The sequence below is a fragment of the Hoplias malabaricus genome, chromosome 1 (assembly GCF_029633855.1).
Source record: "Hoplias malabaricus isolate fHopMal1 chromosome 1, fHopMal1.hap1, whole genome shotgun sequence".
Lineage (NCBI taxonomy): Eukaryota > Metazoa > Chordata > Actinopteri > Characiformes > Erythrinidae > Hoplias > Hoplias malabaricus.
The window spans coordinates 72,992,123-73,113,609 of record NC_089800.1 but is presented as its reverse complement, the minus strand read 5'-3'; the positions used below and the strand labels follow the sequence as shown (position 1 = coordinate 73,113,609).

At 37.8% G+C, this 121,487-nt stretch overlaps 8 protein-coding genes and 1 long non-coding RNA gene across 14 annotated transcripts in view; 4 read left to right on the top strand and 5 right to left on the bottom strand.

Annotated features, from left to right (window-relative positions):
• Window positions 1-665: 665 nt before the first annotated feature.
• On the bottom strand, window positions 666-13,345 carry mis18bp1 (MIS18 binding protein 1). Its single transcript, XM_066673228.1, has 18 exons — window positions 13,186-13,345; window positions 9,686-10,295; window positions 9,159-9,272; window positions 8,452-8,568; window positions 8,047-8,354; window positions 7,509-7,585; window positions 7,191-7,312; window positions 7,012-7,102; window positions 6,842-6,921; window positions 6,467-6,630; window positions 6,266-6,335; window positions 5,174-6,173; window positions 3,985-4,148; window positions 3,751-3,890; window positions 2,042-2,184; window positions 1,663-1,741; window positions 1,507-1,555; window positions 666-1,370 (listed from the first exon to the last, which is right to left on the bottom strand). The coding sequence occupies exons 2-18, from the start codon at window positions 10,239-10,241 to the stop codon at window positions 1,267-1,269; spliced, it is 3,378 nt and encodes a 1,125-aa protein (XP_066529325.1). The 5' UTR covers window positions 10,242-10,295; window positions 13,186-13,345; the 3' UTR covers window positions 666-1,266.
• A 1,226-nt stretch (window positions 13,346-14,571) lies between these two features.
• Window positions 14,572-21,375, top strand: im:7136021 (uncharacterized). Of its 2 annotated transcripts, none has more exons than XM_066673187.1 (4): window positions 14,572-15,580; window positions 19,079-19,285; window positions 20,302-20,537; window positions 20,625-21,375. In XM_066673187.1, exons 1-4 carry the CDS (start codon window positions 14,920-14,922, stop codon window positions 20,673-20,675), a joined length of 1,155 nt encoding a protein of 384 aa, XP_066529284.1. In that variant the 5' UTR covers window positions 14,572-14,919; the 3' UTR covers window positions 20,676-21,375. The 2 variants fall into 2 exon arrangements, with proteins under 2 accessions (XP_066529284.1, XP_066529274.1); XM_066673177.1 differs by having other exon boundaries at window positions 14,573-15,580; window positions 20,302-20,518; window positions 20,625-21,371.
• A 93-nt stretch (window positions 21,376-21,468) lies between these two features.
• si:ch211-132f19.7 (adenylate cyclase type 8) lies at window positions 21,469-40,653 on the bottom strand. Its single transcript, XM_066673130.1, has 18 exons — window positions 39,756-40,653; window positions 38,418-38,567; window positions 37,566-37,696; window positions 37,334-37,445; window positions 36,391-36,518; window positions 36,070-36,228; window positions 34,304-34,535; window positions 33,265-33,453; window positions 31,633-31,733; window positions 31,020-31,221; window positions 29,008-29,106; window positions 27,297-27,466; window positions 26,936-27,017; window positions 25,600-25,758; window positions 24,296-24,442; window positions 24,121-24,213; window positions 23,888-24,002; window positions 21,469-22,638 (listed from the first exon to the last, which is right to left on the bottom strand). The coding sequence occupies exons 1-18, from the start codon at window positions 40,644-40,646 to the stop codon at window positions 22,235-22,237; spliced, it is 3,564 nt and encodes a 1,187-aa protein (XP_066529227.1). The 5' UTR covers window positions 40,647-40,653; the 3' UTR covers window positions 21,469-22,234.
• On the top strand, window positions 37,317-37,981 carry LOC136697879 (uncharacterized). The gene is made up of 3 exons (XR_010802754.1): window positions 37,317-37,373; window positions 37,593-37,671; window positions 37,932-37,981. It is a non-coding gene; the product is annotated as an uncharacterized lncRNA (long non-coding RNA).
• efr3ba (EFR3 homolog Ba (S. cerevisiae)) lies at window positions 38,466-91,494 on the top strand. Of its 4 annotated transcripts, none has more exons than XM_066673156.1 (22): window positions 38,466-38,507; window positions 66,054-66,130; window positions 66,497-66,624; window positions 70,047-70,197; window positions 72,292-72,413; window positions 75,648-75,797; window positions 77,457-77,582; window positions 78,014-78,092; window positions 78,548-78,683; window positions 79,936-80,097; window positions 80,247-80,358; window positions 80,945-80,996; window positions 81,107-81,279; window positions 81,684-81,921; window positions 82,602-82,730; window positions 83,354-83,421; window positions 84,355-84,482; window positions 84,987-85,078; window positions 85,967-86,015; window positions 86,132-86,238; window positions 86,380-86,429; window positions 88,796-91,494. In XM_066673156.1, the coding sequence occupies exons 3-22, from the start codon at window positions 66,518-66,520 to the stop codon at window positions 88,893-88,895; spliced, it is 2,331 nt and encodes a 776-aa protein (XP_066529253.1). In that variant the 5' UTR covers window positions 38,466-38,507; window positions 66,054-66,130; window positions 66,497-66,517; the 3' UTR covers window positions 88,896-91,494. The 4 variants fall into 4 exon arrangements, with proteins under 4 accessions (XP_066529253.1, XP_066529263.1, XP_066529245.1 ...); XM_066673166.1 differs by lacking the exon at window positions 38,466-38,507 and adding an exon at window positions 52,996-53,073; XM_066673148.1 differs by lacking the exon at window positions 38,466-38,507 and adding an exon at window positions 56,160-56,394 and having other exon boundaries at window positions 86,135-86,238.
• On the bottom strand, window positions 46,317-52,527 carry dnajc27 (DnaJ (Hsp40) homolog, subfamily C, member 27). The gene is made up of 7 exons (XM_066686289.1): window positions 51,914-52,527; window positions 51,581-51,663; window positions 51,110-51,179; window positions 50,582-50,746; window positions 49,405-49,527; window positions 47,983-48,143; window positions 46,317-47,179 (listed from the first exon to the last, which is right to left on the bottom strand). Exons 1-7 carry the CDS (start codon window positions 51,998-52,000, stop codon window positions 47,047-47,049), a joined length of 822 nt encoding a protein of 273 aa, XP_066542386.1. The 5' UTR covers window positions 52,001-52,527; the 3' UTR covers window positions 46,317-47,046.
• A 261-nt stretch (window positions 91,495-91,755) lies between the features above and the next one.
• pomca (proopiomelanocortin a) lies at window positions 91,756-94,423 on the bottom strand. Of its 2 annotated transcripts, none has more exons than XM_066683158.1 (3): window positions 94,338-94,423; window positions 93,724-93,871; window positions 91,756-92,526 (listed from the first exon to the last, which is right to left on the bottom strand). In XM_066683158.1, the coding sequence occupies exons 2-3, from the start codon at window positions 93,859-93,861 to the stop codon at window positions 91,999-92,001; spliced, it is 666 nt and encodes a 221-aa protein (XP_066539255.1). In that variant the 5' UTR covers window positions 93,862-93,871; window positions 94,338-94,423; the 3' UTR covers window positions 91,756-91,998. The 2 variants fall into 2 exon arrangements, with proteins under 2 accessions (XP_066539255.1, XP_066539265.1); XM_066683168.1 differs by having other exon boundaries at window positions 93,724-93,890; window positions 94,338-94,412.
• Window positions 94,424-98,403: 3,980 nt separating this feature from the next.
• On the top strand, window positions 98,404-111,358 carry LOC136690561 (angiopoietin-related protein 7). The gene is made up of 6 exons (XM_066662582.1): window positions 98,404-98,811; window positions 100,749-100,983; window positions 101,450-101,587; window positions 109,178-109,394; window positions 109,864-110,059; window positions 111,212-111,358. Exons 1-6 carry the CDS (start codon window positions 98,404-98,406, stop codon window positions 111,356-111,358), a joined length of 1,341 nt encoding a protein of 446 aa, XP_066518679.1.
• Window positions 111,359-113,591: 2,233 nt separating this feature from the next.
• snx9a (sorting nexin 9a) overlaps window positions 113,592-121,487 on the bottom strand; it is a 26,075-nt gene continuing 18,179 nt past the window's right edge. Inside the window, exons 12-18 of the mRNA XM_066673116.1 lie at window positions 121,412-121,487; window positions 119,666-119,743; window positions 119,055-119,131; window positions 118,763-118,852; window positions 117,253-117,367; window positions 115,964-116,055; window positions 113,592-114,454 (exon numbers count right to left, since the gene is read on the bottom strand). The exon at window positions 121,412-121,487 is cut by the window's right edge and continues 28 nt beyond it. Of these exons, the coding sequence (XP_066529213.1) occupies window positions 114,407-114,454; window positions 115,964-116,055; window positions 117,253-117,367; window positions 118,763-118,852; window positions 119,055-119,131; window positions 119,666-119,743; window positions 121,412-121,487 (576 nt within the window). The 3' untranslated portion in view covers window positions 113,592-114,406. The remainder of the gene's footprint in view (window positions 114,455-115,963; window positions 116,056-117,252; window positions 117,368-118,762; window positions 118,853-119,054; window positions 119,132-119,665; window positions 119,744-121,411) is intronic.

Sequence of the window (121,487 nt, the reverse complement as noted above, 5' to 3'; positions counted from 1 at the left end):
TATTAATTATTTGGACAAGAGGGTTCACCTAGAATGTTATCAGCAATGGGTGTAAAGGCCATCATCCCTTATGAATTGTGTCATGTGACAATGCAATTACCACAGCATGGGTAACTAGCATACATGAGAAGTTTCCAATGATGGGGAGAGACACATTGGGGTTTTTAGAGACGTGCTAAAACAGGGGTGTCCAAACTTTTTTCAAAAGGTGGCTGAACTGAATCATATCCAAATTCTTAAGGGCCAGTCCCACTTTCCAAATATATTATTCATAAATGTATTGAAAATATGAAAAACACAAATTTACAAAACAGTTTATATTCATGACTTCTGAATTTCATTTTAGAACTGCTGCAAGATATCAAGTGTAAAATCTAACATTTTACTGCAGACATTCTGCTACCTCTCTCTCACGGTCAAAGATTTTTTTGCTCCAGTCATCACCAAATGCCCTTCTGTGAATTACTTTGCTGGCCAAGAAAAATTAATGGCGTTTAGCTTTGTTCATTAACACAGTTGTGCAATGTCTTATATATTAGCGCACTGCTGCCACCGTCAGGTTTCTTTTGATAAAGAAAACGTAAAGAGCAAAAAAAAAAAAAAACATGAAACAAGACCATGAATAATGATTTATTTTTATTGGCATCATTCACAACAATGACGCATATAACACTTTTTTTGTTATTTTAATATGTATTCTAGATGCAAAATGTAAAAGTTAGAAAAAACCAATCACTATAAAAACTAAAACTGATTTTAAAAAATGTGTACAAAATGAACCAATATATACAACTTTGTTACATCCAAAATGGTTTTATATTAAACAGTTTCAGCATCATACTTTGGGAGAGCTGTGGCTTTAAGGTTAGAGGAACAAGCTTGAGACCACAGGGTCATGGGTTCAACTCCCAGGACAGAGGAAGAGGAGAAAGAAGAAGAAGAAGAAGAAAAAAAAAAAAAAATCATCCACAAGTGCCCTTGAGCAAGGCAACTAAATCAGCTCCCCAGGTGTTATGCCTGGCAACGTGCTGCTCCTGGTGTGCGTGCTCACTGCTCTTGGTGTGTGGCTAATAAAAATTGCTCAATACTCTGTGCAATACTATTGTATGGTAACTGCCTTGGATGGGTAAAATGCATTCAATTTTTGAAAGGTGATTCATAAGTTCTGCAAAAACTTGTTTTAATAACCTTTTTTAAGAACTGATAAAATGGTGGAAAACCAGCATCTGTTTCATTGTAAAGAATCATATTTATGGAATTATATACTCAGTACTCCTCCATGAAATAATCATCCTCCTCCTCATCCTCACTAATCGATGGAGCATTTTTGTCAGACAGCATGTTCCACACAAAAAAGTTCTCATCTTCAGCTGTAGACACAGAGATAACACAGGCAAAACCTGAAGTTAGGAGCTAACCCTCAGGTAACAATGATAATGACATTTGGCACAGAATGTCATACCAACAACAATGTTGGATAATTTCATATTATAAGAGTGCACATACCAACACATCTCTTCTTGGTTTTTCTCCCTGATGAAACAGGAGTGTCCTCCTTAAAACACAATTAAAAACAGTGACTAGTAGTCTACATAGTATGTGTTAATCAGAGGACATCTTAAAACCTGGCCAATAACAATTTGATCATAAAATCAAACATACCTGTGGGCTTGCCTTTTTGCCGTGTTTGCCTTGTTTTTTCACCTTTTGTAGTTGGTATATATACTTATCATTGTCATTCCTTAAAGAAAACAATTGTCCTTTTACACTTATGAATGTCAAATACAAAACCTTCATACTAGATTAAAAAAAAATATGCTATTTACATATTTAAGAACCATTACAAATGTGGTAATAATTTTATATGCACATGCATAAATTTACAATCAGGGCTTTGTCTCCATTAAGTGAAATACCCAATCATCCATTTGTTAGATTTTGTGAAGCTTAACATATATCTTGATTCTTTGTGCTTGAATTACAGCAAATATCACAAATGTATGAATATTAAGGTTTTTGGTGGTGAAGCAGAAGAGCCTACCTATTGACAGACCCCAGCATCCCTGGAGTAATATGGAGACACTGAGGTGTTTTCACTGTTGCATAGATTTTCGAGCTGGGGGTCTGTGGATTCTGTAGCTGGCTGAAGTTTGCGTCTTCTCCATTTGTAGACCATACAGGTAACTGCATGAAAACAAACCTTTTTAAGTTTCATAGCTTTAAAAGTTTTACACACACACACAAATTCATGTTTCCCTATAAATACAGCAATGGTTAAGAGCCTGGATTTCAGAACCCATTAGTGACAACATCAAAGAATCACTAGGTGGTATTTTACCTTAAACTCACATAAAAGACCAGGGTGAAACGGGGATAAGAAGCTATACATGGAAACAGGTGGCCGACAGGCTGTAATTTTATAGACTACAAAGAGCTCCTGTAGAGTCAGTGGAGATGATAAAATGGACAGTGAAGTTCAGGTACAAGGCAGGCTTTTCTAATCCACTGATATCTGTGTATATGGTGATTAGATATTGCAAACATGGTGACATGATTTTTACACACATTTCCGATATACATTTACAGCATTTATCACTGACTGGCGTTCACTGCAGGACATTGCAATCAGTTCAGTGTTTCCTCTGTTTTTTATTCTCCCCAGCAACTGCATCAGGCTCACAATTTTCTCATTTCTTGGCGTTTCGTCTCAAATTTAAAGGTGTACTGGCATGGAATCATGTGTTTACTCCAAATCAAGTATGAAATTAAGTAAGAAATATATAAATAAGTGACAAATTTTAGTTAAAATACAAAAAAGAACCAGGGTCGTAGCTTCAGGAGGGCCAACATTGGAAACAATTATTCCAGACCCCTAAGGCTTGCATTTTTTTTTTAATATTATTCAAGGAAAAAAAATTGTGCCCAGCCACTTTTGCCCAAGACCAGCCAAAGGTCAATTTCTGGCTATTCCACTGATGAGAACTTCACACTTCCACCACCTCTGGAGATAGAAATGTTGATTTATTTATAAAATGTATAGTTTTTCAGGAGGATATCTGAAAGACTTGGCAACTACAGAGGTTGGATAATGAAACTGAAACACCTGGTTTTAGACCACAATAATTTATTAGCATGGTGTAGGGCCTCCTTTTGCGGCCAATACAGCATCAATTTGTCTTGGGAATGACATATACAAGTCCTGCACAGTGGTCAGAGGGATTTTAAGCCATTCTTCTTGCAGGATAGTGGCCAGGTCACTACGTGATGCTGGTGGAGGAAAACGTTTCCTGACTCGCTCCTCCAAAACACCCCAAAGTGGCTCAATAATATTTAGATCTGGTGACTGTGCAGGCCATGGGAGATGTTCAACTTCACTTTCATGTTCATCAAACCAATCTTTCACCAGTCTTGCTGTGTGTATTGGTGCATTGTCATCCTGATACATGGCACCGCCTTCAGGACACAATGTTTGAACCATTGGATGCACATGGTCTTACTGGTGCAATGTGCAATTACTGAAGATTGGCCGCCAGGCTGCTCCAATTTAGCCATGAAACCTCCCACACTAAAATGACAAGTGTTTCAGTTTCATTGTCCAACCCCTGTATATGTTGTGAAGTTAGTAGATAGACCTCTTTTGTGGTTGTTCTTGGCAGATGCTCTGTTGCTTTTCAATCAAAATTAATATATTACGATTAAATGCTGCCCATATTGTCTAGCTGTACTACACAGAGCTGATTGTGTATTCACCTTGATTTGTTTGCTGTGCATTGGTGAGCCTGTGAAAACATCATCATGATCATCTTTGGTCATGTGATCCAGAAATTCCCATATCTGTTTCTTCCTCTTAAGGGTTCCAACCTTGGCAGTGATTTGAGCCGCATTCTTTCCTGTAAACAAAGTTAAATGTGTATTTAAAAAGCATATGAAATATATTATCCAGGTTAAAAAGTAAAAAGTACTTGTATGTTGTATTTAATTTACCTGTTTCGAGTGATTTAGGAGCCTTTTGTTTTCCTCTTACTCTTCCTCGAGTTTGGTGTTGTGCAGTATACTGTTCCTGACACTCTTCAGCTGAGCGGGTGCCAACTACTAAGGCAACATTCACCCAGTATCCACTCTTGTGCTTTGGTAAGCAATTTACAGCCCTGGACAGAAAGATAAACATACTCAATTTTGCTCAACACATCAGCTTAAGTGTGTTACCTGTGTATGCATGTACACCGATCAATCATAACATTATGACCAACTCCACTGTCCACAGGAGCACTTTGTAGTTCTACAATTGAAGACTGGAGTCCATATGTTGCTCTGTACACATTGTTTGCTCCTTTTCACCCTGTTCTTCAGAAACCCCACAGAGCAGGCATGATGTGGGTGGTAAATCATTCTCAGCGCTGCAGTGACACTGATGTGGTGGTGGTGGTGTGTTTAGTGCGTGTTGTGCTGTAAGAGTGGATCAGAAAAAGCAGTGCTGCTGGAGTTTTTAAACACCTCAGTGCCAAAACATCCTGTGGGCATCCTCCTGAGTTCACTGATGAAAAACTAGATGACAAACAGTGCACCAAGAAATCAGCTACTGTCTCTGACTTTATATCTACAACATGGACAAATAAGGTAGGAGTGTCCCAACAGTGGACAGTGAGTGGTCAAGGTGCTTAAAAACTCTAGCAGCACTGCTGTGTCTGATTCATTTGTACCAGCACAACAGACATCATGGCCACATCAGTGTCACTGCAGGGCTGAGAATGAGCCGCCAGCAAATTATACCTGCTATGGGGTGGTCCTGATCACTGAAGAATAGGGTAAAAGTGTACGTATACATAACATATACAGGGTAACAAATGGACTATAGTCTATAATTACACAACTACAACATGCTCCTATAAATAGAACAGTAACATGTATAGAAACATGGAGGTGGTCATAATATTACGGTTGATCTGTGTATGTGTCTGTCAAAGGCATGGTTTAAGTCCCATAGACCAGCATTTTAAATGTTTTATGTATAGAACATGAAAATTGGGCTAACAAGAACTGGCTTTGTGTAACATGCATGAATACAAAGTATGTTTTAAGCATCAAGCACACCTTCGCATAAAATTTAAATTTAGCCCTACACAAAAGAATAAAGTGATCCATTACTGTAAATACATATAATTGAAAGGCTTACTCATTAAGTTTCTGAAGTTCTTTAGCTGTCCATTTTCCATCTGATATCTCCTGCTCTTTCTCACTGTGTTGTCTAGTTTGCACCTTGTTTTTGTGGCTTGTTTTGCCCCTCACTGCTTTCTGTTCCTTAACAGTATCACCTGGCATAATAGACTGGGTATCATGCACTTTTTCTGACTGATTAGAATTGTTGTCTGGAGAGGACAGTCCATTTGTTGGACTTGTAGATGCTCCTGAAACCGTTCTTTGTTTTAGCTTTGTTTTCACAGAAGGAGTCTTCTTTCTGACTTGTCTTCCTACTTCTGAAGGGGCACCATCACCTGCATCCAAAATATAATTCTCACACTTCTTTGAAACTCTGCTTTTTCTCTGTGGATCAGTTTCTGAATTTTTCATTTTTTCTTCTTCCATATACAAGTCCTCTTCTGACATAGTTTCAGGTAGAACCGTTTGGCCTGATTTGGAGCCTTTTGGTCTGCATGCTTTTGGAGGTGCGGGAGGGGTGAATACATCATTAAGATATGTACTGTTCTGAACTCTGGAACGTGTGCGAGGATAATTGGTGTCATCGGAATTAGAGAATGAATCTGAGAGCAGCTCAATCCTAGTTAATCCGTTTAGACGCTTCCTGATAAGATTGCTTTTCTCTCTGTTCTCAGAGCCTTGAAGTGGAAAAGCATCAACTTCAGATGATGATGAAGTTAGACCCTTCTCAAGACCTGGTGGGTTCACCTCAGCACTTTCACTCTCTGACCCAGCAGAGTTTCTCCCTTTTAAATATGACCTTCCTCTCCTCAAACATATCCTCTCTGACTGTGCCTCCTGAGGAAGGGGTTGCTTTACTGCATGATCAGAATCAGAACAGGGGGCAGTGTCCTCTGATTTTTCCTGTGAACCTTTCTTCAAGGCTTTGGTTCTGTGATGCACTTTTTGAGATTTAATATGCTGTTTGACACGTCTCTGTGGCACACACATTCCTTCTTCATTGATATTTTGAGTTTCTGTAACAATTCATTTTAAAACAAGTTAACTTCTCTTAATACCAAAATTAAAAAAAAAATTACAATATGGCATTTCATGGTGTTGAGCTTACCTTCACCTTGAGGTCTGGAAACATCTGTTTGGTCATTTGATTTTTTTTGTGACTTTGCAGTTACCACTGGCTGAAATCAGAATTTGTCAAATCACATGACAAATAGCTTAATTTTTAAATAACCACATAATTCCTCAAAAGAAGCGTTATCAATCATTCATAAATAAATACACAATTTTCAGACTGACAATTAATTACTACCGTGAATAAACTGGAGGTTGATGCATAATCCTCATGGATTGTAACATTCATTTCAGAGTCTAGAATGACCCTCCCTCCTCTCCAGTATTCCAGAGGAGGCTTGATAAGACGGCCACTGCGGGAAACCGTTGCACTTGGAGTCCGATCGGCACTAGTAACTGACACTGCATCAAAGAGATAATTTTAGCTTAAATTACTGAAAGAATATTTTCTGTAAATTTACATTTATATATATATATATATATATATATATATATATATATATATATATATATATATATATAAAATATAAGAGGGGTGGGGACACACACACACACGATCAGACAATTCACTCCAAAGAGTGCAAAAAAGTATTCTTGCAGTTAGAGTACTCACAGGTTACAGAGTCCTTAGGCTTAAGACATTTTGAAATTTGTTTTCTTGAGGAACTGTTCCTCCCACGACTTTTTTTGGACCTGAAATTAATGATAAATGTTTTAATCGTAAAGAAATCATACCACAAACAATTAAAAGGTTAGAGAACATGGAACATAGAAGCAACATACTGTCCCTGCTCAGCCATAAATTTTTTCAAGCATTCCTTCCAATTTTCTGGAAACCCAAATTGAAACATCTTTAAAAACCACAGGGGAAATGCTGTAAAATAAAATAAGGTTAGATTAATAAAGCACTGAGTAATTTAAAACAATCAGTCTATGAACTTATATGAAACAACTGTGCTTACGTGAATTGCGGCTTTTCGACATCTTCCCAATTAGAACATAGGTATTCCCTGATGCGGTCTTAACTACATTATCTGAGACTCGCTCAGTGATGCAGCTGCTGTGCCACGTTACCTTGTTGTCTCTGTGTAGAAAACATGGAAACAATGTTTAACGAACATACAGCCAGCCACCACAGATTAATCTCAATAAACCAGAAGGGCTCTCTTTTTTAAATTATGATGAAATGACAATATATTTTGAGAATTTAAATGCAAAGATATATATATATATATATATTATATTATTATTATACTATTATATATATTATACACACTTACACACGAATGCCATCAACAACAAGGTTTTTGTTTTGGTGCAACTTCAACACCCATTCTCTTAAGTGAACCCCTTTTACCTTTATAAAAACCAACAAACAATAAACAGAAACATTAGAAGACATAATATTAGCAATTAATATAATAGTTCAGTATGAACAGGGAATAGAACTCATATGGATGATACATTTAGACATAACAAAATATACATATATTTTATACATTTACATATAAGACATATATCCCCTTTCCACAAGTCATTACAGTTCTATGGGGTTTAAATTAAATTGTTGTGACATGTTTTGGTCAAAATTCTATTTAAAAAAATAAATAAAATAAAAATATCAACAAATTCAAGCCCTGTTTAGGATGGAAATTTTCAGTGCCTTTATTCCTTTAAAATTTGCATCTGTTCACCTCCAACTAGAGTTGTCTAGGAATGTGGCACAAGCAGCAGGAATGCCCCTGCATTTTTTTCACCATATTTAATCGGTACATCAATTTCTTGTCGGTTTATGTGCTCAAAGTATGCTTGACTTACTGAACGTGTCCTTGCATGCATAGCTCCATCCGTTTTTTCAGTTTCACTCTTTGGCTTTGACAGTACGTTTTTAAATGCAGCATTCTTTCGAGGTATTGAGACACGAGGAGAAAGTTGCAGAAGAGAATCATTCATTACGTTAGGAAGGGCCTGAGAGGGTAGCCCACCATGGCTATAAGCCATATCCTCGGTTTGGTTGCTGACGGCCTTGCCCAAGCTCTCCGTGTACGCTGTACCACATTCATCTTCCACAGTTCCATCTTTTGAATCTTCCTTTATACTTGCATCAGCAAAGACACCTCGACATCCTACAGTTCAATATAATTAAGAGTCATAACTGTGGCTGTGTTGGGAACATAGTTTTCATTTTGTATTACAGAAATTGTTATGAAGTAGAAAAATTACCTTTATTTCTAACGAATTGTGAACTCCTGACCCAATCCATCACTTGTGTCTGCTTGGAGCTTCCCAAACGAACACCTGACTTCTCAATAGGAGTGTGCTCAAGCAAAACATAAGGCTCTGGGTAATGGGGAAAAAAAACTATATAAACACAATGTGCAAATGCTGGCTTAATCTACACAGCATTTAGTGCTCTGACATGACAACAGACATGAAAGCACACCTCCAACTCAGCTGGCAGCATGTGGGTATAATAAAGGTGTTCCCCACATCCTGCAAAGTCCATTTTGAACATGGAAAGACTGTTTCACACATTGCATTACGGACACATCAAACACCAGTTATCTTCTGATAGGATAGACATAGTGTGATGGTCAGATTCATTTGCAGCTCAGAAATCATTCTGGCTACATAAAAAGGCTCAAAGCTTACAGAACAATTACACAGTTTGTTGACTGAAAACTTCTAGATCAACTGCCCAAGTTATACAGTGTAGACCATGGTTCCTAAACCTCACCTATTTTTTTTTTTTTTTTAGGTCAGACACTTGATTAGATATGTGCAGAGCACAAAACCTAGGCCATACCATATCTGTATAGAATATCATTTAAGACTGAAACCAAATATACCTTACTGCACAAACAATGCTCTTACCCACAGACTTAATTCTAACGGTTCATTTTAGAGTATTAATATCATCATATACATACCGTTTTTAAAATCCCCAATATTCCTGGTGTGATTTACCAACAGCTTCTTTTGCTGTGCTTTCACTTGCATGAATGATTCCTCCATGGGCCATCTCTCTAACAGAACAACTGGCTCTTAATAAACAAAATAACAATAAATAAATAAATAAATCAAAAGACAAATATATTACAATGTATCTACTGTAAAATAAGGATAAAAAAACATCTTGAAAGGCTTTTCTTTTGAAAGATAAGAGAAAGGGCAGCCAATATAACACATTGTTGGCACTGCAATAAATAAGGTTACATTATGTTTTTCTTAAAATTGTCTTAGTATTTGATAATTAATTTTTACAATACTGAAGGTTTATGTTTCATTACAATGAGAGCAAATTAGTCCTTTTTAAACAGGTTACACTCAGGGCCACGTGACATTAACACCCCAAACTTAATAAACTATAGCAATTGAGGTAGGAAAAACCTATTTCAAAAAACATTGTATATTTTTTACTTTGAGTAAGAAAAACTGAGAGAAATATGCAACCAACCATGTAACAAATCAGCATCAGTTTTGTTGCTTTGGTCACTATCCACATCTGTAGTTGTTTCTGCAGTTGGTGGAGGGTGTTGTGCCATCTTCTGGGATTTAGGAGGAGAAACAGTGAGCACATATGTTTCTTGACTTTCTTCTATAGCATCTTCTGTCTGTGCCAAGTGTAGCAATGTGTTTTTATCCATCTGTGCATTTTGTGCCTCCCCCCTCTCCTCAAGGTTCTGGTGCTGAACCTTTGCTTTTAGCCTAGCAAACACCTTAGCTGGTGTGTCAGTGAGCTGCTTTGATGGAGAAGCAAATAATGCTGGTAGCTGTGGAGATAGGTGCTCAACTGACGTGGTGTTAATGCTGCTAAGCTCACAAGGAATTTGTGCCCCCGACTCCATGGCATGCTGCACTGTCGAGTTCAACACTAGGGTGGTCCGGGAACCAGTTCTTCTGTCCATTGGGACATCATTTTTCAATGGAGTGGCCACAAAACGATCATGACATGTTCTTGCAGACTGTCGGCCAAGAGTGCCACGATAAACTTTAGCTGGTAAATGATACATCTGCGTTGATGGTAGACAGGCATTCAGTTATTCAGTTCATCTGGAATGTTCTGGCTGAATGTTAGAAATGAAAAGACAGAAAAAAATTAATTAATCTTTTTTATATTCATATCCAAACTTTGATTCTGGTTCTTGCTTTGTAAATGGACTGCCCAATCCCGTTCCTAGACATCTACTGCCCAGTCCTGTTCCTGGAGAAACTCTGCAGGGCAGTAGATATCTCCAACTCTGATGAAACGCACCTGGCCGAGATAATGCAGGTCTTACGGGGGAATTTTAATATTAAAGTGTGGTGTGTCTGAAATCTCCAGGGTGGTAGATCTCAAGGACCTAGAATGAGCAGCCCTGTTGTAAACAGTAGTGGTGTAACAGATAACAAAACTCAGTTTGGATCAGATCATAGGTTTTGAATGGATCATGTTTTGCATCACCACAATAGAATAAAGGAGACTGTCATTTTAGGTTTCAGCTTGAAAGTACCGCAGCGGTCAACATGGGTATAACCTCTTGCTAAGAACTGGGGGAACCGCACTCACTGTCACTCAAATCACACATACATATGCATGCAATGTGTAATCCCAATTAGCCTATAGCATAAACCAACCTCCCCAGTCCATGATGAATGCCATAGTATTTCGTGTAATTTCTTCATTTGTATTAATTAATTTTATTTATACATAACCTGTGGGTGAGGCAGCAGTTAAACAGAACTATTGTGCCTTTTTTATTATTATTTTGTTTGTGAGCTCCCTCACTTCACACAGATAGAACACTCTCTCCACATACATGCCACACTCTAGATACACCAGAGTGATGTTGCTGCAGCTGTGCACGTTGCGCTCTGGCTCTTATGGCACAATATTTATAAACCATGATGCTTTTTTCCCAGATGTTGCGTTCACTTGACACACAGTTGCTCAGACTATTGTTCTTTTCACTACAGCTCTGCATGGAGATTTAGGGAATTATTACTGTAAAAAGTAACAGTTACGGTTCATGTGCATCCTAAACTGTGGAGGGAGATCACTCCCCATCTTTGCTGCAGTGATACATACTGGGGAATTTCCAGGTTTATATAATACAAAAACATCCTACCCTTCATCTTGGAAATGGAATTCAAGTTTTAAAGTGGTTTTAAATAAATAATTTTAAAGTATTTTTAAGGAGTTACTGGCTGGTGACGTAATATCTGAAACAGATGCTTCTTGTGCTTTTAATGCTTTCTTGTGAAGGGTAATTTTGTTGTTTTTCATGGGTGGAGATATACAGAAACATATTGCTGCCATGCATGATAAAAAAAATAATTCCTCAGTATGTCGTTATGAGGACTTGTGTCGTATTTATGAGAGAGTATTAGTTATCAGTGTGTGAAAGAAGTGCTTAGGCAACTTTACAGGAAAATAAGATCATAAAAAGTTAACATGGATGTTGAAGTAGATACAACTTGACCAATGGAGTGCCACAGTTATTACCACTGGTCACTGCTGAGCGACCCAGTGAAACCACGGTTCAGTGGCTTTTGTCGGAACAATATAGATATTACTGACAGAACGGAGACTGATCTCTCATAATAATGCAATACCTTCTCATAATTACAAAAGGATTTTTTGTAATTTCTTTATGACATCTCACAAAAAAACAAGATGCTTGTCTCTTTTTAACGACATAACTTGCAAAAATGAGATACTCTCATAATAACGAGATACTAATCTCATAATTACAGCATATGATCTTGTAACAACGTCATACTGAGGATTTGAGGGGTGTGGTGCTGCTTTACAGAATATTACATTACACCCTAGCATTTTTTTAAAAGGTTATTTGGCTGGAATATCTTGAGTCAATTTTCAGAGGACTTCAATTTTAGCTAAGGACTTCATACAAATCATTTACCGATATGTAATGTCTCACATGTAGACGTACATAAACACACAAACATATTTTTCGCTAAAATAGGTTAACAAAACATGGCCGTGTAACGTGAGACGTGGTTGTAACTAATGTTTAGACTATTGACTCTGTAACAATGATGGCTAAAATTAGATTTTTTTTGCAGTTTACTACCAATTATATTATTAAAAGTACAAACCCGTTTTATTTCTTAAATGGTTAATATATTGTTATTTGAAGGTTGTTTCAGTTTGTTTCTAACTAAGCCTACATATTGTTCTTTCTTTCTTTCTTTATATTAGCGCGAGTTTAAAACGCTTAATGTCCCTGCGGAGGCTGACACACAGATAGAAACCTAACCAACCTTCACAGGAATTATGTAAAATATCTATGGCTCCTAAGTTATAAACAGGACAATTGTGTGAAATGCAGGGCTCTGGAGTTCGATCCAGTGCAAATAATTATTCCATGTTGGTGTCTTGTGTTTAAATGACAGCTATGAGCTTCTAGTGCTCAGCCGAAAAGATGATGCTCACCGTTTACTTCAACACTTCACATGTACACAGTGTGATCAACACTGAACTGATATCTTTTGTCTTTACGGACTAATTAAGGTCATTTTACTCCATGTGCAGTGACTGCAGTCATTAGTACCACAGCTCGCACATTATAAGAGTTTTGGCAAAAGGCAGCTGGCTTCTACGGAGCCCCCAGAGAATCAATTCCTTATTCGTGCGCACGAATAACTACTTCGTTCACGCGAATTAGCTAAATCGTGCGCACGAATAACTAAATCGTTCACTCGTATTAGCTAAATTGTGTGCACGAATAACCAAATCGTTCACTCGAATTAGCTAAATCGTTCACTCGAATTATTTATTTTTTTACACGTGTACCGCACGTTTTAACACTATACATAACGTTAAATTACGCCTTAAATACACTCAGTCGTTAACATTAGAGTAATGCACCGGGCATCAGTAAGTTATAAGAACTTTAATCGATAGAGTATCGGCCGTTAGCACCCAAGCAAACGTCAATCCGTTAAACTTACCCATGACTAATGTGCGCTTCCTACAAACGAACACATCCAACCAGCAAAATATTAACACGATAACGCAAAATAAACGACTAAGAAGCATTAATTATACTTTGAACTAAAACAGAAACACGAACGTCTCCCAGGCAAAGCGGCGGCTCCGAGTTCGCGTCTAACCTCTTAGAAGGAACTTTTTGAATTCACAAACCCCGGCTCAATGTCGTCATCTCCCGCCAGAGAGAGAGGGCGGTACCACGAGTCAGTTTTAAGTAACCGAGTGATTCCAGATGATTCAGTGAATTGAATGTTTATTTCAACCGACTCAATTGAGGTTCTTAGTACATGTCCCGCAACTTTAAAACGAATTTTCATTTTAAAATCTAGAATTATGACTTTTCGGAAAAATGAGGTAAAACTGTTACCTCATAAAGAAAATCTATGCAAGAGCATTATTCTATATAGTTTTTGTTACTACTACGGCGCAACATGTTGTGTCACGGTTATACAGCTCAAGCCCTGAGGCTTGCCATGGGTCGCTGTTTGTGAGGAATTTGATATGTTCTCCCTGTGTCTATGTGGGTTTCGTTAGAAACTCTAATTTCATCCAACAGTTCAAAAGGGGTGTGTCCTAGCCATGCATCCAATGATCTGGACCACCTGCATTTCACATTCTGACCCAATGATCTAGGCACAATTCACATTTTTACATAGAAAATATTTAAAAGTTAAGCATACCGACAAGCAATTTGATTCACTGAATTTGATGCACAATGTCTGAAAATGTTACCACTGCATATCATGTCGAAAAATGAATAGTATTTTCTCAATGGTCAGTTGTGTGATAACAGAGCTTTTTGAACAAGTCCCTTGATTTTGATCCAGTTCACAAACAATCTGCAGAGTCTGTAGATAAATAATAATCAAAAAAGGTCAACATTTGAACACGCTGTTGCCGCAATATATCATTGAATCGAAATGGACAGAGCTTTATACATTATGTCTGCCTTAACTCAAACAAATAAAGACCAAACGTGAAGGACGTATGTAAGGCCTTACTGTAAAGAAACAAATCCATTATGACCAAAATTCACTAACAGGGGGCGCTGTAATAGGACAATGACTTCAAGCATGAGTTTTTTGTAAGTTATAGTGCCATCTAGAAATCTTGAAGAAGGTCAGTATACAGAAATAAAGATGTGCCAAGTGATAATTTATGAATTTATGATAAAGGAAAAAATATATATATATTCCACATTATGTGATGGATAAGCATACATTGATTAAACATAATTATTGGTGTTTTCAAATTTATTAAAATTATATTGGATGGAAGGACGTTACAAAACTTTTATTTTGACAGCTAGTACCAGAGTGTGGTTCTGCAATTTGATTGGCTTCTCAGCGGAGCGTAACTCTGCAGTTGAAGTCTTTTGGGTTTCCCCATTCAAAACAACGGGATTACTGGGTTCAGTTTATGTGTAATGACAATGGCTGTAACCCATGAGTACTTACCATAAATATTTTTTTTTCTGGCGTCATTGTCCGTGTACAAGTGAATCGGTTGGAGGAAAGTTTTTCTCTTTCTTAAAGAACCTGTTTAAAAAATCGTAGTTTATGAGTCGCTCATGGTACACGTGCTATTTGAGTCACAGACGTTAGAGCCAAATTGGAGGTGTTAAACAATTCTATGAAGGGAATTTATCGAATACAGTTTTAATCTCAGTGTCTGTAGGATGTAGTGTGAAGGCGATGTCTGCTGTTGAACTGTTACCCGAGGAAGTGTGGCTGCTCGTGTTTGAGTACCTCCCGACACCGGATAAATTCAGTGTTCGCTCAAGCTGCAAACTTTTTAGAAGACTGATAGACCGCCCTACATTTTGGAGAAACACCACCGTGTACTTGGATAAAATAACCTCGTATAAACCTCATTTCTGGAAAACTCTGAGGCAAAGGAAGACTAGCTCTGTCGTGGCGTTGAAGGCAAGTGGCGTGAGGGAGTGGACTGAGATTTCGAGCCGTTTACCCTGGCTCTGCTCACTCTCTCTTCACCTCTGTTCAGACCCCAAAGGTCTGGAGACACTCGGTCTCCTTAAAAACCTGAAGAGGCTTGACATTCTCCAGTGTCGGTGCCCAAACCTCGCTTCACTTACTTCACTTGTCCAGTTGACTCGTATCAGTTTGTGTGAGATCGTTCGCGCTCCCAGAACGGACGTTTACAATGCGGTCTCCCAGCTCACAAACCTCACGTCAATTTATTACCACGAGAACAAAAATCCTATTCCCAGAACAGCTTTCCACAATATCCTCCGGTGCCTGCCAAACTTAAAAAGGCTTTCCTTAAAAATGGGAGCAAACCAAAGTCCTTTGCCCAGTGATTACTTCTGTCCAAACGATACAAATCAGATGTCTGGTAAGAACACTTCTTTAAAGTTTTCATTCAGCACTGATTAAGTCCATTGTTTACTCCTTTTAAATGATAACATTCTGACCTGACATTTACTCTGCTCTGAAGTGTCACAAAGAATGCACATGTATTTGGCTTCAGAGAGTTTTTTTTTTTACTTTATTGCCATTTACACACACAGAATCAATTAACAGTACATACATAAAAACATATCCTATGCCAATCCATTAGAGCTTCACATAAGGCCCACCACACTCTCTTCCTACTTACAGCCAAAGGCAAAAAAATTCTGTTGTTTGAATCCTACACCTCATCACTAAGGTTGCTGTGGCCGTTTATGATCCAATCAGAAGCCAGCTACATCTAGCAACATTTAATATTATCCTACACCTACCACTAGGGTAGCTGTGGCCATTTACGATCTGACAAGCAACCAGCTATCCTTAACAACTAAGGTTACTCACTGAGCCCAGCCCATGAGTACTCAAACCACCCACTGCATCACTACACCACTTCACAGGGTTCATTAGTTAGGCACCTCCCCTCATCTGTGTTTCGATGAATTAAGCCCACGACACCTCCAGAAGGCTCAACAGTGAAGTCTGATGTCCCAGACTCACCCCACTCCAAGCCAGTTTTACAGTGCTAACTTACCCTGTACCATCAACAACTGTAAATCCACACTGGCCTCCCTGATGACCAAGGCTGTACTGAGCCCCACTGGCACCGTTAATGCATGCTCAGTGTGACCAGTTCCATTTGAACTATACTTATATAAACATATATTAAAAAATAAATAAATTCTTAGTTGTAACTGGGTAGTCATATGTTCCATCATGTAAACATAGTTTTGTAACCACTGAACAATGTTAGGGGGATCGGCCTTCGTCCAATTAATAGCAATTATTTTTCTTGCAACTATCAGCAAATAATGCTGCATATAACACCGATCAGTGGTAAGCATATGATCAGCTAGCACTTCTAGCAATAACAACATGGGGTCCATGGTAGTGTGAATTTCCAGAATTTTCTCCAACTGACTTTTAACATTTTCCCAGAAGGTCTGTTTTTTTCAGACAGTCCCAAAAGATATGAGTGTGGTCACCAACCATACCACATTTTTTCCAACATTTTTTTTGTAGAATTGATTTTAAAAGCATATGCAACCAATGCTAAAATATCTCATTTTAACCTTCCAGTCAATCTCTTTTCATAACTGGCTCCCAACACTCCTAAGAGACATGGAACATATATTTTCCCAGACTTCGTCATCCACTGGTGTATTTAGTTCCTGCTCTCATTGTCCTTTGATATGCAAAGTGTTGTCTTGGGTGTCAATCAGTAATTTTTTATCTATATGGGATATTTACTTTTTTTTAGTGACATTGGGTGTTCAGACAGATGTACGAATAGCGTTTCTATACTAGTTGTTCTCTTTTAAAAATGTTTCAGTGTGTTTTCTTTGTAGCATTTTGTCTAATTTGTAGATATCTAAATAGGTCACTTGAGGAAAGTGCAAACTTATCCTGGTGCTGTGAAAAAGATTCAAATACATTCCTATCAAAAATTGTTTGACTGTAATTTGATACATACAGAAAACGACTGAGCGCACCAGAGTCAGTAGCAAGTAGGATATCATTTAAAACCCACAGAAGGGCTGTCTCAGTACTGTGCTTTGTGCAGATGCCAGACTGAAAAGGCTCAAAAAGGTTATTGTCCATCAGGAATGACTGTAACTGGATGGCCACCACCCTATGAGCTGGGTTCAAATGAAAAGCATGCTCAGGTGAGGAAGAAGACGAGAGAAGCTGATGATAGATTTAATGATCTTGTCATTAAGAAAATCTATGAAGAACTTTGCATTGCTCAGTTTTTCTTGATTGTTTGAAAGAATAGCAATATTACCCCTCCCAGAGAATAAATGGGGAGACAGTCTCATTGTCATTAAATGCAAAGTACCCTGTTAAGGCTTTACTATTTTCTTGTTGGATTGCCTCAACATTTAATAACGACACGTTAAGTACATGTGGTCCAATCTTTATGTTTAAGGTGATTGGAGCATGGTCTGATATGGTGATCGTTTCAATATTACACTCACTAGTTCTATGTCTGATCCAGATATTAAAAAAAAGGGTGTAGTGACACCAGATATCCACCAAGCCCAGTTCCTTCATCATTGTTAAAAGAGTTGTAGATTTTTTTAGATAAAGGTCCTACATCTACTGGAATTTGTTGTTGTTTTTATTTCCCAGCACTTTTGTGAATCATATGAAAAACTCTGATCCCAAAACTTTTTATAGAAAAATTGTCGAGGGGGTAGGATTTCATGACTAGTTGAAATTCAAGTATGACTATAGTCTGACCAGTGTAACAGCATTAATTCTGTTAACAAAAATTCAGACAAATATTTGTTGATGACCTGTTTTTCACAACAAATAAAAATAATTATTTGAAGACGAGGACTATGAAGAAATAGTGTGATTTTCATCATCGAATAGAAACAAAATGATAATGTGTAAGACTAATAAATTTTTTCTGATTTGAAAACTGAAAATCATAAGGCAATAGAAACAGGAAAAGGCTCTGTCTCTTTGCTGTTGACACAGTGACCTCACTAAAAGAAATTATTCTTTGACATTTGACTCCTGTTCACTGTTAATGTTTACTTTGACTTCAATAGACTGCGATATGTCCTTTTGGCCATGTTTAAACTTATTTCAGAGTGTGCTTCAGAATCATCTAAGCAGCTCTGAACAGAGGAAAAGGAGGGAATAGAAATCCCATGCACCAGGACATGAGTAAATGTGCTACAGGAAGTGTATGTTTCACCGCTGGCTTCTTACATTTTTTTTAAACGTGAGACACCTTATGGAAATAGCTTGTACTTCACTCCCACATTCAATCATTCAAGTTAAACAACATGTCTAACTCCCATCACTGACACTGCAGTCTCACTTATTAAGGTGTTTTGTTTTTTATTTGTTGGGTTTCCAACCCTTGATTTTCTTCTTTATCTTCATAGAAGAGAGTGAAGCCTAGTGTATACTTCATCCAAAATGTATGTGGCCATCTTGGCAATAATTCTTATCTTTGCTGAAATGTTATTGGCTAGAGTTCTCTAAAATTTGAGGGAAGTTCAAAAGTTGAAATTGATGACAGCTTTCTTAGAGTAGCCTGCCAAATGATGAGATCAGGCACATGCATGGATTTTGTCTTTGGTTGCACATCCTAACCTGTGTTCTGTCCTCTGTCTGCACGCACACCTGGTACAGGAACAAATACGCACATAAGAAAATAAACACGTGTTAGGTGTAAAGGTAATTAAAGTGCTGTGTATTTGAGGGAGCAACACAGTAATACAAAGAAATGAACTAAATGTAATCTGCTGTAATTGTTAATGAGTGTGATGACATGAGGATACACGAAGAAAGAAGGTGATTTGCACAGCTCCAGTGATGTATGTGATAAAATATAAACATGATGACTGATTCCCTCTGCCCACAGGCGAGCCAAAATATGGAACTCTAGGCCTGACCAGTTTGGAGCTGCTGAACTACATGGATCCCATGGTTTCTCCAACAGCATTGCAGAGCATTCCTTCTCTCAAAAGTCTGACAGTGCAGTATAGATGTTGGGTTGCAGTTTCAAGCCTTTGTCCCCTCAAATCATGGCTCTCAACATTGCCATCCCTTGCAGAGCTCAGCATTTCTTGTGAGTATGCATAATGAATTCATGAGTATGTATGCTGTCCTTAAATTGTGGAAAATAGTGTGTTTATTCAGTAAAACAAGGATGGAAAAAATCACTGATCTTTCTGGACTGATGCACAGATCTGTGATCAACCCAAAAAATAAAAAATAACAGCATGCGAATAAACAACAGTTAAACAGTGCTTAACATTACCGCTGCTGCTGCTGTTCACAGCCCACTTTTCCAGTTAGTGCTGGGGTTTTGTGATATCACTGGCAAAGGTAGCAGCTCCAGGGTTTGAGGTGTGTTTTCCCAGTGTCTGCATGGGTTTCATCTGGGTGCTCCAGTTTAGGGGTGGGTGATATAATATTGTTCACAATAATACCGGTTTGGTTTTTAATTCAATAAGACATTTGCCATATCGCGATATTATGACATAAGCATGAGCTTCTGACTCAGGCGCGTGAACATGACTTCAGCTCAAGCTACAGCTGGTCCAAAAACACATGGCGGGGGTATGTGTGCATGTTGCCCTGTGATGGACTAGCACCCCCTACACATCTTTGACATATCTTTTGAAAAATAGACCCCAAGATACAGTATGGAAGAAAAATGCCAGTGAAAATGACTAAGACATATCTCCCATTTTGTCCTATTTTAGATATAAGCTCAAAACTAATAGAGTTAGTCTGTTGTTAGTGCAACTATATTTCACAAAATAGCGCTTTTCCACCAGTGAGAAACTGTTCGGCACGTTTCCAATGACATAAACTGGTTCGCAAACTAGAAAATTTAGTTTCCTGCTGGAACCAAAGAAGAGTAGGTTCTTCAGTGCGAATCGTGACTTAGTCAGTGGGCGTGTCGAGGTTCAGTAACTCAGGAAAGAGCTCTTTCACACTTAAACACATTATGGTGCGCTTGTGTATTTTTTCATTGTTTATTTTTTCTTAACAACCTCTTCCAAGCTGCATATCCTTTCAATCATATATTGTTTTTTGCATTTGTTTTACGTGAATGAGCTTGTTTGTGTTTTCCAGACGGATATGAGCTTGGTGCTTATGCTAAATCTGTACCTGGGACAGTGCAGAATCTACAGCTCAAAGCAGTGGTGGGAGAGCTGGAGGATGTAAGAGAGATAGCTCTCAAAGTTCCTGATCTCTTGTGCCTTCACTTGGACTTGTATTGCCGTAATACACACAGCTATGTTGCAGAGCTTCCTCAGCTTTTCCCCAAGCTGCAAAGCCTGAAAATAAGGTCAGACTTTCATCTACAGGTGAAGCTAATAGTATTCAATATTATATAATAGAATTATGTTGTGGAATTTCTAAATCATTTTATGTTTAATCTTTTGTTCCTATAGACACAACAACATTACAGAGAGAGAGTTTTTACAGCTTGCACAGATTCCTAATCTCAAGCGTTTGGAAGTTTTGGATAATAATGTTGCTCTTGAGGATCTGATTCACAAACTGCAGGTCCAGACCAACTATAGAATCCATGTGACTCATTCATTGGACACAAAGGATCGAAACGCCTGCCTTTGTTCTCATAACTAACACTGTGATTGTAGATCTTCACTAGGTGCCACTACACTCATGAAACTATAAGTGGTTGGCAGCATTCATGTTAATCTTTACATATTTCTTCGTTGTGTGTTGATAATGTTTTCTCAGTTTTAAAAGAAAACAACTGCTGCTATGATTGAACTGGATGTGAACTTTATTGAAAGAAATAAAAATATTTATTAATCCACTAAGCTGCTGTATCTCAACTGCATGCAATATATGTATGTGTGTATAATATATATTTCCTCCTTACAATGAGATAAGTTAATAATAGTTTTGAACCCGTCTAGAATTAGTTTACCATTTTCCTTGCCCTGTAGCACCAGTCTTAAAAGTATTATATTATTTATTTTAAGAAAAACAGCTATAGGAAAAATGTGAATCCTAAAATTTTATCTGGAAAAACAGACGTTACATTCTCTGTGCCAAAAATGATAGGGACTAGGAAGCATTCAGACTTGTCAGTGAAAGAAGAAAAAGCTAACATTTGTTGTTAACCATGGTTTATTTGTGTTTGTGAGAAGGTACCAAGGCGTGTATTGGGATTAAGGAGTGATATGCTGCCATCATAGCATTGGTCAGGAAAATATTTTCTTTGTATTTAAATAAAGGTGTAAGAGTAATAACAAAAATTAGATGTTTTATTGCTTGTTACAAAAAGTCTGGATTTTTATGGAAAACATTTATTTATTTTAATGCAGATGTGGAAATACATGCCACGAGTTATCTTCTGCCAACACTGGAATGTAAAACATATTTTATACATCAATATTTAAAATGACACATTGTATATGCTTGTTTTATTTCAGATAATGGTACAAAACTATGGCACAAAAAGGAGCTGCTGACACTGTTTAGGCAGAAAATCCACAAATATAACTAAAAATGCAGAGAGTTTTTGATCTAATATTTGCACCTTGCATACCTTCTGCAGATGGACCACAACAAATAGCATTGATTTGTATTCAGACTATTCTTGCTCTGGAAGACTTTCCAAAAAAATTTCCAAAAATTACCGGACACTGTGACAGTCAGATGTGCAGAGTATTACAGTCCTGTTACTATGATATACAACCATGCTGTCTCTCACTTTTTGAAGTACTCAAACCCCCTTTTGCAATATAAATATGGTTTTAAATTTTAATATATATAAACACTTTAAATATTCGTCTCACACAAATTCCCTGGCATTCAAAGAAAAAATTAAGTGAAACTGCATCTGTCAGAATAAATAAAACTGACAATTTTGCAAGAAAAGCTATTGAAACCTGCAATGTGTATATATATATAGTATATATTTCAAAGGGCCTGGCAATGTCACATTGCAGTGGGCCACGACTCTGCTGGGGCTGTGCTAGTGGACAAATCTGCAACCTTTAGTGAAAACAAATTTTTCCATGCGACTTCATGTCACCTCCATCAGATGAAAGCCTCCATTAGCTTCACGCAATGTCTCCCTCTTGTGTGCCTGCACCAAGCCAAAGACCACTGCAGACAAAGCATTCCTTCCCTGAGAGAACCTGGTTTTGCTTCTCTCAGCATGACTAGCCCTCTGTTCTCTGCTGTTTACAAAATATGTGCGGATTTCTCCTTGCCTCTCGCTGACCCCTTTGACATATATGTCACCCCGCAGCTCCAGAACAAAGCCGCGGTCAGCCAGGATGTGGCTGGTGCTCTCTGGGACTTGAATGCGCCCACTGACCCCTGTGCTGTCCATGCGACTGGCCAAATTGACAGTCATTCCCCAGATATCATACTGGGGCTTGGTGGCACCAATGACTCCGGCCACTACTGGACCATGGGCAATACCTGCAGGAAGATGTTGAGGTTCATGGGAAAAACATTTTCTTAAAGTAACTGTTATGTGGCAAAAAGTTTATTATAAAGAATAGTTTAGTCCAGATGATGACACCTCTTTCTGATGGTCCCTTTAAAGTCATCTACAAATACTCAAATCATTAATAAATGTTCTACAACCAGTTTTAAAGTTTAAAAAAATTAGGCTTAGGTTTAGATTTTATATTTAAGTGTTAGAGGGAATATTCCGGCATTTGAATGTCTTCTATATTTAAATTACTGAGCAAATGTCTGAAAACACCCATTTGTATATTTAACTTTCAGTCAAAATAGCTTAAGTATGTGTAAGTTTCCCAGATTTTATTTCTTGAAAAATTGTAGTAAATTACCTTTTTAAATTTAAATTAATAAAAAGATGGTCTCTGATTTTCACAAACTGGGTACTTTGTGGTACACTACAAACACGTTAAAAGTTTTGTTGTTGTTTTTTTTGTAATGTATAATTCTGCTCTTTTGTCATTTTATGGCAAATGTTGTATAGTATTAAAAATTAAAAATGATAATTGTCATTCTATTAAAAAGAGAGAAAAAGAAACTAGAAGAAATAAGTATTAACCTTAGTTCACAATAGTTAACCTTGAAATCATCATCTTTGAATTGTCTAAACCAAACCTCACATGTCCTTCAGGAACAGAACACACTGATGTACATACTTTTGTAGCACTTGTCCTTAATGTAAATCATCACAAATGCAGTGAGATATAAACTCTTCTTCAGTTTTGTTGCCAAATTAATTTTTAGGGTTTAGGCTATTTGTTAATGACAATCTCATTTGATCAACTGTAGGAAGTGTTACATCTTAGAGGAACAGTAAGGACAACTAACAAACAATTTTATTTTCATAAACTATTTCATGAATATTCTTTTCATTTTTTGGATTTCTGAAAGTGACTGGAGTATTTTGGACTCCTTAAGTAAAGTAGTTCTGAAGGTAACGAAGGAATGGTTAATGAAATGTTAGTGATAGCTACATTATGAGAATTCACAGCTTCACAGCATATTAGGTTGACTTCTTAACTGTCACGTCCAATTTCTTTAAAGTCAAACTGATAGCTCCTTTAAAGCCTATTAGAATGTTGTGCACTTGTTTGAACTTGGATAGCTGAGTGTATTTGTAGCGACTAGGGTAAGAAACTAATTTAAATCTTGCACTCTAACTACCAGTCTGCTGTTGCTATATCTCCGCTCTCAGCATTCTTACCAGTTCGTAACCTGAAGTTGTTGTAGGTACGTTTGTTTATTTCTTTAAGAGTTTCTTGCATTGCCAATGCAAAAAGCACTAACTCGCGGAGATGAGCCCACTCATCTTCACGCTCCTGAAAAACACACACACATCACATTATAATGACCTTTATTGAGTATATATAAAATGAAAATGGAACTGAACACAGATTTCATACCATTAGATACTTTACTTTTTTCTGAGCTGCTTACCTGTTTAACAGGAGAAAGGCCAGAAGCAGCCATGTAACAACTGCCAACCGTTTTGATTTTCTCAATATCCTGGAAGTATGGCTCACCTAACAGCTATGACACAAAAAACCAAGATACTTTTCTATAATGCTCATTTAGTCTGCAAACAGAAGCACAAATGTTCAAATTAGCTCACCTCATCAAAGCCTGCGATGATCTCATTTAGCAAGCGCAGACACTCCACATCTTGATTTATCATCTCCTTCTGCTCATAGTAGGATGTGAACCCTGGGATGGATGCAAACATCACCCCTACACTCTCATAGGACTGAGAATATAGATTCTAGCAAAAGCAACAATAAAATGAGAGTCACATGAACATTGAGTAATATATATTATAGGCCAAGCTCATAATATGCAGAGCAGAAAACACCTTACCAATGTATGCATTTACTAAAAGTATCAATGTATTTTAGTGAGCATTGTCTTGACTTGTCTTCCTAAGCATCTGTTACATAGAACAACAAAAATAGGTTTCCCATGTATCTAAACCCCTGAAATGGATTAAGCGGAAAATATGATGATGATGATGTGTCTGATGATGCTATACTTTTGAATTGTACTATCATTCATTCATATATCTGCAATCTTTTTTTAGGGTCTTGGAGGGTCAGAAGCCTATGCAAAATCATTGAGTGCAAGGCAGAACACACACAGGAATAGACGTCAGCAGCAGGTAGTGTTGCAGTCACACAGGTCCAGGGACCTGGATGTTGTGGGTTCTAGTCCCACTCCGGGTGACTGTCTATGAGGAGTTTGGTGTGTTCTCCCCGTTTCCTCCCATGGTCCAAAAACACACGTTGGTAGGTGGATTGGTGAATCAAAAATGTCCATAGGTGTGAGTGAATGTGTGTGGCTCTGTGAAGGACTGGTGTCCCCTCCAGGGTGAGTTCCTGCCTTGCACCCAGTGATTCCGGGTAGGCTCCGGACCCACCCTGACCCTGAATTGGAAAAGCAGTTACAGATAATGAATGAATGAATGAATGAATGTATGGATGAGGCAAAAGTTGAACTTTTTGGAAAATACGTTCTTGCTTATCTGGTGTAAACATAACATAGAAGTGCACGAAATTACTTTATTTACTACGTAAAACATCCTTGGGTTTGTGAAAGGCGCTATATATTGTGATAAATTAGCAGGACCTTAAACTGCAGCCAATGCTTAAAATCCCCCAGTGGGGCTGAATTAAAGCAATTCTACAAAGAGTGGGCCAAAATTTCTTTTAAGGGCCAGTGAGAGGCATTCATTTTCCCGACTGGGGAATACAATGCAAAACATTTTTCAAACCCTAATATTTGTTTTCGTCATGTTCTATATGTCTTATATTATCATATGATCTACTGGTTTCTACATCCAAAATTTACACCGGCAAACCGCTAAGGCATAAAATGTGTTTTGCACTGTAAATGTTTCCATCTATCTAAGGGATGTGTAGGTACCTCATCATTCTTATCTCTCTCAAGAAAGTGTTTGGCAACATGAGCAGGGAGGATGTTGTAAAGCAGGCATTCATTATGTTCTCTCAGCTCCTTCATGTCCTCCACTTCCTGTCTAGCCTGAAGCCGCCACAGGAAATCCAGTCGGGCTGTTGTCTCTAACTGAGAACAAAACACTGAATTAGAATCAAAAGCTACATAATGCAGAAAATCAGGCATTCAATATATGTGCCCTCCATTTTAACCAAGTGTATCCTTAAATTGCAGGATACATAATATTGTTTGTCTATATTCTTGTAAATATAGAATTATACTATAAAGTTATGATGTACAGTTGTCTATACCATTCTCTAAGGCCCCATCCACATGGATCTGGATATTTGTAAAAATGAAGATTTCCCTCCCTCCGTTTCCTAAAATATCCAAGTTTAAATGAATATGAAAACGGTTGCTTCATTAAACCAGTCCATTAGGGGGCCATCAAAACACAATGAGGTATGAAACACAGAAATTTAATCTTAAATCACTCCACACACCTTATGTAGTGCACTACACTTCTTCATTTGGCTGTTCCCGTCAGGGGTCGCTACAGCCGATCAATTGCCCCGCATTATCGATCTGGCACAGTTTTACTCCAGATGCCCTTCCTGATACAACCCACCGGGCTTTGGGACTGATGTAGTGCACTACACTTATCATGACATTTAGTTGTTGTGAAACACTGAAGCTAGATCTTCATAATGTATTATACTTCTAATACAACATCATATATATTTCTTCATATGTGGGTATCTGAAATCTAGAGCTCTCTGAATGTATATATTTTAGATTTAAGACTGATGTAATTCATAATATGGGGAACGAGCAGCTATTTGAATTTCAGCCAGAGACAGGCACGCTGTGTGCGGAAGATTTTCCAAAAAAAGATATGTTTACACGGTACACACAAGACCACTGACAATGGTGAATGGAGGACTATTTTAAAAACCCGTCTCCAGTGACCTAAAACAGCATATTTGTGTGGATGGGAGGCCAAAATGTTAACGAAATCATTTGTTTTTTTAAAAAATATCCTTACTCATGTTGACTGTGTCTGAGTTTGTTAAGAGCGGTACTAATTGAGTAAGAGGCAGGTAAATAGTGAAGAATTCTAGTCAAAGCCGTTCTCATAAGTATTAAGCTGAGAATCTCTGGCACATGCAGAAGGCTCCACAGGAGATGTTTTTTGTTATACATTATGTAAAGCATATATTTGAAATATAATGCAGACTCTATGATTGTCTGTTTCAGTTATTCCTATGATACAATTTTAAATATAAAACAAAAATAATAAGACTACCTGTCTGCTGTTGTAGAGAACAACAACAACAAACATGGCCATCAACAGCACAGAGATGCCTTTTCTTCTTAGGTACTGAGACCTGGGCGACATAATAAATCAGCAGTTATTAAAAAATAAGAACATTATTGTCACAAATTCTGTTTACAAATTGGTCACCTGAAATATATCTGAAATGAAATCCTGTAGAATAACTTCGGAATAAAAATATCTACCCCTTTGTTTTAGTACAAATCATCAGTTACATGATGTCATGGAGTTATTAACAATTTCAGATTGACCCCTTTCCTCCCCAAACAAAACGTTTGATAACTTGGGGAGAGAATAGTTCATTATTTTAAATGCAATGCAGAAGATTTACCTTTGAATTTGGCCATTTTGGTGATCGCGAATAAATAGCACATGGGCCACTTCAATGAGGTATGTGTAAATGGCAATGACCAACATTAGCACTCCAAGCTTTAAAAGGCAACTCAGTCTCAGGAAGACAGCACATGTCACCATAGCCAACACTCCACTAAGAATAAAAAACTAAAAAAAAAAAAAAAAAAAAAACGTGTTACAGTTAGAATATATTACTTTGTGCATTGCTAATTTAATCTGTTTAAACTTTAATTAAAACCAACCCTAAATCAAAAAATGCTGGAATGCATGTTTATTTTCTGAGGCCCTGGATATTAGATAGAGGGGGGTTTGCTCACCAATGATTGTGCCCTGCCTTCCTGGCGCATTGATTTGGGAAGCAGTACTTGGAGCCAAGCTTTTTGTGGCATGGACTAAGATGGGGCTGTGGAACGGGCCCTGAGTACCTGTTGCCACTCTCAATAAGAAACACCTGGCAAAGACTCGCTGATAGGTATAAAGGGGCTGAGAGTGTTCAGGAGAAACAACAGTGTAGACCTGTGATAGCAGTTGGCTGTCTGATGGACTTTGGTTTATATGCTGAAAAGCCTACAGCTTGGTTTTGTTTTGTCACAAAGAGTTTTGTTACAAAGCATGTCTACTTGTGAACTGGCTCCAGTCACCACTGACAACCTTCCTGTGATGGCAAATGGCTTGCCAAAAAATGAAATCAAAATGCAAAAAGCGAAAACAGTCATAAGTATGTTACCGTTGACATGTATCATATTAAACTATTTTCTGTTTACCTCATTCATTAACTGTATTTTATAAAATAACATATTTCATATTTAAATATAACTGAAATATATTAAGGGACCGGAGGCACTCAGTGATGTAGTGTTTCAGTTGTAATGCTGTTTCATTCTTCCTGTAAACATGTCTTAATTTGTGCTCATTGTTGCATTTTGAGTTGCAAAGAGCAACACTATCTCCACTAGGGACTACAGGCAGGCATATCTAGCACTCATACACACTTCTTCCACTGCTTTGTAATGCATGCAGGACCCTAACTGCCCTGAATGACAGAAATTATTCATTCATTCATTCTCTATAACCACTTATTCAATTCAGGGTCGCGGTGGGTCCAGAGACTACCTGGAATCATTGGGCGCAAGGCAGGAATACACCCTGGAGGGGGCGACAGTCCTTCACAGGGCAACACAGACACATAGATACACATTCACTCACACCTACGGACACTTTTGAGTCGCCAATCCACCTACCAATGTGTGTTTTTTTGGACTGTGGGAGGAAACCGGAGCACCCGGAGGAAACCCACGCGGACACGGGGAGAACACACCAACTCCTCACAGACAGTCACCTGGAGCGGGAATCGAACCCACAACCTCCAGGTCCCTGGAGCTGTGTGACTGTGACACTACCTGCTGTGCCACCGTGCCGCCCTGACAGAAATTAATATATATATGAATTTACAAATTGTGTAAATTTGTAAAGCTTGTGTTCATACAGTCTGCGACTCTGAAATGAAACACAAGTACATATAGAACTCACTGCTTTCTTTTTTTATTGCATTCCAATATACCCTTTCACCCTTTTCTGATTTGGGGTTTTAACATTTCTGCTATACTGAAAACTATTAATGTTTTTGTTTTGTGTTCTAAACCACTTAATTAAAGTGCATTTAATAGAAGGACAGTGTGGAAGTGAACCTCAGGATGAGTGCAGATGTTTACTGGCCACACGGCTCCTTGCTGTTCTGCAATCTTTTTGTTCTCTGCAGCCTCTGCTTCCACTGGACTGCACCACAACTGTCCAGAAAAACAAACAAGAGCATTAAAAAAACATGTAATTAACAACATTTAGTGTAACCTAATTGTTTAATGGTCCTCATATATATATATATATATATATATATATATATATATATATTTTTTACACAATTTAAAGTTTAAAAAAAACACGTATATGTAGCATATTTTTAATTCGTTAATTTGATCTGTTTTAGGAACTTTTACCTAATTATTGTGTTGCTGTGAGCTAATGCTCGCACGCTGTGTAGGGCCCAATAACGAAGGCCCCCTCGTCTCCCTGTCGGTCGTGTCAAATTAGGGAGAGTAGTATCATCAGAAGATGAAGCGAAACTATATTTCGTGATATGAAGAAGAAAAAAAAAAACCCTCCACGGGACTGAGCTGCGGGAACAGCAGTGAGGTAAACCTGTGACTCTTCTTCTCGAGGTTGGATTGTGAATAAACGAACATAGCCACATTTTGAAGCTGAAAAGTGAATATATACTAATGATTTTAAACGATCTGCTACTCGTTTAAATTTCCCCAAACACACCAGTACACTCTAAAATTTCCTTACTATTCCATTCCACATTAAAAAGTACGTAGATAATTCCACCTTAAATGCTGCCGCGACATTCACACAATCACACACACGTATTTAATTTTTTTTTCCAGATTTTAATTTAGAGATGCACATATTTAAAGTGCATAGACGTAAACAGCAAACAAGCAAATAAACAGAACAGAAAAGAAAATTTGCCTAAATAGGCCTGTTAGAGGAACCAAGCTATATCAAAGGACCTGGCCAATTAACCAGCATGTCTTGCCTCTACCAACTGCAAAGGGGGAGGGGGGAAACATCACAAATACTATACAAATAACCTTAAAGATTACAAACCCAAATAGTAAAAATACTAACCCATAGTATAAACACTAAGCCTTCACAAATGATTTACTTAGCAAACACATGGCAAAAACACTTAAGACAACACTATAATACCCCCCTACCCCCGCTCCAGGAATGGTATGTCCCACTCCAAAGGCGGGAATCTCCCCTATAACTTTGTACTTCAGTATAGTGATGGGAATTTCGGCTCTTTTTGGGGAGCCGGCTCTTTTGGCTCGGCTCTTCATACAGAGCCAGCTCTTTCGGCTCCTAAATGGCTCTTTGTTTTACCACTTAATTCCACTGGTACAGAACAATATTACCTACATTTTACATGACTATATGGACAAAATATTGTTAGTGTTGTTAGCATAGTGTTGCAATGGCCAATTGTTTTATGGCTGTCTTGTAATAACTCACTGATTGCACTCACACATTCAATTGTATAAATAACTGGATTTTTATTTAAACACCTTAATAAAAAAATCACTTGTAAACTCTGAAATATAGCCAATGGAACCCACAAGGTAGGTATTACAAAATAGCTTATTAAATTAAATAATCATCCATTTCTGGGTAATAAAATAAACAAATAAAAAGTGCAAAACAGCAGCAATCAACGGTAGTGATTAAAACAACCACAACTGTCAACAAACATTTAACTGATTTAACATTTTCTTCAACTATTTTTTGGAAGGCAGATTGGCATTCAGGAAAACCAAGTGTCTCAGATTGGAGGGTTGGAGCTTGCTTGTAGTTCTCTGATTGGTTGAATGACAAGCCTTAGAAAAAAATGTCTCGGTCTTAGACGGGAACCGGCTCTCATCGTTCACTTACAAGAGCCGGCTCTTTGAACCGGTTCGTTCGCGACCGACACATCACTACTTCAGTAACCCACTTTCCTCATATAGATCCTATCGGAAAAGTGTGCTTTTGCTTTTCCAAGTGTGCTAACATACATTTTGCAGCTCTCACTTAATTAAGACTCATATCATATAAGTTTCTTTACATAATTGTGGCTCTATTACAAACATGATGTACTCACTATGTCTGATGTGGCAACCCCAAAGTTCATGCCAATTGCAGAGAGTGTAAGCAGATTGCGGATACTTTTGGTCTCATGGATCCAGCAGCACAGGTGCTGAAGACAAGCTGGTGATCTCTTAAATTCCTCAGCCAAAGTGACCAGCAGCATAAGTGAGTAGGCCACAAGGAAGACTAAGAACTGGATCACCATAGGACGGATGCTGGCAAACCCAAAAACACATGAGAAAAGTCACACACAATCTAGAATTTTGCATTATTATATATCTACCATTCTGGAGAATCTTTGTCCCACAAGTTTTGACAGATTTATATGAGCAGCAAAGCTGAACAGGAAGGAACAACTAAAATCCACAGTAACAGGAAATATTAATTAAAAAATTATTAATCAAAATTTTTAATATATATATGAAGTGCATGTAACATGAAGAAGAAAACTGCTTGGTTGTTCAGAGAGTTATTCTCTGACATATCCTGTGTCAGTTAAATGGTTGTTACATAGCATAAAATATCTGCTAAAATACAGTATTAAGATGCCACATGTATCTTGCATATGCCCTGAACTTTCTATGGAGCATGAATATAAAATACCTTACAAATGAATATTTGCTTACTGTGGGGCTGGGATGAGACACTGGGCAGTCATGTTAAGGAGGAGCAAGAAGAATGAGCAAACCAAATTGGATTTGAACATCTCATCTCTCATTTGGGAAAACTAAAAGAGAATATCCCACACTGTTTTACAAATTCAGTTTGAACATATATATAAACAGTATAAAAAACACAGCTAATGCTATATACCATTTTAGCCTGATTTTTACATGTACAAATACATATACAACATTCTGTCAATATACAACTATTCAGTATTTCCTATATTTCCACTTATACACCTATCAATAACTTGGGTCAGTTTAATGATATTATATATATATTTTTTTTATTATTTACAAGGGTTACAATTCTTGGAAATGTATAATTTTTTTCTAATGATTCTTTATTCTGGAATTAAAGTTGTTCCTGAAGTTAGATTTCTCCACCATGATCTTAGAAAGTGTTTTACAGCGTTTGTGTTGTTTTATGTTTGTACTAAGGAATGGCAGATCTGTAATAGACATTTCACCATGATATAATTGTTCTACATTATGTTGATTTGCACAGTAATTGGAAAAGGGTTAAAAATCTTTGTTAAAAAGATTGTAGAAGTTATTGTTACGACCCTTGTATGTTTTGCCCTGGTTTGTTTGTTTGTTTGTTTTCTTTCTCATTTGTCATCTTCCCTGAGTCTGGTGTATTCTGATTGGCTGCAGTAGGTGGCGCTCCAACTATGAGGGGATGGCAGAAGGAGGGGGAATATTGCGTTTTTTGCCATTAGTTTTCCCACGGACCAGACCTGACCAACCCATCTCTGTAGAGTCCCTGTGTGTTAGCTCTAAGGCGTGTATATGTCCCTTAGAAAACTGTTAGAGGATGATTTTTTATACCATTTCTCCTGTTTTTGGATTAGGGAGACCGTCTAGTAATTTTGTTTTTGAAATAGGTAAGTTAGTCGATTTTGTTTTTTTAACTTAGCTGTTTTTGAACTTTGTTTTGACATTACTACTGCTTCTACACAACTGAATCGCTGATGCAAATTGTCATCAGAAAAGCAGTGCCATTCAACATGGTGATTTTAAAAGGGTAAAAGAACATTTTTCCTTGTAAATTGAATCATGTTGTCTTGGTCTGGTGGTTGGCCCTTTTTTTCATTCATTTATTCACTGTCTATAATCCTTATCAATTTCAGGGTCGCGGTGAGTCCAGAGTCTACTGGCTCACTGGAATCACTGGTGCAAGGGAGGAACACACCCTGGAGGGGGCACCAGTCCTTCACAGGGCAATACACACTCACACATTCACTCACACACACACTCACACCTAGGGACACTTTTTTTTTTTAGTCGACAATCGACCAACCAATGTGTGTTTTTGGACTGTGGGAGGAAACCGGCACACTCGGAGGACACGCACATAGACACAGGGAGAACCCACCAAACTCCTCACAGACAGTCACCCAGTCACCTGGAGCGGGATTTGAACCCACAATCTCCAGGTCCCTGGAGTTGTGTGACTGTGACTGTATAAGATGTGATTTGGAATCTATTGTTTTGTAGCAAATGTTTGATAAGATATAAAATCAGATATAAAATTCCCTGGACAGAGAAGAACATAATGAAGCAGGAGATACAGGCCCCTAATGTCCATACCTTTCCCTCCATGTTTCTGTCTTTAAAGACCAATGTGAGGGAAGTGATGTGTTCATTCTGCATGTGTTCGCTGCTTCGGAACTCGATGGCCTGCTTGATCCTCTTGTTGATTTCTTGGGTACCGGAGAACTGAGCGCCGACGGTATTGGGCAGTTGCACCAGGGAGCCATTGGTGAAAGTGGCCAAAATCTGAAGCATGAAGGACATGAAGCTACAGAAGCAACTTTCATATTAACTATGTCTTAATTAAGTCTTATAAGCATATTAATTAATAATTAACTCAATAAAATCAGCAGTAAATTTGGAGTCACATGTAATGGTCGTGTATAACTTCTGACAGAACAGTATCATATATAGAACTTGTTACAGTAGATTTTACAGTGGATCAATAGACCATGAGAATTACAAAAATCATCTGCTGAAAAGTTCCCATTTCGGACACAAGGTTTTGTTGCAACAGTGAAAGTATACTACTAGAGCATTTTGTATACTGTCAATATAATGATGCACTTTCTTGTTGGGTGCAGTTGTGTAGTTACTGAGCAAATGCATACATTTATTTAGAATATAATTCAGATTCTGTTCATCTAATCTATTAATCTGGCCACTTGGTAGGCCACCACAATGATGGGAGGACAAGATACAGAAACAATCAAAGAAGGAATGGACAAAATTGCTGTCACATGAGATGCCAGGACGGCACCTGATAGCTTGGTAAGTCAACAATTAAATTCAGTTTTTAAGGTGTGTAGTGTATTCCTATTCATAATTTTCACTGTTCTTTGTGACATATTGATGAAATACTCATCCTTTATTCTCTTGATATAAATGCAACAATATTACAGGCAAAGAGTAGGCTAAAAGACATAGTAATATAGAAATAGCTGTATGGCATTTGCAATAAAAAATGTACCTGAATGGAAGCAGATGTGTTAAAGCCATTTTCTGTGATCTTTCTAGACGTGTCACTGTTAAAAATAACTTAATTCATATGGTACCAGATCTAATTAATTAAATCAATGGGTAAATGCAAACTTACACAGTCCATGCCAATGATTTTATCGAAGGGCAGTTCAGCACTCCAGGATGTCTCCTCTAGGCTGGGCCTCCGGGGTTTAGGGGGCTCCATGTCTTTCTCTGGCATGTGGCAGATGAGAAATGTGTCAATCTTGTGCTTGCGCAGGAACTCATTGCGCTCATGTCCACGGCCATCCTCCGTCTCATATACACCTTCTAAACAGTCCAAGGTGGCTCGGGAAATGTGAATTCGCCTGTGGAAACATATTTTTAACTTTCAAGAACTTACTTGATGTGAATTGAACAGTTCTGAACTTGTTTCGAGTTTGTATAAGCTTTATGCTCAGCGATCACAAGGCTACTACTGTTTACCCCTGATAGACCTTTTGTCAAAACTAAACCTGAATGCTTGTTGTATTAAAACTCTGTAAATTATTTTTGATTGGCAGCAGATTCAATCTTACCCTTCCAGACATCAAGTGGAAAAAGAAATTGGAGGTGCATACTATTAAGAATCAGCGTGTTGTACCAGCTTTGACCACAAGGAAATATTCATTCATTCATTCATTCATTCATTATCTGTAAGCGCTTATCCAGTTCAGGGTCATGATGGGTCCAGAGCCTACCTGGAATCATTGGGTGCAAGGCGGGAATACACTCTGGAGGGGGCGCCAGTCCTCAAAAAACATCAATTAAAAATTCTATATCAGCCTACATACAAGGCATGATATGCACCCCTCCAGAACTCAAAAACCTGGAGAGAATATCATTGTCTAAATCATATGACCTAAACAGTCATATATTCTCTATAATCCATGAATACAAACTGAATTAGTGCCATCTTTCTGGGTTTCCTCTGGGTTTCCTCTGGGTGCTCCGGTTTCCTCCCACAGTCCAAAAACACACGTTAGTAGGTGGATTGGTGACTCAAAAGTGTTCGTAGGTGTGAGTGTGTGTGTGTGTCTGTATTGCCCTGTGAAGGACTGGCGCCCCCTCCAGGGTGTAATCCTGCCTTGCGCCCAATGATTCCAGGTAGGCTCTGGACCCACCGCGACCCTGAACTGGATAAGCGATACAGATGATGAATGAATGAATGAATATTATGTGACATATAATTGTAATTCAAATTCAAACAGTCTCCGTCTCTTTTGTTGTTTTATGGTAACTGATGTGTAGTATTAAAAATGACAAGTATTCAACAAAATATAACTTAAGAATTAAGTAGTTTTAAAATGCCAGATGAGAAGAGTTTATTTATCATGACATTTTTTATAAATTACTAAGGAAAAAGTGCTGCAGAGGCATGTACACTGATTTTTTTCTGTTCTTGGGGATAATATTGTATCCAAAAGTACATTGGATAATTTTTGGTTTAGATGATTTAAAGATGGTGATTTTGCTATTATGTTAGCGTCTGTTGTTTGTTACTGTATTTCGTATCCTTCCCAATTTTAGTCATGGCCTCTTCTACTTGTAGCTAAATCTCCTCATATGATGCTACCAGGCTGGGAGTGTGAAGCTATTGCATGTTTTATCGAAGACGCGCATCTTTTGGAGTTGCTACTAATCATTAGACAGCACAACACTCTTGGAGGAGAACACTAATGAGCAGTTCTCTTAGGTCAGCAAATTGTCACACATAACCAATAGGTCATTACCATGCTTTGTAATCAGCAGTGAGTGCAGACCATCCTACCCAACCAGACACATCTGTGCCAAAGCTCTGAGATATTGAAAATGTTTGAAAATAACTTTGAAGGACTCATTAACATAAAAAGGTTTACTCACCCAGGGATTCCTCCAGCCTCCAACATGTTGGCAACATCAACATCCCATGACCACACATCGAACTGCCACTTCTGCAAACCTAAAACACCACAAAGCACGGAGCCAGAGTGGATTCCAATGCGCATGTCCACATCTCGATTCAGCTCATCACGAACACATCTGAGACATACAAGGAGATAGTTTAAAGTTGAAAATGAATTCTTACAGACGTGCACTATTGTTTGACTGGTTTTGCATGACTACATGATGGTGCTGTATTTTTTGTAAAACTATACTAAAAATATGTCTCCATCAAATATTTACAAGCTCACACATGCATACCGTATAGTGTTGATCATACCCAGACCCATCTCCACACAGCAGCGAGCATGGGCTCTCTGGGGCTCTGGTACACCAGAAACACAGTAATAACAGTCCCCCAATATTTTTATCCTCATGCAGTGGTGTTCCTAAAATTTCAATACAGATATATTTCAGTATATATTCCACACAGTGTGAAAATAAAGCTAAAAATCAATGTCTTATTACAGTAAAAGAAAAAGCTATCTTTGCTAAGATGCTCATCTTTACAGATTAAGTTTTTGTAAAGCAAGGTTAGCCTTCACAGGTAAAGCATCATACACTGGGGAATATTTGACAACTAATCGAATGTCACCAATATTTTTAGTGTGTCAAACGGTGCCACTCGAAGCGTACTAAAAAGAGCTGTATTTGATTTGAGACCAGTGGTTTTCAAAGCAAGACGAACACTCTCCTCTATAGGTCTCCAGAGACCAGTTTAGGCCAATTGTGTCCAGGCCCAACACTGCCACTATTAAAATTCAAATAATCAAGACATTATCGGCCAGTCCAGTGCTGCTGTATAGGATTGCAGCTACAGGATTCCAATTCTTCTGTCTGCTAACTTTGGTCTACTTCACTGATGCTGAATTTCTACTCTGTTGAATTTCAAGTCCTATCCATATTAAGTAATGTAATGTGCTGCATTTTTTGAAGGTGGCACAGTAGGTTTGAGAAAGAAGTGCCACCTCTCCTCCACCACCCCCAACCAAAAAAAAAAAGATCCTCCTCTCCTATTCACAAGCTGATTCATTGGATTAATATTGTGGTGTTATGTCAAAGCCACTTTGTTTCCCCTTTACAGAGCCAGGTCTGTGTACAAACACTGGACGTTTTTCCAGCAACCAGACTCGAGTGACATATCTGACACTAATATCTGAATAATACCCTATTTTTTCTGTAGGTCACCTGTGTCTTCACTTACCTCTGCAAGGCGGTCAAAGCGACCAAACAGCTCATTCAGTGTACGTACAAGCTCCTGAGCAGACATGGTCATAGACAGTGTGGTAAAGCCTTTTATATCAGCAAAAAGGATACTAAAAGAGGAGAGAAATAAATGAATTATTAAGTCATGTTTCATACATGTTGTAGCCTGAAACCTGACAGCACTGGAACATGGAAAGTTTAAAAGAACCAAACAGCTGTGATGTGTGTACCTGACATTTTTGTATTGGTGTATGTAGATTTTGTGGAATTGTTGAGGCAGTATGTCATCGTCCATGGTACTCATGTCTGCCATCATCTCCAAGGTTATAAAACGAGGTAAAATAGACATCACCAAGCGCTCCTATTCATAAAAATAGAAAGAATATCAGTGCTAACTTTTTCCATATATCTATTAAATTTAATCAATTAAGAACCAAAATAAGTTATTTAGTATGGTGTAATATGAAATGTCTATTCTAGGGAAAATCACTTACTATACTCAAAGTTTTAAGTAGAATCATGAACACTAAATAATATTTGTATGTTTCAAGGATCATTTGCATTCATTCATTCATTGTCTGTAACTGCTTATCCAGTTCAGGGTCATGGTGGGTGCTGAGCCTACACGGAATCACTGGGCACAGGCAGGAACACACACTGGAGGGGGTGCCAGTCCTTCACAGGGCAACACACACACATTCACTCACACCTACGGACACGTTTAAGTCGCCAATCTATAGGTAGGTGACCAACATGTTTTTGCAGCGTGGGAGGAAACCCACGCAGACACGGGGAGACTGTGTCCTCCTGGTTTTTGTTACAATGTTACACTTATAATAGCAGAAGGATTTTTCTGGTGCTATATAAAAAATTGACATTGAACCATGTACAGTAGATTTTCCATCAATCTGAAGAACCCTTATTAATGCAAAAAATCCTGCAAACATGCTAATGATTAGCTGGTTATATGGCGCAACTGTCATTGAAAGACACTATTTAAAGGAAACAATAATAATTTGTATTAATTTTTATGTATTTTTTATACAAGTTATAAAAGTTTCAAGGCTTTCTTTTCCTCTGACCTGTCTCTTATTCTCTCTCTCCAGTTTGACCCGCCCTTCAATGCAGCGCCGCGTCTCGAGGAAGGTTTGTCTCTGGGCACGATCTGACAGGTAATGGATGAACAGGCCTGCAGTGTTCATTCCCATGTACAACAGACCTTTTGCTAGCAGCTGAAAGAAAAAAATGAAATGATGATGCAGCCTTACAGGCAAAGGTGGAAACAAAATATTTTAAATGGTTTCTGTAAAGTCCCACTAGCAAGGTCCTTAAATAAAAATTAAATGGGAGAAGATTTTATGACACTAGATGTGTGTCTGCTGGATAATTCTTGTAAAGCAATACAATAACTTGTTTTGGGGCTATGGAAAACGGCATTGGGTAAATTGATCAGTACTCTCATTTTATAGCAATTCAACAATCTATGGACTCATATGTAATTATTTAAAACTGTAAGCTTTAAGGCTTTAATTAGAATTAGAATTAGTATCACTTTATTGGCCAATGTGCTTGCACACATTCTCTGCATTTAACCCAATCCGTGCAGTGAAACACACATTCATGCACACGCTAGTGAACACTAGGGGGCAGGACCAATGGGAAGCCCTAGCCATGGTGCCTTGCTCAAGGGCATTTTAGTTATGACCTCTCGGCTCTGAGGATCAAACCGGCAACCTTCCGGTTACAAGCCCAGTTCCCTAACCACCAGGCTCAGCAAAGCAGGGCTTTGCTTAAAGAACACCTGCAGAAATATATAGGAGTGTGTACATTTTACTCATTGGATGTATTGGATCTATATCCTCTTAGCCATAGATCTAAAAGTTAAAGAGATTAAGATACGAGCTGTAAGAGGGGGTTCTTTGTCTCTGGGCACAGTGCCCAGTGCTTTGATGACCTAGAAGGCAAGAGCAATCCACAGGCATGGTGATGCACATGCATGACCTAGTTATTCTATTGCTCCTCCAGGCCTTCAGTTTTAAAAAATAAAAGCTACCAAAAGAAGAGCTTTTTCAACTGAGGAAAATTTAATCAAATAAAATGTAATGGTATTTGTACAGTGCTTCTTTTATAACTGCATAATTGTAACAAAGCAGCTTTACAAAAATCTGTATTCCTGCTCCAACTGAACAAGACAAGGACAAAATGGCAAGGAAAAGGTTCCTAAGAGTAAGGAAAAGAAACTTCGAAAGGAACCAAGTCTTAAAAATGAAATTCATCCTAGTTTGGTTGACTGAATATCAAAACCGTAATACACGCTGGCACAAGCTGAATAAAAGATGGACCATTAAAAGTGATGAGCCTGTCACTGGACAGAAGTATTCAGGTTTATCAAAATAAGGTCAGTTAGAAAGCCTTACTACCTTTCTGAAAACAGCAGATTCATTGTAACTCCCGAGGGCCTCAACCATCAGGTGTAGGGCTGCAGTTAGACAGCCGGTGCAGATGGACCAAAGCAGAGGCAGAGGTAGCAAGGTGTATGTGGCAAACAGCGTGAAAAGTATGTACCAAGACTGGTCCTTCTCCAGTCCATAAACCAGTCCACCCAAAGCTTGCACTGTCTGAGACAACCAGCTTGCCAAACCTGCATAGTGGAGGTACTCTGGAGACATGGCCTCCTTGCATGACAGGACTAAGATACACAGAATTGCGCCAATGGCCATGAAAAGCCCTGCCAGCCAGCCTCGCAGAGAGTCCACCATCTCAGGAGCCACAGCCAGGTAGATGAAGAGGATGTGAAGCTTGGTGAAGATGTCAATGACGTTGGTGACCACCAGAGAGGTGCGGCGTTGCCCTGAGGAGTGCTGCTGGTACAGGCGCTCCAGGTCTGGAGATTTAAATGTATGATGGAGAGTTGGGAGGAAGACCCCTCGCACTGTGGTGCCCCAGCTGATGAAGAAGTCACCATCACTCATGGAGTCGGTGGATTTCTGTGTGGCTGATGATTCTCTCTCTCGAAGAGGGTGAATACGGGCAGTTGATGAATGCCTCTTGTGCTGCCCTGTAATTCCCCGTAAAGCCTTATTGCGGATCTGCTGGTTGATATCATCTATATAGGCATCAGTGACCACTATTTTGTGCGTGGAAGCATTTTGGACATCTTGATGGACCTCTTGTTGGTCGATGATATGACGCACAGCATTCTGCCACATGAGCTGCTTCCGTTTCATGTTGGGAGAGGAACGGTTGGCCAGGCAAGTGGGAGGCTGCAGTGTCACATCTTTGGTGGGACATATGTTTTCAGAGATAGCCATGCTGATAAAGGTGTACAACAAAAGACATCAAACCTCCAAGGAGAAAAAAGAAGACTATTAGACATGAAAGATTTTTCAAATTTATTATTGATCCTCCTGTAATAGATGAGTGGGGAAACCTGGTTAATGATATATATGTGATGGAAAAAAATACTTTCTCTCTGATTGGTAATGGCTAAATTTGTAAAATATTGATCAAAATATTAAGACTATGAGGCCAGATATCATTGAGATACAGTGTGAATGAGGCCCCCCCCCAATCCCCCATCCTTATTTATGTATATATTTATTTAAAGGCATTCTTACATATTCAAATGCAAATAGTTATCTGTCTCATACTTGTTATTGAAGGGAAAAAATGTATAGATATGTAATTTAAATTAACACATGAAAATGTATCATGTCAATGTCCACCTCTATGTCTTAGTACTAGTATTTGTTCACAAAAATAAATAAATAAATAAATGAAACAGCTCATCTAAAACAGCAAAAATGTGCTTATTGGTGAACAAGTTTGCACATTTTAATGCACAGTTAAGGTGTATCTGCTGGAGTCAGTTTAAAATGTGGATATAATTCATATTTGACATTAATCTGAATATATGTAAACATAAGCCAAAAAATGGCGATTGTGCAGTAGATTTGCAGAAAATACCATATGAATGTTCAATACTTTTGTACAACAGATATAAAAAGCTGGACTACTTATACAGCAAGGCTGTTATAAACATAAGTGTCAAATAGATGTAACATAAAATATAAAATTTAATCAGTAATAACAGAAGCTAGAAAACCAAAGAAATTTAGATACCTTGGATGCAGTGTTGCAGTTCTGGTAGAAACATGAATAAGGGCTTGTTTCTCTCATCCATGTACTCAAGTCCAAAGAAAAGTGCACAAACAGCATTCCTCTCTGTCACCACTTGAACCCTTCATGCCGAGGAGTAGAGTCTGTTATATTCTTACGAGTCTGTCTCCCTGGCCATCCAAAATATCATTATGGAGAGTTTTGGTCTAGCAGTGTAACTCGTAAAACAATCTCTAGCCGCAGATACAAAAGTCAAGCCTGTGTCTTTACTCTGAAGCTGTTCTCCTGTGTGACGCATTGGTATTAAGTGGCAGTGTCCTCAGGTAATGAAGTCAGCCCTTGACCATATGGTCTGACAAGGCCTTCTCACCGTATCTGATTGTAGACTGTTGCAATCTGTTAGGGCTTATCCCATGACTCCTAAATCTAATTTATACCATAGGACCAGTATATAGGCAGAAAAATGGATCTGCTCTCCAAGTTAGCTGCAGGTGTGTGTGGAGAGTAAGATGCAGTACACATTTACTCACATGCGCACTCTCCAGGCACATATTTGAGGGATTATCTACTCAGCTGTAGTGTATCTGAGCCAACACATGTTAACAAGCTGAAAAGCTTCAACCAATCACTTCATATGTCATAAGTAAATTCATGTTAAATAAGTAGTACCATTAAGAAACCCGTTGTGATTTCTTCAATATTTCACAGCTTTATTCTCCTCTGTTGATGTGTTTGTTTACACATGTAGATGGAAGGAAATGTATGTTGGTTTAGTGGCTGACTGGCTGACCTCTAACCCCAGGCAGTGACTGCGCAGGACTGTGCAGCTGATCCAGGGAATATGGGGTGTAAGCTGGATAAAGTGCTTCTCACTGATCTGGTCAATTACCAATGATGGGAGTCAGCCATCTGTCTGACATCTAAACCAAGCCATGCTCATTCCTTAAGTGCAAAACAAGACTGAAAGTGGGTTGCGCTTATAACTCTGTTCTTAAAACTTTGGGATTCTGTGCAAAATTTAAAAAGAGTGTAATTTGTTTATATCCTATATTTAATGTAAAATAGTACAATGCTTATGTAGCAGATGTTCAACCTGGCAGTTATTTGTTTTTGTTAATGGAAAATAGTCAGCATTTCAAATTTATTTGAACAAAGTTAGGGACAAAGGCTGTTAAAGTTGTGTAATAATAAAAAACATGGGATCATTGTAGTGCTGGTCGATATGAGTGCAAATCAATATCATGATTAATTGTACATTTTACCACGATTACGATTAATGAATTATGTTTTTGTTTTTGTATTTTTGACTGATTATAGTTAGTGATGAGGCTTGTGCTGTAAATATGCTCCAGTATAAAAGCTGGAATGTTTTTTCTAATGTTGCTGGGAACATATGTTTGCACTGCTTATATTTGGCTATCGGTGATTGTGCTTTCGTCGCTGAAAGTATTTTTTTCTCAGCGTTTAAATTTGACTTCTTTTTGGTCAGTGTCGTCTAAATTATAATCAAAACACAGCACGTCCAAACCATAGGTGCTGTGTTTTTCTCTTTGGTATGTGCAGCTCGAGTCACTTGGTCGGCCTCAGCGTTTAGGTTGCTTCCATGTGGTAGATGGGGCACAGTCATGTAACTACAGCTTGGAAGCTGGTTTTAAAGGGACCGTACATGAGCACACAGTGGGGACATAACAGAATAAATATAATCAATATTAATTGATATAGACAAGAATACGTCATTAGTTCTGAATGATGATTTTGATTAATTTTTGATTAACTGCCCAGCCCTAGATCATTGTCTGAAAGGACAATTCATCACTGCACCCACAAAGTTAAAACTCGAACATGCAAAGATAAAACCATATATAAATAAGTTATAATAGATAGTTGTTGCTGTCCAATGAAAAACATGTATCTATATTTTGACGATTTTAGCTTAAGTAAGAGAAAGTTTAGAAAGGTCTTAGTTTAAGAAGTAAAAGTGTCCTGTGGCACGACAAATAACAATTTGATGGTTGAATTTACTGACATCTCTCTTTTACACAGCAAGAACCCAGCCAGTAAGTAAATTTAATTGCATATACTGATTATCAGTGAGCACATTATTACTATAATTGATAATTTCAGCCAACTTAATATAGTCACAGATTGAGTAAATAATTAGTTTGGCAGTCATTGAGTGATGATTATTAGTTGTAGCCAGTTGATCATTTTCAGTTCACACTTGTTACATTTTAACTATTTAACCCAGGGGGCAGAGCGCTACACTTTTTTTGTTTTCTCTTTATTAACTATTGTTTATGATGTTATTCTCATGCTAAGTGTTAGATTTGTTTGATACATTTGAATATATCAGCTTAGATTCATTGCTGTTACACATGAGCTGGTGGTAAACATACACTTAATAAAGACTGAAATAGAGGATGTAGTTCTTTTCAAAACAGAGGTTTTCTTCAGACTTGGATGATGCAGTTCAGTGTTGAACAACATTAAATCCATTAGACTACAGAAAAATGAGACCGGTGTCCTTTCACCACTGTAATTACTTTAAAAGCAAAACAATATATCAAATAGCATTGTTGTTGTTGTTTTATTATGTACACATGGAAAAAAGTGACTGTGGTGCAAAATAAAAGGTCTGAAAGTCCTGAAAACCTGACCACAAGCATCTCGAGCAGTACATGTCATAGTCCATATTGTATGATCGTATAATACATTAAGCATGCTGTGCCCTGGTATTAATTCACTTTACTCTCCTAAATAATACATTGTCAAGTGAATGGAAGTAGAATATTTTGGACAAAAAAATAATTTTAAATCAAATTCACTTAAGAGACTTAAAATTTGATCATTGAAATAATGAATATAATGAACAGTTTGAAACCAACACTTCTATTTTAGAAAAAAAGTATATTAAATGAAAGCAGAACACAAATGCTCTTAAAAATGAGAAATACTCATAATAAATGAATATTTAACAGAATAATGTTAAGTTTATGCAGATAAATACACATTGTAAAAATATAAATTATGATTACATTGCACATGAACACACATCAAAGGAATATAATTTATATATCTATAACAATTCATATAAAAATACAAGTTCTTAAATTTCATGCAATATTTGATACACATTTGTGTAACAGAGATAACCAACATGTAAATTTACATTTGCTTTAACGACCAGTGTTGGCACGTCTACACATTTTTCTGGATGCCTTTTCCATTGTAAAACTGACAATTAAAGCTACAACCAGCACAGATTTAAAGATAAATCACATTTAAAGTAACTACAGTTAAATGCAGTTTAATTATGTTAGTAGATAAAAACATCTACAATGAACATAAGAAGATGAAAATCAGTTCCTGGATGAAAAAACTTATTTACATCCACTACTTCAAACTAAACATTCTAAAGATGAATTCATTCACAGGGTATGCCCACTGTAGCTTTATCATGTACCATGCATGTGTTTGTGCATACAAAAATGTTCCTCTTTTATTTTTTATCATCACAGCATATCAAAGTATATTAATATTACTAAATAATCAGCTGTGTAAACATAAAGTACTTGCTTAATCCAAAGAGACTTTGCATCAAGCATCTTTAAACATAATGCAGTGTATTGACCAGCCTCATTTGCCTGTCCTTTTATATGTAAACATTACAACAGATTACAATTGGCACCACAATCTGTAATGCTTAACCATGAGCACAATAAAAGCATAAGGGAAAATGATTTTATCTGCAAAAACACTCCACAATGTGTCTTTAAAATGCAGTTTATGAACTCATTAACTATCTCATGATTAAAAATAAATGAGTAAGTGAATAAGTGAAAGCTGATTCGACTGTTTTCACTTGTTAGGGGAAAACACTGATGATATTTTATTGTGTATGTGGACACTGAAATGTCAGTAAAGGGCATAACTGGCTGAAAATCCAGTGTATGTGACAAAGTAATGATGGTGGTCTTTTATTGTAATACACTGGAGTGAAATTAAATAAGAATAAAAATCTTTATCTGGAGGTAACTCTAGGGAAAAATGCTAAAAAAAATCTAGCAGCCTATTAGTATCAAACACTCATGAGAGAATGATATGGAGTAAAAAAAGGGTCAAAAAAGATTTTGAGCTTGTAAAACAATACTTACAATACTCAGACGCAATTTGTAACTGCGTTTGAGCAATATATATATATATATATATGCTCAGTTTAAAACAACAACAATAATAATAATAATAATAATAATAATAATAACAATAATTTAAATTCACAAATGTGGAAAAAATATACCAAGGTTTCAAGAATCTGGAAATCCGGTTCAAGAAGCAGAGTTCTTCTGGTGCAAAAAACGGTATTATTGACATATCAGTGTTCTGATTGGTTAAACAAACCTCGCAATCTGATTGGTGCAGCTAAAGCTTTCCTATTGGTCCATCCATTGGCTGTTAAAACAGGGCTGCAAAAAGAGATTCACACAAGCAGCAGAGAAGCTGAATGTGTGGATTTTTTCCACCACATTGAAAAATTCCCATTGTCACATTTGGAACCTCAATAATGTTTGCTTTGGCACATTTTAAGCCGCTTGAGAAGGTACTGATTCACACATTTACAACATTTACAAATGCAAATCTTTTCTACACATTTAAAAAGTATTTCTATACATTACAAATATTTTTTCCACATTTGTGTGAATCTCTTTTTGCAGCCCTGTTTTACAGCCAATTGATGAACCAATAGGAAAGCTTCAGCTGCACCAATCAGATCGCGAGGTTTGTTTAACCAATCAGAACACTGATATGTCAATAATAGCACTTTTCCACCAGAAGAACTCTGCTTCTTGAACCGATTTTCCAGATTCTTGGAACCTTGGTATATTTTTTCCACATTTGTGATTAATTTATTATTGTTGTTGTTTTAAATTTGAGCATTCCAATACATTTTTGGATTTGAATTTTACGTGTATGTAGTTGCTCAAGCTCATTTACATCTGTGAGTATTGTTTTACAAGCTCAAAGTCCTTTTGACCCTTTTTTTGACTCCATAGAAAGATGACCACCAGAGCGAAATCTGCATGTTCCATACTTACTTTGGAACAAATAAGGGGCTAAGCAGCAACAGATGTTAACTTCTGGCACAAACACAGGTTATATTACAAGGATAAGAAATGTAATAAGTTCTGATATTTGTACAGAAGCATGCTCCCATAATGTGTTAAAATGTCATTCTCACTAATTAGGAGAGACGTATTAAGAACCACCTCTCCATGTAATAGCAGCAATATTATGAAGAACCATTAATAACAAACACGAATGCATCAATTTAGAATAAGATGTAGAACTGATAAATGGCAATTATATTTATGTGAAATTTCTAATTCTTGCTCACTGTGGGTTTCTGATGCACGTTCAAAAAAACACACACAAGATTTTAAACAAAAGTAAAAATCTTGCTCTGTAAATTTAAGCAACACATATGAGACGAAAATGGAAGTGTATTATATATTTCACAGGTGGGATTTAAGTTTTGGTAAAGCCGAAGGGAGATTAACTTGTAAACTGATGTCTCTCTGAGATTGTTTGGATACACTATTTGATATTCTTGAGCAGGGACGTTCGAGCGTTGACCACTGCTTTAAAGGCGTCTTCACTCCCTGGTGCCACACACTTGTCTGGGTGAAGCAGCACAGCCAGCTTCCTATATGCTTTGTTGACTTCCTCCCTATAAATGAAAACAAGCCAAAAGATGCTATCAAGACTGGAATATGAACTTTTAATTACACTTGTTAATTACAACTGAAGATACTGTATAAAAGCACAAATAATGTCCCACTATAATATAATTAAACTGGAAATAATATGTCCACACAGAGACTACTGACTTCCCTGGGAAGCTTTCTAAGATGCAAGAAAACAAATCTGAATGAGAAACCATAACTGCCTCTTGGGAATTTAGTAGATATAACAGGTATAAGGCAAAGTCATAATTTTTATACTGAAACTGAAAGATTACATTTTCATAATGTATAGAAAATTTTCTGTAGTGGATTTACTAGGCATTTTATAAATATTTTTTATTTTATTGTTTAATCAGCTCCATTGACCATACAGAGGCCCTTTGTAGTTCTACAATTAGACAGTAGTCCAGTAGTTCAGTGGCCAGAAAAATCACAGCACCACCACAGAGCAGGTATGATGTGGGTGGCTCATTCTCAGTGCTGCAGTGACACTCACGTGGTGGCGGTGGTGTTACTATGTATTGTGCTTGTATGAGAGGATCAGACAAAGCAGTGTTGCTGGAGTTTTTAAACCCCTCAGTGTCACTGCTGGGCTGAGAATAGTCCACCAACCAAAAACATTACTATTGCAAATAGTGCACACAGTGTTCAGTGCATAACCATGGATTTTTAAAGATTTACGTACAAAGAAGCACACAGGTCATAGAGATAGCAGAATTCCTTGAGAGTGCGAAATAATTACTATATTAAAAAAAAAAACAAAAACAAAACAGTACATTCTTCTTACCTAGTTGCTCCAGGCTTAACCCCGAGCATGTCCCAGCTATCTTTGCTGTTACGAATACGTCGAATGGTGTCGGCTTGCTCTTTGGTGAAGCCTATGCTAACCTCTGGAGTTGGCTTCTTTCCTCCATTCTCACACATATCAGTAATAGAGGAGAAAAAAGCCTGTTGGATGTTAATTGCAAAATTAAAGATCCATTAATAACTAAGCAGAAAAATTGTGTATATTCTGGGTATCTTTTAGACTTCAAACATAGGATAAGATTTGCCATTCAAAGGCTAATACAAGTACAATGTTCCAAACCTGCTGGAATTAACTTCAGTAAGGAATATGCTCAAGTTGCACAATGTTTGCCAGCTTAAAATAGGGCTGGGCTATATATAAACATAGCACAGAAAGTAAGGAAATTTGTGTTTGGTAGATTATTTCTTTGTTGTAAGTGTGATTCCTGGCAATAAATCTTATACCGTTGGAAAGCCTGTTAATTTCCCTTTTAAATGGTGCTACATTTGTAGCATGAATTTGTGGGATGAGCAGTAGAGCTGAGTATGTGGGTTGCGCCCATGAAAAATTTGCCAATTCCTCTGTGCTACGTTTATATATGTTTGAATTTAACCAAGTATTTATAAAAGCAACCAGGACATTTCAACACAACAGTGAAAACTAAAGCCTACACAAAAAACTAAATTTACACACATGAAATATTATGAGTATAAAAGAATAAAACCCCTTGGAATAAACCTTAAATAAACAAACATTAATTAAATCCTTGGACTTTGCAAATAAAATGTAACAAAATATGTGCAATGCAAATATCTTTAAAACACAGGAAGTCAGCTTGGAGGAAGAACTTCTAAAACGTATTAAAATAAATTTGATAAAATGTAAACTGTAATATTATTTTTGAGGTTAAGTGACCAAATATCAACTTCCCAACAAATATTTTATAAAAAATAACTCAAGAACAAGGCATGACTATTTTAAACTACAAGCAATGAATGTCTGGAAGGTCGGGTTGATAATCCTGCACATATTAAAACAATAGTGTAAAACAATTAAACAAACAAACAAAAAACACCTTTTGATGGTTTGTTTGCATGTCAGTTATAGCATAATCCATTATCGAAGCTATTTAAGAGCCAGGGCAGGAGCATGATTGGGGTTTGCTTATAAAGCCAAAAACTGCATATTCATCATGTGCTTTCCTGGTAATATGCATTTAATGCATCAAAATGTCTATAAAAGATTTTTCTTTTTGTTACTGATGTTGTGTCTATCGCCAAATATTGTTTTAAACTTAAGCGTGTGCTAATACTGACAAAACACTTATTACCAATATAAACATATTATTAATACACTTTTTTGTATGATTACTCTAATTTAGGTGAAAAACTTAAGCATAAAGCACTGTGTGAGAATACAAACCTGAAACATTTCACTAATGCCTTCACCACTCTGAGCAGACGTCTCAAAGTAGTGGAAACCTCTGCTTTCTGCCCAAAGCCTGCCTTCACTTTCATCCACCACACGTCTTTTAGTCAAATCAACCTGCAAGAGAAATTGATTCTGCTTCAGAATGCTCCATCTACACCAGGGGTCACAAACAGGCGGACAGTGGTCCAGGTCCAGACACAGAGACTGTCCTATCCAGACCTGAACCTGTAACTGATAAACTATTAAGAGCTGTTTAATTTTGAACAGAGTGTTTGTTTGAAGAGGTGTGACTCTTCTAGTCATTACGGTTCAGGTTTAGCGCTCCAGGAAACTCACAGATTAATCACATGCAGTTCTGCATATCACACATGAGGCTACTCAGCCAATCATATCTGTGCATTATGATGAGCTCTGTGACTCTTATGATTGACGCACACAGGGCAGGGCTCCAGACACCGCTGTCTTGGGGCCAGTAAAAATAGCCCAAGGGATGCGATAAAAGCTCGTCTGGGACACTTTCGAGACAACAGAGTTGTGCGAGTTATAAGATTTCAATTATCAGCTGAAATATTCTCATAACGCTGAACATGGATTCTGTTTACGTAAAAAGGCCCCACCCTCCAGCATAAAGAGCCAATCAGCTTTCTGTTAACAGATAAAGTCTCAGCCACCAGCAATAAGAGCCAATCAGATTGCTGGTTATATAAAAGCAGTAAAGTCAACGGCTACGAGACAAGTCATTAGCTATTTACATATTTTTTCCCCCAAAATCATCATTTTATTTGTAAATTTCAAATGAGAAAAGGACATATTAATTCGAATATTTGTTATTTATAAATCTAGTTAAAATATGTTGAAACTACATGTTACCTACTTAAAATGTTGCTATAACTACAAGGCTATACATTATGTTGTATATAGTATATTATACTGCAGGTTATACATTATGTTCCGGAACTTGATTTGAGAAACTTTTCTCTAGCTGGACCTTCATGAATTTTAATTAAATACCCCTGCCCTACACCATGCTAAAAGACTAGGTTTTCAAACATGGTGCTGGAGTGTTTCTCTGCTCCCTTCACCTCTAATTACATAATTGGATAAAGAACACACTTAAAAGTGCATGGCAGGGACTACTGAACTAAGCAATTAGTAAGAAGAATCTGACCTTGTTTGCACACACAACAAAGATAATGCTCTCCATGTTGGCTTGTGAGCCCATCTCTTGCTTCATTTCTGTTAGCCAGCTGTCTAGGGCATCAAAGCTCTCCCTCAGTCCCACGTCATACACTAGAATCACTCCCTGTGAGTCTTTATAAAACTCATTACGCACCTGCAGAACAAAACACATCACATCAGAGTCATATCACAATGGGTTTCAATTCAGAAAATGGGCATTAAAATAAATTACTGCAATATAATAATCTGCTTTGAGTTCAGAACTAAAAACCAACTACTGAATATCACATTACATATTGAGACCAGCTCTCAGAGGCACAGCAACACAAGCTCAAAATAATTCCTCTGTGGCCAGTAAGGTAAAACTACTGTCAATGTATGCTAAAACATCCTGATGTTGACATTACAATGTGGCGGGGGAAAGCTATGATCTTTGAGATGTTGTTCTTTTTTTGTTGTTGTTTTTTTTCTTTAATTAAATGTATTCATTAAAAAAGCCAAACAATAAAACAAATACCTCATAGAAGAAGGGGTGTCCTGCCATGTCAAATATGTTTACTTTAATTTCCCTGTCCCGCACTTGTACCCTAGAGGACAAATTTTAATACAGAAGAAGAATTGAAGGCCAAAATTAGTGGTTAGCAACATGACAATTTTATTGTCAGCATGATCATTTATGTCACAGTATAATTCTCAGAGGTTATCATCATCAGTATATAAAGCACTGACCAATTACAGCTGCAACAGTGTCCACTCTGTGCATTTTTTAAAATAATATAACATAATGACAAGGGGAAAATACACATATCTTAGGTTAATCATTAAACATACAGTATGATAAGTGACTATTAAACCACTGTAGACACTTTTAAGAACTGACATTAGAAATATGAAGGACGACTTATATCCTGATCAAATGTCAGTGGCTATTACATAAACAAAACAAAAATATCACCAACAGATTTCTGTTTGGCCTCAATCTACTTACTTGGTCACTCCATAATCTATCCCGATTGTAGCCAGATATTTGGGAACAAATCGCTTCTCGCAGTACCTTTTAATGATGCAGCTCTGAAATACAAGTACACCAACATTTATGATAAAAACTTCAATTTGTCTATACATTAATCCAGAATTGTGTACAAAACAATACATCCAATAACTCAGGAACTCATTTATTTTTAACAGAGAGGGATGAGATTCATTTAAGACCATGTAACGTTAATTTAAGGCAGTTCACGTGTATATATTTGCCGTATAAACTATATTGTACAAACTGTAACGACAAATTTGGATAGTTGTTCAGCATCAGCACACCTACCTTCCCAACCTCTGCATTCCCGAGACTGATAACCTTCACCCGCAGCGACTTTTTATTTTCTCTACGTTTTTGCACATTCGTATCCATTTCGGCAAAACACTCTTAATGCCTCGCGACCAATAACCTATAAGAATTGCGGCTATTCCTGTTAGCTTTTAAGACACGGTTAGCCACAGGCTGCATAGATATATGTCTTCGCTAGCTAACTGGAAACAGTAGAGGGCAAAACAAGCTTGACGCTAAACCAATGGAAGACATTTCGCTAAACCCCGCTAACGAACCTTCACTACATTTCCCTGTCAGTGACTGGAGCACTAAAAAACCCAAACACTGCTTTTATTCGCGGGTATCCCCCGGTATTCTCTCAAAGACAGTGTTACAAAAATACTCCACATCTAAATATACAACCAGCAAGCTACCGAATATTTTTTATTCTGAGATTTGATTCAGCAGATTCACCGCACTGAAGAAATTTAAAATATAAACAATGAGGTATTTTATAACTAATATGACAGCTGCAATAACTAATATGACTCATAAGTCATAAAACTGATATAAGTACTGGATAATTTAAATAAAAGCGACAAAGAATTTAACAACGAATAATAGTAAACCCGGCCAAATATCGTTCCTATAGCAACAGAAGCCCAAGAGCCCTTTGAATGTAAGGAAGCACATTCGACAAAAACAAGTAAATAAATAAATAAACGAATGAATGAATTGATGAATGAATGAATGAACTAATGAGTAATGGATTCGGTAATAGATAATGGATTTTAAACACAAATTTCCTAGTCAGCTCTTTATCAAGCCCAGTAGGTAGGGAGGGGTGGCCCCTCATAGGGGAATGCAGAAGTGGGCTGGATCTACACTGGATAGAATTTACAGTTTTGTTGGTCTGAATTGTGCACCCAGACTTTCCTCTTAGAAATTAAGGGATTTGTTTATAATAGGAGCCTTTCAGGAGTATTGCTTTTTTAGCTATACTGATATTTAAAGAGCTTTAAGGATGCCACTACCAAATCTTCCAAGTCTTCCAAGCTTTCCAAGCCTTCCAACACTTCCAGGTTTACCACATTTTCCAGCACTTGCGAGTCTTCCAAGTCCTCGTGCAATATTACTGGACTGCAGCACTTTTTTGGACCATCAAGTCTGGGGTGGTGAGAATAGATTCAGCTATTTTTATATCTATGGTACTGCCACTACAAATACATGTCCTGCATTTCCCTTTCTACTCATTTGCCTGGTTTTCAGAATATTTTGAAAGTCTATTCTGAAATGTAAGGTTTCTCTTGTTCAAGTAGCTATTTCATTTGAAATAATCAGATGACCTAATAACTAATCTACAGTATTACAGATTCAGACATACAATGATGTTAGAAAAGTACTAAATGCTGTAAATTTAAAAGTACAAATAATACTAATACTGCATATAATGTTGTTTATGTTGGATAAAACAGTTTTGTTGATAAGACTCTCCCAGGAGAAAAAGGAACTTGTTTACATTAAGAGCATTAAGGCAAGTTGCTTACTGGTTTTAGCTATGCTGATATCTCAGCAGCTGAAAAGGTGCCATTTCTGAGTCTGTTTTTCAATTGTTATTTATTTGCTTGGCTACAGATTTCTTATGAAGATGTTTTCTGAAATATTTTCATAGAGAATTCAATTACAGCAGCACTCAAAGTGTTAAGCAAACTAACTCAAGAAAGCAAGTTAAAACTGAAGTTTGTGCAACTAAAGCATTATGGTTGAAGCATAATGTTGCTCTTGCAAAAGGAATACATTTGGCAGCAGTGTAGAAAGCTGCTGCTGGGTGAATTTAAAAATGTATCCAGATAATCTCTGAGCCATTTCACATGTCAAGGATCAGACGCTTGAGCCTCTGCTGTGGTACCCGGAGTAATCCTGTAAATGCAAGGGATCCAAAAATGGATTTAGGACGAAATTACATTGCAGATTTATCTATGTAAAGTAACTTCCATTTGACTTTTAATAATTCAAGAAAAAAATTCATATGAATGTGCAGGATTTTTAAAAACATACTGTACTTGATAAGTTACTTGTGAGTTAGTCAAATCCACCCGCAGCACTTTTAATGAAATAATATTTTATAAAGTGTGAATTAACCAAACCTAACACTAATTACAATAAAATGATAGGCCTCTGGGCATGGTGGAGCAGCAGGTAGTGTTGCTGCCACAAAACTCAAGGGTCCTGGGGTTGTGGGTTCGAGCCTTGCTCTGAGTGACTGTCTTTGAGGAGTTTCATGTGTTCTAGAGATGCGTGGATCGATGCTACATCTTTATGCTCTCAAATCAAAATATCAATACTTTTGATACTTCAGTCATTTGAAGTAATGTATATTATTAACAGGAGCGCAGTGGAAAGTAACTAAACTCTTGAGATCTTGCCTAAATGATACGCGGTTGATGAGGTTTCCGCTCCACAAACAAGCCAAGACGCAGTTTGTGATGTTGTGGAAACACAAAAAACCTTGTGAAACACCTCAGGTTAAACCACAAAACAGAATATGTGACGTCTCTGGCGAAGTCTTTTTGTGCTGCAGACAGGCACTATCCAGGTACAGAGGGAGAAAAGATGGTTCATTAAGGCGCTAAGCACTGTTGCTGTTGGAGTTGCTAACGTTGTTAACGAAACAAACTCTTGCTTCAGCACATAGCTGCATGAGTTCAGCTTGGAGTAATAATGTGTGTCACTGAGAGAATCACACATAGGCAAAAAATTATTTAGATTTATTCAGGAAATGTTTCCAAAGAATTAACAATTTAAAGTGGATTACATAGACTAGGACTAGTCATTAAATAAAACAGAGCAATTGCAATAAAACAGCCATGGTGAACTTTGAAAAATATATAATAAAAAGATGGATTAAAAAAAATAACATTTTATCTATGAAATATATATTTATTATTATTTACAATCAGTCTAATTTGCTTTAACTGTTAAATGAATAAATGTAAGTATTGACAAATTTGTGCAATTATTGTGGCATTTATTTATTTAATTAAATCACAATTTTAATTTGAGTCACCCAGTATTATAAAACAGCAAGTGTTTGTATCCCCTTATTGTAGGAGAGACTATACAAAGTTGAATCTAAATAAGATTAAGCATTCAGTGCAGAATAGCCCCATTTACTTTTTAAAAATGTAAAAGATTATAACAATAATTAGGTAAAAAATATGGATCAGAGAGTTTATTTGTAGTTATAGAATTACTAATTATTTTATGAACAGACATTTTCCAAGTAACCTGCTTTTTTATTATTATATTTCAGGGGGAAATATATATATTTATTTATTTATTTTGTGACTATACAATAAATCAAATACTTTACTGGAAATCATAATTCAGAAAGCCTTAAAAACATGACAGGAAAAGTAAAGCCTATTCAAATATCTGTATAAAATATGCATTATTATCTTTTGGACTGCCAAATTATTCTAAATCTCATAAGCCATTTCAAAGAGAAGGTACCATTTAAATTGTAATTGTAATAAATCAGATTTTACTGACATCTTAGTTAAGTGTAATGCAAGATTTCTGGCCTCTGTAACTAACATTGATGCAAAATATTAAAGTTATATAGATAGACCCATGGGTAGCTATGTTCTAATGATGTTAGTGTTAGTGCTCACTGCCTCTAGTGCACTTGTGTGTGTGTGTGTGTCTGTGATTGTGTGTTCACTGCTACGAAAGAGTTAAATGCAGAAGCCAAATTTAATAATATGTTGTGCCAGGGCATGCAATGCACATTTTATGTTTAAAAAAAGATGGCAAATAATGTGGAAAAAAATCACTGCGATTCTGTCAGGATTTGATTGGATGTAGAGTGTTATTCTGTATAGATTACATTAGCTTTCACCAATGTGCTCTCTCTCTCTCTCTCTCTCTCTCTCTCTCTCTCTCTCTCTCTCTCTCTCTCTCTCTCTGCGTCAATCTCTCTTTCAGAGCAAACCCTCCACCCCTCTGTCTTTTTGTTTCATCTGAGTGGTTAGGGGGCGTGTTTATTTGTGATGTTGATGAGGGATGAATGAGGGGGGTGTGGATGTGTGTGTGTGTGTGTGTGTGTGTGTGTGTGTGTGTGTGTGTGTGTGTGTGTGTGTGTTTGTGTGTGCGTGTGCTATGTCTATGTGTGGACCTGTGTAGGAAACTAGCTCTGGGTGTTTGTGTGTGTAAGAGAAAGTGAGCGTGAGAGAAAGCGAGAGAGAGAGAGAGAGAGAGAGAGAGAGAGAGAGAGAGAGAGCTGTGGTGCACTGTTTGGAAAATCCAAGGTCATTGAAGCTTGGTCACATGCGCTCTGTGTGAGTGTGTGTCTGAGTGAGAGAGAGAGAGAGACTCTGAGCGTGCGTAAATGTGTATGCGCCTGGCTGTGACAGACTGAGAGAGAGAGGGAGGAAGAGAGAGAGGTGCTTGAGGCAAAGAACAGGGCATTTGATCAGTGTTTCCATCGATGTATGGTAAGGAATAATCTATCTGTGCATGTGTCTATGCTTGTGCATGTGACATTGTGTATATGTGTGTTTGATGGTTGTAGTGATTATTATGTCTGTGCGCATGCATGGAGTGTTCCTGTGCATTTACAAGAGATGATGGCGTTGAGTGGAGGATGCTGCTAAAGCAACAGATTGCATGCAGCATCTCCTGAATATTACATTCAGTTGTGATTGTTAAAACGGAATCAGACTTTACCCTCTGAGCTTGTGTTTCAGTGGAGAGATACATTGTTATCCAGGTCTGAATAAATATATTATAATTGAATGATGTTTACCTCACAGCCATGCAAGTCTGGGCAGTATGGCCAATATATATATATATATATATATATATATATATATATATATATATATATATATATATATATATATATATATATATATATATATGTATGTATGTATGCGTGTGTGTGTATCATAGAGTTTTCTTACACTGGACTTTGCGAGCAAGTTACATATCACTACATATGAATGGTATAAAGCTGAAGTTCTTATCCAGAATGGCTTATGTGACAGATGTAGGTTGGTGTAGCAGTAAGCATTAGTGGTTTTGCCACTGAGGGCAGTGGTGCTACTTAGTAATCTATAAAACATTTATACAAAAAATGATATAATTAATTTCCTTAGTATTTCTTTTGTCATTTTCTTCTTTAAAAATATTTAGTTCAGCTAACATAATGGGTGCAAGGTGGTGCAGCAGGTAGTGTCTCTGTCACACAGCTCCAGGTACATGGGATTGTGGGTTCGAGCCCCATTCCTGGCTGTGAAGAGTTTGTTGTGTTCTTCCCGTGTCCACGTGGGTTTCCTCCGGGTGCTCCAGTTCCCTCCCACGGTCCAAAACACACATTGATAGGTATCTATCTGATCTAAAACTATCTAAAACTGAACTACCATGAGGAAACCCATACAGACACAGGGAGAATGCACCAAACTGCTTACAGCAAGAAGGACCCTGAAATCCTGGGCCATACCACCCTGTCAGTTCATTTGTTCATTCATTTGTTCATACATTTATGTTTTTACGTGTCCTTATGGAGTGAGGAAATTGTCAGTGAATTGTGTCATGGTGTCTAAGCATTCCTATTGGTTAATTGATAATAGATTGTGAATGCCTTGCTCCATAAACCATTGCTACAAATATAATGGCACACTAATAGGAAACATATATCCATTGCTTAGACAGCCATTTAGATCTTTGCCTCATGTCTGCGATGATTTCCTATAGTGTGTTCATGGTTTCACAAACCAAAAACCTGTTAGTAGGTTGATTGGCTATATGAAATTGAATAAAGATGTGAGGGTTTGATGTTTTGAAAGGATTGGTGCCATGTCTAGGATGTTACATCGCAAACAAACAACAAAGATTTTGCTCCAGTTTTAATCTAGCACAACATACATGCTTACAGGAGCTTAACTAAATGCAGTATAGGGTAGCGGTGGGTCCGGAGCCAACCCAGAATCACTGGGTGCAGGAACACACCCTGGAGAAGGCACAAGTCCTTCACACACTCACACATTCACTCACACACTCACAACTATGGACACTTTTGAGTCACTAATCCACCTACCAACTGTGGTACGAAATCAAAGCACGCTGAGGAAACCCACGTGGACATGGGGAGAACACACCAAACTCCTGACAGACAGAAGATCATTTATTCATTCATTCATTATCTGTAACCGCTTATCCTGTTCAGGGTCGCGGTGGGTCCAGAGCCTACCTGGAATCATTGGGCACAAGGCGGGAATACACCCTGGAGGGGGCGCCAGTCCTTCACAGGGCATCACAGACACACACACACACACATTCACTCACACACTCACACCTACGGACACTTTGGAGTCACCAATCCACCTACCAACTTGTGTTTTTGGACTGTTGGAGGAAACCGGAGCAATCCAGAGGAAACCCACGCGGACACGGGGAGAACACACCAACTCCTCACAGACAGTCACCCGGAGCGGGAATCGAACCCACCAGACAGAAGTTATAGAGTAGAAAAAAATTAGCGTAAACAGTTTGTGAGATATTTAATTTTTCTTGTGCATATGTTTAAACTGATTAAATCTGGCAATAAATAACAGCTACATTTTAATACATACTTTTATGCAGTTATTATCTGGATTATAAGGATATACTTGCTCAGTTAAATTAAATACATTACAAATTTCACAGAATTTTATTTGAAGTAATATTCTAATGTATGAAACTGTGATTATAAACATGTTGCTTATTTAGTAACATCTATAAACTTTGGGGCAAGGAGGAGGAATGCTCGATTGCAAAATTGCAGTTGTATTGCATACATACTTTGGCTTGCGTTATCAAAATGACACAATGTATTGTTATACTCAAGGAACATGTATAAATATAATTTGTTGAAATCTTTTCAGATACAGTGTATGAATGTTATCCTTGACCCAAAAGCATATTTTAATATAATATATCACAGTAACAAGAACATAAAATTGATTGTAAATTCAACAAATGTAGGGAGGATAGCTGTAGTCTTTAAATGGCCCCTGAGGCATGAGATGGACTCAGTTGTCCCACATGTGAAGTGAAGTTTATTTATAAATTGTCTCTGAAGTTTAGCCCAGATTTTTTTCTCTGTAATTAAAACTGGATCTGCATCCCGTGAGGAAACAGCAATTACACTTCTAAAGTTGGTGTGAGTTTCTCTTGTGCTGATAACCAGTTATTGGCCAACTAACATAATGATCAATCTCTATATTCAAGCTTGTATTGATCTTTATAGGAACAGATGTACAGATCATTTTCAAGTAGGTTAAGATGCCATTATATAAGAGCCAATGGTTTAGACAAATATTAAATTCATTCCTAAACTATGAATTGCAAATACAATCTCTACTCTAATCTTTGATGTAATATTTAGTTAAAAGCTCCTTGTCATGAGCAATAGTCTAATCACTGGTCTTTTTTTTATTTTATTTTTATTTTAGAAGCCCCACTTGCAAGGTGACAGGTCTTTAAAAGATAAACAATATTTATATCCTATTCTAGGCTGAGGAATGATTCAGGATGATGGAGAGAATGACTCATGGACAGTGTTATGCATTGTTCAGACTGGATTATTACTTCTCTTCTGCTCTGTCTCAGGGACAGAGCAAAGACACAGAGATTCTGCATCTGTGATGACAAGTGTGTTAAGCTCAGCCAGTTTTGAGAATCCCTAATAAATCCAAGAAAACTTATATGGAGCAACTTCATCATGTTGAACAAGAAAGTGGGTGAGAGATACATAGAGAGAGAGTATGAGAGAGAGGGAGGGGTTCTGCTTTGTGGGCGTACTGAAAATGAGGCCCTAAAGGCACTGAAAGATAGATTTTCCAAACAGCACTTATATAAAGTAGTTCATTATGGAATAGCAGTAGTAGCTTTAAACCATGCTGTAACAAAGCTGGATGCTCTCTGGTGTTTCCACTCGTTTTTAACATGAGTTTGTATTATCTCTGTTGTATCAGCAGGGCTATGACATTTGAAGTATAAAATTACACATCTAAAATCACACTTTCCAAAAATAATTCTTTGAAGCACTATAACTGAAGTTCAATATTTGAGTCTCTTAATGTGTCGCTGTCAAACTAGTCAAATTGTTATATTATTTTTTGCCCTGCATTCCATTAGTGCTGTGCAAAAGTTTAAGGCACCCAGAAAAAGCTGTGGATTTGAGCAGTATGAGTTATGATGCTCAAAAAAAAAGAATAACAACATTAATATGTATTATTATATTATCGCATTATTACAGAGATATTTTCAGCTATTTTGTTTTATATTTTTAAATCCTTTTACTGTATTTATGGGGCGCAGCAGGTAGTGTCGCATTCCACACAGCTCCAGGGATCTGTAGGTTGGGAGTTTGAGTCCTGCTCTGGGCGACTGTCTGTGAGGAGTTGGTGTGTTCTCCTCATGTCCACGTTTCCTTCTGGTGCTCCGGTTTCCTCCCACAGTCCAAAAACACACATTGGTAGGTGGATTGGTGACTCAAAAGTGTCCGTAGGTGTGAGTGAATTTGTGAGTGTGTGTTGCCCTGTGAAGGACTGGTGCCCCCTCCAGGGTGCGTCTCCACTTTGCACTCAACGAACCCACTGTGAACCTGAACTGGATATACGGTTTCCAACACTGAATGAATGAATGCATTTATGTTCTTGTATTTATTTAAAAAAAAAAAAAAAAAAAAAAAGGTAGTGTCGCAGTCCCACAGCTCTAGGGGCCTGTAGGTTGTGGGTTCGATTCCCGCTCCAGGTGACTGTCTGTGAGGAGTGTGGTGTGTTCTCCCTGTGTTCCTCCCACAGTCCAAAAACACACGTTGGTAGATTGGCGACTCAAAAGTGTCCGTAGGTGTGATTGTGTGTGTGTGTGTTGCCCTGTGAAGGACTGGCGCCCCCTCCAAGGTGTATTCCTGCCTTACGCCCAATGATTCCAGGTAGCCTCTGGACCCACCGCGACCCTGAACTGGATAAGCAGTTACAGATAATGAATGAATGAATATAATTTTTTTTCATTTATTCATTATCTGTAACCGCTTATCCAATTCAGGGTGGGGAATACACCCTGGAGGGGGCGCCAGTCCATCACAGAGCAACACAGACACACACACGCATTCACTCACACACTCACACCTACGGACACTTTTGAGTCACCAATCCACCTACCAATGTATGTTTTTGGACTGTGGGAGGAAACCGGAGCACCCGGAGGAAACCCACACGGACACGAGGAGAACACACCAACTCCTCACAGACAGTCACCCGGAGCGGGACTCGAACCCACAACCTCCAGGTCCCTTTTTATATTATTTATTAATTACATTGATTATTTTAAATAATAATTGTAATCTTTCTGCTTTTACATAGTACTATACGTGAACACCTGTACAAATCTTTCCGTCTAGGGTACCACAAGGACCAAGATTAGAACCACTTCTCTAAAGTATGTTACTGTTGCTGGTCCTTTAGTAAATGTGGTGTGAGAGTATTTGAACATCACTGAATCTTAAAGAACCTCGACCATTACATAAAGATTTTACTAATATCCATATGCAAGCCAAAATGGATTTAGAAATTTTTATTTTAAGATTGTATATATATATATATATATAAATGTATATGTGAGGTGAAAATCATATAAAATATAAAAATGATGGAGTGTAATAGGGTGTTTTTGGAGCGATAAACCTGCTAGAAGATATTTATGACCAGTGCTCTCTGTGTTCCTCATGTCAACAGGATCTGTGTGGCCCATGATGGAAATAAAAACTGATAAGAGAATTGCAATGGACAGAATCTGTGGAGGCTATATAAATAGCCTTGTCAGAAAGTAGTGTTACAAAAGCACTAAAGTAAATAGAGCATGTAAATTTACACTCAAGGTTTTTAAGAGCCAGAAACCAGTCCTTGTACAAGAGTTATAGTACTTTAAAAATGTGACTACACTTTCTGCTTTTGCATCTCCATGTTTATCAGATTGATGGTACCCTGAATTCTTTTATGTTCATGGAACATACAAAATATTTTGAAATATATGACCACCTCACAAACAATTTTATCTTTAGTACACCTCAAGCCTCAGGTGCCAGGAAATAGTTGACCAAAATAATTTTCCATAGTTGTTAGATTTCACAGTTATGTAACAGGGAAAACTTATTTAGACGTACAGTACCAGTCAAACTTTTGGACACATCATCTCAGTAGTCATTGGGGGAATAGGGCTAGTCGCTGTATAGAGCTGTGTACCAACCTCTACCTCTGCACAACAGAAGTTATGGTCTCAAACACAAGACGGTGAGCAGTTCTAGAAAATAAACGCTTGATGAGGCCACAGCTGTTTACTGATAACCATTCCAGGTGACGACCTCATGAAGCTAATTGAGAGAACGCCATGTTTGTGCAAAGCTGTGATCAAAGCAAATGGTGGCTACTTTGAAGAATATAAATTATAAAATATATTCTTGTTTGTTTAATACTTTTTTTTATTACTACATAATTCCATATGTGTTCCTTCATAGATTTAATGTCTTTCATATTCATTTACAATGTAGAAAAATGTCCAAACATTTGACTGGTACTGTATTTCATAACAAATGATGAACAGTTTTTGATACTAGAGTTTTAGCATATTTCTTCTTCCAAAGTCATTTCTGGCAGTCAGATCATGCAAACACGTGTGTCTGTATGAAGCTTTACTGGTTCTTGGCATGGTATTTGAATGTGCCCAATGCGTTTTAACCAATCACTTTCATCACCGCCCATTTGCTGGTAACAAATCACTTTCCTTCCGCCTCAAAAGCAGAGCTGCATCCAGAACTTCAATCGAACTTTACCCCCTCCGTCACTGAACAAGTATAACTACAAGACTCCCTCTTATAAGATATGATTTGGGTGGTGGACCAGTCTCCGCACAGCAGTATCACCAGTAATGTTTGTTTCACTAATACCACTTTACCTTTTGCATGGCTGGGCCTTTAAAATACTTGAGTGAGTTGTGAGCTGTGGTTAGTCCAACACTCTAATATATCTAGCTATCATTGGCGTTTTATCTGAAACTGACCACAGATAAAGGGATAAATGCTGACGAGCACAAAAGAAAACGAATAACAGAATAACTGACACCTAACTGTGTATGGCCATGGTATTATCTAGGTATCTAGTTTATTTAAAAATGTGTAACCTGTAGTCTCTAAAGGATTTGTATTATATAAGTTGAAACTGTTTGAATAAGTGATATTGAAATTACCTATGACATGTTTTTCCCTGTTGGAACTGAGCAGCAGTTTGCTTCATAGCACATTATTTGAAGTTGCTTCGTGACTGGTTTCTTTCTTTTTTTTTCAGCCTGAACGAATTGGGAGGGAGCAGAGCTTGAAGATAGAAAGAGTCAGAGAGAGAGAGAGAGAGAGGGAGAGAGAGACAGAGAGAGAGAAAGAGAGAGAGGTTTAAAACCTCACTGGAAGAGTGGTGGAAGTTATCGAGCTGTCCTCTGCCTATATTCTTTGAGGTTTATGGAAAGACAGTGTCACACTGCACTGCTGAATCTGGCAGGAAAATCTATGACTAACAGATTCAGTTCAACCAGAACCTTTGCAGACAGAGATTTTTGACTCATTATTGGCCAGTTACACAGACTTCACAAAAAAGTGTGATTTCAAATTGTGATGGGGAGTGGTTATTTTCGCATTAAACTTGACCTGAATCTCAGTAAAGTAGCTTACAGGGTACGTGGACCAAGTTATTGTGTGAACTTTTCATTCTCTTAAACCTCAGAGGTGAACAGAAAATGTTAGTAATGGATGTAATATCCACTGTAATATATCATACACTGTACATTTACAAGCTATATATCTACAGTACCAGTCAAATGTTTGGACATGCCCACTCAGGGAGGGTTTCCTTTGCTTTGGGCCATTTTCCACATGTTGTGAATGTACAGTACCAGTCAGAAGTTTGGACACATCTCATTTTTTAAAATTATTATTTTCTACATTGTAAACTAATATGGAAGACATTAAAACTATGAAGGAACACAATTATGTAGTTAACAAAAAAGTGTAAACTAAGCAGAATATGTTTTACTCCCTGTTCCACCAATGACTAATGAAATGATGTGTTCAAACATTTTACTGGTACTGTGTATATCTCGTTGCTGTCCATTCATTCATTCATTCATTGTCTGTAACCCTTATCCAGTTCAGGGCGGTGGTGGGTCCGGAACCTACCCGGAATCACTGGAAAAAAGGCAGGAACACACCCTGGAGAAGGTGCCAGTCCTTCACAGGGCGACACACACTCACACATTCTGAATCACCAGTGCATCTACCAATGTGTGTTTTGGACCGTGGGAGGAAACCAGAGCACCCGGAGGAAACCTGTGCTGACAAAGGGAGAATACACCAACTCCTCACAGACAGTCACTCGGAGCAGGACTGAAACCCACAACCTCCACATCCCTGGAACTGTGTGACTGCGACACTACATGCTGCTTCACAGTGCCACCTCGCTGCTGTCAATATATATATAAATCAACATAGTAACTTCAGTAAGATAGTAAGAGAAGTAACTTACTTCTCTTCCATCAACTTTCAATGGAAGTGATTGTAAAAAAATTTATTCCAAACAGTTTAGGAGCATTTTTTGGTGCATTCGTTATGAATTTTTGACACGATATGAAAAAGCAAACTAAAAATCGACAAACATTGAGATATTTTATTTGGACAGCAGTGATATGTACACTTTGTATGTTTAAGTTTACTGACTTTGGCCTGTCAGTTTCATGTTGCATAATTTCTCAACTGTCTGGTAATCAGTAGGATGAGACCACCATTTTAATTGTGGACCATTTTCAGCACAGCAGTGGCACCAGTACTGTAGTGGCATGTCAATGTTCATTTTGCTGGTAGAACTTTATCAAACACAAAATAATTGCTTTATAAAGGCCATTAATGTATGTCTAGAGAAATACCTTTCATATTCAGTACTTAGTGTTGTACCATATTATATAACAATTGATTTTTCTGCTGATTCCTGTGCACATTTCATCTATAATTCTTATATTTTGTTATTTTATTTTACACACTACCATAATGAAAGCTTACAAATGTTCACCTCTCCTTCTGTAGACTGCAGTGTTTCTTGGGGACACAACTGGATTTTAATACAGTTGCTGTAGTTTTAAATATACATTTAAGCTATCTGTGCCTTTAATGACAATAATGTACCTGTACAGATTTTGTTTTCTTCTGATAGTTCTGGTAGTTATTATGGCTAATAAGCAGTCCCTGTATAACCCTAAATTGGATAAGCGGTTACAGATAATGGATGGATGGATGGAAGCAGTCCCTGTAGACAATTGCAGTAGAACACTTAGTAGGACAGAGTATCCTGTACATTCTTTATTGAGGCAGAAATAGCAGGTTTGTGTGGGTGATGCAAGCTGTTTCACTACTCTGCTCACTTCATGCTTGTTTATTCTCTATTATGGTAACAGACTTTCTCACTATGTGCCAGTCCTCTCTATGGTAATGGAATCAACAGCTCCCTCTGTCCCAGGTGTCCTGCTGAGGTGTTCAGTATTGACTCATCAGGATAGGTGGTAGTGGTGGTGGTGTGTGTGTGTGTGTGCGTTGCTGTATCCTCTGTGCAGCTTAGATTGTGAAAGTGTTTTTACTCTCAAAGCTGTTGGTTACTTTTGAAATGGAGAAGATGGGGTCAACCTAAAATGTATAATCTTATGAGCCTTGAGGTGACTTCACAAATCCGACAAAGTATTGATTTTTGCAATGCTCCACCTCCGCCCAAAGCAGCAGACGTTTCCTAAACCTGGACTCATTCCTCTTTCTGATCGACCCAGTCACTTACGAGATTGCACATCTCAAACCTCATTCATTTAATGTGTTTGAACAATAAATAAGCCTCGAGTACAGTGTAATTACACAAGGCCCCTATCAATGGAGGACCACTACATAGAGATGACAGGGCACTTTCCTGGTTTGAGCTGATAGTAAATTAGGTTCCTTTCAAATGTGTGTCCAACACTTCTATGCATGGATGTAAGAAAACCTATCAGTGGATGCATCACCTAGTCTGTTTTTCCTTTTTTGATCTAGGTGTGTGTGGGTGTTGCGGGGCATTAAGACCCCGGTACAAAAGACTGGTGGATAACATCTTTCCAGAAGACCCAGAGGTACCAACTAATCAACACTTCCATGAGATATTGCTCATATGTATCAGTTGATATTAAACAATATCTTCATTTAGACCATTGACATCAATATGACCAGTATGATTATTTATACTTTTAATTACCAAACCAATTAAACCATATTTAATGGTTGGTGGCCTGTCCAGGATGTATTCCTGCCTTGTATCTTGTATCTTGTATGTCGAACTCACCACAACACTGAACATTGTAAAGCAGTTATCATCATTATGGTGCCAGCGGGATAATAGGGAAATGATTCACTTTTTGCCACTCTACATTCTCTCCCTCTGCCTTTTTCTGTCTCTCTAATTCTCTCTTTCCTCTGTCTGTCCTTTTGTCTCTTTGAAGGATGGCTTGGTGAAGTCTAACATGGAGAAGCTCACCTTTTATGCCTTATCTGCCCCCGAGAAGCTTGATCGTATTGGTGCTTATCTGTCAGAAAGACTCTCCAGGGATGTGGCCCGCCACAGATATGGGTAAGTAAGTAAGTACATAAATAAGATAGATAGATAGATAGATAGATAGGTAGATAGATAAAACACTGAAAAGCAGGCAAGAAATGTACTTACATGTACTACACGGGTGCTTGAAAGATTGTGAACCCCTTAGGATTTTCTTTATTTATTCATTAATGTGATCTATAAAACTTCATTGTATTTTCACAAAATAGTCCTAAAAGTAGATATTAATTCGTTATCTGTAACTGCTTATCCAGTTCAGGGGCGCGGTGGGTCCAGAGCCTACCTGGAATCATTGGGCGTAAGGCAGGAATACACCCTGGAGGGGGCACCAGTACTTCAAAGGGCAACACACACACATTCACACCTACGGACACTCGAGTCGCCAATCCACCTACCAACGTGTGTTTTTGGACTGTGGGAGAAAACCGGAGCACCCGGAGGAAACCCATGCGGACACAGGGAGAACACACCAAACTCCTCATAGACAGTCACCCGGAACGGGACTTGAACCCACAACCTCCAGGTCCCTGGAGCTGTGTGATTGCGACACCTAAATTTATATAAGGAGAACAAAATCAAACAAATGAGACAAACCAATTGCTCACAGATAAATAAGTAAAGCAGATAGCCTTGCAATCTCCACAGATAAATACTGCCAGTAGTTTGTGTCAAATTGAATAAGCCAGAAATGTATATATAGTACTGTCCTAAGATGGCTGTCCAAACAATGCCACCGGACTCTGAAAATAGTGGAAATTTTCCTCTGGAGTGATGAATCATGCTTCAGCATTTGGCTCTCTGACAGATTAATCTGGCTTTGGCTGATATCACGAGAAAGCTACATACTGCAATGCACAGTGCCAAGTGTAAAGTTTTGTTTAGGAGAGATAATAATGAGGGCTTGGCTCCTTAGTTCTTGTGAATGCTACTGTTACTACAGCATACGAATACGTTTAGAGAATTACATGCTCTCAACTTTGTGGCAATAGATTGGCAAAGCACTGTCCCTGTACATAAAATCATACAGTACGCGTCAGATGTTTGGACACACCCACTCAGGGGGGGTTTCCTTTGTTTTGGGCCATTTTCCACATATTGTGAATTTACAGTACTACTCAAAAGTTTGGACATCTTCTCATTCAATGTTTTTTTTGTTTTTTATTATTTTCTACATTGTAAATGAATATGAAAGACATTAAAATTATGAAGGAACACGTATGGAATTATGTAGTAAACAAAAAAGTGGTAAACAAACCAGAATATGTTTTATACTTTACATTCTTCAAAGTAGCCCTCTTTTGCTTTGATCACAGCTTTGCACACTCTCTGCGTTCTCTCGATCAGCTTCATGAGGTCGTTACCTGGAATGGTTTTCAGTGAACGGCTGTGGCCTCCTTAAGAGTTACTTCATAGAACTGCTCACCTTCTTAATGTGTTTGAGACCATAACTGGGGTTGTGCAGAGGTAGGGGCTGGTACACAGTTCTTTACAGTGACTAGCCCTTTTCCACCAATGACTAATGAGAAGAGGTGTCCAACTTTTGACTGGTACTGTAAGACAAATTTCATGTGGAGGAACTCCAGTGTTCTGCACAGAGCCCCGAGCTCAAATTGAAAGGAGAACTTTGGGATTAACTGGAACAACGTCTATGAGCCAGGCTTTCTTGTCCAACCTCACAATGGTTCTTTTGGCTTTTAGGGCACAGATTGCCACAAACATAACCCAAATACCTGGGAGTCTGGGATAGTCACAATGCCAACTCATATCAATGCCCATGGTTTTAGAAAGGGATGTTACATTATAATATACATGATGGTAAGTTGTTCAATTATATTTGGCCATATTTTGTGGTTCTTGAAAATTTGTGAATAAATCATAAATAATAAATTACACAGTAACTGCAAATGAACTTTTCTGATAATTGTTGCTTAGTCCTACACCTTGGATTGAAGATTTTTTAGCCCAGCTTCTACTCTGTTATGCTGGTAGGTTTCCTGCCACGAACTGCTTGCGTCAGGGATCACAAACTTTCAAGCACTACTGAATATGGTCAAATATAAGAGGAAAACTGGCCATCACATGTTAATGTTTATGGGAATCTGTATCCACTAAGTCAAAAGAACTTCTATGGGGTCAGACACGGATGCTGGACGAGAAGGCCTTGCTCACAGTCATTGAGTCATTTCTTTCTGTTGGTTCTGTAGGGCTCTGTGCAGGACACTGGACTTCCTCCAAACCAAACATGTCGTATGTCTTTATGTACAGGGGCATAAAAGAAGAGCTTCTCCAATTTATTGCCACACAGTAGGAGGCATATAATACTCTAAATGTATTTGTATACTGTAGTATTTACAAGAACTAAGAGGCAGACCCCAACCCTCATCATTATCTCTCCTAAACAAAACTTTACACTTGGCAGTATGCATTGCAGTAGTTAGATTTCTGCTGCCATCAGCCAAAACCTGATTCATCTTTCAGAGCACCAAATAACAAAGTTCCTCAAGGGTTCTTTACTAAAGAAAATGGTTCCATAAAGAACCCTGAAAACTCGCAGAAACCTTAGCATAATGAAAGTGCTAATTATTGTAAATTATATAAAAATGATTATATGATGATTTTTAAGTGTGTATGACAGTGACATATATACATTTCTGGGCTCTTCATTAATACTCAAACTCACGTGTTTATCTGTAAAGATTGCAAATCTATTTGCTTAATTTATACGGGTTATAGCAAAACCACCCAAACTTGTGTTGTCTGTATACAGAGATTTCATCTTTCATTCATTCATTGTGAGTAACCCTTATCCAGTTCACTGTCGCGGTGGGTCCAGAGCCTACCCAGAATCATTGGGCGCAATGCAGGAATACACACTGGGGGGGGGGCAGTCCTTCACAGAGCGACACACACAAATTGACTCACACATTTACGCCTATCAACGTGTGTTTTTGGGTCGTGGGAGGAAACTGAAGCACCCAGAGGAAACCCACGCTGACACTGGGAGAACAGACCAAACACCTAACGGACAGACACCCGGAACGGGGCTTAAAACCTCAACCTCCAGGACCCTGGAGCTGTGTGACAGAGACTCTACCTGCTGCACCACCATGCTGCTCGCTTGTTGGAAATTCTGCTATTAATTGCATCTATCAGTGTTTCCAAGTAGGCTCCGGACCCACTGCTACCCTGAAATAGATGAAAAGGTTACAATAAGTGTCCCCTCCAGGGTGTATTCCCGCCTTGCACCCGATGATTCCAGGTAGGCTCTGGACCCCCCGCGACCCTAAATTGGATAAGCGGTTACAGATAATGGATGGATGGATGGATGGATGGTTACAATAAGTGAGCGAAAGAACGAATTAATTAATGTTATACAACTGACCCTTCTCTGCACAACTTTTACTATTAAAGCTGTAATATATTTATGTGGGTTTCAGGTATGTGTGCATTGCAATGGAGGCTCTGGATCAGCTGCTGATGGCCTGCCACTGTCAGAGCATTAACCTGTTTGTTGAAAGCTTTCTGACCATGGTGCGCAAATTACTGGAGGCCGATAAACCTAACCTACAAATCCTTGGCACAAATTCTGTGAGTCCTACTTTTTAGTGTGTACTGTGATTATTTCTTCGAGGTCTTTAATGGCAAGTTGAAAATCCCTTTGGGAACTCAGCTTATTGTGTAGTCTGTATTATTGAGGGGAAGGTTGTGTCACCTGAGTGCTACAGTTGTTTATCCTATATTCGTATATGAGGGTTACATTATGAGAACCTAAAGTGTATCTCATGGAAATAAACAGTGTTATTTCACCCTACACATATAGATATTGGAAGGCGATAAACATAAAGCAATGGAAAATGACTAGTTTTTTTTTATCTTAATAGGTCTACAGAGGGTTCCTGTATGGACAGTTGAGCTAAGAGAATGAACAGTGAGTGTAGAAACTGGGAGGGGGTCATAATATTATGGTTACTCAGTGTATGTAGAGTGATCACATCTGTTGAAGCTGGCACCAATGCTGCTCTGTGGGGACTGGAATATAAAGGCTTAAAGATTAAAGAGAGATTACTTTTCCCAGATCTAGGCCACATGGGCCATGTGCTTAAAACTGCACTTCCTAAAATATGGAAAGCTGTCTGAACACTTTAGGAATGGATGTGTGAATTTTGTCATTTTTGTCATTACAGTGTTTTCCCAGACTTTATCCATCTCTAACACTGTTTAATCTTAAACTAACTAGTCTCTTGATTTTATGAATATTGGATACATACATTTCCCATGAATTTTCCAGTGTTTCAGTAGTTTCCAGTGTCTTAGATTTCCCCTACCAGTATGTTTGATTGCAAATATGTAATTCCTTTTTTTTTTGGCAGTTTTTATTTATTGTTAAAATTCATTAATTCATTCATTGTCTGTAACCCTTATCCAGTTAAGTTCAGAGTGGTGGTGGGTCCAGAGCCTACCCAGAATCACTGGGCGCGAGGCAGGGACACCCCCTGGAAGGGGCATCAGTCAACACACACTCACACACTCACTCACAGACACTTTTGAGTCACAAATCCACCTACCAACGTGTGTTTTTGGACCGTGGGAGGAAACCTACGCAGACATATATATATATATATATATATATATATATATATATATATATATCATATCAGAGGCGATTGCTCTAAGACTGCAAGGGAAGTTCAGCTTCCCCTAAAATGTCAAAAAATAAGTGATCAAATATATACTGTTGGGTGTACAGGTCATTGAATAAATATGCACTACAATGCGCTCAACTTTAGTTCAGAATCAGCTTCTTATCACTGGTAAAGACGCGGCTTTCCTCTCAATCATTCCCACACTTCACAGTGATTTAAACAGTGAGGACGCTGAGCGTCCACAAAGTTCAATGGAGAAGCAGCGAAGTGCAGCGAAACGAGACGAGTCATTGGATAAATGCTGGGCTTTGTCCCGCCCATCAGACGCTCAGCGTCTCTGGGGGTCTATGGGGCAGTGGGCTGGCCTCGGCTGGCCCGGACGCTCAGCTTCTGCATGATGATTGGATGATCTGTCTGAGGCTGAATCCCTTTTTGATTGACAGCGAAATGAGCGAATCAGCGATCCTTTGGTGTAAAGATCCGTGCGAGCATTAAATTTTCATTCTGTTCTGAGTTGAACCAGACTTTCTTAATCCTCTTAGTGGCATTTGTTTTGGTGAAAAACGACTAGTGACAAATCAAGCTTCTATTTCTGGTGGGGTTTTTTTGTACACTTCACATGGGCCAAGGCTGTTTAAGCAGCCTAGCTCTGCTGGCCATTGAGAGGACACTAGTCAAGTCCCTGGAAAAGACGCCTTGTTGGCACGACAGGGTCACAGATCATGTTCTTGAAAAGGAATGGAGGGTAGAATTTACGTATAAATAAACAGTTTATGATGTAGGCCGAAATTGAGCTTCCCCTCCTTGAAAGACCAGCATCCGCCACTGATATATATATATATGGGTATGTCCCACTCCAGTAAACACTGAAAAATTCAAAGCTTGTTATACACTAATCAACCATAACTTTATAAAAACCTTGTTTCTACACTCATGGTCCATTCTCTCAGCTCCGATAGTTTTGATCAGTAAATGTATGTATTTCTGAGATCTCAAATTCTGTGACGTGTATCATTGACTATTTTCTTTTTTTCCAAAGTTTGTGAAGTTTGCCAATATTGAAGAGGACACGCCATCTTATCACCGAAGCTATGACTTCTTTGTTTCCCGCTTCAGTGAGATGTGCCATTCCAGCTATGAAGATCCAGATATTCGCACCAAGTGAGCATTTAAAGAGCACCTCAATAGAACATGTATAATATAACTCCTTATTCTCAATGAACATTCATTATCTGTAACCCTTATCCAGTTCAGGGTCATGGTGGGTCCAGAGCCTACCTAAAATCATTGGGCGCAAGGCGGGAATACACCCTGGAGGGGGCGCCAGTCCTTCACAGGCCAACACACACACACACACACACACATCCACATTCACTCACACCTACAGACACTTTTGAGTCGCCAATCCACCTACAAACGTGTGTTTGGACCGTGACTGCGACACTACCTGCTGGGGGACCTATTCTCCTCTGGTCAATCTACTGGTAATAGTTAGGAGTCATGAAAACTTCAGTGTAGGGGGTGGGCAGCTCCAAGGCAATTGGTGGTGGCTGGAGCGTGGGCAGCTGGTCTGAAGCGTGGAGCAGGAACTCGACAATCAGTCATTCATCAATGTCCAGCCAGACAGGTCGGCGGTCATTTACTTGGAGGTAGAGCGATGCATTTAGCTTTGGAGGTAGGTAAAGGTAGAGGGATGGAGTTGGTTTTGTTCTGTTTGGGTGAACGTAAAGTGTGACTAATGACTCCGGCAGATCTGACTATGACAGGTTTAACTAAAAGAAGGGAACCACAAGGAGACATAGACGTGGGAGCATCCTGAAACACTGGCATCCCTCCGCTCCACCGTCTTCTGGACTTCTGAATTCTGGGAACAATTTAAGTTCCAGTACTCTGTGATTTGAGTAATCGTGGAGGCTCATAATAGGAAATATCATCTTGAAGGTATTCAGGAGTGAGCCCATGGGGCTTTATACGTTAATAACAGAATTTTGTAATAGATGCAGAATTTAACATGCAGCCAATGAAGTGATAACAGAATTGGACTGATATGTTCAAATTTTCTAGTTTTAGAGAACTAGTTGAAGTTGACAGTAGTGTGTTACAGTAGTCAAGCCTTTAAGTAATAAAGGCATGTACTAAAGTTTCTGTGTCATACAGGAATAAAGCATTTCTAATCTTGTCAGTGTTGCGAAGATGTAAAAAAGCTGTCCTAGTGATGCTGCCTATGTGTTTGAATGACACATCCGGGTCAATTATGACATAAAGATTTTTTGCTGCTGAACCAGGTTTAACTGGAAAGTCAGCAAGATTAAAATGAAATCTGATAATTTATTTCTGGCCAGTTTTGCACCCAGAGGCAGAACCTCTGTTTTAACTTCCTCCTGCTAATCTGTGTTTGTCATTGGCCTTGGCTGATATGTACAATTGCGTGTCGTCTGTGTAACAGTGAAAGTTAATTTCATGGTTTCTTATAACTGTACATAGCAGTAACATGTATAATGTAAATAAAACAGAGCCTTGCGGAAATCCAAATCTTACTTTAGGATAATTGGAAGATCATTTACCTTTACAAACTGATAACTTTCAACGTACAACCATAATGTACAACCACAGCATAGAGCCCATATGACCACAATATACAGCCCGTACAACCACAAATTAGAGCCTGTACGACCACAACGTAGAGCCCGTACAACCAAAATGTAGAGCCCATACGACCACAAAATAGAGCCCGTACGACCACAACATAGAGCCTATATGACCACAATGTAGAGCCCATATGACCACAATGTAGAGCCCATATGACCACAATGTAGAGTCCGTACGACCACAACGTAGAGCCCGTACGAGCAAAATGTAGAGCCCATACGACCACAAATTACAGCCCGTACGACCACAAATTAGAGCCCGTACGACCACAACGTAGAGCCCGTACTACCAAAATGTACAACCATAATGTACAGCCCGTACGACCACAACATAGAGCCCATATGACCACAAATTAGAACCCATACGACCACAATGTACAGCCCGTACAACCACAACGTAGAGCCCATACAACCACAACTTGGAGCCCATACAACCACAAAATAGAGCCACAAGATGAGTTTTCTAAGACAATCCTAATGAAGGTCCATCCTTGTGAGGCCTTGTCCTAATGTACAGTAACAGTCAAAAGTTTGGACACACCCTCTCAGGGAGGATTTACTTTGTTTTGGACCATTTTTCACATATTGTTAATGTACAGTACCAGTCAAAAGTTTGGACATCATCTCATTCAATGTTTTTTCTTTTTTTATTATTATTTTCTACATTGTAAATGAATATGAAAGACATTAAAACTATGAAGGTACATTATGTAATTAACCAAAAAGTGTTAGAAAAAGCAGAATATGTTTTATACTAGATTCTTTAAAGGAGCCCCCTTTTGCATTGATGACAACTTTGCACACTCTTGGAGTTCTCTAAATCAGCTTCATGAAGTCATGACCTGGAATGGTATTGAGTCAACGGCTGTGGCCACAAGTTAACTGTAGAACTGCTCACCTTCATAATGTGTTTGGGTTGTATAGAGGTAAGGGCTGGTACACAGTTCAATACAGTAAACAGCCCTATTGTTTACTGTATACTGTATAGCCCTAATGACTAATGAGAAGGTGTGTCCAAACTTTTGACTGGTACTGTATATATGTGTGTAAATAGAATATTTCTGTATATAATTGTCTATTGTGTATATTACATTATTAAGTGAATAGTCAGTTTTATCTACTCATTGGGCTGTCACTGTCACTTACGTGTCTTTCAAGGCCCCTTCACACGTGCATGGAAACTGTTTGAGGAGCTGTATGTATGAATGCAAACATCTGTAGTATTTCTGCTGGGCATTACCCAGACATTATCCTGCGATCCCTGAGTACAAAGTGTGGGTAATGTCCAAATGTATACTACATGTGTGAAAGGGCACCTCCGGAAAATGCCCGGACCTGATTCTCCAGACACTTTCCAGAGTCCATATGTGAAAATGGCTTATGACTTCTTGCCTTGGACCAGGGATTGAACCAACGATCTACTGGTAACAGGGCCAGCCTTAGACCACTACCTGCTCACCTCCTAATTCACACTATAAAAAGCTCTCTGAAAGGTTTCAACAAAAAAATATCAAAGTGAATGTGTATGCCATAATAAATGTCTTATTCATTTGTTTAATTCTAGCTAATTTCTTGCTTACTTAAACATTTTGGGCTTGGCCCACTTTTAGTGTATGGGAGTGTATAGTTGGAGCAGTTTATCCTGTGTGGATATATAATAAATTTAATTAAAACTTTAAGGCAACACTCTACTGTTGTGTTTGTGTGTGTGTGTGTGTGTGCGTGTGTGTGTGTGTGTGTGTGTAAGGATTCGCATGGCAGGAATCAGAGGCTTGCAGGGAGTAGTGAGGAAGACAGTGAATGATGAGTTGCAGGCGAACATCTGGGACCCACAACACATGGACAAGATAGTGCCATCACTGCTGTTCAATCTACAGCAGAATGAGATTACAGAAAGGTGACACACACACACACACACACTGCTACATTGTATTTTTAAGAACATTATTAACATGAAATAACTCAAGAGCAAATGTGTGACTTGTTAATTACCTAATGGCTTGCTCATAAATCTATCTCACCTTGAGTGTTATTAGGTTAATGAGCTCTTAATGAAATGCTTATGAATGGACTGCAGCTGTCTGTGCCGTGCTTTTGAAAATGTAAGGACGCAGTTTAGACATCATTCATGCACAATGAAGAACACTAGTTTGTCATAATACTCTGAGAGTGCTCATTTCTATTGGCAAAAAAAAGCTTAAAGAAATCTTAAGGGTTTCAAGGAAATCGGTTTGTTGGAATGAGCGATTAGTTGTGTAGGAATTAGGAAAATCATTTTTTTCATTGAATCTTGCATTCCTTATTTCAGTGCAGTGCCCCTGGATTGTATAAAGTTATGAAGAATTTGGTATTACGTTGACCATGGAACTGGATTATTTTTTCCAGGGGAGGGAAAGTTATGTAATTTTTTTTCAAAGGATTTCACAAAGCGCTTGGTATGAGATACGTCTGTTTGTGCAGTCACTGAGTCACAATTTGAATAACCATTTTTAAATGTCATTTTTACCACAAGCAAACTCGAGATAGAGAACACTGAAAATATACCTGTGAATCCTTTCAATATGTATGTACTCTATAGATAAAGATACATTACAATATATAGGTCAGATGTTTTATTAATTAGATAGTGTTTAGTTATTTATTGCTGAATCACTTTACTGGGACATTTCTGTATAGCGGGTGGATCTTCAGCCAAACACCCGAATGGAAGTCTTATTTACAAATTAAACTGAATGCAGCAGTAGTGCACAATTTTTGAGTGCACTCAAACCATCCTACAATGCACCACTATAGTTCCCAAAAAGAAGTTCCCACACATTTTCTGCAGTCCCCCACTTTTGTAGACAAGTATATTTTTGAGCCCCCATTCTGATAGTGCTAGCAACAGTGCTAGTACTGCTCAAACATGTACATTCCCAGCCCCCCTCCTACCCCTGCAAAGCACTGACCATTTTGGGAACCACTCACATAGCGGATAGCTGCATGTAATACAGAGCTTGTGCACTGTTCAGAACACACAGTGACCCACAGCCGTCCCAGAGGGATATTTCTAATCCAATAAATTTATTAAGTACTTTGTGAAACAGCATGAAACAACATGCGAAAGCTCTTCTTAGGTGTGCAGTTAGATAAAGTAGGCGTAGTGGACTGGTAGCTACAGTCCGAACTCTTTTACTAACTTCCTGAATTCTGCTCCCTATAATAGAGCACTATAAAGAGAGTAATGTAGACAAGTAGGAAGTAGGGAGCCATTTTGAACACAGCTTCGTAAAACACCATCTGTCAGATGTGTCAGAAAATAAACAAAGCATTTTTTGATTACACAAAAAAGCCCTGCAGCTCATTCAGAATAAGTGCACAAGTGCATTTTGGATTGTGGCCAGTTGTGACCGACCAGATGAAAAAATGTACAATTTTCAAACATTTTTTCTGGCACATCCTAATTGTTGTGGTAATTAACAATGAAAATTAAAAATTAACAATTAAAAAATTACAAGTTCTGGAATTACAAACTCCAGATTTCACAAAAAGTGTACTGTATGTGTTTCTTTTGTAGATCTCCATCCCCTGAGACAGAGAAGGAGAAGGAGTCTCCAGTGGAGCTGACTGAGAGATGTTTCAGAGAACTGTTGGGTCGTGCTGTCTATGGCAACATAAAAAATGCTGTTAAACCGGTCCTTATGTAAGTGTGTGATCAAGTTCCACAAGAGGGCAGCATCAGAAGCATGACCTTTGGATTAGTCTTGGGGGATTAAAATCTTTTTTTCTTTTTGATTTAATTTGAATAACATAACATACATAACAAATATTACATATCTGTATATATATCATACATATATATTACATAATAATATAGCATTTATCAGTCAAAAGTTTGGACACATCTTCTCATTAGCCATTGGTGGAATAGGGCTAGTCATATATATGATATGATATATAGCTAACAGGTCTGTCAAATTGCAACAATTTTCAACATCCTGACTTTACACATGCATTATAAGGTGAAATACTGTATGTGTTTGAGAGAAGTATATTGTGTCAATACTAGCTGTGAGAGAGTGCAGTAACCTGCTTTTTAAAGCTAATCATTAATTTTGTTGTTTATGTTTCCAGGCACCTTGACAATCATTCACTGTGGGAGGGGAAAACCTTTGCTGTGCGCTGCTTCAAAATCATCATGTACTCTATTCAGGTAGCTTACTAGTGTTGAGACTCAAGTGTATTTTTGAGTGTTAAATAACAAGTTTCACTCAAAGACACAGAGTGGGAATTGTATGCCTAAAGTAAAACTACGCACTAGCCGGGTTTAGGTTGCACCACTGTTAAAACTGATTCAGAACAATGTCTTGCAAATTTTAGATACTTATATGAAAACATTTCACATTTAGTCATGTGTAGTCCTCATGTAATCCATTCAGGTAACACTGACATACTGTATTTTAAATGTTACGTAACAGGTTTCAAAACTTACAGTGAAACACTTAGGTGAGATTATATGCCTCAAGCACTAACAGTTATTTCTGATTAAGGTTACTATTATAAATAAAGCTTTTGGACATCATTTTCTACATATCCAATTTTGTTTCTAGGTAGGTTTTTTTATGTGATTCAGTATATAACAACTAGTGCTCTGCTTTTCCCTGTTAGTCTCAGCATTCACACCTGGTTATCCAGCAACTCCTTGGTCATTTGGATGCCAACAGTAAGAATTCAGCAACTGTGCGAGCTGGGATAGTTGAAGTCATCTCAGAAGCAGCAGTGATAGAAGCCAGCGGTTCAATCGGTTTGTGTGTGTGTGTGTTTGTGTGTGTGAGGGAGTGTGGTTTTGGAGTGTGGGAGGTGACTCTACATAGTCATGCCATGAGAGCACTAATATACCCTCTAACAAAGCAACTGAACTGAAAAAAATTCAGTCCACTGTCATTAACTCAAAATTTAGCAATTAATCATTAGTGATACCATGGTGGATACATTGTGACCCTGATCACAATTGAAGTGGTTACATAAGATGAATGAATGAACAAATGATTTATTGATGTGGAATTCACTTCTCTAAAGTGAATTTGCTAAAATCAATTAAGCACACTCAATAGACATTTCTGTAGTAGATTATAGTGCTGTCTTAAAGGAACACTAGGTAGTATTTTTCCTTAATATTACAGCTTCATAATCATTGTGATGATTTACTGGCCTTTAATAGGAAGAATAGGGCCAGTGTTGTAGCTCCTCTGGTCTCAGCACTGCAGAAACTGCACTATGCATCTTTTGGAGGAGGGTACAGAACCTTAAACCCTTATGCAAGAAGAAAGATACACATCTCTAGGCCTGAGCTGGACCGAACCTGAGCTGGATGAACTCAAAAGCGCAAAAATCGTTCGCATTATGAAGGTGCATCAATGCCAGTTCCTTGGAAAACTCATATGTGTGTGAAAGAACCACTGATGATGAGAGGTATGTCGATATTAGAGAGACATATGTTTGCAATTAAGGCAAAGTGTTTTCCATGGGTGCCCATGGTTATTTCAGCAAGACAATGCCAGGCCTCGAGCGGCAGGGTGGCGCTGCAAGTAGTATCACTGTCACACAGCTCCAGGGACCTGGAGTTTGTGGGTTTGAGTCCCGCTCCGGGTGACTGTCTATGAGGAGCTTGGTGTGTTCTCCCCGTGTCCGCGTGGGTTTCCTCCTGGTGCTCCGATTTCCTCCCACTGTCCAAAATCACATGTTGGTAGGTGGATTGGTGACTGAAAATTGTCCGTAGGTGTGAATGTGTGTGTGGGTGTCACCCTGTGAAGGTGTGTTTCAACCTTGCACACAGTGTTTCTGGGTAGGACCCACCGCCACCCTGAACTGGATAAGAGTTACAGACAATGAATGAATGAATGAATGAATGAATGAATGCCAGGCCTCATTTTGCACATATTCCAACCTCATGGCCTCTTAGCCACAGTTGTTATTCTGCTTATGAGACAGAAACATTTATTTTGCCTTTGTCTGTTCCTCTGATTAAGCTGAGTGGAGTTGTTTGTTCTCTTTAGGACCAACAGTACTAGAGGTATTTAATACACTCCTGAAGCAGCTCAGACTCAGTGTGGACTACGAAATCACTGGCTATTACGACTCCTACACCAATGCAGGGAGCAAGGTTATCAAACTGCATGAGGAGAGGCAGCTCCAGGAGGCTGTCATCAAGACCATAGGTGAGGAAGAGTGTTTTGTGAGCATGGATTGTGGCCTCCATGAAAGCTTGAGAAGTGATTTTACATAAAATCTTATAACCCTTTAGGTACATTATTATTTTTTAACCTAGCCCTCTGTGCTGATCATATGCCTTTTCTTTTTTCCCAAGGATCTTTTGCCAACACTCTGCCCACATACCAGCGCTCAGAGGTCATGCTTTTCATAATGGGCAAGATTCCTGTGCCAGGGATGTATCCTGCGCTGGGGAACGCCAACACAGGGTGAGCTGTACTCTGTAAAAATAGTCCAGTGGTCAGTGAAAAGATTTTTTAAAATATACAAGCAGAATATATATATATATATATATATATATATATATATATATATATATATATATATATATATGTGAAAAAAGAGCTGTGATCGTAAACAAGATTGAAAATGTAATAGGAAGTGTAGAGACCTTGCTTTGAATGTCTTCAGCACCCACAAGGCACCAATAAACTTTTCACTTTTTGTTACATAGAAAATCAACAAAGCAAGTAGTTTGATTAGAGGTGTTTAAACACTTAGCCCAACCTCTCTATCCTATCTAAGAGCTCAGTTGCCCTATCCGCTAGGCAACATGGAGGCGTAGGGATACGTGAAATGGGATTGGGCCCTTGCTCAAACACCTTATGTTCTAAATTTTGTATTAATAAAGAATAAAGAGTAATATATTACAGCCTGTTCATTCTAAAACATTTACTTTTTTCTCATTTTTGCTGCAATTGTAAACGTAGATAAAATGATTTTCACACATTACTAAGACCAATCTTATTACGTAAAAGATGTGATTTCCTAATACATGGTTGATTTCCATTTTAGGTTTGAAAGCAGCAGGATGATCCAGATTATGCTGCTGAAATCTCTGCTGCAGGTAGGACAATGTCTGTCTTCAGATTAAAATGTCATGTAGATATTCTAAATTCAGCAACAGTTACTTTTGACTCTCTCTCTCTCACTCTCTCTCTCTCTCTCTGTTCCCAGGTGACAGCAGGTTTCCAGACTACAAACATGCTGACAGCTCTGCCAACTTCATTCCTGGATTCTCTGCTGTCATTCACATTGATGGAGGATCCTGAGATTCGTCTCCTTGTGCTGGACATCCTCACCAGCCTCATTGATCGTCACGACAACCAGCTCAAGTTCTCCTCTCTTAGGTCAGAAATTTGTAACAGTGTAGTTATTTTTAATCCACCCACAAAAAGTAGCCCTCAGTGTTTTTTTAGATTTAGCACTTTTACACATGCAGTGGGGAAACATTATTTTACAGTCCCTGAATTAAACAATTTGTCTTCCATAGCGAGAGGCTACATATTATTAGTCTTAGTATAGGATCTCTAATGCATCTAAGCTAATATGGCTCAGTATAATGGCTACATCATAGCATGGAGGAGAGCTGTTGCTCTTCATATGAATTAATAAACTTAATTACATACTACTACTTCTACTAATACGTCTAGTAATAAAGATAATAATAATAATTTTTATTATTTTTTAGAGTTCATTCTTTATTACATTAACTTACCCACTTATTTCTTCTAACTTTTATCGTAATTTATAGGGTTTTAACAGATATTTCAGTGCTAAATCTGAAAATGGACAAGTGCTCACGTCAGGACAATCTCTTTATGAAGAAGCATTCTCAGAGACTGTATCGCCACATCTTCCTGGCCTCTAAAGAGGAGAACAGCAGTCAGCAGCACTTTGAGTCTTTGTACACGCTGCTGGGGCTGATGTGTGTAGAGCTGGCCAATGAGGAGGTGGTCGTGGATCTGATAAGATTGGCTTTAGCACTACAGGTACATTTGAAATGTTGTGTCCTAATCTAATCTCCATATATATCAAGCTGGGTTAGTGAAAACATGAGTTAAATGGGCATATACACAACTCTACCTTAACATTATGGCCACCTCCTTGTTTCTACACCCACTGACCATACAGGAGAACTTAGTGGTTTTATAATAACAGACATTAGTCCATTTGTTGCTCTGTATACTCCCCCCTGCAGTGACACTGACGTGGTGGTGTGTGTTATGCTGGAACAAGTGGATCAGACACAGCAGTGAGATACTCCATCAGTGGACACAGGACAATGTCGACTGGATGTTTATGGTCGGTGGACTATTCTCAGTCCAGCATTGACACTGAGGGCTTTAAAAACTCCAGCACTGCTGTGTCTGATCCACTCGCACCAGCACCACACGCACTAACACACCAACACCACATCAGTTTCATTACAGCACTGAGAATGATCCACCACCCACATCATACACGTTCTCTGGTGGTCCTGACCATTAAAAAACAGGGTGAAAGTAGAAAAATAATGTCTGTAATGTTAGGGTTGATTGGTGTATAATGTGGACCGCCCTTCTACATTTTTCTAACAGATGTTTAAAAATAATTTCCATAGAAAACCAGTGACAGTAGCAAGATATGAACAGACAAGCTCATTACCAATTTTTCCCAATACTTTTATCAGGACCTGGCATTGTCCGAAGAGGCTCTTCCAGTCTATAATCGCTGTGCAATCCAGGCCTTGTCAGCTGCATATCTGAACCTCATCAGTCAACTGACGACGGTGCCCACCTTCTGTCAACATGTCCATGAGGTGAGCTGGTCAGAGATGTGTGTTGAGCAAACAAACTCATCTCCTAGGTCTGTTCTCTGCCGTAATATGTCTAATCTGATTCTTGTACTTTTTCTAGTACACAGTTTGTTACTGTGTATTAGTACTGGATAAAATACACAGAACTGTGAATCCTCCTTAAAGGAATGCTAGGAATTGCTCAATTAAAAAGGGCAGAAACGGCACTGTGTGAATTTGGAGGAGAGTAGGGAACCATAAACCCACCCATCCCTGATACCAGTACTGTAAAAGTGAATTACACACTGCAACTGTAGGGGGAGCCCAACATCAAAGTCATAAATGTACTGAATCAAAGGCTTTAAAAATTCTTCAATTTGGTTTAATTTATATTACAAAGCTTTTGCATTTTTTGCCCCTCCAGTCTTAAGTGTGTAACAGTCTGAGGACTATGTAGATGTGTTAAATATGTGTAAAAATATAATCCTGTTCATTTAACTGCTCAGGCATAGACATAAGAAAAAGAATAATAACAAATGAGCATTACTCTGTTGTGCATATAGTCTTTTGGTATTTAGATGAGTCTTTTGGTTTTTTTTTCCAAGGAAGGACTGTAAGTGTGTCATCTATCCCCTCTTTCTCCTCAGGTAATTGAAGCAAGAAAGAAAGAGCTCCCATTCCTGTTGCCAGAGGATGTTTTTGTCGAGACTCCAAAGTAAAGATAGATTTTGAAAACAGCTCTTTAACCTGCTTTTTAAAAAACCCTTTCAGTTTATGCCCCAGCTGCTTTTGCCAAAATTGAATGCTGCTGAATGCTGTTTTCTAACACGTACTCCTCACTTCCCCAAAAGACTAACAAACTGGTACATGAGAGAAATTTATATGGGTTGATAATCTTAGTCCCTCTGAAGTCCCATTTTTTGATTCTTAAATGTTTTTTTATATACAGCAGTAGATACAGAATATATATATATATATATATATATATATATATATATATATATATATATATATATATAAAGTTTAATAATAAAAGTTTGTTTAATAAATAGTTATTAACTAGGTCGTAAACACCTTAAGAGTCATTTGGAACACAGATAAAAATCGCACCAGGTGCCTGATATTTGCTGAAGTGAAAGTGCCAGATAATTTATTAAAAATGTCAATGTAAAGAATTCTATAGATGGATGTGGGTTCACTTTTTGGCAAATAACAGATCACTGTTACACTTTCTATCTATGTGTTATAACTGATTATTAATGACTATTAATGTATTTACAGCATAAACAATAACCATTAATAAACAGATTATAACCATGTATAAACCTATATAAATGTAGTCTTAACCATGCACAAATGTCCCTCTGTCACTTAAAGACCTGTCATGAGATTTTTGATTGTCATCCCTAAGCATTCCATCCAAGCACAAACACCACTGTTAACTCGTAGAATGCCAGAATTATTGCTTGTTTTCTATACTATTCAGGTTATGTGAGTAAACGTTTAATTAGATATTAAGTTGCATAATGAATTACATTCAGTTTTTATTCTGTATTTTAAGTTCACATCTGCTCCTCTCCTTTTTCTGTTTTAATGACCACAAACGATTATGGGATGAAATTGTAAATAGATATTTTGGTTATTTCAGGCTTCCAGAGAAGCTGGAGAAGTTACAAGGAGAGGTGTTGTTCTCACAGGGTAAAATAGCAGAGACATTGGGTGGAAGCGGGTATAACTCTGAACGACTCGCCACTCCTTACATCCCACAAATCACAGGTATGTCCTTCAAGATTGTAAAGTATGCTATTTTGAACTTAGGTGTGCTTGGCAACTATATTAAAATGTATATAAATAGACTAAAATCTTACATTGGATTAGGAACACCAACATTGTATCTACACTCAGTGTCCATTTTATCATCTCCACTGACCATACAGCAGCACTTTGTAGTTGTACAATTACAGACTGTAGTCCTGCATACTTCATCCCCATTTCACTTTGCTCTTCAATGTCAGGACCCCAAAAGAAAAGGTATTATTTGGTTGGTGGACTACTCTTGGTCCAGCAGTAAAACCTAAGCCTTTAAAAACTCTAGCAGCCTTGCTGTGTCTCATCCACTCAAATCAGCACAATGCTCTGCTTTGGTCCTGTGGGTGTCCTGACCATTGAACAGCAGGGTGAAATGGGGATATGAAAGCATGCAGAGGAACTGGTGGAAGGTGTTCCTACTCCAGTGATCGATCAGTGTGGATGTACTGTTGCATTTTTCTTCTGATTAAGATGAAGACAGACTATCGAAGAGGAAGAGTATTGGGGACACAATTTCTCTACAACTGGATGTGGAGTCCAAGCTCAGTCCAGAAAAAGAGCAGGTGAGTGAGATATCCCCAGGTTTCAGCTGAACTACAGGCCTTATTACCTGTTTGTGTGCGAATGTGTGTAAGTTATTTTGGCATATTTCAAAACACAAAGCTGCACATGATTTTATGACAGTACTATCCTTAATGCAAACATTTTTTTGTCAGAAAACTTTGCAAATATTAAAGGAACAGTCAGCCATTTTACCATCAAAAACCTTCTAAACATCTGTATGAAAGTTATTATTATTTTAACTTTTATTCCATTAAGTGAAACGTACAGGAGGAGAATCAAATTGCTTTGTATTCCCTGAATGAACTGGTCAATTCTCCATGGACACAGTACCCCACGTGGTGGCAGCCATCTTTATAATGGCTTTAGTAAAGAATCTTTGATACATTCAGGAAACTAAAGCCCCTTTCACATATGCACGATAACTCAGAATATTATGAAAACATCCTTGACAGTTATACTGGGCATTACATGAACTTTATCCTGCCAGACTCCTAGTTCAAAGTCCACAGTGCACATGCAACACAGGTGACGCCCCCATATGCCTGACCCCTTAAAGAACATCTCTGGCAGTATGCTGTGTGAAAGGGCAACTTCAGAGAATATCCGGACCTGATTCCCTGGACATTTCCTTCAGTTCATATGTGAAATCGACCTAAGTATCACTACAAAAGTCGTACTATAATGTAAGGAAATATGATAGATAATCATTGCTTTCATGCAATTGAATCACATCCTTGATGAAATTTACATCTACTCACTCTGGGATTGTGTAAGTGTTTGTATGAGCACGTGTGCTCAAGCCTTTCACTCAGTTACCAGCTCATCATCCGAACTAATCCCCTATCAACTGGGATTATTTAACATAATGTTAATTTCCATCTTCACAGAAGTCTCCAGCAGAGCAGATTACATTTGAAACCCTAAAACAAGCCATTGGTAAGCTAACGATACATTTCACAGAATAATTGGCCTTATCTGAGACATTTGAGTGATTTTTATATCTATGTATATATGTATGTATGTATGTATATATATTGTGTGTGTGTGTGTAGCAGACAGTGTGAGTTTGGAGGAACAAGAGAGAGAGCGCAGGAGGCAGGTGGTGGAAAAGTTTCAGACAGCTCCATTTGAGGAAATTGCGGCTCACTGTGGTGCCAGGGTTAGTGCACATGATATACAGTAATTCTGTAATATACTTTGTCTTAAATCATTTAAAATTATTCTTAATTATGATTTTCATTAACGATTACCAACCCTTGCACTTGTGGTTTGTTTAGAAATAACCAATGTCTTTTTTTAGGCTTCATTGCTGCAAACCAAACTCAACCAAATCTTTGAAATCACAATCAGGTATGACACACAACACACGTTCAAAAATAACTCACATTAGTTGCTGTCTGAAACTATGCTCTGTCGTTGGGGAAGCTAAAGAGGCAGGAGGAAAAAAAACTTCCTCTTTTTGAAAATATCCCCATCCAGACCAATACGAACATTTTTGCATTATCATGCCAGTCCACTAGGGGGCCATAGTATCACTTTAAGAGAGAGACATCAAAACTCAGAGGTTTTATCCCAAATCACTCCATATTCCCTATGAAGGGCACTAGGTCAGGAAATTACTGAATCTGAATCTTAATAGGCAATATTAATTAATTAATTAATTCATTCATTCATTATCTGTAACCGCTTATCCAATTCAGGGTCGCGGTGGGTCCAGAGCCTACCTGGAATCATTGGGTGCAAGGCAGGAATACACCCTGAAGGGGGTGCCAGTCCTTCACAGGGCTAATAGGCAAGATGTAATATTCTAATACAACATTATTTATATTAATACATATGTGGGATTGTGAAATCGCAATCTATACACTGTAGATTTATGACTTTAGTAACTGAGTATGTAGGAAATGAAGAGCTGTTTGAATTTCTGCCAGAGACAAACTGTGACATCTGCATTTCCAAAAAGCTCAGTTTTACTCATCCACACGAGAGCAGTGACAGGCGTTTTCGAAAACCTCCATTTTCAGTGACAAAAAATGCAGTTTTTGTGTGGACAGAAGGCTAAAACACATACAAAAACCTTAATTAAAAAAAATCTCTATCTAAATTAGCATCTTCAGGCAAAGGAAGTACATCTTAAAGATAAAGAGTGAAATTTCAACTGAATTACCCTTTGGTTTTAATTTTCAATTGAAATTAAATATTTCTGTTAATTTCTCCATTATTTTAATGGGAGAAGTTGCTTGTATTTAAAGGTGTTTTTCTAATTGTGAATATTATTGGAAGTTTTAAAATAAAAATCATCAGAGGTACTTAGGAATCTCTTTATGCTTCTTAAAGGGGACATTTTATACACTTTTCCACAAGCTAATACAAATTCTTAGTGTCTTAAAAACGGTCTGTGACCTGCACTGTTCACCAACACAGAACCGTTCACACCCTGTCTAATTATATTTCTTCTTTTAGGAAGGTTCAAAAATAAAAAAGACACACTTCCCATTTAAGAAGCTCCATTATGCACTGAGTCTGGGCCTTAGCCATGGGCCTAACTCCTTACTGTTTGTCTATGAATACATCGAAGTACTAAGGCATTGAAATCAATTGATTCACATGTGTGCATCATTTCCAGTTGTATTTTCTCTTTGTTTACTAACTTTTATATATATATATATATATATATAGATAAATAGATATAGATAATTAAGTAATTACATAACAATTAACTGAAACTGAATTAAGTTTCAGATTGAGTCAAGTGTGTATCAAGCTTTTCAGAAGTGGGGGTGTTCTGGGACAGTGTAGTAAAGTCCCCCCTGAAATGATCATTTAAAAGTTTAAGTTAAATCCAATTAGAAAAACTATTCATTTCAACTCACGACTTTAAGTCAAGTTTGGCTTTGAATTACTTTCTGCAGGTTGATTTGACTTTAAACTGCTTGTTGTTTCAATGTAACTTCCCATGTTGAAAGTCATGCAGTTATTCCATCCAGTGCAGTTATTTAAGTTAAAAGAAGTATAAACGTTCCTTTGGTAAAATTAATTATTGTAACCACTGGTGTCAAGAAGTCCTTTCTGCTTTCATCACTGCCTTTAATGCTCTCTATTAAAACTCTCTGAAAAGAACATCATAGAATAAGTGACAGGCAGCATTTGGATGTGGCATGTAAAGAGAATCAGCTGGAACCTGACCAAAGCTGCCAGTGATTCACCCTGAGGGTGAGGCCTCAGTCCTATGATAGGACTATATTATGTAGCAAGAGAATGACTGAAAAAACCCACTCAGGTTTGGCTTTGCTCTAATCAATTTAGTGTTATGCAGTGTCTGATATCACTTCGTTCTACCTGTTGAGTAAGGACTCCAAAACCCTGCAGGACCTGAGGACGTTCCTATACTTTGCTCACTCACACACCTCGTTCGATTTGAAATCTGTAGCTCTCGGTCCCTTGTCACTGCCACTAACTGATATATTTGCTGTGATTGGCTGAAAAGTCGTCTATGTATTAGTCTGTGTGTGTGTGTGCATGTCTAGGGTTGCCGACCCCAGTGTAGCATATTTTAGTATCATTTTAATCTGACAAAAATTGAGGGGGGTGGAATTGTGTTTCAGCAAAAGTGGGGTTGTCGAAACACCCACATCCCCCTCCCGTCTGCTATGCCCCTGGACTGAGTACGAGTACAGAGCTTGTATTGTCTTAACACACACTCTCTCTCTCTCTAGGCCTCCCCCTAGTCCATCCGGTTCTGTTGGGAATGGGCACGGACAGAGCCGCTCTATACCAATCTATGAGATGAAGTTCCCTGACCTCTGCGTCTACTGAAGCTGCAGTTAAATATTCCCAGTGCCATTATTCATCCTTGTATTCATGTATCATCTTTTTAAAGTGTGGTTATGTTTCCGCTGTGTCTTCAGGTTCAGGTCTTCAGATTTGGGTTAGCGCTGAAAGCTGAAATGTTCTAAACACAGAAAATGACCTACACTGAATAATGTTCACGAGAACCCATTGAATACACTTCATAGAAGTGTGGCTTCCTTAGAAGGATGATGATGATGATGATGATGAATATTCATGGCTAATCTGTTCATACTGTGTTATTTACTTGATATTATATACTACTTCTTTTTGCTCATTCAGTGAGAATGCAGTGACTGGAGCTGAAGTGTTCCATGAAACAAGTGCCAAAAATATAATGCAAGAGATAAAATCTGTAAACAGTGTGATATTTTTTGTATGACTAGGAAGTAATTTATATTTTAAACACATTTCAACTATGGTTGAAGTAGGTGTACCCTCTACATTCGGTTCTCCTTCCAAAGACACTCCGGTAAAACACAGGTACTCACATCGTTTCATAAATTACATAGAGAGAGGAGTGCAACACCTCTCTCGTACACCCACCACATATCTCATTCACATGCAAAGAAATCACCAAGCAGCTCCATCTATGATCACTCCAGCTTGCCCTCTCTTTTTGTTGGAAGCCTTCTCTACCTCTTTCATTTCTTTGTTTAGCCATTGCATCTGCACCCCTCTCTTACCCCAGGTGCAAGTGTGCAGGTAGTAGAAAGGCAGGTAAGCCATCCAATCATTTAGTTCACTTCAAGTGAAACGATTGGACGGGGCTTTACAGGGCTGTGGTTTATAAAGAAAATGAATCATATTTTGTTTTACTGGTTGCTATCTGTATGTAAATAGTTATATATAGTTTATTTTAAGTGGGATGTTTTCAAAACTACCTTATCCTTTTAGATGTACATAAAATGACCTATTTTAGCTTAAAAAATACAACTATTTAATAAACATTTTAATTTTATTTAATGAATTACACTTACGACCACATTACTCCAACATTAAGTGACATGACAAAAGTGACATTTAAGCCAGTTATAAGGATTATCCCATCAAAATAGATGGGGAAAGAGAATAGGTTTATAAAAGCAAGTGTGGATGACAAAGTTATAAGTGTGATTCTTTGACAAGCTAAGTTTAGTTTATCCATTTGACACTGATTTCGTGGAATGACTGAGCTTCTAACTGCTTGCTATAAAGCAGACACAAAGCCATTAGCAACACCAAATACAGAAGATACTGATTGGTGTTTGTAAAACAAAAGCCTTAAATGAGATTTGACTTTTGTGTGGTAATATGTTGGACATACTTGATTTCAGTGTTCTGTTCTCGAGGTGTGACAGTAAGGGTCAGGTTTTAACTGAGTAGAAAGTCTCATATCATGTATGCAGGTTGAAAATGCTGTAATCACATTTTTACTGAGAGGCAATAATACATAAGTCCAAAACTGATCTCTTTGTATTTAGTGGTTACCCCCAGTTATTTGGTGTTTTCTGAACTCTACCCCTGACAGAAATGGTTGACATAGGGTTATCATTTCCGCATATACTTTTAATTTAGTCTGAAATATGAATGATAATTGTTAAATTAATGTCACATTTGTAACATTCAAACTTTGTACTTATGCTGTACTGCCATGGATAATGGAATATTATTTATTTATTTATTTAACCAACGACATTTGTGTCTTGTGCTAAAATGAGCAAGTTCTGATTGTGCTTTGTTGGAAAGCAATGTTACAAACTCAGACACTGGGTGTTACTTTTCGTTCTACTCTGTTCACCAAGTAATTTAGCAGTGTATTACATCATTTGAATTGATGTAATAAGTCATTTGCCTTGTTTTTATTTTAATATCTGTAATATTTAAGGCTTGTAATGTTTTTCTTTAGAAAGACTGACATAATAGACTCTTTTTCCTGGATCAGAATGCAGTTCCAACTTGGCATTTTGTCTACGTGTGTGCTACACAAGGCTCTGTGTTTTCTGTAACTGTCCAGTTTGACATGTGCATGTGTTTTTGTGTCTCTTGCACTTTGACCAAATAACAGTTTGCTTTCCTATGGTGAAAAATGAGTGTACCGTATTATTGTTTGCTCAGTGGATTTCCATATTTTAGAATAATTCACTCAGATCTGTCTTTTCAACAATGCTATTTAATTTAGCAAAATATATTTTTTAGAAAAGCTACATTTTATGAACGTGTTGCCCCTCCTCAGGATCAGTTCCTTGCCTTGTTCGTAAGTATAATGTTAATAAGTCAATCAAACTATTGTAAAAGTTTTTTTTTTTTACAATACAAGGTGAGTGAAGCGCTTTTGCTTATGAAACCAATTCTAAATTTAGCATTTATTCATTTCTTTTTCAGTCGATGCATGGCTAAAATGGTGTTTGTTTTTGTTTAGCATTCTTCTGGGCATTTGGAAGTGCATTTTCTAACACTGTGAAAAGTTGTTTATTCTGTGTTCTTGTCTGGTAAAGGCATTGCTTGTCCAAAAACAAACTATTCTCAACATTTGGCTCCTTTAATAAATATATATATATATATATTGTTGTAAATACATGTTGTAAAGTATACATATGAATAATTAAAATGATGATTTTGTGAAATTATTGGCTTGGCTTTTGTATTCAACAATTTTATTTGCAGCTGGTATGGGGTTTAAAACTTTATAACAAATCAGCTGCATTTTCTGCTTGGAATATAACTTTTATGGTTTACATATCATATTTTACAATATCATATATGTTCAAAAATCCAATTAAAATGCTTTAGCCTATTACCAACATTCAATGACACAGCATTTCTATGTACAACAGTAAGTGTTTATTGTTGATTACTGCTGGATGTACTACAAGAACAGAGTGCTATTTATTGAAAAACGCCCCCTCAGTTTTCTTCTGCATCTACCTTTTACTGTCTACAAATAGGCCAAACTTGTCAAAGAACAGAAGGGGATGTAAAAGCATAAAAACAATACCTAATTCTCTCTCTCTCTCTCTCCCACAGCGTGTATATATATATATATATATATATATATATATATATATATGATAGTTCCTGTCATATACCCTTAGTGGTCCTTCTGTCCATCTTTGTTGATGACATTCTTGAAGAGTGTGAGCAGTGGTTTCTGACTGCGCTCATCCCAAGACTTCATGAAACCCCCATAGCGTTTGCTGGCTGGGGGGCCACTCCAGCGGAAGTGGTTCATCTTATAGCTGTCTTTCTTCTCCTGTGGGATGAAGGAGCTATTCTCCATGGGGTAGTCAACCTCACCGGTGCCCAATTCTCTCCTCATCTCAGCCGGCAGAGCCTCGGCAGACTCCTCCTCCACACCACTGGTGTACACCTTGATGGGCCGGCGCTTGCGGCCCACAGGCTTGCCCCAACGGAAATGTTCCATGGAGTAGGAACGCTTGTCTTCATGCAGTGGGCCAGGTGCTAGGGCTTCTTCCTCTAGTGTGGGGGAGTAGGGCATAGTGGGTAGTGCTGCAGGGAGATCATTAGGCCCAAGGTCCAATAAAGGCTGGAGGTGGCTTTCTCCAGGGTAGAGAGGAGACTCTGCCGTTAGGTCAGTTTTGCAAAGCTTGATACAGTCCTGGGGAAGAAACACATAAAATCAGTTTAAAAACAAGAGGCAGAAGAGTATCCATGGAGTTCCATATTAATATTACATGAAGAAGCATAACTAATAATTGGTTAACAGTATTACAGCCTAACTAAATACGCATAGGTACTATTGTTTGCTTGTAACTGTGTAATTACAACTTTTGTATTTACATAGAAAGACTTCTTAGAAATAAAGTGAGGCAGAAAAAAAGGAATATATATAAAATATAACCTAATTACATTATATACAAATTTTTTCTATAACCATTTTATATATTGTTTTTTTTATATAAAATATTACTGTGCCACATTAAAAACACGGCGGTAATATGTCAGATTAATCCAGGACAACTACATAAAACCCCACACAAATTCACTCCCATAATGCCCCAGCGTCTTTTCAAAAGCTTGAGCTGCAAACACTTTTACTCAGAGCCAGTTTATTTTGTTTCGCACTTAATTACTGCTTATAGTGCTATATTTTGCCACTTATAAATGTATCTAAAAAAAAAAACATAATAAACCGGTAAAGCATTTACCAATAATGGTAAACACGTAACTTTTGAGCATATTCATTTAAAGACTGTCATTTGTAGATGTAGACAATGTCATATTTAATTAGGAATTCGGAAGGTCAGTAACACATGACACACATATATACCTATACCTATATCTATGTCTATATATTCACTCATTCATTGTCTGTAAACCCTTATCCTGAACCTATAGTTCAGGGTTGCGGTGGGTCTGGAGCCTACCCGGAATCACTGGGCTGGGGTTTATATATCACATCAGTGTTTATTTGTTATATACATCGTTATACACAGTACAACCAGCAGTGAAAAGCTTTGATGACTACACCTTCTGGGGAAAAAAGGAAACATTAATACAAATTTCTGTAGTGATCAAATGTTCTTAATTTTTCATCTATGAAAAAGATTTTAATGTTAAATTACTTTAACCCTTTAGTGTTTAACAGGTATTTTACTAGAGCCACATATGTGCCCCTTTGACTGATAATCAAGCAGCAGGATGCAGCTGTGATTTTTGAAAGTTTGTGAGCGCTCCAGTAAAACATGTAGTCTAGAAACTGTGTGTGTGTGTGTGTGTTTGTGTAAAAATTAATAAACAAAACACAGATGTAGTACCTTGGTGAAACAGAATATTGGTAGAAGCGGAGACTCACCAGGATGTTTTCTTCAGAGCTGAGGTCTCTACAGCGAGTGTTCTCCCAGCACTGAGCTTTCACAACTGTATTGCTTGCACGCAGCACAGACAGAGCCAACAGCCACACTGGACACACCATTCTTATTCCCCTGACCATCACTGAGCAGCTGCAGGGGAGTGGAAGATCTTAGTTAAAAGCAAATTCAAAAAACAATGAAATAAAGACATAAATACAAGTCGTCATCATTCATTATTCAGTGCTTTTTAAGTTTAACGGCCCTGTAATTTCCCAAAAATAAGGCATTTAAAAAGTGATACATTGAGTAATGCATATGAAAAGTATATAGGAAAAAAGACAAACTAAGTTCATTCATTAAGATTCATTTCAAGAAAACAACCATTAATTATCACTAAGTTCCCTGGACAAATTTAACTGATGCATTTTTCTATGAAGACAAAAAATATACATTTCCTAATATAAATGATAAGTGGCTAGTTTCCTTGCCTGGCTTTATTTCAGGTAGAATTTCAAATGAACTTCACAGAAAAACGACCAATAATATTAACTGAAACAAACAAAACCAAAACAAACTAAATGCACATAAGTGTATATTTGTGCATGAAATCACTCACCTGATGTGAGGAAAGATGACGAAGCCTCTGTCAATGTCCCTCCTCAGGTTCCTCTCCACTCCGACGACCCACTACCTATGAGTCTGTATGTTTCTGGTATCTGAACGCACTCTTGGCTCTTCTTTTATAAGCCCACCCAAGTGACACACCTGTCAAGGGCAAATACTATGAAGGTTCTTCTCCAGCTCTCAAGACGGATCCTACCACGAAAACCCATCATCTCCTGAACTCCATAAAAGAGTAAAGCATGACAAATTACCAATCATCGTTCAAATGTCACCAGTCATTGCAGGCTTGAGTAGTGAGGATTAACAGGTAGATGTCATTGACAAAATTGTGACGCTGATTTCCCGTATGTCATAAGGGCATCAGAGTCAGGTTACATGTGTTGAATGATTAAAGGTTGAAAATCCACATCCAATCAATTACATAAAAAATTGTTTGGCTACTGGCACGCAGGTGTTAAATCAGTCTTGTTTTTTTTTAGTTCTTAGTTAAAATTGGGGTTTGCAAAGATAATTATCATACATATATTTTATTTATTTGTTTACTTTTTATTTACTGAAATACTGTAAATAGTCTGTGCACTTGCTATGCTGGTTCATTGTCTTACACAACCCCAAAGACAAATATTTTTAAATATATTAGTTGAAATAAAGCGATCATTGTTTTAGTTTTAACTCAAACTTGTTAGTTTTTGTTGAGTTTGTCATCTGAATTTAAGAGGGTTTATATGTTCAGCGTCTTATCTACGAGGAACATGACATCAATCTCAGGTCACATAGAAATGCTGGGAATTATAAGAATATAGATAACGTCTATTGTATGTTTTGAATGATGAAAACAGTCAGAGAATGTTCGGCATGTTCCTGATGGTGTATGACTTCCTTTGTCACAATTAATTGTAACAGAAAAAAAAGAAATAAATAGAGAAATACCGAAATTGTAAAAACAGATAAAGACAAAGCTTGGAATGAGTCTTTAGAGATCAGCTATATTAATTAACGCTGCTCGGTAACACAGTTAAAGTAAGTAGTAAGTAAAGGTTATATTTTTATTCAGTCACTATTGCTTTGCTAAAGCACAAATCTCCTTCAAAACAACATGTCTATATTGGAGGTCTGTCCTTGCTGCTCTTCGGATTGGGAGCTTTGTGTATATTCCTAAGAAATGCTATGTTTGAGTGGTTCATAGAACAGAAAAGCTTTTAGTGATGAAGCACAAGAGAGATATCAAAATAAATAAATAAATACACTAGAATGACTTTTCATTCAGTTAGGAGACTGCTCACACTAAAACTCCAATTCCTTCCATGTCTCTGATATGAGACATTCCATCATGGGGAAAAAAAAACGTAAATATAATTCCTCTGTAATGTTCCTATGAGGTACCTCATGTTTCTGTTCTATGAGGTCATTAATCCCTCATTGTAATAAATGCAAGAAATATGAAAATAAAAGTACTGTATATACACAGCTTAACTTTACATTTTACACACATTAATGTACACTGTACATCAATGTTATGTGGTTTAGCAACATAGTAAAACAACCAATAGGACCAACAGCATTTGAAATAAATTACATTTCATTGTTGTTGAAACAAAACCTCATATCTCACAAACAATAATAATAATATTCTAAATATTTTGTGTAAATTACTGCAGCTAGATTTATGTTATGCCATTTTGGACCTTTTATATTGGTCCATTCCTAATAATATTTTGACACAGTGTTGAGGGCATTTTCAAACAAATAAAAAAATGAAAAACATTTAACATAGATATTTTGTTCCAACAACAATTTAATGCAAATGAATAATGCTTCAACGTCAATGACCGTCATCAGTCTGCACACATAAATATATCATGAAAGAATAGCTATTGCTGCAATATGAAATGCCTTCTAATAACTTAATAGTAGATTGATTTTTTCAATAGTAATATTTTAGTAGCACCCACAGAAAATCAATAACGCATCCTAAGAGTCAAAGTAAGGGTTTATTGGTTCATTTCCTATTCACTATCCACTTTTCCTTGTTGCACAAGGACTGGTCTATGAATCCTATTAAAGAGGATTATAGGGATAAGATGTGTCACCCCTGAGAAACATGGTTCTACTCTACAGTCTTACTTTCACAGAGACACGGAGGGAGAAATGTGTGTTCTGAAGGAGGTAACATTTTGTTTCATTACATATGTCTAGTACATTTTATTTTAAGAATAAAACATAACGCAGCATGTCAGTAGAAACCTGTGAGTTTACTCCTTGACATTTGTAAATTATGCTTGGTTTTTATAAAATATTGGTGTATTTTTGGCAGATATTTATATTTAACAATTATTTTCTGCAACAGGTGTTTTCCTTTTTAAACATCTTATGCATCTCATGAAATATCATTATAATATATTAGAAAGCACACATGGGAACACACTGTTGCAGAATTTGAAAGAAAAAAAGGCTTGTCACTGCTTGATGGTCTTTCTGAAATCCCAATGTTTGCCTATAGGTCAATGGTACATTTATATATTTGTAAGTCACCCATGAGGAAAACATGCTAAAACATGGACTCACCAGACCACATAAATATTTCCCCTGTCGTTTGGACCATTTGCTGTTAAAAATATATCCTCAAGAACATTCAAGAGAAGTGCATTGTTGCTTAACACAGTTTGCTCTTATAAATCAAGAAAAGTAGCTGGACAGTTTCTCATGCAGTGCAGTGTGAGGGCTCATAATAATGCACATTCAGAGGGTTCTGGCCTTGCCTATATGGACTGAGATTTCGGCAGATTCCCTTAACCATTTACTAATTTTATGTTCAGTACATGATGAAAGATTTAAATTCTTTGCAAATTTGCACAGAGAAATATATATATATATATTAGGTGAAGTGAGTCTAGATAGATAATTATTACTTATGATAGATACTTTATTGATCCCAGAGGGAAATTCAAGGCGTCCAGTAGCTGTTTCACCTACAAGAGTAAGATATAAAAATAAGATATATAGAACTGAATATATGTAAAACTATACTATAAGATGTACTATACATATACAATATAAGATATGAGTATCTTAGTTTAACATATATTCAGTTCTATATTTTGTTGTCTTGTGTGTGTATATATATATATATTCATGACAATAACTCATGGGCCCTTGTGTCTCTTTTTGCAGGATTACCAAAATAATAATAATAATAAATATAATTTTAAATTTAGATTTTATTGGGATTTACAGGGCACTTTTGCACTTCATTGCAGTCCAACTTATATGAGCCTGGGCCCAAAGAAGGTCTTTATATACCTTTATATATCTGCACATTTTATCCTCATTCATTTTACTGACCTGTTGTTGTGACATGTTTCACAAGGATGTTTTTGCACTAAATACATTTCCTAGTGTTTTCTTGGGCCTGTTCCAACTGTTTAAAAGCATGTATGAGAGGCAGAAAAGAATAATAATGTGATATCTTCTCTTTGTACAATTTTCAATAAAAATATGAGTTTAAATGATTTGCCCATGATTGCATTGTTTTTATTTACATTTTGCCCAGCACCCTGCTGTTGTATCTTTTTTGTAAAATTATTACTGTTGTTGTTATTACTTTCATAAATCCCAAAACTAAAACAAAAAATAAAAAGACATCATTTGGTAGACATTTGACTCCCTCAGAGACTTATATCATTTTTCTTTTTGTGTTTCAGAGATAGTCCAACTCAACATTTGGAGTCTTGTCCAAGGTATAGTGTAGTATTTCTTTACAAGCTGGAATTTGAACCCTAAACCTAATGCAAATGGCATGATGAATTCAGTATGCTATGTCATTACAAATCCTGATAAGTACAGTACATGACATAACAAAGAATAAACAAACAAAAAAAACATTATCATGTGACACAAGAAAAACTCAAGCCCATCAGTGATTTTATACATACTGTGGACAAGTTTGTGTATCTGAAGACATCTAAAGTTAGTATATGACTGGACACTCAAAGTGAATCACGTTTCTCACACGGATTTCACACTCTTATCTTGTTTGAGAGATTCCCCTCCAGTACAATATGAAGCTAACTCTGCTATACTGGTCCTTTCATCTGGCAGCATGTACTCAGTCACTAGTCCACATTGCTACTGGCGCATTTGCTCAGGAATCAGTCCCTAATCAAACACATGCAAATTATTCAGACTCTACACAAAGTGACACACACCTTATCAGCAGCGGCCTAATGCAGTGTGGAGAATACAGCAATGAAGTGATGCCGAATGGACAGTGCCGTCTGACGGCCACGCTGCCACAGATGGAGGAGCAGAGGTGTCCTGACATGTTTCGCTGCACTGACGAGGTGTCTTATTGGCTGCATGAAAACGAAGAACGCAAGCAGCAAACACAAGACCTGAAGGAGACCATCTCAGAGCTTCAGGAAGAGTTACGGAGTCACAGACACCGCATTAAAGTACTGGAGTTACAAGTGAGTGCAAAACCACACTAGATTTCAACCAGAATATGCTTCTGATTCAAATGTTACAGACAAAAAAATACAAAAATATTCCTCTTCCCATCTAAAGATGGAAAATACAAAATACAGTCTGTAATTTCCCTTGGAGTACAGCCAAACAGTGACAAACCAATGTTTCTCTACTAATGCCTCCTTAACCCTGAACAATAACTGGATTACAGTTGAGACCTGCAATATAACCACATGGTCTGTAGACAGGACTGCATGCCATAACATGGTCTAATGCGAACAAACACTGGAGACAATAGAAGTAATATTTTAGGGTGGACCATGCCAAAACAATCAACACAACAGGTACACACACAAATCCCCTCTGCTAACACCCCACCTCTGCTAAGTTGCTAATATCACCGAACCCAAAAAAAAAAAAGCTCAGGAAAATTGGGGGCGGTGGGAGTGAATGAACAGCACTGTCCTCCTCCCTCAATCTACTGCTGAGGTGCCCTTGAGCAAGGCACCGAACCCACAACTGCTCCCTGGACCGGCACTCTGGGTGTGTGTTCGCAGCCCCTAGTACACTTGTGTGTGTGTGTATGCTTGCTGCCACAGATGGGTTAGTGTACAGATATACAATGACAAATTTTTGTCATTTGAATATTTGCACATTCCAAATGCAATAGAGAACCTCTGTAGGACAAACAAAAAAAAAAAAGGAAAATAGGGTAAACATTGTAATCACAATTTAGTATTTAAAAAAAAAGAAAGAATAAAAATAAGAATTCAATAAAAAGAATAAATGTGAAAACTTATAACCAACAATTAAAATCATAACTTAAAATGACAGTGAATATATGATGAAATGTAAATAAAGAGAATAAATAATTAAAACATCATGTAAAATCATGTAGTTAGGACAATGTTAAAGTGAATTATCTTTCATTCTTTGATGCAAAATCATCCACTACATCGGCATAAAAAACTTGTCCAGTACCTGCACGGATAATGCTGATGACAGAACGGGAGAAGAGTAGCGCCCGCTCTTACATCACATGTAAACAACAATTCAAATGAACACATTTATATCATGAGCTGGTTTAGTGATATTCATGTCTCGATACTTGAGCTGTGGTCTTTGCTCATACACATCTATTACCCAAATATTACACACTGTTCCTTTAAGATTTTAAATAAATGTATGTCTTAACACTTGAAATGTAGTCTTTGCTCTATTGCACAAATAGATATAAATCAGCTTAGACTACATCTCAAGTATCAAGGCATATATATATTGAAAACAGAAGATTTAAAGGAACTGTATGTAACATTTTATCTTATAATTACAACTTCAAATCCATTGTGATGTTTCACTCACCTGTAAGAGGAAGAAAAAAACCTCTGTCATGGCTTTACTGGGTTTAGTGTCCTCTGGAGGATGGCAGAAATCCCCTCCTCCCCTTTGATTTCTATACAATGCTGAAAATGCAATGCAAAAAAAAAATCTTACATAGTGCTCCTTTAATTGCAAGGAAATAAAAATCTGTTTTGAGTGGTTTCTGTTGTGTTCTCATTGTCCATAGAGCTGCTCTCTCAAAATAATCTGCGTGCAATATGTTGCATGAATGTGAGGGAAAAAGTAAGTTTTTAAAAATAAAGTTGACAAAACCAATCTAGACCAAAAATCTCTAATTTACTAAAGAAAAGAAAAACTGACCACTTAAAGGGCTCCTTAAATAAAGAAACACCTGTATAAATACCAAATATCAGACACAAACTGTGGGGGAGAGGGGAAAAAATGTTGAAAAATGTCTCCCCTTCCACTGCTTGTGTCTAAAACTGAATCACTGTCTTTAATATGGCTGTTTCCTTAGGTTTCTTTCATTGCTTTTGAGACACCCTGAATTATCACATTTAAATCAATAACTCAATACATAATGTCCATATACTTGCAGAGTGAAGAGAAGAATGGTCAAAACTCCTCATTAGAACAGCGTTTCCATGCACTGGAGCAGATCTATGAAGAGGCCAACACTCTGTTGCACGTTCACGGTTCACTCATCTATGACATGCAGACACACATTCGAAATCTCACGATGTCTGTGGAGCGTGTTAGACGCAATCCTGGCTGCATGATCAACATTGTCCGTACAAGTCCACTCCTCAATGTACAAGAAACATTGCATCCAGGTCTGTCTTTTCCTATTATACGTGTAAGTCATGCCATTGCAGGGTTAGAAATGTACCCTTGGATACATTACATAATATTAATCAGTTGTATTATTAGTATATAAGGGAATAGGACTGCAGTTGCAAGGGGCATTTCTTGACTGTGTGTTGTACTGCACAAGGGTTTCACCGTTAGAATTATGTCATTAATTTTCTGCAGTTAGCATTTTGAAAAGCTTGGGGGCATTATAGGAAATCCAGCTTCTGTAGTGAATTTGGAAGCCATGTCCTGTAGTCCTGATTAGCAATCCAGGATTAATCTGACATTTTTCCAATATGATTTTAGTGGGGCACACATACATTTTCCTGGTGCATGTGGAACCCCTGGCTGCTGCAGTTCCAAATTATACCTGAGATACCCAATTATTACCATGTATAATTTTCTCTGTTAATTTATTTTGCTCATATGTTGTGTTGTTTCCTTCAGAGGTTCAGCATATAAGAAACTGCCCAATTGACTGTGCTTCCTTGTACTACAATGGAGTCCATAGATCTGGGATTTTTACAATCGTCCCTTCACTAGGAAAAACTCCAGTTGAGGTCAACTGTGACATGGAGATTGATGGTATGCCACTTTTTATTTCTTTAAATTATAAGTGTGAGACTGAGTTGTTAAATATGCCCATCACTCTGGATGGGGCCTCAGTCCACACGCTCATACCTTCACTTACTTTAAGAATCTTGATCAAGCATACTTAGAAATGTTACATCAAAGCATCAAGACAGTCATTGGCTGCTGAAGTTAAGCCCCACCCACCCAGCACACATCAACGAACACAGGTAAGCCATATCAACTATTTTTAACGATTATGTCTTTTAGTAAAGCACAGTTCGTCATAGAGGCTTAGAGTGAGACTACTAACTGGTTAATGTAGTGTGTGCAGAATGGGTGGGCGGTCTTAACTTCAGCAGCCAATGACTGTCTACATCCCACCTACATCACTCAGGGAGACTGAAAGAAGCGCAACTGAGAAAAGGCGAAATGAACGTCAAAACGGATTCTTCAAGTATATTAAACTCAAAATAGACAATTATATACAGAGGTATTCTGTTTACCAACCTGTTTTTATAACTTTCAATATTAATGACAGTTTTCTCAATTACAAAATGTCATTTATTGGTTATGGATTCTGTTTTTTGATTCTCAGAACTTTACAACCTATTTTGACGCCATACACAGGATTCAGTCTGTCATTACCATCCAATACCTTTGGGGTGATCTGAGGAGATGGGGATGAGATGGAGTGGTTATTATCTAACATCCTGACCTCAGTAATGCTCTTGAACGCATTCCAATCCTCATAACAATGCAATCAAGTAGAAAGCCATCCTTGGAGACAGTTACTCCAACAAAATCAGGATAAACTCTTTTTAATACCCTTCATACTTAAAAATGAGGGTTCTGCAAGGGTTCTTAATTAAAAGGAAATGGTTCTTTATAGGACCCTGAACAGTCGAAGAACCTTTTGCATGATTAATATGTTCTTTGTATAATGAAAGTGTTCCTCAGATTGATGGTGAATGTGCTATAGATGGTTCTATACTGCACCTTTTAGAAAAGGTTTTATACATTTTACATTTGGTGCAAGCATAAATAAAATGAAAGGAGTACAGTTAGACAAAGGAATAACAAATCAGTGAAAAAACGATTAATATTTTGTGACAGAACACTTATAAATCAAAAGAAATAAATAGAATTTTAAATGACAAATGAAAAATAAAAAAATAAAAAAATAAAAAAATACAAATTTAGAGTGGTTTAAAAAAAGCACAGGTGACTGGATGAAGCTGATATTCTGTGATTCGTATCAAAAATCAGCACTGGTTGAGAAGATTATGCTGTTACAATTTTATGATGCTGTTCTAATGAAACATAGATGCTAGCCTAAAGAAAATAATCAAACATCCCTGCTTATTTATGCTATGGGGTTGCATGGCAGGTAAAGGACCAGGAGAGATGGCAGTCATTGGCTCAGCAGTCAGTGCTTAAACTACCATTTTGTACCATTCATTCATGTAATGTAATTGTCTGAATGAATGATGGGCTGGATTAGACCTGGACAATAATTCAACAACAATGGCCGGCTGAAGCCATACACCACCTCCATCCATTGCCGGTTGGAAACAAGGCCTTTGGGACTTGGCTAACGGTGTTGGTCATTGACAACGGCGACGCGACACGTCGGTCAAAGTGTTCCCTCGTCGCATCTTTATGAGTATGCCTTCGCAACATTTGTATATCGGTATACTAGGGCGTTCCCCGGAGGCGATGCGCTGCGTCCTCGCCCGAGCGACGCGAACAGTGGGCTAGGGCTACCCGCCCATTGGACGAGGCGGGCTAAAGAAGTTAGCCCATTTGCGATTTGGAACGATCAACGTCGGAAAACACTGATTGGACGCAGTCGAGAGCTGGCCCAGGCCCTGAAGAACCGGAATGTCGACGTGGCCTGCATGCAAGAATGCAAGTGGGCTGGCAGTAAGGCAGTAGAAATCGCAGAGGGATATAAGTTGTTCTACTGTGGAGAGAAGGCCACCAAGAATGTAGTGGCTATAGTCATCAACCAGCCCCTCCTCCAGTGCCTATACATGGTGAACAGAACATCTGACCAGCTGATGGCCATCAAAATCGACTTGGGAACGGTTGCAATCAACGTAGTCAGCTGTCATGCGCCACAGACTGACTACTTTGCCGGAATCAGCAACAACGAATTCCTGCACCAACCAATAGTACGTGCAGACCTAGTCACCGGGTTTGTCAAGCCGATCACTACTATGGAAGTTCGAAACACGCTTAAGAAAATGAAAAACGGGAAAGCCACCCGACCCGATGACATCCCAGCTGAAGCATGGAAACTGATGGGTGATGGCGGGGTCACATTCCTCGCAGCCCTCTTCAACCAGATCGTGGCTGAAGACACCCCTCCCCAAGCCTGGACAATGAGCATCACAGTGCCTATCTGGAAGGGCAAGCGAGTGTATAAACTACCGGCCAATTCGACTGTTCTGTCATGCCATGAAAATCTTTGAACGGGTCCTGGACAAGCATATCCGCCAGGTGTTGGCGATCACGCCAAACCAATGCGGCTTTGTCAAGGGTCGTGGAACCACTGATGCCATCCATGCAGTTCGGTTGCTCATGGAAAAACATTGAGAAAAGAACAAAACGGTGCACATGGAGAAGGCATTTGACTGAGTCCCACACAAGCTGATTTGGAGATCGCTGCGCGGTCATGGCATCCCAGAAGCCTACGTGCGGTGGACTAAGCTTCTCTACCGCAACGTCACAAGCACGGTCAGATGCCCGATAGGAACATCGCCAACCTTCCCGATAACCGACGGCATCCACCAGGGATCGGCCCTCTCCCCCCTACTTTTCATCCTCTGCATGGAGACTCATTATTCATTCATTCATTTTCTGTAACCGCTTATCCAGTTCAGGGTCGCAGTGGGTCCAGAGCCTACCTGGAATCATTGGGCGCACGGCGGAAATACACCCTGGAGGGGGTGCCCACAGACACACACTCACACACTCGCACCTATGGACACTTTTTGAGTCACCAATCCACCTACCAACGTGTGTTTTTTGGACTGTGGGAGGAAACCGGAGCACCCGGAAACCCACACGGACACAGGGAGAACACACCAACTCCTCACAGACAGTCACCCGGAGCGGGAATCGAACCCACAACCTCCAGGTCCCTGGAGCTGTGTGACTGCGACCCATGGAGTTTACTCTATGCAGACAACATTGGCCAAAGCGAAACAGGGGACCGTTTGTCACTGCAGACTCGGACGCAGGCTTGGAAAGACAGACTAGACGAGAATGGCATGCGCCTGAACATCAAGAAAACGGAGTACCTCGAATGCGGCCAACAGACCGACGGAACCATCTCCATCGACGGCCAGCCCCTGAACAAGGTCAACCATTTTAAATACCTGCCAGAAGTTAGAGCAAAGATCAATGCAGCATGGATGAAGTGGCGGCAGGTTACCAGAGTTATCTTCGACAAGAGAATGCCCTACCAAGAGAATGACCTTCTACTTGAAGGTCAAAATCTACAAGTCGGTGGTGCACCCGGTGGCACTCTACGGGTCAGAGTATTGGCCAGCCACAGCAAAACTCAAGCAGGCCATGAATACCATGGAAATGAAGATGCTCATGTGGCCTTTGGGTCTGACCCGCTTGGATAGAGTGACAAACGAGCGCATAAGGAAAAGGTGGGGTGTGGCACCCATCACAGACAAGATGCGTGAATCCAGGCTTCGATGGTACGGCCATGTTGTTCGCAGCGAGGAGGAGTCAGTGGCCAGAAGGGCCCTGCGAATGGACCCGGGCGGCAACAGGCCAAGAGGGCAACCCAAAAAGCAGTGGACGGACACTATTGCACAGGATATGAAGACCGTCAACGTCAGTTCCGAGGATGCCCTTGATTGTAAGAAATGGAAGAAGGCATGCCGAAAAGCGGACCCCAAACCAAGCGGGACATAAAATCGCAAAGAAGAAGAAGAGAAGAAAAAGAAGATTTCAACATCAATAAATATAATTGCAGTATAAAATGTATCAATAACAATTATATGATTTTATACACATTTTCAATATTTCATTATACATTATTCACAGCATCTGTCACTGACTGACGGTCATTACAGGGCACTGCCATCAGTTCATTGCACGCAGATTTAAAGTTAGTTTAAAAATATAAATATTGACAAAGACAAGAGGTTGTTCTTTGAGGGTGATTTCATGTTGCTTTCAGTTCTTGGCGGCGTTTTTATTGTTCATATCGATATCACAATTATATCGTTATCGACCAAAATTACGAGATATATTGTGATAAATTTTGGCCGTATCTTTCAGCTCTAGTCTGAACTCACTGGGTGCAGGGTGGGAATGCACCCTGGAGGGGGCACCAGTCCAGGCCAACGCACACATTCTCTCACACCTATTGACAATATTGAGAAGCCAGTTCACCTACCAATGTGTATTTTGCACTGTGGGAGAAAACTAGAGCACCTTGAGAAAACCCATACAGACACGGGAGAACACACCAAACTCTTTATATACAGCCACCCAGAGCAGGCCTGAGTAGTAGGTTTCCTCCCACAATCCAAAAACATATTGATATGTGGACTGGCTTTGCAAGAGTGTCCATATGTGCAAGTGTGTGATAACATGAGAAAATGGCACCGTTTGTGTTCTTCCTTCTGCTTGTGTTCAGTTCTGCTTCGGACCTACAAGACCCAGAACAGGATGAAGCAGCTACAAAACTGAATGAATGAATGAATGAATGAAGTCTATGCCTCAGAGTATGCAATCCCAAGGAGGAGTAAACGAGGAAGAGTATATTTCATTTGGATTAAATGTATTGAAATAACTTGCTAAAATAATTTAATAATTGTATTTTATTATTTTCATTTGAGATCATGTGTCTCAAAGCTAGAATATTAGGCTGTTAAAAGAACACTAGGTAGTATTTTTACATTAAAATTACAGTACAAAATCATTATGATGTTTCACTGACCTTGTAATAGGGAGAACAGAACCTCTGTCGTTGCTATTCTGGGTTCAGCACTGCAGAAACCACACTATGTAACTTTTGGGGGCAGGCAGGAAACCACCCCACCCTTGATTTCAGTGAGGTAAAAGCTGTAGGGGGAGGCCAAAGGCCAAAATACCAAATATATTGTTGCTTTTAACCAAAGGTTCTCAAACTTTTTCTATCATTCCTCATCTCAGACGAAGAGGAATTTCCGCACCCCAAAATATTACTTATAAGCTGATTCCTATGTAGAAAAGGCAGTAAAATACTGCATTTATAATGATGCGGAACAGCTTTGATTAACATTAACGTTAGAGACGCTGTGTCCCAAACAACACACTATGAAACTTTACATACTACACTACAGAAAGCACTGCTAAGGGTGGTATATCTGTATTTTCATACTTTTCAGAACAGCAGTGTGCAGTTTGGGACATTGCCAGAGACTAACGTTAACTTGCTGCATGTTTAAAGCGCTTTCTCATAAACACAGTTAACTGTTTCCCTAACAGTTAAATTCAAGCCACTTTCATAACTGTAGCGATAAATATCCGTCATTGTTATCTGTTGTGCTCACGTTACTGACCTCAAGCACTGAGCTGATAAAAACTAACTTTATAAACCAGACTCTGACGGTGAATAGGAGGCCAGTGAAGCTGATGATTGGAGCACCTTTAGCTAGTGATATATTTCAACAGGCAACTGTTGATAAAGAATTGCTCATTTCTCCAGATTCTTTGCACCCCACCTGTCGTACATACACGACCCACTAATAGGGTGTGCCCCACACTGTGAGTAACGCTGCTCTAAACAAAGAATTATTCTGTGATATACAGTGTTCCCTCGTTTATCGTGGGTGTTACGTTCCAGGACCACCCGCGATAAACGAAAATCCGCGAAGTAGGGATGATATTTTTATTTAAGTATTTATACTCTATTCTAAGGCTTTATAAACCCACCCCAAAACCTTTACGCTACATAAACCTTCCCCTTTTCCCTAATAACCATTCGTTTCAGAGAGAAAATATGCACTATTTACTGTAATTCGTAATATTTTATGGTTTACAACATTCCTTTATTGTTAGAATTAATATTTTAAATATATTTGTATACATTTTGGGATTTTTTCATGTAAAAATTCATCAAATATATATTTTATCTGCCGATCGAGTTCCGAAGAAAACCCGCAAAATAGCAAAAATCCACAATTTATTTTTCCCATTAATATTTTACAAAAACCCGCGATGCACTGAAGCCGCGAAAGATGAAGCGCGAAGTGGCAAGGGATGACTGTATGTATACTATATGGACAAATGTACTAGAACACCTGCACATTACACCTACCCAGTAAACAAGGAACGTCCCTGGACGTTCAAAATAGGTCTAAAAGTAGTCTGTCCATCAAGGACATATTTTAAACGTCAATGGATGTCCAAATTCCATCTTAATAAATTAGTTAAGTGGTGACCAATCGATAACGTTAGTGGACGTCCAAAATGCGTTTTATACAAGTAATTTATTTCGGGACCAATTAATAACGTCAATGGACGTCCAAAATACGTCTAATAGTTGTCTTTTCAATGTCTGTGTCTGGACGTCTTCATTCGTTCATTTTCAACCTTAAGAGAACGTTGATTAGACGGCAGTCATTACGTTATTTCAATGTTGAATCAACGGCTAAATGTTTACTGGGTACAGGGGTTGTATGATATCCCATTCCAAATTCATTGTCATTAATTATGGATTTGGACTCCCTTTTCAGCTATAACAGTGGAACCCTCCTGGGAAGGCATTCTACAAGATTCTGGAATGTTCCTGTTGGAATTTTTGTTCATTCATCCAGGACATCAACTGTCAGACACTTTTTGGGCGAGAGGGCCTGACATACAATCTCCATTCTAGAGATTATCCCAAACGTATTTGATAGGGTTGACAATCAAATTCTTCCACACCAAACTCAACCAATCATGGACCTTTCTTTGTGCACTGGGGCACATTAATACTAGAACAGAAAAGGGACCCACAAAACTTTGTTCCCATAAAGCTGGAAAAATACAATTGTCGAAAATGTGCTTGATTTTAAACTCCTAGGGCAATAGAACTAAAACAAACCTGAATTCAAAGATTAGAAGGTGTGTTTCAACACTTATATTTAGATACGCTCAATTAAGATGGAGAGTAATAATTAAAAAATCTAATAAAGTTACAACATTTGGGAATATACTAACAACATTATTCAACAACTTAATACACTGCAGAATGGAACTTCAACAATCTTGGTCTAATTACATTTATAACACAAAAGGTCTGACAGTAGTCATCAAACAAACCTAACTGATTTTGTGGATCTAAATTATCTCAAGAAATACTAGTAACATAGATGCATAATAAATATTAAATCTGCTACATTGAACATGGCATGTTAGTGTATGATTTTTCTGTTTGCTAAGTTTAACCTATTAAAAAAATTAAAATTTGTACAAACAAATTTTTACACTTTAAAAATATTCCTCAAATAATTTGACCAAAGGCAGGCAAATTATTCCTCAATGTAAATGTAAAAATTCATGGAACCCTAGAAGTGTTAAAAACGTTCCTTCTTTACTGTTATGAAGGTGGTGGCTGGACCATGTTCCAGCGTCGTCAGGATGGCAAAGTCAATTTCAATCGCAAGTGGGCGGAGTACAGAGATGGCTTTGGAGACCTGAATGGTGAATTTTGGCTGGGGAATGACCACATCCATGAGATTACTAGCCAAGGAGATTACTGCTTACGCATTGACCTGGAGGACTGGAACGGCAAACACAAACATGCTCTCTACCAAAGTTTCAGGTGAGAATTTTCTCCACAAAGTAGTTTAAAGTTCTCAAACAGTGAAAGCTTACGAAGGCTTGTTTAATAAAGTTCACACAAAAGAGTAAGAGAAAGCACCAGAATATTTATATCTTCAAAGTAGTGTATTTCAGCACTTCCAAGTGGAAAAATGGATTCCGATAAAAGATGAGAAGTAGCTTATTTTAAAAAGAAAATATATCTTTTTACTGGGGGCTCAGAGCATGCTGGTAGCTTCTCTGCATAACCTTTCCCCCTAAGATCTCCACTGGCACTGTATATTATATTTAGTGTTTTAGACATCAGTAGTAGATGTTAAGACCCTCAGAATGTAAAATCTGATTGTGGATAAGAAAAAAAAACTGCTCATAGATTGTTACATTTAAATTGTTTTCAGGCCTTTCCTTTTCTTGCAGCATGATGAAAACCAAAAGAGACATGGCTAAGCTGTTATCATTTACTCCTCCAGGATTGAGAATGAGGAGAACCAATACCGTTTGCATGTATCTGGTTTTAGTGGAACAGTTGAGGATTCTTTCTGTTGGTACCATGACAAGCAGAGTTTCAGCACACCAGACACAGGCAACATCTGTGCTGAAATCTCCCATGGAGGATGGTGGTATCATCAGTGCTTCTTTGCCAACCTGAATGGCGTGTATTATAAGGTACGGGGCACTTGTAAAAAAAAAAAAAAAAAAAAAAAAAAAAAAAAAAAAGTATGCGTCTACAATCAGCACCCAGGGCAGGTATGATTTGGGTGGTGGATCGTTCTCAGCGCTGCAGTGACACGGATGTTGTGTTGGTGTTGGTGTGTCCTGTGTTGGTATGAGAGATCAGACACGACATCGCTGCTTGAATTTTAAAATTTTGTGTTCACTCACTGTCCCACAACAAGGCAGTTGTTCCTAATCCAGTGATCATATTCTGTATACCTGCCATTTTGGATTGATTGACTGTTGCTGATGTGTGGGCCAACAGGGACCAAGAAAATAGCACAAACACAAAATGCTTTGGTTGGGCAAAATTAGCAAGACACGAAGCACATGCATAGATGCAAAATAGTTATTTGGCCTAATTGATGCTATTCAAATTACATACATAACTGATGTTATGTATGTGCCTCAAAGAATCAGTGCAGGTTTTTTTTATTTATTTTACAATTAAAAAAAAATTCATAGCCTTAAATATATTTGTTGCTTTAAAACTAATTATTACACCACAATATGGACAGTGGTATTGCCCTACATTAACTGAGATTTCTCCAGATTCCCTGGAATCTTCATTACACAGTACAGCATATGGTGAAAAACAGACTTAAATTAGTGCATCAATGCCAATGGATTAGGAAAACCTATCTTATCATTTGATCAGCTCCACTGATTTTACATGAGCACATTTTAGTTCTACAATGTGTGTGTGTGTGTGTGTGTGTGTGTGTGTGTATAAACCTGTTCTTCTACATTTCAGAAATTGTGAATTTATTATTTTAGTTATGTTTTATTACAAGTCTTGACATGCTTCTGTCGAAAAAACACAAAACCATATGTGGGCCATTATTTTGTTTGAAAAATTGTAGAAATTTATAGAAAAAAGAGATAAAAATGAATATTGGAAAGTGGGGAAAAAAGAAGAAAAACAGGTTTCATATGACCCTACTTTATTTAATGCAAACTTGCCCTGAGGAATGTTATGTTAAAATATACATTATGACTATCGTATTAAGGTATGTTTTAAACCATTATATGTTATTAACGTACATTATTATTAACTAAGTATGTATAAGTATTCATAAATACAGTGTTTTTCTTCACCGCCAGGGGGGGCGTTACTCTGCCAAAGGGAAGAATCTTTTAGGGCCAGATGGCATAGTGTGGTACACCTGGAAGGATTCAGATTACTACTCCCTAAAGAAAGTGACCATGATGATCCGCCCACGGACCTTCAAGCCCCGTCTTTCTCCATGAAAACTCAAACGGTCTAAGACATCAGTGTAAACTTAACCTCAGATGTCAACAAAAGTCCTGTTGTAGGATGGGAATATCGTCATCAGACATTACTTAAAGTGTTTGTTTGTCTTTGAGGGTCTTTAATCCTACTTGCTGCCAAGGTTGATATATTATCTCTTAAAGGCAATGTCTACATTTGTGGAGGACCTCTGTTTTCATGTTTTGTTATGCTCAGAACCTCAGCGTTTTTGAAGGTAGACATTTGAGGGAAATACATGACTGTTGTTTGTATGAGACTGAACATACAAACATGTCTGTAAGTTTTTATCCACTGATTGAAACACTGTCTGTGTTTACTTTGAGGCAGTTAGAGGTCTCCCAAATTTAGAGTCAGTTCCATCCAAAACCCCAAAAAACAATCAAACAACATATCAATATTACCCACCAATGGAACAGGAATAGAGCAATATCTTTAGCTCGGTTCAAGCTTGGAGGTCTCTCACTGTTTATAAACACCTCCTCATTGCAGACAGAAAGCCTAGCAAACCGAAGACCCTTTGATATTTATTACCCTTTTAAAGACACTGGCCCTGTGTCCAAAATGGCCCCGATTCACTATTCCCTCTATTACTTACTATGTCCACTATTATAGGGAACTTAATTCAGGAGGGTAATTTTGGACATTACTTCATGCAGAATCTTTTATGAAACAGCGCAGTGCATTATGGGTATCCGCTATCCTCTATTGTCAGCTAGTGTACATTGGTGGGATTGATTAAGTGCCCTGGAAATTATCCAGTTTTTTCTGACACTGCTACAAAATGGCAAAATCCCAAAATAGTACACTATATAGTGAATAGAGTACAGTTTTGCATACAGCACAGTTGTGAACACATTAGAGCCGTTTTGAACACGCAAACTGACTGAAGACTGAGTCAGTAAATTTTCTCAGATTTTGATTAAAATTGTAAATGTCGCCTTTAAGCATTGGACTAGGAACTTTATAGCAGTGTTTATAGCTGTTTGCTGAATACAAATGTAACAAAACAAAAACATATGTACACTGTATAACTTTTATAATTCATATTTGCTTTACAAATGTATAAATGTAACAATTTATATATGAATAAGCATATGTATTTACATACCATCATTTGGAAGTGTTCAATTGCTCTAGGCTTTGCCAAAGATTTAATTTCAATTCACCTTTCTTCATAAAAAACTGTACCTCATATAGATCAAATCTGTATGTAAGATCATGGCTATTCTCTTTTCTAAAGAGTTAAATGATTAAATGCTGCTTATACTTTTGTACTGCTGTTTTTATGGCTCTTTTATTGCTTGTGATGAGGTGAAATCCTGCAAGTATATTGGAATGCCAATAAATAAATAAAATAAAAAATTCAAAAAATGTTCCTTAATTTTGAACCCAGTTCAATTTCAGGAACGGAAACAGATCCAGGTTACGACTGGTCATATTTTTTTTCATACATTCTTCCTCTGGAACGCTTCCCCCATCTCTCATACAAACACACATGTCAAATGCTGAGGTCAGCTTACCCCTCATACACTTGCTTCCTCTGATGTCAGTGGGACATTTCCTGCTGCATAGTTGTGGAAAACAGTGCCCTAAAGTAGATGTCGAGAACAAGAAACATTTATGCAGACTACATGCTTAGAAAAACGGACACTGGGAATTAAACCATATTCCATTGCAATTGTAAATGTTTAAAGTTGCTCAGATTTCATAAATCCAGCTTTAACTGCAGATTTTTAGTTTTTATTAGTTGTGTAAATACTTTTTAAAATCTTTTAATATATTTTTAAGTGTGCAACATATTATAGCAGTTCATACATTCTCCTGCTCTTTTGACATTTTATGGTAACTGTTGCATTATATCCAGTATAATTGGATAGTTTTCATTATATCCAACAAACCAATGACCTAAAATTTAAGTATTTTAAAAATGGCAAATGAGAAGAATTAATTTATCACTGCATTCATTGAGTTTGATTAAGGAAAATGGGCAGCAAAAGCATGTGCATTACTTTGTTTTTTTCTGTGGATTAATATTGAAAACCCATGTGGACACAGGGAGAACACACCAAACTCCTCACACTCACCTGAAGTGGGACTTGAACCCCTTACCTCCAGGTTTCTGGAGCTGTGTGACGGCACCACCGTACTGCCCAGGCTGAGTTAATTAATCAAAATTTGGACGATTAATTTCCATAGAGGTAAAAAGGCTTTATTTCACATATGTTTGTAGAAGAAAAAGTAAACGATTACACATTATACATTAATTTTGCATATTATAGTATTAAATATTTCCTTTAAATCTTTTATTACAGTTTAAAAATAAAGAAGTCTAAACTCACAGTGGATATATTATATTCAAAGAATAATTATTTAAAATAACTGGAATTATAATTTTTTTAACTAGAAATAAAACATTAAAAACAGTTCAGACAGCTATGCATTTGGTCACACCGTTTAAGGCCCAGGCTCAGTGCAAGAGTCAAAGTAGGCACAAATCTGAAAATGAAATACAAGTTGTGCTGGAGGTCTGTCTTAATCATGCAACACGGGGAAAAATCATGTCAGATCAGTGTGCAAATATGAGTAGCAAGCAAAAGTATGAACCAATTAGCAACAAACTCATTTTTGTGTCAACTGTACAAAAACTGTGTTAAGCCCACAAAGGCAAACGGTTTCAGCAAGAGTGCCATATGTTTAACACAAACTTTAATAGTGGCTTATTGCATAATAATGCATATATGAATAGGAATGTATAAGATGCTTAAATAGAGCAACATTCAAGACATTTGTTAAAATCCTTTGGAATGCTGAACAAATCTAAAAATAATGGTCACGGAAAGAGCCAAGATCTGCTATTAGTTATTTACACACAGATTCCCTTTATATAAAACTGGATTAAGTGCGTAAAAAGATATGAATGTGCGATTTTTGTAAATTTCAGAGCTGAGGGCAAAGTCGATATTTTATCTCATTGCAGAGGAAGGGTGTTGTGTAGCTGGTAGTAGGGAGAGGAGATGTACATTTCTTCACATGGTTGTGTATTGATTAAGAGCCTGCTTCAGCATTCCTGCAATCTAAAAGAGAGACAATTTATTAGTAAACAACCATTTCTCAGGCAGAGTCTTCTAATAAATTACAATTGAAAAATAAATTCTCAAAATTGTCGCCAATAGTTAGTCAGGTCTGACTGCACCCTGATAGCATAGAGAATGCCAACTGCCCATATCTGTTAGATGAGCTAAAAGACAACACCAGCAGGGTACATCCTTGCTACTCAGTGAGGGAGGCCAATTGGGTTCTGTAGAACTTCAGGCCTCCAAAGTTTGGGGTAGGACAAGGTGGTTAGACCAAAGAGACTCTGCTTCTCTCAGAATGTGTTTTGTTGCTTTTTGGGCAAATATTCAGTTTTAGTAGTATTATGGTAATTTTATTTTTTCTTTTTGTTTTTAGATGCACTTGAAGGAACCGGCTTGTGAATCTCACAGTAGGTGGTTTTCCATCCACAGAGTTTGTGTGAATTATGAAAATATGCTTGAAAAACATGGATGGAAAACGGCCATAATTTGAATAAACACCCAAATATCGCAAAAAGAGTTTAATGCTCAGACGAGGTGGGAAAGTTTAAATATTGCTAAAGCGCAAATGCGCAAAAGGGTGATGGAAAAAGGTTTTTTAAATAAATTATGTTGTTTCAGCTGGTTTATACACACTGCACATGCAAACAAATAAATCAAGCCTTTTGATATAAAGTGTGTTTTTGGTATAAACGACCCACTCGGGTCTCTCCCTCTCCCTTGTGTCGATGCCATCCCTGATCATGGCGCCTATGTCATCTGAAGTTTATTTGCAGAACTGCAGTGGATGAAAACACAACTCATTTCGTATTTTTTTCTGCCGTTATTTTTTTTTTACGCAAAACATATGCAAACATATTGGATGGAAACCCACCAATAGTACACCAGGGGGTGCTATTCAAGTGGTGTTTTTGGTTGTCTCCACAAAAAAATAAAAAAATACATAATATTGTAAATGTTGTACTTTGCACTCAGCCAGTGGTCAGTTTAAGACCAGGAGAAACTGCAATGTGGGAGAAAAGAAAAATATCTAAACACACTTTATTTAGCTTTAAATCAACTCAGCTTCCTTGTTTCCTTGTATGAGACACCGCTGTTACTGCATCACACAGCATGTACCGAAGGGCACTAAATAGAAACGAACTTGGTGTAGGAGGGGACCCTTATCCACAGTCACCCAAATATTTGGGTGCCATGTTATATAGTGTAATACGTATTTAAAAAAAAATCTATTCTCTATAAAAGGCCTAAAATGTCTAAAATCGGTCTGGACACCACTAGAACTGTCAGAACTCATTTAGATTACAAACAGTTTTTCATAACAATGTGACTGTTCTTGTCTGATTATGTTTGATCAAAGTTTGTGTATATACATCACAGAAATGACACCTATATTATTTCAAATAATACCTGTGTCAAATACACAGATCTTGAAGTTCATATCTATTTAAAAATGGTTTGGTTTTATGTACGTTCCTATGGAAAATGTTACGGTCTGTTGTTACTTACAGTCTCATAGAACTGCACCTGCTCTTGCAAGTAGAGTTGCATGACTCTGTTGTAGTCATAGATACGGTTGCTATGGAAGTGGTTCATCTCAGCTGAGGACACAGATGGCAAAAGTGGAGGCTAAAGTTACATTTCTCAGACACATTAGATGCATACACTCACATAGCCCCAAAGCAGCTCACAGACAAGCACCTTTCATACAAGCACACACACACACACACACGTCATTTCATGGTAGAAGACACCTGATATTATTCTCCGAACAACATCTTAACAGCTTAATTTAATCTCCTATTAAAAGTTTAATACAGCATGAGCTGTATTAATTAAAAAGAAAAGAAAAACACCCCCTGCAGAGCATCTCTGTGAACATTATGAAAGGGGAAAAAACAATGTGGTTAAGGATGTGGCATGAATCCTTTAACAGTCAATAAACTCACTGGTCTCAATATAGTTTATTGGGAGATTATACATTTATTACGCACACTTTCTCTGAAGTGAACTCTTATGTTTGTTGCTGATCTTTATATTTTATATATATCTTTATAAGACAAAGCACAGACCCAAAGCACTGCAGACAAGACAAGTTAGCCAGTTCTATGCAGCTCTTGCCTCGACCCAGAACAGAGATGCACTGAGCGGGCCAAAAGTCTAGCTCAGTTAGCTAAATTTCTTTTCTTATAATTTTGTATAACAAACTAGAATTTCTATCAAGGCTTTAGTTTTAGTGTGTTTCGGTGGGTAATAGAGTTTAGATATGCCTTATTTGTATTTTATTTTTTTAAGTTCAGACATGAGGTGCTTGAAGGAACAACACTATTTTTGCTCCTGAGCTCCCCCTACTTGCAGAGTGTGCTGAATTGCAGACTTGCAGAGTCCAGAAATGAAGATTGAAGGGGTGGTTTGCTATTCTTCTCCAAAAGCGACATAGTGAGGTTTTTAATTGAAGCGTCACAATGATTTTGAAGCTGTATTTTTAAAGTAATGATACTACCCAGTGTTCCTTTAAATTAGTATGAAATGAGAATAATTAACTATTGTAATAGTAAATGCTCCTAATTGGAATAAATACTACTTATGGAATGTTTGCATTGCATAGTCGCTTTTAAAGCTGTATTTAAAAAAGAAGAAAACAGAGCCTTGAATTATATAATCAGAAATTTAATCCAAATGCTTCTTTAAGAAAAAAATAGGTAAAAATTTTTGAAACAGTACCTTACATGTTATAATTATGTACATCACCTCTTCTTCATTGTGATAACAGATGCAAACAAGAGAGGTTGGCTTACCTTGCAAAGCATAGGACATTGTACTCAGATTCTTTTCCATAGTGTGTTTGTCCTGGGTTCCAAGCTTACTCATGGCCACAAGACGGTCTGCTTCTTTAACCTTCTCAATTGCTGCCTGAATGCAGATGCAAATTATGGAGCCTATTAATATTCTAATGTAGCATAAACTGCACTGCAGCTATTAAGGAAAATGTAATGGGGGCAGATATCAAATTGACCATTAAAAAAAATAAAAAATAAAGTGTTAGCTAATTTATAGCTTATTTTGCATATGACCTTAGTTTATTACAGATCAAGACCAAGTACCACAAACTATCAAACCAAACCTCTAAGTAACACCTATGAGAATTATCACAGAATATATGCTAGTTCTGTTCCGGGGGCAGGTGGGGGCATAAGGCAAAGTCGTGCATGAATTTTTTGCATGTTTTTATTGTCTTTATACTTGAAATTGCTTGCTTTGCAAAAAATGATTCTAAAATAAATTGTAAAATAAAAATTATAGGGAGAATTCAAATAATTAGGCCTCAAACTAATGTTTAAAACACATTTATGAGAAATTATGGGAAAATAATTTTCCATTTTGTCAAAAACAAAAATGGAGAATAAAGGCCACAGCGCTTGATGCAGGTGCTCACAGTGGCTCTTTGCACTTGTATCAGAAAATCCTCCTGCTGTTAAATAGTGCTGTAGGGCTCTAAAGATGTGAAGCTTTCAGCTAAGAGGTTGTCTGTCTCTAGCCTTTGTTCACATGTAGTAAGCAGTTGAAACTAGCCTTTCTTTACATGGGTTTTGCAAAATACTGGGGGGGGGGTGGGGGGGGCAAGCAGGGGAACGCAGCCCCACCGCTTTACTTATAAACTATGGTGCATGTATAGCCCATGTCGTATTTTTTTTTTTAAACACAAAAGAACTTCATTAAAGCATAGTTATGAAAACTGTGAAACATCAAGTAATTTATACATGAAAACTTTATATTTTCATTTATTGATAAATTCCTTAATTAAGTAGGGAATTTTTCGAGGTCATCTGGCATACCACCTCTTACTACTTCATGTATCACCACTGATAATGGGTACCACAATTTGAGAACCACTGGTTTAGCACATTTTGTTTTTTCTATGCTCAAAAATGAAAAATGATATACATCTTGATAATTGTCAGCTGAGGACAGGTGTGAAATATTCTTAACCATATTAAAAGAGCATAAAAATCCTAAAAACCAAAACCGCACACTGTACACTGACTTTGAGTGATCTGTTGGGTTACTAAAGTAAAGTTATGTTCAATCAGGGTTAAGATGGAAAAAAAAAGAGGAAATAAGGCAGTATTTTATGAACAGATAATTTTCTAATGGAAGTGAGAATGTATTATTCTATAAAGATAATATCCATCTTCCACATGGAGTCAAAACAAAGCATCAAAACATCCTGCAAGATCTTGCAGACTGAAAAACATATTAAAATGTGTTACTTAAAATGACATAAATAACTGAAGTCCGGGCCCCTACCTTGTGGACTCCTATAATGTCAGGGAAACATCCCAGTAGTCCTTTGTATTCACTGTTTGTTTCCATTAGGAAGTGCAGGTCTTTTTTTGGCTGATTAAAAAAAAAAAAAGAAAAAAAGAAAGTATGTCAAGGTCAGACTAAATTCAACTTGGTCATGGCTATTATGGGATAACCTCATATTTATAAGATAATAGCAGGGAAAATAGGAACATGTGCAGAGAAACAAAAATAATACAACTGCATAGAAAGCAATACCAGTAACCTTTAAAGAAAGCATTATGACGTTCAATACCTGCCCAGCAATCATCTCTGCTATTTCTTCATAGGTCTTTCCTGTTGAAGTTAGTGCTTCTGTAAGAGTTGCTTCTCCTACAAAAAGAAGAGAAACACTTTTGAAGAATAGGGTTGTAATAACCTCTCAATTATGTTTAGCAATGTTGCTTAGTGGAACTTAATGTAATTTAGCATGTCGTATTGTGTGGTGGCCTCTGTGTTAATATCAGGTAAATTCTTTAATCGTTCACTAACACCCAAGTTAACTCGTAGACTTCAGACCGATCATTTCACTGCTGACCAACACACCTGTAATCCACACTTTATTCACTAAAACTTAGTGTGCAGGACTGAATTTCCGATCTTGGTCGGGACAGTGCGTGTTCTGAGAAAAACCTTTCTCACTCTACACAGTCCAAAAAGGCAACAGAGGGCTACAGGTAACTGTTTGAGTGTCATTGTAGCACAGACAATTATGAAGGGATCTGACTGCCTGTTAAGGAGCCAGGGAAGTGGCACACTTGGGGTGTTTCCATAATTCCAAAGGTAGCATTGTGTTTTCCTGGTGATCTATGGTTATAGGGAAATGCTGTTCTTTCTGGTTTACATCTATAAAGGAGTTGCGCTTACCCTGGTATCCACTTGTGTTGAAAACAGAGGACAGGTTCTGAAATGCTTTTCCAATCTGCTGGTACTCTTTCTGTAGTGCTGTAGTAAAAGAAAAAATATGAAAAAAAAACCCATAAAGGACAAACCCCATTTTGGGAAAACTTGGGTTATTTTCTAAAGACTGAAATCTGTGATTTGTTATTTCTTTTTAACCTTATTTTTAACCAATTAAGGCACAAAGAATAGAAATACAATGTTTTCACTGAACAAGTTAATTCTGTTTGGTAAATATAAATAACATTTAAGGCCTGCAAAACACTCCAAGCACTTTCTTGCTGAAATAATAAACTCCCTAGGAAAAGACATGGTGGCACTTGATGTCTTAAAATCCAATGTTCACCTCCACATCAATTGAAATTCTCACATATGCAAAGCACTGATGCCTTGGTCACAGATGCACACCCCCATGCAGAGAAGTTCACAAGTCACGAGTCTAGGCTAGAGTCAAAGGTCAAGACAAATAAACCGGGCATATATTCAGAGTATCACAAAAAACAGCCAACTAATCTTGTGTGCAAAATACAACTGTGTGTATATATATATATATATTATTAGACTTATGCTTCTCTATTTCTTTCTATTGCTTTCACCTATTTTTGTCTTCAGCTGATAATAAAAATAAAATGTGCTAACTCTCGATTCGATTAGAGAAAGCGAGAGAGAGAGAGAGAGAGAGAGAGAGAGAGAGAGACTCTGCACCTGGATGATAATGGATATATGCTTTTTTTGTGTTATTTTTTGAGTCCAAGTTCAATCAGGAGTCATTAAGGACAAGTTACAAGTTGAGCCTGAAGTGGAACTCGAACTATATTTATTACTGTAGAATGACAGTTGCTTAAGCAGCCATTTGAGGGTTAGATGAACACACTCATTTAAAACTGGTATCCAGCCTTAACCTACATGGACTGGTATATCTCCTTTGAATCTTCCACTGAAAAATGTTCCGTTTCAATTATCTGACAATCCTCTCAAGTTTGGCATAAAGTGATGAGCAACAACCTATTTTTGCTTGCTACATCTGAGACTTCAATAAACGCAGATTTGATATCTTGTATTTTAATATGATTATAGTGTAATGCTAAAAAACAGTGTGACATTTCTTTTCACTCCTATTTTGCCCAGAGTTTTGGGACTGTGCTGCAGGTATCAAATTCAAAATTTGTTTATATTTAAAAACCCAATATAGGTAGTCAGTTTAAACATTGGAAAACCTTCCTTTGTATTTTTTTCTGTTAATCTGGTTCAGGAGAATATATATATGTAAAAAAAAAAGATTTTTTTATTATTATTTGTGTTTTACAATATCTACTTTTCTGTAAATGAGTCTTGTAGTTTCTTAAAACACTGTATAAAAAAAAAACCCAGACCCTTTTCTTCTAAATCCAATCAGAACGTTCTAGCAAAAAATTTGTCTATTTTTTGAGGAAACTACACATTTCCTGGTCTGAAATACTGATCTTTTGGAAAGACTTGTTACTCTTATATAACCAACATAGGTCAATTAGCTAGCTGCCATGTACAAAACTGTATTAATATTGAGTAGATTTTCACTTGTATCATCACTCAATTGTACAAGCAACTCCACAGAGGAGACAGTAAAATTGGGCTTAGATAAGCAGGCAATGAGAAACATCCATCAGCACTTTGGCACTGACCCTAGCAACATTTAAATCTATGATATCCTTAGTGAGGAGGATGTGAACTCACGTCCTGTACATCTCTTCCAGTGAAGATGGCCAACAGAAAGTAGTTCTTTAACACGATCATCCATAGATTTGGTAAA

Bases quoted from the DNA above. Each gene is read 5' to 3' on its own strand.
- mis18bp1 (XM_066673228.1), bottom strand. From the start codon at position 10,241: ATGTATCATTTACCAGCTAAAGTTTATCGTGGCACTCTTGGCCGACAG. The intron at 9,273-9,685 runs GTTGGTTGCATA...TTGTTTATTAAG, and splicing joins TGATGCTGATTTGTTACATG to AGCCAGTTGTTCTGTTAGAG. The intron at 6,922-7,011 runs GTATGTTGCTTC...CATTAATTTCAG, and splicing joins TTTATGGCTGAGCAGGGACA to GTCCAAAAAAAGTCGTGGGA.
- im:7136021 (XM_066673177.1), top strand. From the start codon at position 14,920: ATGTCTGCTGTTGAACTGTTACCCGAGGAAGTGTGGCTGCTCGTGTTT. The intron at 15,581-19,078 runs GTAAGAACACTT...CTCTGCCCACAG, and splicing joins CGATACAAATCAGATGTCTG to GCGAGCCAAAATATGGAACT. The intron at 20,519-20,624 runs GTCAGACTTTCA...TTGTTCCTATAG, and splicing joins CTGCAAAGCCTGAAAATAAG to ACACAACAACATTACAGAGA.
- si:ch211-132f19.7 (XM_066673130.1), bottom strand. From the start codon at position 40,646: ATGGCTATCTCTGAAAACATATGTCCCACCAAAGATGTGACACTGCAG. The intron at 38,568-39,755 runs GTAGTAAGGCTT...TTTTTCTTTCAG, and splicing joins AATCTGCTGTTTTCAGAAAG to CTGCTAGCAAAAGGTCTGTT. The intron at 31,734-33,264 runs GTATGGACATTA...ATTCTCTTTTAG, and splicing joins ACAGAAACATGGAGGGAAAG to TTTTCCCAAATGAGAGATGA.
- dnajc27 (XM_066686289.1), bottom strand. From the start codon at position 52,000: ATGGATACGAATGTGCAAAAACGTAGAGAAAATAAAAAGTCGCTGCGG. The intron at 51,664-51,913 runs GTAGGTGTGCTG...CTTGTATTTCAG, and splicing joins GGAATGCAGAGGTTGGGAAG to AGCTGCATCATTAAAAGGTA. The intron at 48,144-49,404 runs GTTTGTATTCTC...AACATCCAACAG, and splicing joins GCATTAGTGAAATGTTTCAG to GCTTTTTTCTCCTCTATTAC.
- efr3ba (XM_066673140.1), top strand. The intron at 66,131-66,496 runs GTACCAACTAAT...GTCTCTTTGAAG, and splicing joins TCTTTCCAGAAGACCCAGAG to GATGGCTTGGTGAAGTCTAA. The intron at 70,198-72,291 runs GTGAGTCCTACT...TTTTTTCCAAAG, and splicing joins AAATCCTTGGCACAAATTCT to TTTGTGAAGTTTGCCAATAT.
- pomca (XM_066683158.1), bottom strand. From the start codon at position 93,861: ATGGTCAGGGGAATAAGAATGGTGTGTCCAGTGTGGCTGTTGGCTCTG. The intron at 92,527-93,723 runs GTGAGTCTCCGC...TTTCTTCCCCAG, and splicing joins GCTCTGAAGAAAACATCCTG to GACTGTATCAAGCTTTGCAA.
- LOC136690561 (XM_066662582.1), top strand. From the start codon at position 98,404: ATGAAGCTAACTCTGCTATACTGGTCCTTTCATCTGGCAGCATGTACT. The intron at 100,984-101,449 runs GTCTGTCTTTTC...TGTTTCCTTCAG, and splicing joins ACAAGAAACATTGCATCCAG to AGGTTCAGCATATAAGAAAC. The intron at 109,395-109,863 runs GTGAGAATTTTC...TTACTCCTCCAG, and splicing joins GCTCTCTACCAAAGTTTCAG to GATTGAGAATGAGGAGAACC.